Consider the following 121,984-nt stretch of genomic DNA (forward strand, 5'->3'; position numbering starts at 1 on the left):
GGCCTGCCTGAATAGGAAGAGAAGAAAACACCCTTACTGCAAGAGTTGCTGGCTGTTATTAAGGCCAGGATGGCTTTTATAGGAGTGCCAAATCTCACTAATTAATTTCCAGGTTTCTACTTCAGAATGAGCCTGGCAGTGATTATATTACCGAAAAAGTTGTTGCAGACAGTTCTTTAAGATTCAAGTACAAATCTCTTTAAATTCCACAGAGTTTTAATGCTTTGTGACCTCCTAACATTTGGTTTCCAGATACACATCTTTCTTGAAGAGTAAGCCCTGCCAGAAAAACAGAACTTATTCCTACACTAGCATTTTTGTGACCTTTCTTTTCATCAAAGCAGCCCTCTTTGGTAAGTGTGCAGAACGACAAAAGCCATAACATGTTACATTCAGCTTCTCGTTATTTTTGTCCATACACAGGGGCAGAATCAGTTTGACCAAAGTTTCACAGCCAAAAAGCAGCAGAGCAGCAGACTCCCAGCTTCTGACTCTGACTCTGCTAAAAACGTTGTGTTAAAGGAATCACAGTCAAGCCATGAACATGGGAAGACAGAACAAAATTAAAATTTAATCTTTATGTAAAAAAAGGACCATTTTACTTGAAATTAGCAATGTTCCTGCTAATTTCAGTTGGAGTGGGGCTGCTCACAAGTGTGCGTGGCGTTCAGAGATCCTCTGGTGAAGGAGCGACTGACAATTCCTCCCCATGTTACGAGACCGATGTCGCTCGACTGTGTAGATGTTACATCAGTCTGTGTCTGTTTTTCTTTCTGAATTAGGTTATGGTAGAAGAGGAATAGTGTTTTGGACCACTGAAGGATACTGCAGATGCAAACATTTGCAGTGAGACCAACCCAATGCGTTTGCTGGACCCAGGGCTAGCTAATTCACTGCTGCTTACACAACAGCCTGTCCCGGTTTGGCTGCGGTTACCGGTGATATCACAGACTGTTGCTATGACAAATGTGATCATGAAAGTGCCATTTTTTTTCTTCTGGCAGTAAACCTGCTATCGTTACTGCTGTTGAACATTGTATTAGTACTGCAGAAATGCTGGAATGAGAAAAAAACACGCATCTGCTTCCCAGAGAGCCTGGTGCTTCTGACACGGGGATCAGTGTGGCTCTCGCCAAGGGGGTTGGTGGCTGCTGGAAGAGACCCAGGGCCACAGCCAGGTGGCCTGGGGTCACTGCCAGCCCTGAGGCGCGTGGGCAACGAGGCCCAGGGCCACCACCAGCCCCTGGGCACTCGGCTGAGGGAGGCCCAGGGCCACCGCCAGCCTTGGGTGCTCGGGTGAGGGAGGCCCAGGGCCACCACCAGCCCGGGGGTGCTCAGATGAGGGAGACCTGCTCCCCTCACCTACGACACGGTGAGCGTGGCTGCGGCCCACACGAACCATCCCTCCTGCTTTGGGGGAAAATGCTCCCTTTAGACGGTGATGGCCCCACAGCTGGTTTCAATAACTTGTCCCGTAAGAGACGGGGGACTGTTTGCAATCAGCGAGACACATTATTTATTAACAGACTTCTTCACAGCGCTCCCCAGGCAGAGCCCTGGGGCCGCAGCGCTCTGCGGCAGCCAGCACCGCCGAGGGGCGCTCGGGGGCGGCGCTCAGCTCCCCTCACCCCCCTCCTGCCCCTCGCGGCCCGGGAGCGGGAGCGGCGCCGGCCCTGTCAGCCGCAACCGCCACCGCCTCGGCGCGCGGCACGCCGCGGGGGCGGGGCGGGGCGAGGGGGCCGCCGGACCCCGCCCCCTCCCTGCGAGCCGCTGCGATCCTGCCCTTTAAGCGGGGGGTGGCGGTGCGGGCGGGCTTCTGCGTCGGCGGAGGCGGCCGCCGCCCGCCCTTTAAGGCCGGAGCCCGGCGAGCCCGCGCCGCTGTCAGCCGCTGTTGCTCGGCAGCGGCCGGTGCCTGAGGGGGCGCCGCCGCCGCCGCCGCCTCCCCCCCCCCCCCCTCCCCCCCCCTCCCCCCTCCCTGCCCCGTGCCGGCCGACGGTGCGGCTTCGCTCCGCTCCAGCGGCAGGCCCGGCCCGGCGGGCGGGGGAGCGCCTCCCGCCGCCGCGCTCCGCCCGGCCCGGCCCGCCGGCGGCCGCGGGGATGTGCGATTGCCATGGCGAGGCGGCTCTTCGCAGGCGCCTGGCTGCGGAAGCCCCACTACTCCCAGGTAGGCCGGGGCGGCCCGTGCCAGCCCGCTGCCCCGCCGCGGCGCCCGCGGCTCTGCTGCACCCCCGGCTGCCGGCGCGACCTGTTACGTGGTGCCGGCCCGGGGGCCGCGGGCGGCGGCGGGAGCCCGCGGCGCAGCTTCCCCCCTCCGGGGCGGGGGCGCCCCGGGAGCCGCTCTGGGAAGCGCTGCCGGCCGTGGCTCCCCGCGCCGCGGTGCGCGGTCGTGCGAGCGGGCTGCCCGCGGGGCCGGGCTGCCGCCGGGGCTCCGCCGGGGGCTGCGGGGTGGCGGGGGGCTGCTGGGAAGCCGGGTGTGACCTTGTGTGCGCGGCGGCCTCGGCGGGGCTCCCGCTCATCTGTTGCGCTGTCCGTTAACCGTGGTTAAAATACACGTTTGTTATTTAGGAGGCGGTAAATGCATTTGCCTCCTTAATGTATGCTGCTAATTCATACACACTTACGGTGTCATCTGTTACTGTCTTATTGAATGCTTTGTGATCACTGGATTAAAAACATGTAAACTTAATCCAGATGCATGTTGAGATCTTTAATGTTTTAATTCTTCCTCTGGAGCTCTTCCAAATTCATTCCCTTCTGGGATGGTCTGGAGGGGGATGTGACCTCTGAGGAGGCGTGTGCGCGTTCAGGTGTAACTTTAACCTCTCTGGAATCTGTTTTATGGTACATGTCTGCAAAGCTCGGCTGATATCACTTGACTTTTTTAGACCGGGCAGCGTTCTTCTTGAGATATCTACCTAATTAGTCACTTGTTCAGGAGAAACTTTCTGATGCAAATAAAAATTACTTCACAAATAAACAATTTACGTGCTACCTTCTGAACTACAGCTCTCCAGATTGTTTGCTTCCTTCGCCTTGATAAACCTCTCTCTGATAACAACATAGTGAAGTCTGACTATGTTTTTTTCCATCCTTATTCTCAGCTTGACTTTAAGGCCTTTTAAGAAATACATTATTTTAAAATCTGTTGAGAAGCAGGAGGAAAGCAAGTTAATTCATTAGGAGCAAATATTATTTACTATTTTTCTAGGAACTTCTTTAGCTTTTCTGCTATAAAAATTTCCGACTAATGTTTCATACACTGGACAACTGCATTTGACTGTTCTATAGATTCGCCTTGAGAAGGGCTAAAAAAGCCTTGTGAACATTAACTTACCTTTCTGTGTCAAATAGCAAATGCATGTTGCTATTTGATGCGTCCATAGAATGGCAGGAAGCTATCGATATATTGGCTTTACTTGTCATTACATGTTACTGTTGGTATATGGCAAATGTATTCGTGGTTTAACTCTACTGATCACTTGCAGAGTGCTCTGTTGAGGCTTTTGTCTCCAAAGAGGCCAGTGCTTTCTAGATGGAAGATTTAAACTTACTGAAATGTAGCTATGAGTGAGTTGGAAGTTTTAAGGCTTGCATAGTATATTTAAAGTAGCTCAGTGGGGAATATTATTATATTGCTGAGTAACTTTACCAATTTTACTGGTTTGCGTGCCAGACTCGGGGGGGGGGGGGGAATGTTGTGAAAGGAACTTCAAGTTCTTCAAGGAACTTAATGCCTCTTCTAACTGTCTTGTTTTACTAAGAGCAAGAGGCTATGAGCTGTTTTGCAACTGGCATGCTATGCCAAATGTTCTGTTATTAATTAATTTTAATGTTCTTTAGCTTGCATGCAGAACAGTAGATCCATAGCTAATCCGTTGATGATCTTTCTGGCTAAGGGCAATATGGTGTCAAGTATCCTCAGCTCATGTAAAAAGATCAGTACAAACTCCTAGACATCTTTCCTTAGCCCAGACCTAGTGTTTAGGGATCTATGGAAACAATGATAAAATTCTGTCACAAAACAGGCAGTGACTTTGAAATAAAAACTCTCACATTACTTGGACTGCAAATCATGTAATATTAAAAACTACAACAAAAAACCCTCAAACCCAACAAGCTTCTAAACACTGCTAGATACCACTGATAAAATCTAATAATGCAGGTTGCATGTACATTTGGGTGATTAACACTGAGTTAATAGTTGTGATTGATGTATGTATGTTTTGCAAGGAGGAGAGAGCATCCCAGTTTGGGGAAATGTTGGCCTAGAGATTTTTTTCTAAGAGCAGTTGGTTACTTGTGCATCTGATAGCTACAGTTAGTAACTGTGTTGTGAGGCTGAGGACAAACCAGCAGGATTTGTGCATGGTAGTGAGGAAGGTGCACACGCCCTCTCCTCAGTCCCCCCTGCTTCCCCAGTGCTCACAAGTTCTGGCCCCTAGAGACTTTCAGCCAAGTTCAGTCTCTTTAGGGAAGTCCCACGTACTTCGGTAGTGCGTGATACACCGTCTTTGAAAAGCTAAGAGCAAACAAGCTGTATAGCCCCAGATAATGGAAATTTACTATATAATCACTTACCTATAAGCTTTTAATCCTCTCTCTCTCTTTTTTTTTTTTTTTTATCTTAAGGGGAAACATCCTGTTTTCCATCTCTAGCATTATCCTATTTTATTTCAAAAGATATCTCTGACTGTTCACTAAGTCTGACTGGTCAGGATAGAAACAATTCAAGACATAAAAGCATAATCTCAAGTGTATACTGTCTGCTCTAAAAATATGAATGTGTCCAGGATGTGACAAGCAAGACAGTAAGGGTCAATTTGCCCAGAGTTCCTACTAGCTGCCTTGCAATGTATCCTGTGATTTATAAATCAACCTGAAAGAGAACAAAACAGGATTTCTAACATGATCAGCCTAGAAATTTTATCTGCCCTTTCCAATTGCTAATATGTAAAACAAAAACTGAGTGAGCAACTCATAGATTTGGAGAGGATTAGTAGAATACAGTTATGTGGAATACTTTGCAGAATTAAACATTAAGCACTAAACAAAGAAACACTTTCCTACACTTTAACTATAAAAAGATTTTGCATAAAAAGTACACTCATCAAAAAGCTGGCAAGCAGTTAAGCTGCATTTTGATCTGCTGCTCCCCACATTCTTTGGAGCGTATCCAGGCTTGAATTTCGCTAGAAGTGGTTTTCCAGTTCTGTTCCAGGGGATAACCGTCTAATTATTATTAAATGCACATGACAGTAGAATGTATGAGTGATGGGAGGTGTTGAGTCTGTAATATCCTTTAAAGCATCACAAGTGCTTTCCTTCATCCTTGTTTTCCCTGGCTTATATTCAAGAGTCCTGACAGAGGAGTGGAACGGAGGAGAGCTGTTGTGCTTCCTGGTTCTGAATGCTTCCTTCCTGCTTTGATCGCTTCAGAGCTCTTGGTCCTTCTGTGGCTCTAAATGTTATTCAAAATTTTCTAGAAGTTTGTTATGATGCTGGATGAAGTTTCTTGGTTAGTATTGTTCCCCAGTCTGTGTCTGTCTGGGCCTTCTTGCCCAGAGAAGTGTTCAAATGACCTGTATAGCACGTGTGCAGTAGGTCTGGTGTAATTGAGTTGTATTACTTGCCACATGTGACCAAACCAGGCTTAGTAAATCTGTGTCCCTGGTGCATTGGTACGGCACGTGCACAGCAGTTCTGACACTTCCTAGGTGAAGCAGACAAAGTGTTTCTGTGCTTACAGGCTGATTTTGAGGAGGAAGCTGAAATTTGGTAGATAGAATGTATGGGAAGAAACCAAATAATGATCAAGCCTTTTGCTGCACATGATAAAGAAGGCCTTACCTTTTTTTTTTTTTTTTTTTTTTTTTTAAATAAGTCATCCTCTTTGAATCGAAGACAGTGGAACCCTACGCTTGTCCGTGCTCTGAATTGGCAGGACGTAAGTCTCGTACAAGTCAGAAGCTGTGTGACTGCGTTGGCACAGCGTTGGGCCCAAAATAAATCCAGCTTCTCCAGAACTTCCTGCCAATTGTATGATGCACTCAGATGCCATTTGGGGAGGATTTTCTGTCCCAAACACATTCTCTCTCTGTCTGAGGAGGACAAATTTGGATAAAAGCAGAGATACAGTTTACTTCCCTGTACTATGAACATGGTCAATGTTGAGCAGTAGTCCCAAGGTTTGCAGACCACTAGTAGTCCCTGAGACTGTAGTAAATGGCTTATTCATATTAAGTAGCACTTTGGTGTTATAAAAGTACATGGGATGAATTGGCAAGAAACTCTGAGGAATGAAGGGGGCTTGTTGTCCCAGAAAGCTTCGGTTCCCAAGTAGTTTTTAGAAATGAAAACAGCTTTGCCTAAAATCAGTAGACTTATTTCAGTTAATCCTTCTCAGATTTTACCAGTAGTTTTGTGTGCTGCACTATTTCTGTTATACAATATTAAAGGTTATTAAAAAATGACTAACAAAAATTAGCTCTGTCTCTAAATAGTATCTCTGTATCTTATGTTTCAAATAGATGAAAGATAATCATTAGTGCTTACTTGCTGTGGTTGCTGATCCGTAGGAACTACCTTCTTCGTGTGGGGAAAAATATTGAAGAAAGTTAATATATTAGAATTTTTAGTAATCCTATTAATAGAAGACAAATTCTGTGGAGAAGAGCCTTGTGACAGGCTTTAGGAAGGCAATTTTCAGAATTGTCTGCAGAAATGAGGGTAGGATAACGTCATTTTTAGTTCTCCCTGTAGGTGTTCTGCAATGTTCTGGTAAGGACTGGGTAATTAGATAGTTATGAAAGATTCACTTCTAAAAACAAAAATCAATTTGGGAAAAGAGAACACTTTTTTTTCTTTTTTCTATTCAAACTCTGCCCCAAGCATCCTGTTTTCTGCAGGCTTATTATTCTACAGCTGTAATCAGTCTGGAAAGTAATCCTTCATATAATTTAATTTAATATCTGTAAATACCTGTTTTTTCTAGAGTTTTATGAGCTCCTGTCTCTCACAGGTGTTGCCTGAATTACTGAAAATTGCCTACTATTAGGGCTGATATCCTTTCTTGTTCACGGGTAATATTTTGCGTAACAAGAAGTTCTTATGTTACTTTGAAACTCTGATAAAGTGCGTGGTGGAGGTGGTGGTCCAGATCTGGGCTCCCGCAAGATAGCGAACCCTGGAAGAAGGTATTGACATTGATACTTGTGTCTCTTTGGCACAGAGTATTAGCATTGTTGAGATGTAGTGTTAGAGGTGTTTTTTTTTTTTTTATTGTAAGAATAGGCATTCTGGATGCAATTTATAGATAACAGTTTTGGAGGGGAGAAAAAAGTACAAAATGCTATAACTGAATGCACGTTGTGCTAACTTAATGAGTTTTCTCTCTTTTAAAGGTTTGTATAGTTGGTCCTTCCCTTGCAGCATGTTCTTTTGAGGGTAAAAGGGGAAAGCTTAATGAACTTAAAAGTTTTAAATATGTAAATTATGCTGGTTGGATTGAAAGTGTTAGCATATTTTTAACAGGTGCTTCTGTTTGCTTTCCAAAAGAAATAATACCCAGGCTTATTTGAAGAATTGGACTCTGGGGAAGTGTTTCCTTGAGGAATGTGTAGAGGGTATGTTATGATATCTAGGGTATGTTATGATATCTGAGCTAACATCTGCTAGGATTAAAAAATGATTTAAAGAAGTATAATTAAATTTCATAAATGAAAGAAACTTGAAAATTAAAATACATGAGATGGAGATGGCACCTAGCTTCATAACTGAATTCTTAAATTATGACACTTGTACCAACAGTGCTGTTTATTTTAAAAACATTTCTGGAGAAAGCTTTTTTGTGAAGGAATGTCAATACGTAACCTGTCAGCCTTTCCAGCTGCTGTAGGCCAAGTGCAGGATGGAGAACAGGAGACTTCGGTTCGTTCTTGCCTTGCACAGTGTGTCTTGGCGGTTCCAGGCTGAACAGAGAGAGTGAGAGGTGAGGTAGGAAGGAAGAGGATTTACCTGAAACTCCAAACAAGGTCCTCGGCCTTTTGCAGGCAGCAAACCTGGGCAGGAGACTGTAAGCTGCTACAAGCATCCTTTGAGAATGGATGCTCGGGGCGGGTGTGTGTGTGGGGGGTGTTTTAATGAAATACATCATGAAACTCAGATAAGGTTCACAGCACTATACTAGGGATATATTTTTAGAAGGAAAATTATCTTTTCTTATATTAGCTCTGTGACAATGTGCACTGCAAGAAGCCAAGGATGGTTTGAGTTAGCCCTTGCTGTGCAGCCGTTCTTGCTTCTGCCTGGCACGGCTCAGCTGTACCAAATCAGCAGCGAGGCTGGCAGCTGAGCTCTGTGGGGTCCTGCTGGGCCAGGTTAAGATGCTTCTCTGCCCCCACTCTCTGTTAGTTTACTATACGTACAACAAAGGTGGCAGAGTGAATGTGTGCCTATGCCTTAGCTACTCCAGCTTGTTGTATGTTTATCATAAACCATCGATGAAAATGGGTTTTCATCAAGAGGCTGACTCTCAGACAGAGTATGAAACCTGAGCGTGTAGCTGCTACAGACTCTGCTGAGCGGTGGTAACCCTTAGACAGAGGTTTTGGCCAAATGGGAATAATGGGCAGCTGTCTGCTTAACTGAACAGAAGTCAATTCTAACAAAACGATGTGTGCAAGAAACTAATGAACATGCCTTCCTTGCATGGTTAACAGTAATTGAATATAATCTGATTTTTACCAAAATACCATGTTTTAGTTATACCTTTTGTACCTCTCTTCAGATGCTGCTGCATCTCTTTCGTTGTGCTTGCAAAGGCAAAGAAAGTCATTTTTTCTGTTTGATGCTGTGTCTAGTTACAGAAACATTAGGCCTAAGTAAAAATAGATTAATGACTCACCTAGTTAGATAATTTCAGGAATTGCACTGCAGAGCCTTCATTGGTATTTTCATGCTGAAAAGCAGCAAAAAACTTAAACTCCAGGTTATGAAACCATTGGTTTTAGGGGATCTAGAAGCCCCCTTATCAAAAATAAAGATTTTGTTATAGAAGACATTGAACCTGTGTGACTATATCATGGTAGTTTTTATTTGCAAGTGCTAAAACTACCAAGCATTATCTCTTCTTCAACCAGCATAAAGTGTGAAGGTGGTGTAAAAAACATATTGTGTTCTTTAGCCAGTCTGAGAGAAATGTGACTGTAAGCTTGTGCCTGATACAGGTTGGGTGACTGATCAATGCTGTACCTTATGTCTTCAGTCTACCCGTTTCCTTCACCTCTCAGTTCAACGCTGCGTTTCAAAGGCCTCTGCTGGAGAACCGCCTCAAGGCTGGTAACCTGGGCTTGCCGGGACAGACCTGCCAGGGAAGAATGGACCTCTCCTTGTTTTTGTTTTGGTTTGTGCATTTTGTGTGTCAAAACAGCATGCGTGGGTGTAAAAACTAAACTATAAGAAGAATCCATCTGCCCTGCTTACAGCTTCCCTTTGGTTCTGGGAGTGAGAACAGGGAGAGAGACGCTCTGGCGCTTTGCCGTCTCTGCTGGTTTCCCCAAAACATGAAAGAGATGCCTTGTAGGTGACAAGTAAGTTGTACATGGGCAGTAGTTTGGGAGGAGGATCTTTAAGCAGGAAAGTTATGCTGGAGAAGCTGGGGAAGAAGATGAGGTCCTGAGGCGTGCTGGGCACTGTGACCTGAGAGTGGGTGCCGCACTGGGGAGGAAGACTGAACTGTGAGGCCAGGGCGGCAGATTCAGGTGGGGTGGGAGCAGACTGGAAATAGCTGGAAAAAAATAGAGTAGCAGATGACATGTGGTGCAAGATGGGAAGACAAGGACTGGCTAAGCAAACAGCTGGAGAAGGATACTGGAAAGAAAAAACTGTCAGATGGAGACTGTAAATGCCTAGATAAGGATAATGGACTGGAAGAAAGAATAGAGGAGGCTGAGTCCGGTTTAACATAATTTCCATCAGCTAAGACTTTACAGTTCTTTTCTTCTGTATGGAGAAAAATAATATTTCTGAACCCATTGGTGAAGCACCAGTTCTCATTTACTGCTCGTTCATATATAGGGTGACTCCCGTACTGCTCTTCATTAATTTGTTTGCTCAGGCAGTGAGGTTTGCAAGAAAGCTTGTGATTCTTAACATTTTAATCATGTAGATGTGGTATTTTGAGTCCATTTGGTTTTTTAAACCTAATCCTACAGTTCTGTCATTTTAGTAGCATTCTTTAAGTTGGGAAGGCTCGTGTATGGTGGGGGATTTCTTGGTGTGATTTCCACACACACTCCCCCCTGCCTTGCTTCCACTTTTTTCTTGGCCAGAGAGACCGTTCTGTCCCCTCCACCCTCAGCTTCCTCACCGGTGGTTTTGTAAGCACTTTCTCACCATGCTGTAGACCAACAATAACTCTGTGTGGTTTCCTTTTGTGCTCAATCCAGCTCGTATCCATATTGTGGATGTTATGCTTTAGAGAAATTGCCTGTTAATCCAGCTAAGGTCTTTGTGGCTCTGAGAAAAATAGCGTCAATTATTCCTGACTTACAACACCCCTGATGAAATATTTTAAAGGATTCCTACAATGAGTTCTTATCTGGCCAAAATTCATTACCACAAAGAAGTGGTTAGTTGAATCTAACTTTTTTTTTAACTAGACTTTTCTAGTCTAGTTTCTTTTATTTTTTTTCCTAACTTTTTTGGGACCGAGTCCAGTGAGTGCATGTGAAGGAATAGGGGTGACCCCATGGCTGTAGTGTAGGGAGGGGAAGGCAGGGCCCTGCTGCAGGGACTGCGGTTGCCTTTGGGTGTTTTGGCACTGCCTCTGGTTCCTCTGGCTCCTCAAAGACGACAGAGGACTAGTGTTAGCATGACACATGCAGGTTGTGTGTCCAATCTTTTTTAAGTACTCATAAATGATTGTAGTGTTTCTAGCTAACAGGAATAGGCTGACTTGTTTACGTCCGCTGAAGTTCTCTGTTTTCCCGTTGTTGCAAAGCCAGGTAAGACTGTTTGCCCTGTCACCGTCTCCTGGGACGCCCCTGCCTTGCTCTGCGTGAGCTTGCTGAGCTGTTGGCTGGTACCTGAGAGTTTGCACTTGAAGCAGTATGAGGTTTTTCCGTTTTATTTTTCTCAATTCAGGTCTTGATTTTTCACTATATTTGCTTAGTTTTGTGAAAGCTGAAAGATAATTCAAAATGTGTAATCCATCTTAATACAGCTTGATACTAAGGAGCTAGCTATCCTGGAAACGGCGATCCTGTTTACTCCTAGAGCAGATGAGATGCAAGTGGCCACTGGGGAGCTTGGGGGTAGGTGGGTGGGTTGTTTTAGCCCTGGGCTCTTGCTGAGCTCAGCCCTGGTTCGGAGTGACTGAGGGCACGAGGCTTTGCAGTCCCCTCATTTCAGAAAGCTCCCTCTTAGGTATTTCTGTCAGTGACTTCTAGCAGTAATACAGTTACGTGTATGAGCTCTCAGTTATGAGCAGTCGAGATAATTTTTCCTGTTTGAAGAAAACATGAGCTGCTGAACCAACAACTTGTGATGAAGTATTTGATTATTTGGATTCTGGAATCAAAAATAATTTGAGTTGATAATTCCTCGCTGGGATTTTTTTTTTTTGCATTTTCTTGGAAGCATCTTTATTGATATGATGATCTGTCCGCTGAACTAGGTGGACCATTGATGCAGTCTAGCATGACAATCCTATGTTCCTGTACCACTTTCTTGTACTTGGAAATTGAAGTTTTCCCTAAAGCAGTTTTTTCTCCATCTCTTTCCTTCTCTAGTTACATATAAACAAGCGCTACATTTATGATAGTGGGACAAATCTTTGAAAGTCAGGTTTTCTTAGTAAGACTGGATTTGGATGTTTTTATTCAATGTTCTTTCTGACATGTATTTACATTAAAGATGTACAGTCACATTAAACTATTAGACATCTATAATACCACAATCAGTCTCTTAAAATTCTGGTAGTACTTCTTAAGCAGCATAAACAAAACCTTTATGTTCTTTAGTGATAAATCATAATGTTTAGTCTTAATCATAGATGTTTAGAGAAGACCAAAGGCTTTATAAACATGGTTTACTATGCAATGATTTTTTTAAAGTGACTTTTTGGTATGTGAATATGCTATGTATATTACAGAAAAAATACTCACATTGTTCTCTTCAACAATCTAAGGCATGAATCTTTTTTTTTTTTTTTTTAATCTGTTTGCAGTACACAGTCCTCTTTAAGTTGACTTCACTTGCAGCACTGGCAATTGAGGAGCAAAACTTAACACTAAGGCCATAGGTTTAAAATGTTGTTAGCAAAATTGGTTCAAGATATTTCCGCTCTTTTGCTGGGATGTGCTATCCCGCCACTTGTGTTGATATAACTGTTTGGTAGGTTGTGCTGTGCATCACATCAGCTCTGATTTCATCTCTGGTGCAGGCCCCCAGGCAGTTCTTGGGGTGTGACTGAGATGACAGCAGGCTTCAGCACAGAGCTGAAAAGAACCAGGGTGGAACAATTTGTACGGTGCTGAACAACTTGTATAGTGAAAATGCAGCCTTAGCAAGATCATTCTGTTTCGGTTCTGATTTCCAAAAGCAGAAAAACTTAGAGTATAACACTAATGAGTTTCTGACCGCAGCTGTTTGCCTCTCAGCAGAGCTCCTCTGGCTGTGTGACTAGATCATCTTGTGACGTTTCAGCTGAAATACAGAAAGCTATAGCCTAGTATACTGAAAAAATGGAAATCACTGTCTTAAATCTCCAGGTGCTGGATTGTAATTACAGTATTTACTCAAAGGAAGAGGAACTGTTCTCAAAGCAGGGGAAGAAGTTTTGAGATGATAATGTAGGCAAGTGAGTGTATAAGCTGGATGTTGGGGTGGGGGGAGGGACGACGACATCCACACCCGAGTCAGCGCTCTTGCATTAAATTTGTATACAGGCATCGTTGCAGTTCCCACTTGCTTCAGTAAGATGACTGAAGTTTTGGATTCTTCCCAGATAAACTTTAGTTATGCGCTTACTGTAGCTTTGGATGTTGTGCTGAGCAAGATGAGGAGTATGTAGCTTTGAACAAGCTTCAGTAGATTATATAAAGAGGGTATTAAAAGAGTTTTTCTGTTCTTCTTTTGAAGGGGAGAAGGACGAAGCTGTGGCTAGAGCAGTGGACTGTGACTTGTGGTGTCTAAGTTTAGGTATAAGTCACTCGCTGCGGGCAGGTTGTTCTGCTGCTTCCTCAGAAAAAGTGTTCACCCTCTTAGTATCTGCATTTACCTTCTTACAGAGGTTGTGAATGTATATTCATTAACATCTTGGGACCACAAATACAAAATTCCACATCAAAATAGTAGTGCTATGCATTTTGGATGGAAATAAAGAACTATGAGATAAATATTTATGCCAGATGTGTTTAAAGCCCATACAGGCATGCTCCAGCTTTTCTGTGTAACCTGTTGCTTCAGCTTCTTGTGTGATTCAGTATAGGGCTTTTAGTGGTTTTGTCAAGGAGGCGATATTAAGATTTCCTTGGGCTGAGGCCTTTGACTTCAGTAGCATTGTATCTTATGGGTGTTTGGGCACAGGGTTGTCTATTTGCTGCTCTCAAAATATAGCCCAAAGGCTCTTGGTTTTCCTCATAGAGTGGGTCACATCTTAAGGAGTGGAATAATGCTTCAAAATAATGCAATTCACTTCTAGAGTTTGCGATTGCTCTCCTGTGTTAAAGTGCCTGCTGTACTAGGTGCTTTACTGAAATAATACTAGGATATAAAATTAAGGATTGAACCATATAGCATCATCTTTCCTAGCAGCTTTTCTGTGTTGTTTTTCTCATTCCTGCTTCTCTTTGAGACTTGACACCCCATACAGAACTGTGCGGTCCAAATACACTTGCTTTTAAGTCTTCTGATAGAGCGAGTGGCTATGTGAAAGTGTACCCTGAAACGCGAGACAGGTTACTGTGGAAGAGCTGGAACCACTGCAGACCATGTGTGGGGTTTTTGTACCCCATGATTTTACTTCTTTTGCAAAGGTTTGAGAAAGCTGGTTCTTGTGAGGGGTGTTAAAGCAAGTTACCATTCAACAGTTAGAACTGCTGCTTTGATCTTAGTTTCCTTCAAAATAAATAAATTATATCTTGAGAGATGTACTTCCCTTTCTAAAGCCAAATAAGCAAGCCCAAAGCTTCAGGTGGTAGCTTCAAGATGATGACTGAGTTTGCAGTTTTGGCGTTCTTGCCTTGGCGCCCCGCTGTAGGTGTGGGCATGCGGGTGAGCCCTGGCAAAACGCACTTCCTTGCCGATGCCTCCAGAGCACCGGGGGGTCCTTTCCGTTGAGCGCTGTAATGGCCTGTTAGCAAAAGGAGCAAACGTGGATGTCCTTGATGCCCACACTGCTACTAAGAGCAAAAGTTTATCGCGGTGTCGTTCACTTCTTCAGGCAGAACAAAGTCAGCGTGGTTCAGTGGTGCAGCCTGTACTTTCACGTGCTTTGTGGGCTCCGCAGTGACGTGAGGGGTCCGAGGCTGACCCTGTCTCCCTGGCGGCGGTGCGTCCTGAGCCTCCCCGCAGCACCGCTGTCCTGGGGCGGCTTGGGGTGTCCCTGCCAGCAGCTGCCGGCATCCCTGCACTGCCCGCTTGCTCATGAAGTACAAGCAGACAGGCGGAGCTTGGGCCACCTCCCGCATTTAAAAGAATTGCTGGCATATACTTATGAAAGCTAACAAACTTTAAGCAAAGGATCTTTGTATGTCCTAAAGTAATCATCTTCCTAGATTTGTAGAAAAATATTTCCTTCAATAACATTTTTTCTAAAATATAAAATGTATAAAAGGTGAAGCCGTACTTTCCATTCACTGTGATCTAGGTTAATTACTATAAAATTACTAGAATTTTATATTATTTCAGTGCTTTTTCTCTCCTGCAGATGGAGCCATCTGAACTTGCCTATATGACAGATTAAATTTGCATATATATATGTGATGCGTATAACAAAAACCGCTCATCATCACTGCCTTTCTCAGAACCTTTTCCAAACACCGTGAATGGCTGCTCTAGGAGGAACAGCTAAAGTGGGACTTGTCAATTTGGAAAAGGCATGACCTGGCAGGGAGGCATGTGATCGAGGCCTGCAAAGTCATGACAGATGTAGATAGAGATTGATAATTCATCATCTCTTCCAGTATGTGACCTAAGGGACATAAAACAAAGCTAATAAGAGCTGGATTTAAGCAAAATAAAGTCCTGTCTCCACCCCGGTGTAGTCAATAGTAGACCCGTGGAAATAATTGCCAAAAAGTGTTGTGGATGCTAAAAAGTTACATGAATTCTAAGGGAGTTTGGATAAATTCATGAAAGATAAATCAGGTGCCATTTACTAAATATAGAAAATCACATCCGGCTTAGGAAGTTCTTCAAAAGGAGAATGGGAGAGCATTTGAGATATACAGCATGTTCTCACTGTTCCCTAGGCATCTATCTGCAGCCACTGCTGGAGATCAGGATACTGGTGGGAATGGATCTTGCATTTAACCCAGTAGAGCTGCTTTTGTGCATTCTGTTCCTGTTGCTAAAGCTGATCCTGACATCTTAGTTATTTTCTAATTCTGATTGTAGTATGAAAATCAAACTGTTAGCGTACCAGACCCGGGAGAAAGGAGGAAAAAAAACAAAAAAAACCCCAGATCACTCCCTGCTCCCTCTCCTTCCAGGCGCTCAGCACTCTCTTCCCTTCCCCAATCAATTCTTAATTTATTAATACATTTTTTAATTGGGGGGGGAGTAAAGGGGAGGTCACTGAAACAGCACGTAAGTGTCCTGTACAACTAAGGAGAAGACCACTGGAGATGAGGCTAGTACAGAGCAATTTTACTCACAAAATTAATTGGTGATGTTCCAAGGAAGGAGTGGGAGACTTCAGCATATGGAGCCTTTCCCTGATATTCACTCTGCCCCCTGTATGTGAAAGTTGCATATTTACACTCTAACACAGATTATTGTTTGACCAGGTTCTTGTTCTGTTGGATGTGGTTTGCCAGAAGCAGTACAGGAGTAACCGGCCTCAGTGAGGGGAAAATGCAAGTAGTGGAGATCTGCCCAGTTCTGATTTTTATCAGATTGATTCTTGCAGCCTGGCTTGCCCTGCAAGGACCTGTCATCTTTTTTTCTTCTATTTATTTATACCTTTATTTTCCTTCCCCCCCCCCCCCCCCCCAATAAGTCAAACTGACCTCCCCTGTTGGTTTTGTTTGCTGGTGGAAGCCCATGTTCCAGGTACTGCAGGTTGCTTATTTTGTCAGTGTGGGAGTCCAGTTCTTAAAGATGGAATAGCAAATCATGTTTCTTTTCTATGGTTCTGACTACTGCTGAATGGATTATGGAAAATATTTTCTTTTTATGTCCTCTAGGCACGTTTCTCATATATGCGGATGAAGTATCTCTTTATCTCTTGGTTAGTAGTTTTTATTGGCAGCTGGATTATGTATGTTCAGTATTCCACCTACACAGAGCTATGCAGAGGACATGACTGTAGGAAAATAATAGTAAGTATATTTAGCATGGCTTGCTTCTGAAGTGTTTGCCCCAATTAATTCCACAGTCAGTTCAGTCAGTGCCACATGTAAATTAATCAATTTATACTATTCTGTCATGTTAAAGTAAGATTTTATCTTCTGTTATGGATAAAAAAAATGGTTATATTTCTTAAATAACAGTGTTTGGGGATAGGGTTTTTGAATTGTTTCCTTAGATTTTTCTTTCATGAGTCAGGTGTTGGGAGAGAGGTGGTTGTTGCCCCTGATCTTGGACAATTTCATTAAATATTTTTCTCTTTGTTTGTTTCAGTGTGATAAATACAAGACTGGAGTTATTGATGGCTCAGCATGTAGCAGTCTGTGTGCAAAAGAAACGTTGTATTTTGGAAAATGTTTGTCAACAAAGCCCAATAACCAGGTGAGGCTTTACACATCTAACCTAGCTCTATTCTTTCTCACTGAAACATTATTTTCTAGAATATCAAGCAGCCCTTAGTGTAAGCAGGCTACATCTGTTACATATAGCTTATTTCAAACATTATTTGCTGTGACATGCAAAGCATACCAAAATATTGTTATTTTAAACTAGAAATTCTGTGACACATGCCTTAAATAATCTTGTTGCCCTGAATTTGTTTGTTCTGTCAGTCAGAGTGAGCAGGGCCTTAAAAATTGCAGATAACAATGTTCAGCTATCCGTTTCACTCTGCTTTACATGTTCTGTTAAGGCTCAGCTGTCTGTAACCAATTGTGTACTTTCTCTTTCGTGATTTTTTTTTTCTTTTGTATTAGCCATAATGTATGTACTTTACTGATGTTCAGCAAATATAGGATTTGATTGCCCCGTCTGTCACCCCGCCACATGGGGGGTGGGCAGAGAATACTCTTTTTGAACAGAGAACACTGTCTTTTATAGTAATTTGAATTGGCCTTAGAGTTGGGTAAATACGTACGTACATCCTGGTATTTCTGTACTTTTGCCATTTTGTAATATTTAGTGGACACATGTCTTAAAAGACTCAATGTCATCTTCATATACCCATTTAGCCACGTAAAACCCTCCTTAACCCCCCCATCACCTACCCATTCTGTGGCATCTTCCTTCTCTCTAAACCTGTAGCCCCGGGAAGGCCCTGGAGCGTACTTCGTCTGCCAGCAGCTGCCTGTTGGATCCTGCAGACAAGTGTTGCTCTAGCCTCTCCTAGCTTTAATAGGAAACAGAGTGCCTGTCTGGGAGGCTGAAGGGGTGGAGAGTGCAGCTTTCCGTTCTGCAGCTTGCCTGACCTTAAAGGCACCTAGAGAAGCTGCATCATGGCGAGAGGAGCAATGCTCTTCTGCTCCTGTTACTCTTTGGTCTTCAACATTATCATGCTTTGTTGACTGGGAACTGCTGGGCCACAGTCTTACATGTCATTTGGGGGGCGACAGTGGTTTATGCGGTTTCCGCTGTGCAGGTACTGCTGTCAGCTATGCTGGCCCAGGTCTGGGATTTGGGTGAACTGGCTCGGGGAACTGATCTGACTTGGCAAGTGTTGCAGGTTTTCTTGTGTTTGTAAGGCATTAAGCTGGAGCAGCTTTCTGATGCAGCAAATGGTGCAGTTGTAGAAACAGGTTTGCTTGTGTAGCTGAGAAGACACCTCGACAGTCAGGAACAAGAACCAGCAGCCATGGCTGTGGCCTCTATAATAAGCTGCTGTAGCTGCTTAACACTTCACAATTTCAAGTCAAAGCTCATGCATTTGTTAGTCACTTTGTTTCTCTGAGTATGTCTTCATGAATACATGCAGAAAGGTAAGTATTTGAGGATCATGTTGTGTGAATTACTAGCTGAAGAAAAAGTGAAGGAGTGTGCCTCTGACTGAATCCTTGTGGATTTTAAAAATGCAGTAAACCTGTGATTGCTGTGAACTCTTTACTTTCAGTTATAGAATCCAGTTTCCAAGGAGATGACCAGATCCTTTCACATTTTGACAGAATACTTACACTTTTGTACTGCATACTACCTCTGCTATCCTGCTTCCCAAACAGAAGCCTCTTAACACTTTTGCATAGATGGTACTAATGGCAATATATTGTTTATCACCCTGTCTTTATATTTGGACAGTGTAGTCTCTCGTAAGTGCCTGTAGCAGTGCATTTGTATTTGAATTTGCCATTGTTTGAATGTTGGCTCTGCGCACTGTCAGTAAGCACTCAGCTTTCTGCTTTGTGTTGCTACTTGACTTTTAAAGCAGTGTTTGGAGCACAGCTGATCTTTAGATGAATGACTTCTACAATTCTTTTATCTTTTTCCATTTTTCCTGCATAGATGTATTTAGGAATTTGGGGAAATCTGCAAGGTGTTATAAAATGCCAGATGGAAGAAGCTAGTCGACTTGATTTTGGTGCTGATCCAGAACCAAGAAAGGAAATAGTCCTATTTGATAAACCAACTAGAGGAACCACTGTTCAGAAATTCAAAGAAATGGTATATGGTCTCTTTAAAGTAAGTATATGCTTATCTGTTCTATTTTGACAAAGGCTTATTTTCCTATAGTTGGAGAGAAAGCCCTATTGTATAAGCTTTGTTCATTGAGTGAAGTTAGAAAAATTAGCACAAAAATAGTTTGTCCCAGAGATGCTTTGAAGTTTGAAGTAATTACTGTCTTTCTTTTTATCCTTCCGTTTTTAGCAGATGGAAGCTAGCATGCATCTTACAAGTCTAAAACTTTCATTTGTTTAGGAAATATAGTAAAAACAAACAAACAAAAACATATATTTGCTATTTTGGCATTTTTGTAACCAGGTCCCAGGACTTTGTTCAAAGCGCAATTTAAATGATTTCTTGACTAATCTATTTGTGTTCAGGAAGAATTACTGTGATAACTGAGTTAGTGGGAGTCTCTCTAACCAGAATGACCAGACCCATTTCTCAGTTCTTTCTATACTATGTTAGCGTGATACTTGTTTCTATTGCCTCAGTGCTCCTGCAGAATTCTCAGAACGCAGTTATCGTTCTGACAGTCAGCAGTGATTTGGGGGTTTTATTTCCTTAAAATTCTTTTGTTATTACGATAGCTCCCATTTCCAGTGATTGATGTAAATCTGTCCTAGCTGAGCATGCATATCTGTATGCCTTCAGATGCATGTAGATACATTATGTAAAGCTAGTGACTTGGTTGTCATGCATTACAGTAGCTTTGTCTCTAAGGTTGAATGAGCAACAGATAGTCTAGACTAATTTTTAGGAGAATTTAGGAAGTTTGTCTGACTAAAAGAATTGTATCAGATTTTTGTGTGAACTGACAGTTATTGAAAAGACACCCGTTTTGATTCAAGCAATGGCTTGTTTCTCTATACTGATACAATGGAGGTGGTTATATCAAACAACAGAATTAAGTACTGCAGTATACTTGTATGGGATTTGTACTAAATGTGTCTTGATACATTTTATGGTAGGCTGAAATGTAACTGATGAGTGTAATTTGCAAAGTCTAATCAAATGAAACCTGATCTAACATCTGAATTCTACAAACAGTTTTTTTAACAAATTACTTAAACCTTTGGATAAGATTTTCTAAAGACTACTCTGACAAAGAACAATCTTTGAATTTTAATGTTTGCATTTTGAAATGCACAGAATACTAGCACTTTCAGAAGTTCATATACTTGGTGCCTTTGGAAACAAACCAAAGGAAGTTGTTCAAGCAGCTGGTAGCAAGTCCTGTAACATCTATAACTACTGAAAACCAGAGCATGGCATACCCTACCATATTATCCATAAAAGGGAATGGTAGGAGGGAGAATTACAGGTGGCTGGGTGGCAGGTAATGAAATTATACCTAATCTTTTTTGTTTGTTTGTTTGTTGTTTTTAGGCAAAACTGGGTGAACAAGGAAATCTTTCAGAATTGGTTAATCTCATCCTATCTTTTGCTGATGGAAACAAAGATGGTAGAGTTTCTTTGCCAGAGGCGAAGTCTGCATGGGCGCTTCTGCAGCTAGACGAGTTTCTATTGATGGTCATCTTGCAGGATAAAGAACACACTCCGAAACTGATGGGTTTCTGTGGGGATCTCTACGTGATGGAAAGAGTTGAATATACCTCTCTCTATGGAATTAGCCTTCCATGGATCATAGAACTTTTCATCCCCTCTGGCTTCAGAAGAAGCATGGACCAGTGGTTTACTCCATCATGGCCAAGAAAGGCAAAAATTGCTATAGGGCTTTTAGAATTTGTGGAAGATATTTTCCATGGACCTTATGGGAATTTTCTTATGTGCGATACAAGTGCCAAAAATTTGGGATATAATGACAAATATGATTTGAAAATGATGGATATGAGAAAAATTGTGCCAGAAATGAATTTGAAAGAAATGATTAAAGATCGTCAGTGTGACTCGGACTTGGACTGCGTTTATGGTACAGACTGTAGAACTCTATGTGACCAAAGTAAAATGAGATGTACCACAGAAGTCATTCAGCCAAATTTGGCAAAAGTCTGTCAGTTACTCAAAGACTATCTGCTTCGTGGTGCTCCTTCAGATATCCACGAAGGACTAGAAAAACAACTGTATTTGTGTATTGCCCTTAAAGTTACAGCAAATCAGATGGAAATGGAGCATTCTTTAATACTCAATAACTTAAAAACTTTACTGTGGAAGAAAATTTCCCATACAAATGATTCTTAGCTTCTCTACCCCCAGGAGGTAATATTGATGCCGCTAGAGCGGCCTACCACATTTGATAACAAGTATCTGCAGCATTTTTTAAAGATGTTTCTTTACTCAGATTTCACTAATGCCTCTCTGTCTTCAGTCAGTGCCCTATCACAGGGCTTCTCAAAGAATGAACATGCCACTGAAGGATGTGGCAGAGGCCAAAAGCACCTTCTGGTGTTCCAATGCTGTATTATGGACATAAAAACAACCCTGCATGCTTGACTGTTCTGTGCACTTTGTCAGATCTTAAACAGGATGAAAGTATTCACTGTGCCACCACACTGACTAATGTAACTTCTTACAATTCTGTGAAAATCATCACTCACTTGTGAAATATTTGCAGTTTTTTTATCACGAGTAGTTTTATGAAGAACCATCACTACTGCAAACAATGTGGCTATGTCCAAGCTGCTGTTGTGAATAAACTGAACTATGAGGTTGAAGTTTACTAATACCTTGGCATGGCAGAATTTGCACATTGATAATTTTTAAACTGTCTGGAAAATTAAAATTTTATTCCAGAACCTTCATGTTTTAATGAGACTTTTAGTTAGATTGTTTACACCTTGTTACCTCATGCTTACATCTTGAATGTTTAAGTAGTTCAAAACTTTTAATTAAAAAGTCTTGATATAGTGTACCATGTTGGAAGCCAAGAATTTTTAAATGTTATTTCTTAAAAAGATGTACATACTCTAGCAGCAATATAGATATCTGTTTCAAAAGCAGACGCTGTTGTGTTTTGGTCAACACCTTTAGCCCAGGATAAGCTGTAGAAGATCTTGAAAGCTTGAGTTTGTGGACTAACCTATTTCATAATGAAAATGGGAGATAACTTTTTAATACTGATAGCAGAAGTTTCCTTTTCTGTTCTTCTCTTTCTGTAAGAGGAATCCAGTGTATAACAAACTACAGCTGTGGCTATTCTTGATTCTTTAATCTCCATACAAATTGAGCTACAGACTTGTACTTAGATCCTCCTCAGCTATTACAGCAGCTACCTAATAAGCCAGAGCTAGACCAGAACTGTAGGACAGAAGTTGGATTGTTCAAATCATGGGATATTACCTAAATGGGGGCCTAACTGTGATAGTAGCAGCTAGGAACTATGTAGAATATAAAGCAACAGTACTCTCTGCAGCATGTTACTATTCTCTTTTCTAGCAGGGAAGGAATCATTAAGTCTCAAGTCATGAGTAAATAAACTATCTTAGTCTGGCATGCCACATGGCGTGATCACTGTATAACTTTTAATCTGCATCCCTGCCATTGCTCAGATTTACATCTATCTTCACAATTGTATAGAATTGGATGTGCATAAAATACCTTGTTGTACTCAATAATTATCTGTTAATGTTTAATTTGTAAGTGCTTTAGGTATGAAGTACTTAAATCCTTAGTGATTTTCATGAGGCAGTCACCCATATACCTCTACACATCTGACCCCTTAATTCATTTTTAACATAGGTAAGAAGAACAAGCTTTAACTGTTTAAGAGTTTCTTTGTAATTGCTTTGGATGTCCTGTATTAAATACATTCCTTAAACTTCGGCACAAAAACATCAATAGACATGTAAAAGCAAACATCTTTTGCTGTACCACATGTAGTATGAGGCAGTTTGGGTTAAGTGTGCTGTTTTGTAAACATCAACTTTTTAGTTTAAGAATTACTATGTTAACTATTATCTCTAACTTGGTAAGTGTCCTCCAACTAGGAGCTAATAATTATTTGTAACCAGCAAAGAACTCAAGTGGTAATTTTCTTGGTGAAAAATATGAATGTAATACCTACTGGATCTTGGGCAGAAAAAAAAAATCAAATCTAAAATACTATTGGGGATTTTAAATGGCTTCTTGGAATAACTGGAAAACATGTTTAATAGTACAGTTTGTACAGAACCTTCATTTTTATTGCTGTTGAATCAAGTTGAGGCTTTCACTGAAAAATACTTTTGTTTACAATAAATCAAAGGCATCCTTTCTCTTTCAGTTGTAGTACTTACCCTATCTTAAAAGTAAAACTTCATCCATGTAGTCTACTTGACTCCTGCTTTTTGTATGTAAACAACTTCAGTTATTCTAATGGGAAACAAATGGCATACATCTATGAAAAGGAGGTATGGCAGCAACAAGGGGTAGGGGCAAGCCAAGGCCTCTATAGATAAGGATGTATATGCAACTTGAGAGTAAATTCCCTTTTGGCTAGCCATAGAATAACATAAAGCGTTTAGCTTAAGGACAGTACCTTTCAGGAGCAGCCAGAGCTTGGAGCCAAGTGCTAGAAGTACTAACTTCAGTTACTGGAGGAAGCTTCAATACTTCAATTAACATGTACTAATGTTAAAATGAACAGCAACACTTTCCTATGATGACTTGTCTAATGCTCCTTTAAGCCTAAAGCTGCCTTTGGGCACAGAGGTATAAGAGCCTGCTGTAACTACTCCTACTTCCCCCCACTTTTTTTCCCCCCTTAAGCTAAGGCAAATCAACATTACAATTACATACAGATCCACCACAACACATTTTTTTGTCTTCCTTAAACATATGTAATAAAGTTGTGAAGCACTTGAAAAACTTTCTTCATGAAATTCAAAATCTTTTTGTAATTGGAAGCAGCAAGTTCTTGTACCTAGTAGCTTTGATATGTCACACTGAAAATTAACCGAACTGATTTCCCCTTGTTAGGGGAATAAAATTCTAACCTGGCAGCCTTGTTTTTAGAGTCTTTGTTGCCTATCTTCTCTTCTGTGCACCAGCAGTTCAATTCATACAGTACTTTGAAGAAAAAAATATTTAAGGCTACAGAGTAACAGGCTTATAAAGATACAGAGAACTTCATCAGAATATATTAATAAGCCAGTCTTACACAGTTGCTTACTCAATAAATTTATTGTCACTTTTTCCAAAGCTTGATAGAAAATTGTGGAAGTCATCTTAACTATCGCCTGCATGCTCCTGGGCTCTGAGGAAGCTAGCCTTCTTCTGAGCAACACGATCTTTCTTCTGGGCAAGGGACATCTTGGAACAATTCCATCTGCAATGTAAGTACAGTATAAGATATCCAGAGTAGAAATAAGCAAAATAGGATGTCAAAAAACAGTACACCAGGACTGTGATTAAGAATACTATGCCTAAAACATATTCCTACTTCCTGCAATATGCAGGATTTAAGGTGGTAGTTGGGCCACAACATAGGATGTTTGAACTGCAGAAGTTTAATTCCTCAAGGGATAAACTCAGTACTCTTAATAACTAGAGTACAGAGAGACAACATATCAAGATCCTGTTACACTAGACTTGCTGTGTCCTTTATTTCTCCCAGACCCTGAAAATCAAAGTAGTTTTAGTACTGATAGATGAGTCAGCCTGCCTCTCCTGAAGAGAAGCAACCTTTCCACTGAAAGCATTAAGATCTGAAAATACATCCTTAAAATAATGTTCCAGTTTTTCAGGCCACTGACATGCTCTAGTTTTTACTTTTGTTTTCAAGATAGTTAATGGCTCTTAACTTCAGCAATGAAAAATCTAAAATTTAACTCCTGACATGGAGATATCTTAATCTGTTCTGAAAGACATGAGTTTTGACACTTAACTGCAGTATGAATGACTTGTCTAAGATCTCTTTAACAAAGAGGTCATGGTCATCTTACAGAGAGAAAAAGTTTTACCTCTTTTTCTTGACTTCTCTCTTGGGTTTCTTTTCATGGACTGGATTATCCCGTATAGCAGCGTGAGCCTTTTTATACATTTCTTCCATCTAAAACAAACAAACAGAAAAAGCAGCTGATAAGTTCTCACAGCAGTCTACTTGCAGGACTGTAGCAAGAAACAAGATGCCTTTACCGAAGTGGTCACTAGGAACACGTTTCATCACAATACAGATTGTAATATAGGTTTCAGCACAATACAGCCTGTAATTGCTTATGGTTGCCTCTAAAACCTTTTCTTCGTACAGATTGCTGTCACAACATATTTAAGTATGTAAAAACTGCACAGCTTAGACACAACCATAGAGAGCTATTTTTATTCTTATTTTACAGATATGGAACGAAGGCCCTAGGAGTAACTACAGACTGCTTAAAGTCTCTTAAGTACAGGCTAGCATCCTGCAGTTGAAATACTATCTTTACTGAAGCCTGTTTTCAATGCCCGACATTTCCCTACATTTAAATTAAAAGGCAGTATAGAAAATTATTCTACTTCTGCCTAGAATAAAATACTTAATTTTTCCTTTGTTACATAGCTAATCTCTCTGAAGACTTAACTCTTACTTGCATTAAACCAAATTTATTTTCACAGGCCCTGTCTGCAGATATGCAATCTTACCACTTATCAGATCCTACTAGTGCACATTACAGAGCTGCTTACTAAGAGGAAGAGTGGAAGAAATTGTGAAAACAGTACAGATCAACAAGCCTCACAAGAATCAAGACAATGTCTGCATCATCTCCATGGCGGCAGTCACGTGGCAACAACAGAAATACATCAGAAGAGGCTACGCTCAAGCAATCACTTCTGACAGCTCATACAGTACTAGCACATACAAAACTTTGGGCAGCAGGTCACAGCACTTCAGAAAGTATTATTTTAACATTTATAATAGGAAAATGGAAGCAATCTGTCCAGTTACAGAGATCAACAGCAGAACCTACCAGAGGATCCCACAGTCTGGCTGCTGCTCTGTTCCAAAGACAACTATGGCTTTAAGAAGATGTTTGCTTCTAGTTAATTAAGACCACTATATCCCAGCTACCCCAAATTTCATAGATGTAGAAAGAGTAAGTTTCTTTTTATTGACATAAGCGCTAGACACACTTAACTGCAATACAAGCAACAAGTATTGTTTGTTTAGTAAAATACATGAAATTGGCATTTACAATGCAGTGTTAATTCTTCTTAAAAAAGATTAAATTACAACCAATTAGTTGCAGTAAGTTTTAAAAAAAGCCATAAAGGGATAAAGAAAGACATTAGTTCTCCATAGCCTAAAAAGGGACATGAGAATGCTTGTTCCAAGCTGCAGGACTGCTAGTGGGGGAAACCAGGCAGGAGTGTTACAGACAAGAAAATAAACCCTTTGAAAGAAGTTTGCTTTTACACTGAGAAAGAGGACGGTTGGTCAGTGTTACACCTCTTTTAGAAAGTGTTTTATGCAAACTATTCAAAAACTGAATGTAGCACTGAAATCAGGTGTACTGTACTCAGTATGTAGCTTCACGAAAAAATTGCTTCTGCAACAGAGCCATCTTGGGATTTTCTGTATTCACCTGACATGTAAAACTACCTATAGGGTCACACAACCCATAAAACCAATCCAGTGTAGAACACATCCTCACAGTTAAAACCATCACAGATGAGAAAAGAACAGGCTGTGCTGCAGGATTAGGAACGAGCAGGTAGCCAAGCACAGGAACTTTTTGAGCTAGTTTCCATATTAGCAAAAAAAAAATACATGGCCTGTCTTAGGGTGCAATTCTATAAGCTCAGATTTATAGGTAGAACATTAGGCATCAAAACAGGAAAAAAAAAAATCTCACTTTCAAGAGCCCTGTGATATGCTACAGAACCCTTATGGATGGGAAGCATATTTTTCTTTGCATGGATGCATACCATATGAATCACGTTACTATTTTACATATCAAGATTATTTGCATTACTAGAGAAGTCCCTAAGCAAGACCGTTATTAGCATCTCTACTAATGCACAAGGAAGAGAGCCAGCCAGGCAAGTCTTACCCCATCAGGCGTTACATTGTTCTTTATGTACTGGGAGAACTGTTTTTTGTAAGCATCTTCATCCTCCTCCATCAGGTAACGCATATAATCTGCAACATTTTGGCCCATGATATGCTTGCGGTGAACCTCTGCATTAAATTCTTTGCTTTCAGAATCATAACCAGGGAAACGCTTGGTACTGTGAAATAGCAGTTACAGTTAGAGTAAGACATGTTGTCTAATGTTCCAGGTCGGAAACTAGGTTCCACCAGGTTGTCTAGTAAACAAAGAAATGACTGATACATCATATTTTCCTACAGACAGAATAGGACCAGAATAAAAATTCTAATTAAAAATGGAAAGATTAAGAAAATTGAGAAATTGAAGTTTTAAGTTCATCTCAGCTGCTATCAGTCCCGTCTTGAAACAATGCAGTACATCATATACAAACTGAGGACCAACTACAGAATGCTCAGTCATTGGGGTATCATCACATAGCAGCTAAGTCACAAAAAGCGGACAGCGAGTCAAGAAAGTATAGGATAAACATGGGAGAGGGTACAGAATTATACAACAACTCTCAGAATTTTTTCCACTGTAGCTATCAGAAAGAAGCAGCCAACTGTAATATCAATGTTAGATAATGCTGCCAGAAATCTTGACTCAGTCGTTCATAGCCCATGACAGGAACTGTCAAAACTTCTACATGGAAATTTGAAGTGCAGGTAGACTGCTCAGACTTACAATTATTTTTACAACTGTGGGAAGTGCCAATGGTTGTTTTGCACCTGGTATGTACAGTTTTTCAAGGTGAAATTAATATATACATACACTTTGCTAAAGACTCAACATACCAAATATTAATATTCAATATTAAAAGATCTTTACTTAAATGTATTCAGTCACTGGATGGTTTTAAAGTACAAGCAACAAGGCGGCTGTTTTATCCAGTTTCTAGAAGTTTAACAGCACCTCTTGATACTCCAAGATTCCTAACAGCACTAGCAGAATTGTGCCTATTTGGGGTGGGGGGAGGCAGACAACCTAGGCTAAATAATCACTACCAGGTCTGTAACAAAATTATTTCAACATAAAAGCAACAATATAAATAGACTGTCATATAAAGAAAAGTTTCAGGTAACTCTAAAAGGATTTTTCAAAACAGACTGAATTACCTATGAGGGATGGATAGACCACCATCCACTGCACCTTTCAGAGCACCAAAGACTTTGTTTCCAGTGGTAGTTCTGGCAAGACCTGCATCCAGGTAGCATGTGAAAGCACCAGGCTTTCCATCCACACTTTCCACATTGTATTCATCACCAGTCACTTCGACTTGGCCTTCATAGATCTTATCAAGGCCAAATTTATTCAGAAGCTGTGGTGGGGGGAAACAAAAACAAAACAAAACTCACATCTTCCGAACTTCTTTCCCTTTATCAAAGAAATGAAGAACTACCACCAGCATAGAACACAAATTTGCAGTAGAATCTTCATGCTTTGAAAATTTCCTTTTCAAAAATTATGCACTCCATACTCATGGTAACACTTATAATTACAATCATGGTAAGCGTGCCTGTTTACATTTCAACATCTTGTTCCAGCAGGTACACAAGTACGCTTAGACTTACTCATGAGCTCACACGGAAAATGGATGCATCCTGCTTGCACGTTTTCAAACTCTGTAAGGTATATTTCTTATGCTTTTATCCCGATTCTCTCCCTCTGCTAAACCCAAGTGCAGAGACTTAAGAACTAGCTGCTGGAGCTGAAACTCTGCACGTTGTCACAGTTCTCACTGTGACCTTACAGTCATAAAAGGCCATCAAATCTATATAGTAAAGAGCAAAAGTTAATATTCAGAGAAGTCGACAGTTATCTATACTAACAAGCCATTTAAGAAAGGGGTTTTTTTGTAAGAAAAACAGAACACAGCAATTATTCCTAGACAATTTCATAGATACCTACCCTGCGTGCCAACAGCAGACCTGTACAATATGCTGCTGCATAATTGGTCAGACCAACCTTCACGCCATATTTTGGCAGCTCATGGGCATAAGCAGCACAAACGATCATGTCACCTTCGATCCTTGCATAGGCAATCTGGCAACAAAACAAGCATTAGGTTCCCACAACAATTTTGGGCTCAATTTTCCTTTTTTTTTTTTTTTTTTGACATCTACTTAAGCCAATAGGAATTCTGTACACGCATGTCCAACAAACTGCCAATCTTCACACCCCAGCTCACAAGTTTTTTTTTTTGTTTCTTTTTCATTTTTAAATGCATTTCTTGTAGACCTCAATTACAGGAGCAAAGAATTCAAATCCAAATCAGACCAGGGGAAGTAAATGTCAGCAAGAACTTGTTTATTTACCTCTCCACCTATATCAAGAGGCCACAAAACTGTCTACAAAAGCAACCTTTCAAAGGATTACTACAGGTATGGGTGGACTCCGTCCCACTTTCTACATATAATTCTCACATAACACAACATACAATACACCTCTGAAATAAGCAAAAGCATCTAATATAACATTTGGGATAATACTGATACTAACCTTATGGAAAGATTTCTATTAACAGGTCTGAGACTGTCAATCTCAGGGGTCTCCTGTGAGACAGCAGCAATATCAGATCTGTTTCTATTGTTCCTTTCACATGCAGAACCTTCTCCCTTTCACTCCCCACACCTCCTCTCTGCATCCAAAAGCTGCCCCCCTTCTTGCAGGGTTCCTACATACTGCAAAGGGACTATCAGTCAGATATAAACACCTGCCACTGATTTTTATTTTGAGTTTGAAAGATAAAATAGTCTCTTCAAGGTCATATAGTTTAGTCTGAACTGACTGTAAAAATGTCATTCTTTACTGTTATCTACAGATAGAATATTCTGTGAAGAATGAAACTACAAATAAATGCTTTAGTTTTAAGCTTAACAAAACATATTTATGATAAAACAAACTTAAATCTTCAGCTTCAAAATTGATCAGAACATTTTGAAAATAATCTGAGAAAGTGAACCACAGCAAGGAACTGCATCAGATGCTGCAACATACAACTGCATACTTAATACCCACAAAAAGATGCCTACTATGCTTATTTAACAGTCTCCTCTAATCTCACAGGAAAGCTACCGTAACGCATATCTGCTTCATAAGATCCCCATAACATCATGATAAAAGCCTCTGGAAAAAGAAGGCACCTTTTGAGATAGTATAATAGTAAATGCATGTTGACAGGCCACACAGTCAACTTAGCCGTCCTCAGAGAAGTAAAAAAAGCCCTCTTCTCAAAGCGTTTAAAGACAGTAAGGAAAACAGAGAGATCTTTTTCTCCTCCCTAAAACCTTCTACACATCTCAATATCATTAAAAGAGTAAAATCTTATACTACAAAAAACTTTGTTCAAGAATGCTGACACTAGTAATTTGTATCATTAGTGCACTCTATTACAGAAGTTGTGTCGAAGTTAAGAATTGTTCTGCTCTGACAAACCATGCTACAATATAAAAGCTGCTTAGATCAGGCCTAAAAAACCCAGAGCTCTCTCCACCCCACCCTCCCCTTCGTTAAAGCACTCTTTATTTCACTTTAGGCAGGTTAGTAACCAAGGGGCAAACACTGCAGACCTTACCTGGCAGATGATGTCTCTGTTGGTAACACGCACAATCATCCTGTATTTAGGGGTGTTATACTTGTTCTTATCTTGAATCACCAAACGCTTACGGGCATAGTAATCCGTTTTTCCCTCTAAAAAACAAGAATTACAGTGTGGAAAGTGTGTAGGAAAGGTAGGAATACCCATCAGTGTCTTATATGTTACAGAAAATTTAACCATACCTCTTCTTCTCCTGAATTTCACTTGGTATCGCTTGAAGTAGGCCTTATTCTTGACAACTTTCACAAACCCCTTGAATAAGAAATATAACTAGATGTTATTAACGTATAACCAAGTAAGCCAATGGCCATTCTAACTAAATTAAGCCAGCTATGAATAAAACCATAGCGAGAACATAAATAACTAGTTTTCTCATATGTTCAAATTTAAAAGCCATAATAAGGAGAAAAACAGACTTCACAGCCCTCTCACAGAAAGCAAGGCACGTTTTTCCCCGCAGCTTCACAAGGATTCTCAAGAAAACCCGCGGCGCCGCCGGCGAGCTACGCGTCTGCGGGCGGAGAGCCGAGCCCAGCCGAGCCAAGCCGGCGGCCTCCCGGCGCTCCCGCCCCGCGCGCGGCTCTCCGCGGGGCTGCGCAGCGCGACCCGCGCCCGCAGCCACCCCGACACCGCGCCGAGGCAGCCGCTCCGTCACACCGGGCCCCGGCCCGGCCCGGCGGGGAGCAGGGCCCGGGGGGCAGCGGGGCCGCGCCGCCGCTGCCGGCAGCCATTAGGCCACGCTGGAGCCGCCGCCGGCCCGACCCGGCCCGCGCCAATCGGGCTCCATCCGGGCGGGCGGCGGCGCGCGGCGCGGCGGGGGGCGCGGCGGGGGGCGCCCGCGGCCCGCGGCGGCCGGTACTGACCATCGTGCCAGGTACTGTCCGGTCTAGGCCTAGGCCGGGGCCCGCTCCGCACAACGCCTGCCGCGGCAGCAGGGGGGAAAAGGCCGCGCCCGCCGCGCAGCCGCAGCTCCTAGCCCGGGCGGCGCCGCGCGGCGAGGCGGGGCAGCGCGGCCCGCCGCCCCCCACCGCCCGCGCCGCCGCCCTCTGCCGGCCGGGGGGACCGCGGCAGCCCGCCGCCTTCCCCTGCCGGGGCGGCTGGTAGCGAGCACAGGGCCTTCTGCAACAGAGAAATCAGCCGGTTTGATCGTAAAAGTAGCCCCGGTTATGGCAACGTTATAGGATGTTAATACTCTTCATTCCACTGGGGAAGCTAATCGAACAGTAAGTAGTGCAAAAATTAAACCAACCAAAGCCCAGCTGAATGGTGTTCCTAAAATAAATTATAAATGCTCAGATAAATTGATGCTTGGTTTAAAAAAAAAAACAAGGCGATGTTACCACTAGTTGCATATATACCGGGACAAACAGGTCTGGTACTGTCGAATTTCTTAGCATTTTTGGAAAAAATGCACAAAACAGCACCTTTGTTCCAGACACACTTGATTGTCCTCATTCACCTTACTAAAAAAACCCCTACTTGTTATACACAGACTGCTACGTTATCATTAATAACTACTTGTTGCTAGTGATAAAAATCATTAATTTGCTATAAATAACCAGAAAAGAGGAGGAACAAAATAATAGTGCTTTCCTGTATCAGGCAAGTACTGATGTGATTCCATACCTTCTTGCTAGCTTCAGAAATTATTTATCCACCTCTAAGTCTGAAGCTTAGTCTATCAAGTTTTCCATTTTCGCACAAAAATAACCATTGCAGAGCACAGGCTCTTAACTAATCTCCATCAAACAAACGCATGCTCTCACATAAGGGTCCTTCCACGGGGGAATTGTTTACTTTGATGTGAAACACCTGTGATTATTGGTGCCGGAAGCAAGAATCCATTAGTCTTGCTATTGAACAAGAGAAAAAAAAAGCCAATTCCTTGCCCTTCTTTGCAGGAAGGCTTTTTGCTGCTAAACTAGCTCAGCACCCCGAGGTCAGCCCCTGCCCCCCCCCCACCTTTGCTGCCCATGGCACCGGAGGGCAGAGGGGGGCCAGGTGTGCAGGCCGCCACCCCCCCCCCCCCAGGGGCTACAAGTGCAGGCGAAAATCACTCCTTCCCCTAGGCTGAAAATGTTTGTTGGAGCAGTGGCTGCTGTTCCTAGAGGCTCTGAATTTGTTGAGGTAAAAGCTAAGATTAGCAGTGCTGTAATAAAATGCTTCTTACAGGTAATGCTTGTAAGTAGGAAAAAGTATGTTTGTTTGGGGTTTTTCCCCCCTTTGTTGCTGTTTCTCTGTTTTGGTGGTGGGCTTGCTTGTGGGGCAGCTGGCCCTGATGGGTGTCCCCTCCGTGGAAGGGGCCCATGGGCACGAGCTGTGTGGTGGCTGTCCTGCCGCAGCGGCAGCCATGCTGATACGACGGGGACCTGCCTCCCACCCCCGGTGCTGCTGCGCCCAGCCGGCCTCAGAGCATGGCGTTGTCTCACCTGCCTGGCTATGAGGTGGCCTGGCGATAGCGTGTGTCCGGGTGGCGATGGTGGTCTTCAGAGCTTTTGGTAAAGCTTTTAGAAGCAGCTTTATGAACCACAGCTTCTGTATGCTGTTGTCCTGGAGCCTCTGCTCTTCGCTGTAGGAATATGGTGGCAAGTGGGCTCGTTCTGGGGCTCTGGGCTGTTTTGGGGAGTCTTTCTGCTGTTTGCTTAACAGGGCAGGCTTTGGGCCCAGGCACAGTTCAGGCCTGCAGCGAGCGAGGGCCCGGCCGCCTGCAGCGCTGCTGGAGCTGCGTCACCCAACGCCACGCCGGCGCGGACGGCGCTGAGGGGGTCCCGACGTGGAGGCCGCCCCGAGGGGAGCAGGCACGAAACCCGGCCGCGCCGCTCCGAGGAGATGCGGCGGCGGCTGCTCGGCACCGTGGCGCCCGTGAGTGGCGGAGCGCCCCGGGGCCGCGGAGGCGAGCGCCGGTTGGGGCCGCGAGGGCAGCGGTAACGCGCTGGGCGCAGCGCCCCGCCGCGCCGTCCCGGGAGGCAGCGAGCGAAGCGGCCCCGGGCCCGGCCCGCCCGTGGCGGCGGCGGCGGCGGCGCGGGCGGCCCTGCGGCGGGGGGAGGGGCGGCGCGGGCTGTGCGCGTGCGCGCCGCGGCTGGCGGGGACGTGGCCCGGCTGCCGGGGCCGGCGGCGAGCCGCGGCGGGGGAGGGGGCGCGGGCGGGCGGGCCGGAGCGCAGCGCAGCGCCGCGGGGGCCGGCGGCGGGCTGCCGCGAAGCCGATGCTCGCACCTCCCTCCCCCGGCCAGCGCTCCCAAGGTGAGGCGCGGCGGGGGCCGGGCCCGGGCGCTGCCCGCGGGCGGCGCTGCGGGAGGCCGGGCGGCTGCCCCGGCCCGGCGGCCCCTGCGGGCGCGGCGGGAGGGCGCGGGGCGGCCCTGCGGCCCGGGCGGCGTGGCTGCTCGCGGGGCGGTCGCGGGGAACCGAGGGCGTCCGCGTTTCCTGCTGCCCCAGCGGCCGGTTGCCCGGCGCGGCAGCAGCCTGCGCGGCGCCCGCCGGAGCCGCCTTACGTAACGGGGGCGGAAAGTCAGCGGGGTCGCCGGTGTTTATTTCGGATTTCGTTGCCGGTGTCGTGTGTTTGCACATGCTTCCTGCCGGTTTCCTGCGCTGCCCGTCGGGGAGCCGCTCGGCAGCAGCCCGGGGCGCTGGCGTGCTGCTGCGGACTTCCAGCATCGCCTGGGGCTGAAACACACCGTAGTGAAGCGTATTTCCCATCGCCCCGGGATGGCTCCTTCCTTCCCGGGTCGCGGAAGGCTTAGAAGGGAGCCGTGCTCATACGGGGAGGACCCGAAAGTAGTCAGTGTCGGACTTATCTCCAGAAGTACTTGTGAAGAAACTCTGTACTTTTTTTGTGCATACACACGTTGGCTTTATTTTATGGGTTAATGGAGAAGGTAACTGTGCTTGTTTGCTTTTCTGGTGGGCAGTACCTGTTTTTCTCTTGTGCTCTTTCCATCTGTAGTTTCTGCTCTGATCATGGCTGCGCAGCCCTATGTTTACATACATAGAGATCAAGATTTCAGACTTATTCCTAAATATTTAGGTCTTAATTCTGCTTCAAGTAAGAAGAGCAAGGAGAGAAAATACAGAAGGCTGGTGAGAGAGAGACACGGTCAGGAAGAAAACACTCGGTGTTATGAATCAGCATTGCCCGAATTTGATAAAGCGGCCCGAGAGCAGCTGTGGCGCGTGTCCCCGAGGGGCTGCCCGGCCCTGCGCAGATGTTCGCAGACGAAGGCTGGAGCAGAGCCGCCAGCTTCCTCCCTGCGGCTCCCCGCGCTTCCCACACGCTGGGGCGTGGGGACTTCCTGAGCTCGGCTCTTTGGGGGCGCCGCTTTTGTGAAGGAACAGGCGATTCTGCAACAGCAGAATTGAATATTTTATGTAATGTTTTAAGTGTCAAATTCTCGCTTAAAAAGAAAAAGCCCTTTCAGCTGGTAATCTTGGAAGCTGGGAAGTGAGGGAAGCAAGTCTTCTTTATAAGCGTTCTTTTCTGGAGCAGCCTGTGTTGTTTGCCTTGATTGCACACTCTAGTTCAGTTTTCCAAGGCCTGATTAAAAAATAGTTGTATCTACTCTTTGTAATTTATTTTAGCAGCATGTAACTTTGAGTTGTTAGATGTGTTCTCTGAAGTTCTTGAATATAATGTCACTTTAGTTTATAAATGGCATGCTGAATTGCCTTGGCATGCCTTGTCTTATCTGTCTGTGCCAACATTATCTGTTGCTAAATTTTGGATTAATTTGTATGGGGAACGCTGTCTTGCTTTCACTGTAGTCCTGTCTGCTTAAATGTCTACAGCTAAACAAAAAAGTACACCTCGTTGCCTCCTGAAAGGAGTGGTGATTAGAATAAATGGGTGCTGGCAGTTAGGAAGGAGGCTTAATAATTGTGTAGGGGGGACTTGTTTTGCTTAGCTCGGTTTCACATACGTGTGTGAGATGTTTGTTGTTGTGTGTGCATGCATTTTAACAGAAGCTACGTGCTCACAAGGTAGAGGCAGAAGTGATTTAGTGAATTCTAGTTTTTTGTGCAGGTTTTCCTTAGTTAATGTTGTTCCATTTCCTGTGGCCTCTGGAGGCTATTTGGGTAGCAATGAAGTGGTGTTTGGCAGAGGGATCGGGAACGTGTAGCCTGCTGTAGGGTTTGAGCAGTGAAAGATGTGATTTCCTTTTGGACACGATGGTAGTGGTCCTCGTGTTACTTCAGGCTCCATAGCTATCAATTTTGTTTGCTGGTTTTCCTTAGAAGTAATCTTTGAGTCCTCGTGAGGCAATTGCTGTGTATTCAGGACCGAAGGACAATACTGGGGCTGGGCTCTATTTGGGACTCCAGGTAAGGTGGTGTTGTAGAATGACTGTGGACGTTCAGTCTTTTTGTATTAGTTTCCAACTCGAAAAGCAGCCAGGAGCCACCACCAAATATCTTCTTTTGTCTGAACAAATTTTACTTATCTTCTGAGTTTTGTTCTTAAAATACCTATCCTGTCTAATCTATCTTGTTTTGCAGTAAATTTTGATTTATTTTTACATCTACAGTTTTATTCTTCTTTTTAAAAAGGCTTAGTGTTTGGGTACTAGGTATAATGGGTTCTGTTGCAATGGGTTCTTGAGGTTTTTTTTAAGGCGTTATTGCTGTGACTGAATTTTCACGATTCTCCAGTTTAGTATTAGATGCCTGCTTGAGAACATCATAACATGTTCTTGATGTTTTTCTGAAATATCATTTAAGCAGTATAATTCTGTATTATCACAGTAATAATTCTGACTCACCAGTATCTTATGCTGCACTAGCTGTGTGTTTTTTCTTCAACTCGGTTTCTTCAGACTGGCAGATGGGGCCAAACTTGTAGTAGTGGATTGCTGTTGCTGCAAGTTGATAGTGCTCCTGTAACTAATAGGATGGTATGAGAGCAAGTGGCTTACTGTGATTTTCTTTGTAAAAGAGTACTACTATTGCATATGGCTTAAAATGAGTGTCAAAAACTAACAGCTCTGTTATTTGCTAGATGCCTACCTTCTGCAAGGGCTTTGTAGAGTGATGTTACCTAGAAGTTAGTTCTACATCTCTGTCCTTTTAGAGGTATTCTTGATTATATGTAGTTTTAACAGCAGACTACTTGCAGACATAGTAAAAAACGAATTCCAGCTTCAATGTTTTTTGAAACACCAGAGCTAAGACCAATGTTTGTTAAGCAAAGGGGATTTTCTTGCTTTTGCATTAGAGGTGAACCTTCTTGGGGTTTACCTGAAGCTTTATTAAATATGTCATCCTTCAGAAAAAACTAATCACTCTTTCTAAAAACAAGTAGCCAAATGCAAGTTAAAATTCTGTAATGATATAGTTGTAGGCCCTGGTAAAGATTTGAGAATTTTTACCTAATCTTTTTGGTGTGAAACTGACACTAAAAATCATCTTTATTGTTTCATTGAGAGATTTCTTGAATTTTTCTACCAATATCTCTCTGTGTAGATGTAGGGGGGCGAGGGGTTGTCCTTATTTCCAAACGAAAGCATAAGACTTGGTGGTCAAAAGAATCAAAACAATTGATTTCATTTGTTGATACGTAAACATGTCATTTCTCTAAAGAGACGTCTCCCTTTTGTTTCACCAATAATTGAGAAAATGAGTTTGCTTTAAGTGCTGTGCTTAAAAAAGCCCGCAGGAAGGCGGTCACAGGCTTCAGTAGTGTAGAGACCTTCCTACTGCAACAAAAGGATGTTTGCTTCAAATTATACTGTAAATGTTTGTGAAGATGATGTTTCCATGATCTAAGTGAATGAGTGGGCAAACTTTAGTATTACAGAAAGACCATAGATCCTGGCATGCATTTCCTTAGATGAACAAGCTATCAGTGTATGCACCTGTGTTTAAATCTGCTACTCTTGCTGAATAGCTTAGTCCAAGACTTGCTTGCTTTGGAAGCCACTAAATTGGTTACATTTCTCACTTTTATAAACCTTTACCTTCTATTTCTCGTATCCTATCTGCAGCTGTAGGTGGTAATGAATTTATAACTTGCAAGTAAACTAATTACTAGCCAGTCATTTAGAAACTAATCTGACTTTTGAGTATAATTGATAGAACGTTGACCTTTTTGCTGATTACTTAAGGGAAAAGCAGTAATGTCCTGAAGGTGTGGTCTTGCCAACCTTTCACCCGTCTGATTTGTTTTAAATTTCAGGATGTAATTAATAGGTGTGTTACCATCTTCTACAAGACTATGCCTCTGTTCTCCAGTTTCTCCATCAAGTTTCATTTCAGAAGTCTCTCCTGAGAGGACCATACACAACTCGGTAAAAAGGAGATGGGCATTGTGATTCCAGCTTGTAGATTGTGACATAAATTTATGTAGTCTCTTTAAACACAGAGAAGAATTGCACTTAGAAAACGTTTGGTTTGCCAGTATATAAAACCAAGCGTTGCATGGAATGGTACGTTTTCATGTTATCAGAGATTTGAGCCTTTTAACCTTACCACTTTAACTCCCTATATAGTATTTTTTTCTCTACTTTCCCCCACAGTCAGTTACATCCAAAAATTCATCTTAATCATGGAACACTAAGTATTTGAAAATATGCAACTAAGTTGTTTTTCACTTTTGTGATATGGATCTAAGGCTTCCAGTAGACTGTATTTATATACTTTGGCTTGTTTGTTTATTTTTACCCTAATGTATTTTAGTTGCTAGTCCTGGCTGCTCTCTGGGAGGAAATTGGCTAGAGGCAATGTTAAGGAACTTAGAGCTTGAGGGACAGGTAGAAATGTAAAATCTGTAGAAAGGAGTAAAATATTTGGTAGATATTGGTAAATGTGTCCTTCAGTATGTGTAGTTCTTTAGAAACTGATGACAATACTTATTCTGGTCAAATGACTGAATTGTATTTTATTCAGTAACATTTCTAAATCTGCCAATCTGATGCATAAGCAAACTAACTTTGTAGGAGCTTTTTTTTTTTTTTAAACTGATTAATCAGAGATTCTTCACACTTTTTCTATTAGCCAGGGTGACAATCTTCCAAGCATATATACACATACCTTGACACTCTGAACTCCAAATAGAGAGATGCTCTCAAAACTGAGGTCTAAGAGAACAAAGAATCAAATAAAATACTTAAAAGTTCCACTTTGAAGCATTTACTGTAGTCCTTCAACGTTCTTCCTCTGCAGCACCAGAATACCTCTGTTGCAGCTTTGAGGAGCTCTCAGTCATCCTGTACAAAAGCACCATTTCTGGGTTCTCTTCGCATTCAAAGGGGGCTTCTCTCTCCTGAAGGCTGCTGTGCTTGGTATGTCAGACGAAGGGGAATTTGTTTGGTGAGGGACCATCTTTATATGGACAGCAAACTGTCTGCAAAAGTATCTTGGTTTGTCTTGTCTGTTGGCATAGTGGGAACATGCATATGGCAGACTACAAACCACGCTAGGCTTCGAGGCAGTTAAAGAGGTGGAATTGTTCTTGAAAGTCAGTGGAACTTGGTACCATTTGGTGAATGATTGGTGTATCCTTCGTGTGACTTCCTAAGGCTGAAACCTTTGCTCCAAGTCATAAGCGGATCAGTACAGTGTTTTTAATGAAGCAGTCACCTCCTTAAATCGTACGTTATTGTTATGTTATATACGTGAATTTGCTGTTTTAAACTTCTCTTTGTAGGCACGTTAGGACCATCAAAATCTCAGCAGGCTAGAGCCTGACGACCACTGTTTTAAAGAACACATTTACTAAGTGATACTACAGAAAGCTTTCTGATTGTTGAGGAGTTGCACAATGTAATTATAATCTTGATACCATAAAGGCTTGGAGAACTAGTGAATATCCAATGAAATGGAAGCTAGGGAATGCTAGCCGTGGTATTCCTGGCTACTGTTAGTTGATGTTGCAGGAAAAACGGGGACTGTGAGAGTAAATCAGTACTTCTTGTTAAAGACTTCAGCAGAAATCAGTTAGGTGAATTTGTCTAATAGAACATATACATAGTGAAACCATGTTTGAGGCCTGAATTAGGATTTTAGATTGTCAGGAAACATGGTAACAGGCTGATTCATCAGCCACCTCTCCCACATGTCATTGACTGACTCATGTTAATTTGTTCTTTGGATATTACAATGCTATTAACTTTTTGAAGCAAGCAGTAAACTGGGTCCATGGAATGCTATGTAATCGGCTTGAAAACCGCATCTATAATTTCGGTCCCAAGTATGTGAGATGTTTTTTATATAAAAGTGTTACGAGAATGTGACTGTTTCCTGTATCACTGACAATTCTTTTGCATGTGCTTTTTCTTTTCCTTTTTTTTGAAGAGAAGAAAGGCTAGAGAGCATGTAATATGTACACAGCAGTATTTGTGTAAGGCTTGCAGTGTTTTACCTTGTCTTGTGGTATGGATATTTGAGACAGTATTTCAGGCAATCAAGATGCTGACCATTTTAATGCACACTTCCTAATTCAGGGAAGTGCAGAATACGGATATTAACCCAACCCAATGTGTACAGTGACATACTTTTTTCAAAGGAATCTGATAGATATTAAAAAGAAAATTGTCTAGCAAATGCAAAAATATGCAGAGGTAACATTTCTGGGCTTATTGTAAAGTGCTGCACAATACCAAAGGACCTACAGGGAAAAGGATTTATATAATCCTATGTAATGTGGGATGCTGTGGTCTCTTCAACTATCCTGACTTAAATATTTAATATGCTACTCCACTACAGTATTCCTTTGAGTAACTCAATATAAAGTCAATATTGCACTTTGTTAGTAATAATATGCTGTTATCAGCAGCTAATTAAAGACACTAAACATAAAGCTGACATGCTGAGTTTTATGTATTTTAACTGGTATATGTAATCTGCACATCATATGTATTGGTATATAAACTCAATATAAACATTATCTTTGCAGTGGCTTCAGGTAAGCAGCAGCCACGCATCTGTGCCTTGCCTGGTGACCGACCAGGTGGGTGCGAATTCCTGGTCCTTTCTGTTGCACCATTTACTCTGGAAGATTTGAAGTGCAGCAGAGGAGCAAGTCTATGGTAATTTCTTGTCTCTTGGCATTTCCCGTCTCAAAATTCATGCATTTATTTAGGAGGTCTCTGCATAGCCTTTGGCAGGCACAGGTGAATGAACTCTTCCCATGCTCATGGTCAGCTGGATATAAGACTTGTGGCCAACAGGGAACAAACAAACAGCATGGCTGCTGTAACGTGGCGCATGGAGCCTAAACGAATACACCCAGTTTGGAGCATGCTTCTGCCTACTTGACTTGGAGTGCTGGCAGAGCTTCCTGATGCCGTCCTACAAAGGACCAAGTAGGCCTAATCCTGCCTGCGTGACTCCCAGTCTGGCTTTCCTCTGTGGAAGGTGTTGGTGTCCCTCGGAGAAGGCTGGGAGCTGGGTTTGTGTTCTCCGTCTGCATTAACTGACGGGTTCTTGAGTGAGACTCCTCTAGGGGGAAAAAAACTGTTCTTAAAGTGCATTGACTTAATGTGTTTTTGCTTGCACACTCATACCCATTAATAATGGTTTGATGGTGCTGCTGGTGTTCTTGACGATTTGGCATGTATCCCAGATCGCATAGGTTACCCCTTATACTTTTGAAATGTAGCTTGAATTTCTCTGGAAAATGCGGGCAATGGGGAGGAGGCGATTCTGTGTGCAGCGGGGCCGCTGGCGGAGGTGTGCAGAGCGAGGAGCCCTGCTGCCTGGGGGCTGCCAGCCGCGGTCGGTTAGCTAAAGGGCAGAGCCTGCCTGGGCTGAGCACAGCAGGACGGCGGAGCAGGGTCTGGGCTTCTGGTGGGACCCCTGTGGCCTCTGGGTAGCCCTGGCTGCGGCGGGTTACGGAGCAGAAGAGGGTGCCAGGTAGAGCGACTTTGTAACGTTAGTGGTTCAGGGGCAAGATGGTGCAGAAAGGAGTGGAGGTAGCGTTGGTGTGTACGCGTAGTGAGAGGGCGATGGCAAGTCTTCTTGCGTGTAGCTAGTTACCACTGTGTCCTCAAGATTTTTGCCTGTGATGTCCCTGGCCGTCTTTGTCTCCCCCCCCCCCCCCCCCAAAACAGTCGAGCAGGTGACTGTGATCCCTTTCCCACAGCAGTAAGGGGTAGCAAAGGAAAAGACACTCGATGATTGCAGAGCATCATCCATCCAGCCGAAGGGGAGGCTGCTGCAGGCCTGCAGAGCTATCCCTAGTTAGACAATAACCCGTTCTTAAAAGAAACATTTGTTCAGGAGAGCCTTGAGGAGACTCTGTCCCAGTAGCCAAAGGAAAAGAAAGCAGTTAAAGCTTAAGGGTTCTGTTTTTCCTGGGTCTTCCCAGAATGCCGAGTTAAGGAAAATCATGTACCTAAAAAGCAGGCAGGTGTTAAACCACATGCTCGTATGGACTTATCGGTGTTTCCGGGAGCTGGTAACACTCAGTAAAAGTATCCACCATCATTCTTGCTGAATTTATTTGGTGTAATTAAAGGCAGAAGGAGTAATTTCAACAACTCGATAGCTCTGGTTCTGATTTGGGGAGCCCGAGTTTCCCTGGAGGAGGCAGAAGGTGAAACCTTGAGTCTTCCCTTTGTGCCCTCAGGGGACAGAGGTACATGTCTCCTTGGAGAGCCAGAGTGATTCATTTCTGTGCTGCCTTGGCAGGGGACACGGATTTCTCCTTGCAGGGATTGTCAGCAGGAAGGCTGGAAACAGCTGTGGTCTGTGGTTTAGCGGTGCCGTGCTGTTAGATGGAATGGTGTACATAGCGTTGAAAAAGTATTACGTGTAGCGGGGAGTTTTATTCTTCGTTACAAGAAGGGTAAAGACTTTGGGCAAGTGCAAGAGCAGTGTGCTTATTTATGGGAATACTGGGATGTTGTCCCTAGAAAGGGGTTTTCAGTTTCAAATTCCAGTGAATGACTCGATGCAATTTTCTGTCATTGAGTATGAATTTAGAAACTAGCATAGGTGAAGTGATGAAATAGAAAAAATCTTGTTGCTTGACCTTATTTGGGGAAATGGATAGAAAACTGATACCTAAATACATTTATGTAATCTGGGTCTGAGAGCCTTCACTGATGCTGACAATCTGAGATAAGAGCTGGTGTTAGAGTTGTAGGAAACTGTGGAAGGGCCTGGCAAAAGGGATGTAGGTTTGAGCAGTTATCTGTCAGAATACTTTTTCTTAATTTGGCCTTGGATGACAGCTGTAGCTGTTTCTCCAAACAAATTCTTCATGCATTTTTAATGCAAACTTCATTGTGAGACTTCTGACTTTTAAACATTTGCTCTTTTTGGAAGAGTGTGCATTTTGCTTACTGTAAGTGTTAATGTTTTCAAATAGTTGGTTAGGAAATTCTTTTTTCTTTTTATTCCTGGTACTACTTATTCTCCGAGTTTTTCCTAATAACTCTGAACTGCTGTGTAGAAAGGCTAACTTGTTAGATCATCGTTGCGATCTAACTGCAGTCCTGCAAGGTTTTCTTGGTATTCTTGGCATACATAATTTGTTTCTACGAACTTTTGTATAAAATGCTTAGTGCCTAGTGAGCTGTTGCTGAATGACTGCTTGATGTTGGTAAGGTTCTTGATTTTCTTCCCCCCCCCCCCCCCCCCCGCCCTGCCCCCCTTCAGATCTCCCCCTTTGGAGCGTGAGTCTTGTACAGAGTACGACCCAGACTGCTATTTTGGATTTACTTGTTCACCATAGCTCTTCCTGGTTACTTTAAAGAGATAAAAGTTGGCTGTGTGCTTACTCTTTCTCTGTCACACACTGTGTTATTCTAAATTACTGTGTTTCTAATATTTATATGCAAGATTGCTTAAAACACAATGGGTGACTTTTATAAACTACAGTGTATGGCAGTCATGTTTGTGTTTTCAAGATCAGCCCTGGTTCTGTCAGCATCTATTTTTGGAATAATTACATTACTTGTCATATTTTAAGCAGTTTAAAGCCTTCGAGAAAATAATCAGTCCTCTCATCAAGTCAGATGTGTGGGTTGCCTTTATCATAATGCTATTTTAGTCAGAGTGAAGCAACAATAATCTATCCCTTCATGGCAACAGAGAATAAAAGATGTTGACTGAGTGAAATATTAATACATATTAAATTTAAGATTTTGAAACTTCTAATAATTTTCTGTCTCTTTTGTGCAAAAGGTGGTGTCCAAATGCTAGTGTTGAAAGTGTTTCTCAAAGTTATCGTTGAAAGATCATGTGTTTTTTAACATGTTGAAATAATGTTGGGCAGAAAACTTGGGTGACATAAGCATCAGAAAAAGGTTCCAACTGGTTCTCAAGTTAGGACCTTACTGTTCCCACCTGTGTCTTGTGTTCCTGCGTCTGAGGATTCCAGGCAACGTCTGTTACCTGTTAACATCTGTCCAGAATGAATGTCAAGCTTATGGATCTTGCACTTTGTAGTTCTTTGGGGGAGGTTTTTAAATGTCTTCTTGCTGAGGAAGAGTAAGTGGAGAGGTTGGGTCCCACCATTTTGCATTTGGCCTGTGGTGGTATTCTTGCTTCCTGAAGGTACTCAGCATATCTTTCTTTCACTATGATGTGAAAATAAAATCATGGGAATCAAATCTAGCAAGAAGTGTTCATCATTGCACAGTATTTAAGTGTTTCTGCTTTAGAAGCTAGTGAAAAATTTGCATTTATAGGAAGCACAGTATATAGACTTTTAAAATAAATTTTTATCTGAGACTTACCAACAGTATTCCTTTGGGACAGATGATACTGAGTGGTCCTCTTCTACTAAAAATGGAAATAGAAAATGGAACCTTAAGATAGCCTGTGCTGGTTTTGGTTTTGAGCCTCAAATTACAGTTGTAAGCTCTTATGCTTTTGGATTAGGGCAAGTTCCTTTGTTCATGTTTGGTTTCAATTCAAATAAGTGTTAATAGCATGCAATTTAACTTGGCTTCCATAGACAGAGCCTCCAGGTTTTCTTATCTAAATCGGTGTTCTTCATGCATGCAAATAAGTACAGTAATATCCTTGTGATAGTAAATCTAGAAATAAAATTCTAATTGTGCATTATTGTAAACTAGTTGCAGCTCAAATGTTTTTAGGCTTGTATATTATACTTGGCCCTAACAAATTTTGCTTAAACACATAAAATAACACTGCTGGAATTGTAGCCTTTGCATGCATTTTGAATGTTAGCATTACAACACTGAATAAAAGGCATACAAAAATTAGCAAAAGAAGAAATTTTCAGGAATTATGGAATCCTTTATTTTGTTAAAGTAGACTTGCTTAGCTTCATGTGCTCCACTGGAGAATTGTACTGTTTGTTCTTCATGTCGCAACCTCTCAGTATGGAGGGGTGAGAATCCCATTTATTACATGCAGGGAAGATGAGGGATGTTGAAAGTATTTTGTCCAATAACGACCTGCTCCTTAACTGTAGGTCAAGTCTACAGAACAAGTACAATTCAGATATTAAAGGTGGCATCTCTAACTGATAAATAGTGTTGCCCCTCAGACTTTCTACCCTGTCAGTTTTTAATCTTTCTTAAAATGACATGCTAGAATGCATCGTGGAATCACACAATACTTTAGGCTCAAAGGGACCTTTGAGGGTTATCTAGCCAACACCATGCTCAAAACAGAGCTAGTTTCAGAATTGGATTAGGTTGTAGAGGTCTCGTCCAGTCTAGTTTTGAACATCTTCAGCGATGGAGATTCCGTAACTTCTCTGGACAACCTGTTCTTGTGCTTAAACACTCACTGTGACCCCCACCCACCCCCCAATGCCTAGTGGGGGAATTCCACACATCTATCAGGATTTCCCTTGCTGCAGCTTGCAGCCGTTGCCTCTGGTCCTTCCACTGTCCACCTCTGAGAAGTCAGTCTCTGTTTTCTCCTAACACTCCCCCAGAGGTGTAGACAGTGAGTGAGATTCTGGTCCTGTGCAGAATCGCTGCTCAGAGCTCTCCGAGCACATGACTGGCTCTAGGGGGGCTCTGTGAGCAATTGGCCCTCTAGAACCAAGGAGCTGCTGGATTGCCAGAATTACAGCGGACTTGTGTGTTTTGTTTTAATGATTTTGTTAATTGTTTAAATTAGGCGGATAGGAGTCTTTCTGGTGTTCTTCCACACAGTTTAGTTTCTCTTTTGAACCAGAATGGACCCTGCACTTGCACTGAAATACTCTCTTAGCATAGTTATCTGTATTGAATAAGGAAGAAGCATGTGATAATACAGTGTAGTATGAAGTCTGGTTGCCAGTAGCATGAAGTCTATTTGCCAGTAGCTATAACAGTACAGCTAAAAAAAATATAAGTTGCCTTAAATTGATGCTATTAATCCTTGAATCCATATTACTAATGAATTTTAAGTACTTTGAGATATTTAGAAAACTAGCATTAAATACAACATTTGGGCATCAGAATATACTAACTTAGAATAATTGGCATCTTTATAATCCTTGCTTGCCAATTGAGATCCATTTTAGCAAAATGCACCATTGATCAATATAGCCTAAATGGAAGCTAATAAGCCAAATCAGACTCTGACTGGTTGTTCCTGAGTCTCAGAAGACAGGATAAAAGGGTGCTGCTTGCCTTGCTGTGGGAAGAAGGATATGCTGCAGTGGGGACAGCCCCTTGCGGCTTTTATGCCTTTTGGCCTCATGGTGGCTGCCCTTGCTCTTCCTGCCCTGTGTTTTGGACAGCCCCTTCGAGCTCTCTGCCCTGGGGACTGGTGGAATTGCCCTGTCCCCCTCTTCAGGGGGAGGTCTTGCAGGTGCAGCAAGAGATGGTTGGAGCTTTGTGCGCCTTGTGTATGCCCCCACACATGCCACTTGTCAGCTTCAAGGGAAAGGGGCTTCAGGATTTTACTACCCTTGACCCAAAGAGAGACTCTGAAATGTCTCATCTACAGCACCTGGAAAGCTGACTCATCCCCAAGTGTGTCTGCACTGCACAGTAAGCTTAGATTTTATACTGAATCACTAGCTAAGCACACATTTCCATTTTATTTGGATTTGGAGGTGTCTTATTCCTGACTGGTTGATCTCTCTAGGGGTGGAGATCGGCTGGGTGGAGATTCGTTGCTCCTTGGGCTAACAACATGCCTAGTTACTGAAGGGCTTCATTCTTTCTTTACATTCTTTGAGTAGACTTTGGATTCCTAGTACAGTTTCAGTAGTATGTCTTTGGTCCATGGTGAGGAAGAAAGTTCGGGGAAAAATTAGGAAAGAGAAAAGTGGTGTTTAATTAAATTTATTGTGAGGAGGAGGTGAGGGAGCACACTGTAAATGGGAAGGGCAAAGGAGAATAAGAAGAAACAGAATATTGAAAGCGAAGACACAATGTAGTATTATAGAGGATATGAAAAAGTGGATGAAGTAATGTGTTTTTGTTTTGGGGTTTTTATTTTATTAAATGTATCCTGCTCAAGAGAAAACATCTCACTGCTTTAAACTGCAAATGCCACAACTTGGGAGTACGTGATGTAATGAGTAAAAGCATGGCTGTCTGTCTTCTGATTCAGAGATCTATGCCTTCTGAAGGCATAAATTTCCTCTCCTCTCCCCCCAAACCCTCACAGATATTTTGTATCACAAGCAGGTGGGTTTTTGAGCATTTTTCTCTTCCTTTTTGATTTGAGCTTGTGGGAATTGGTGTTGTGTTGTTTGTTTGTTTGTTTGTTTTTTACTATTGAGCTCTTTCAGATAGCCTAATCTAATAGAGTTTCCCTATCCCAAAGTTCCATTTAATACTTAAGACTGTGTGTGAGGGAGGTGTTGCGGTTTGCTAGTGTTTCCATTTCCTTAAAGAAAAAAAAAAAAAGAGGCTGTCCATCAGCTGCCCCAACTGTGAAAGTCAGTGTGCTGAGATGGAGTTTATTTTTGCGGTTGAAATTCTGCTTTAATTAGATTCCATCAGAGGATCATGAAGGCATTTTTTTCCTGAGGTTCAAGGTCTTTAGTATCTTCACAATTATTGCTATATTGTAGGTTTTTTTTGTTTGTTTGTTTTAAGACTTCCAACATTTTGCTAGTCAGCTAGCCGCTCTTTTAAAGTGCGTCCAGATTTTCTTTAACTTGGGCCAGGGCAAGAACTGAACTCTGTATGCTGAGCTCGAGGTCAAAGCCTCTTGTATTTTCAGTGGCTGAAGGAAGGCCTAATGAGGGGTTCATTAGAAATGCCTCCAGGAGCTGCTGTTCCTTCTTCTCTAGTGATCAGTGAGGAAAGGGAAGCCAAAAAAAGCAGAATTGGCTGGGCAGTGTTACCCCATAACCTGCCACCTCTGTGTGACCAGGCGCCAACCCTACGCGGCGTTATGGGGGTACACCTGCCGCTGGCATCAGCCCCATTGGCCGCCTCAGTCCTGGACCTCTTGTCCCCCAGTGGCTTCCTCTGCTTTCAGCTCAGAGCGCTCTCCCACTCCAGTAACCCCTTGCCTCTGTTCTTCCAAGTCCCCTCAAACCCCCAAATTGTCCAAAAGCTGCAGTCAGGTTATGGGTTGGGTGTACCTGGCTGCATAGGTGTAACCTGAAGAGTGTCAGGAGGGAGAAGAGCTGGCAACATGATGCCTAATGAAGGACATTTAGGAGCTTCTGTTGTAGATCGTTGGGTTTAGTTTCCATGTGAGACTTGTCTCCATGCTGTCAGATGTCAGAGAATCCCTTACCCTGGTGCAGATCAGAAATGTGCCTCCCCCCCCCCGCCCCAGTCCTGTCCCATCCTGCCACTGTAAGTGTTAATGAAAGTTATGGGAAACCTGGATGGTCTGGGGTGTTTATATTGATACACTTCCAGTGCCTCAGTGTCCGTCAATAAAGTAGCTGAATGTTTCTCTACCTACTTTTCTGCTGTTTGTGCCATTATTAGTTTATCAAGAGATTTTAAAACACACTTTAATTTCTATTTGTTTTTGTAATGGGAAGTTTGAACTGATCCCAGATCCTGTGCTATTTCTGCACTGTAGAAACTCATTCTGGGAGTATACTTCAGGATTCTCTCCTGTGTGCGTGCCATAGTTGCATGCTATGTCTCCTATAATATTGTTGCTTGTGTTGCTTCGGACAACTTTGGGTGTTCTGAAGAAATAAATAATCACAGTGTCCTATTCCTTATAAGGCATGAATTGTAAACAAGGTTAGCTTATACACATTGTACCTCTTGTGTCTGTTCAGTGAGAGCAGGTCACTGAAAGAAGATTAAAAATGAGAACTACTGCAACCTCTTTTCTTTTCGTCATTGCAGGTGGCGACAGACAAGGTTGCAGGAAAGCTGAGCTCTACACTCTCATGGGTGAAGAACACTGTATCGCACAGAGTCAGTCAAATGGCCAGTCAGGTGGCAAGTCCATCTGCCTCATTACACACTACATCCTCCTCTACCACTCTATCCACACCAGCATTATCGCCATCCTCACCAGCACAGCTGAGTCCAGATGACTTGGAATTACTGGCTAAACTTGAAGAACAGAACAGGTAAATGGAAAACTTGCTGGTCCTGAAACCGTAGAAATGAGACTAAAATTGTGGTGGTGTTGTTTCAGCATAGAGACTTTATGGCACAGCATCTTAGTATTTTCAAGGCCCCTGGGTATAAGAACTTGTGTGTTCCTGAGCTGTGTTTTTAAAAGTTCTGTTTTTGTTGGACTCTAAAAAGTGTTTTTCTTTTCTGGCTGTACAGGAGTGTTTATAGCTGCCTTTTATCCTAAGAGTTTACACTGCAGCCACATGAACTTCAGTATCCAATTTGAAATGAAATATCTCAGGAATGAGACTTTCATATAACTTCGTCACCTTTTCAGGTCATAATGATAACTTTTTTTATCAGCTCTCTGAAAAGCTGAGGATTTCTGAATTCCAGTTTCTCTGTACCACTTTTTCACTGTTCTTTTCACTGCATGTCCTAGTCACCTCATAAGCCTTTTGGCACATCAACTGTTTCCTAATGGCAACATAGATTGGGCAAATTCTCTAGCTGGAGGTGTTAGAAAGGTAAAAGCTGCTATTTTTCAGTACTTGTACAATTTAAGGGCTCAAGCAAAGTCCTTCAGTTTGTATTCTATAATTTAGTATGTGAATAAGGCTGTTTAGCAAAGATACAGCTAAGGAAGCTTCTCTGATGTCCCATGCCTGGAGGCAGTCTTATGCTTAGGGAGGGGCCAGTGTTCAGCCCTCTACATCTGCAAGGATTAGGTGCTTCCCACCATTACACTAGTGGTGACAGGTGGCAGAATGTCTTCATTTCATGTTAGGGAAATCCCATATCAATCTTTTAACCCTGACTACTTCTTTAATGTTTTGGTGTAGTAGGCAACAATTATTCTGACAGCCATTCCATGCTTGCTTATTTATCTGCACCGTCTACAGATAGTAAGACTTAACTTTCCATGGATCACTTGTTCTTGACTTGCACAGTGACTTCAAATTGGCCTCAGCCTTTGACTTCTTGTAGTATTTGGTTATATTTGACCATATGTTTTAGTAGCTCATCAGAGATCAACTTTAAAGGAGAATCTGAGCTCCAAATAGCCTTTAGACTTAATAGCTGCAGAGCTTCGATACCTTCTGTTGAAGATTGCTATCCATCCTGCTGCAGTGAGGTGCAGAGTTTGACAGGTTAGCTTCTGCTCTAGCTTATGGACCAGCTTGCTGGACTTTGCACTGAGGCAGCTGAGGAGTACTCATGTTTTGTTTTGTTGATTCAGCTGTGAGGGTGGTAACTTCTAGTAGAGGAAAAGACTAAGTGGGAGGAGGGGCTGAAGCCACTGCCTGGCTTGTCTTCTCATGTTCATACCTGCTGCCCAGTAGCAGTGCAACTTGCTGGGCGTGTTACATCTCTCTAGTCCTTGACTGAGAATGGAAGGCAGCTGCTAGAACCACGTCATCCTCTTTCCTTACGGTTTATGTGATTATATCTTTGAAGATGTACTATCTGTAACTTCCCTTTGAGAGAAAATTTATCAAAAGAAGGAAAAAAAATGTGTTAAATGAAGCTCTAAAAGCTAGATTTTCAATTAATCAGAGACTTTCCATTCTGTTAAAGGTCAGTGACTAACTTGCAGTATCTGTTCTTTGGACTGTTTATCTCTTTTAGGCCATAATTTCTTTACATCTAGAGTTGTCATCTTAAATCCTGGAGTTAGACCAGTTCGCTTGCTGAAAAAAGCATATGAGCTTGGACTTGCTAGCCTTTTTTTTCCAAGCTGGCTTTCTTCATTTAGTAGATGAGTTTGTTAGGAAATCTGTCTGATTTCTATGCCTCTCCCTCTCCCTCCCTCCCTATCCCCAAACCTGATTTTGGCCAGACCTTTCATTTAACCCCACTTTATTTAGTCTTTTTTGTTGTGTGTGAATTCTACTCAAAAGCTTTTCTGTCAGATAGTTCACACCAAATGTACCTGTTCTCACGAGATACTATACTTCCAGATAGAAATTTGATGCTGTTATCGTGCAGGGTGCAGTGTAGTCTGAGAACAGTTTGAATCTGCATTTTACCACAGTGACTCTGTTGATGAGGAATTGTACTCTGAACACAGGGAACTATTATTTTTTTCTGCTTGCCAGAAGAAGTTTACCAGTGATGGGTATTTTTAAAGGTTTCCTTTTCATTGTTGGCTTTGATACGAATAAGGAGAATATGAAATAGTTGAGCAGACTAGAAACTGGAGTAACTCAAATTTTATCAAACTGTCCTGAGGTATTCTGTAATCTGATTATACTGGGAGTCCTCTAAGTACACTGAAGTATTTCAGTCCAGAGTCCTGATAGAGCTGTTTGGCATTAGTAAATCATTTATAAGGTTTTAGGTGAGAGAAAGCAGTCACTAAACACCACGGAACTTGCTTACTACTCTCTGTATTGAGAACTTCTCATTAACAAATCTAAGGACAATGAGTTTATCCAGGTAAGGTCAAATTACAGAAACTTAGCATAACTTTTATAGAAACCTGTGAAACTAAAAGTGACTAGCAATTAGTGACTATTTTTATAATCTTGAAATGTTTTTTCTGTGCTTGTTTTTCTCTGACTGCTTTGAATTTGATCTTCTGACACAGGCACAGATTGAGGAGAAGGAATTCTAACCTGCAGATTCTTATTATGGATTAGCATAGGCCAGGTTTCTGAACATAGAAAAGTTGTTTTGAGGTTTTTTTGCTCAAACTTACCTTTTCTATGTTCCCTCAATAGGAACTAAATTAAAGTTACTACTTTTTAAGTCTGATTTCAAAAAGCTACTACTGCTTAACCATTTTTTGGCAAAACATAACAATAATATTGCAGAAATTGTAATTGTTTTCATGGATGTAATTACTTTGTTTTACTTCCTAACTTCCTAAATACTAATAGGTGAAAGCTGGGAACATGAAAGATAATGTAAACTATCAGCTAAGACAGATTTAAAAAAAAATTTTTTTAAGCACCCAGTTTATGGGGCTCTCTCAGTTGAGGATTACTAGGCCTTTGTGCCCAGAATCCCCATGTCTCTCCAGCTCCTCGCAGAGCTGATGGCCCTGGCAGGCAGCTGGCAGGGAAATCTGCGTACTGCGCCTCGCTTCCAGAGTGGGAGCAGCACTGAGGCCGCGTCTCCCCTGTAGAGGCAGCACAGGTCGGTGCCCAGAGGTCATGGCTGCAGCTTGTCCAGGACTTGGTACCTCTTTATATACCCTGCGCTCTGATATCCCAGAAATTCTCATGTATCAACTCTAGGCTTTAATTAGCTGTTCATTGACTACAGTAATAGCTCTTGCTTGATTCCCCGTTCTTTAGGTCAGATGCTTTTCATGTGCTTATAAAACATTGTGTTGGTTCATGAGTAATTATTATCAAGTGTCAGCAAACTTCAGGTGTTTGAAAATTGCTTTAGGTTTTAATTATTCTGTCCATGTTTACATTATCCTTAGTGTTATGAATTGTATAATCAAGTGGGTGACTAACAGACTATTTTTCTTTCTTTTCTTTAAAATTAGTCTGCTTTCTAGTACTCTGAGGATATTTATCTTCCTTGTGTTCTTCTCTTGTCAGAGAGCCTGGCACACAAAAGCTAGTTTTTTTTTTTTTTATTGTTGTTGCAAGAAAAATTGAAGCCTGCTTGCTGGCGCTTTATGCCTCAAAAAAAACCAATCAAATAGAAAAATCACTTACCTTTCTTCCCAGTGGGGCTATTAAGCTCTAATTGACAAGCGTGTGGGAAAGGAGTTGAACTGACGGCGTTTCTGTACGTTCTGTAATGTCGTCTTTTTACTTACTAAAACCCAGTTCATGAGATCACAAAATACTTATTAAAATAGCACTTCTCTTGGTGTTGTTGATGCAAGTGTGACTTTTTTCCAGTTGTTAAAAGGCTACAGTGTGAACTGTTCTTCTGTCTGCAGAATGTTTTGAGCTCAAGAAGAAATAAAAATACTGAGCAATTCATCTTTTCAACTTCAGTATAAATGAATGTTGGAAAAACTGTTCCACTGCACCTTTGGGTGCATTCTTTGTAAAGAGGTTGGAAGAACTGACTTCTAAACAAATACTAATGTGGTCCTGTGATGAGGAAAAACTTGTAATTGTTTTTCTGTGCTTTGCAGACTTTTGGAGACTGATAGCAAATCCTTGCGATCGGTAAATGGATCAAGAAGAAATAGTGGATCTTCTCTTGTATCTAGTTCATCAGCTTCTAGCAATCTCAGCCATCTTGAAGAAGACTCATGGATCCTGTGGGGGAGAATTGTAAATGAATGGGAAGATGTACGGAAAAAGAAAGAGAAGCAAGTTAAGGTAGAAGTCACTAAGGGACACTATCTGTAGGATATACTTGTAATGTGATATAAGTGATACTGTTTTATCTTCTAGAAGACTTTTTTGTTACAAATATGTATAGAAGCTTGATTGAATCTGCTTCTATCCCTAAGCCTTAGTGCTGCCTATGTAAGTGTTATCAGACTTCTCAGTTTTGTCCACCGAATGTGTCGTCTTACGGAAAACGAGATGCATTTATTATATTTTGAATACCTAAGCTTTCAGTCTACTTCTAATGAAAGATTTCCTTCAATACAGGAAAGACTTGTTTTATATTTCCAAAATGGGATTGTATTTTATATTCTGTATTGAAAATGCATTTAAGGGCGTATGACTGCTTGATCTTTGTGTATAAGGATGCTATGACTGTTTTCCCACTGTCTTTTTAAAGTATTCTTATTAGAAGAGCTAATAATTCTATTGTATGAGACTCTGATATGAACTTAGTTTCTTTGTGCATGTCCAGTATGTTGACCTCAGGGATGATCCTAAGCAGAAGAATATGTAGCCTCTGAATTCTGATATGGATTAGACAAACTTGGACTAGTTTGTCCAGTCTGGGTCAGTTGTGCGCATGTACAGAAGTAGATTTCAACTATATTTTAAATTGAAACCAAAAAGCATCTAGGTCATTTGAACATATCCATCTTTCAGAGGCTGCTAACTGCAGCAGTGTGGGTTTTTGTTCATAGGCAGGCTTGTTCTACGCTGGTTCTTTATTGGCACTAGTCTGTAGTTATTTTATGTGCAGAATACAAATTTCAAGGTCTTTTGAGCAGTTCAAAGAGTGTGTGAATAGGTTGTGGGAAGGCAGAGCAGTAGGATAAAGTAGTGTCTTTTATGTGAAGCAGTTGTGGAGAGAGAACATGACTTGGGAGAAGAAAGAAGGAAAGAAAATGAATTCAAGACTTTCCTCTTGTACAGTGAAAGCAGTTTATGGAAAGGTGTTCCCAAAAGGCCATGTAAAGAAAGCCACATGAACCTGGCAAGAGAAAGCAAAAGTGAGGGTAATAAGCAGAGCTGGTTGAATAGAATTCAGTATTTGAACTGCCTGCATTTGGATTTTTCAGTGTTTGAACTCATTTTTATAGTTGGGCAAGTATGATTTGAGTATCTGACTAACATTCAGTAAATATTTAAATAAATTGCTAGTGAGCTTTCCTTTGACTTCTGACAAAACAATGATGATTATTTAAACTTTGTCATTCTGTATTTACAGTAGAATACCAGAGCATCCGTATGTATTTCCCAGTTGTGCCGGTAGATAAGACTTTAGCTGCAGAAATATCTTTTTGACTTGACTGCAAGGGCTGGTGTTAAGCTATTAGATACCTGGTAGAAGTTCTAGATGTAGGTGTATATAAACTTGTGGTACATCATATATGCAGAAAGATGAACTAATGTATGTTACATTCTTGTCTGTTTGATCTACTTCAAAACTCTGTTCATGTTTATGGAGAGATTCTGAAAGATGACCTCAGAAGTCCTGCTTTTCAGTGCCCATAATACTGTGTAGAATAACATCACTTTAGTGCTGCTTAGTAGTACATTTTCCTGGGATACTCCTACTGTTCCTCTAGGAATGTTGGAGGGGTTAACCCTGTTACTTGATGAAACAAGTGCATGGTAACTTAAGGTAAGAAGCCACTTGCTAATACTTCATTATCAGTAGCCCTTGGGGTTTAGTTGACTGATCTGATCTGTAATATGATAGCACATTTTTGACAAATGATACTTAGAGACAGATGTAGAAAGATGATGTGTAACAGATGCTATCTTGGAGTTACAAATATTTCAGGAAATAATGCAGGGTGTTATAGTTAAGTAGTAGACTGGGTGAATATCTGGAGTGCTGTCAGGTTACTAAGATGATCCTGAAGAAGGCTGGAGGTCTTAGGGCTGTTAGAGTTGAGCTCAGTGCTGCAGAAATGCAGAACTGCAGCAGTAGAGTTCAGACTTAGTTTTAGAGAGGCTCCTGCTTTCGTGTTTGTTTTTTGTTGTTATCATAGTTGGATTGAACTCATCATCCTGACTCAGTATCTTCTAATATTTGGAAAAGTAGGCAAAATATTTGGAGAAACAGAAAAAAGAAAGGAACTTTTTCTTAAGAGAAGACTGCTCTGGTTTCAGAATAAATACTAGCAAAATAAAACAAAACCAACAAAAAACCAGCAGAGATAATACTTGATAACAATTCCTATTAAGATACGTAAACATTATTCAAGTATTCTCTTCAAGTTCCTCTTGTCTTGAAGAGAAAATCTGCTAGGTTAGACTGATTCTAGTTGCAGAAAGCAACTAAGGCAGTCTGAAAATGTCTGCCCCCCAATTTCTAGATCAAGCAGCTAGACTCCTTTCTACTTATGCTTTCTGAAAAGACAAGAGACAAACTGGTACATACCTGGTTATCAGGGCCTCTGGAATCCGATGCCCAGATCTATCTGGGAAGGTTTAAATTGTATAATATCAATTTGACTCTTTCCCCCCCTTCCAGGGAATTTAATGTAAATAAAGTTAATTCAGGAGGTGTGAATTTGATGTTTTCTTGGTAGTGTCTGAAAGAACTTAAATACACTCCAGGAAAAAATTAGACAAAATTTGTCATGTTTGTCAAATGACTTTTGATAATAGTATTGTGCAATTGTTTTGCTGCCTGTCTTGAATTATTTTCAACGAGTTATTTTTTACATCTTAATCACAGACTACAAATACAGTTAAGGATGTTGTCTTTAATATTTGATGAAATATAAAAACTGTATTAGATTCTGCCCCATGGGAGTTGAGTGTTTTTTTGTTTTTTTAAAAAAAACTACTTGAATATTCAGTTTAAGTAGGTTACCATGAATAAGAAACTGCTTTCACTCATGATTTTCTCCACCAGAAATGACTTTGGTTTCTTACTTTTGTTAGCTGCCAATAATCTATCAGGCTAAGTTGGAGTTAATACATTATGAGCTACGTAATTGGTTTTACGTGAGGTAAACTCTTTCCTAAGTCATGAGGAACTTTATTTGTTGAAGTGTTTTGTTTGAAAGCTGTTCTGTAGGCTTGTGTGTTTATACTTCTAGGAAACGCTAATTTTTTTTGCCCTTTTTTTCCTTGTGCTTTAGGAGCTTGTTCGAAAAGGGATACCTCATCATTTCAGAGCAATCGTTTGGCAACTCTTATGCAGTGCTCAAAGCATGCCAATTAAGGATCAGTATTCAGAGCTGTTGAAAATGACTTCTCCTTGTGAGAAACTAATAAGAAGGGACATTGCTAGAACATACCCCGAACATGATTTTTTTAAAGAAAAAGACAGCCTTGGACAGGAGGTTTTATTTAATGTAATGAAGGTAAGTCAGTGTCTCATAATCCTTGAAAATATATTAGCAAGAATGCTAGCAGTAGAGATTTGGAGAATAATTTGCCTTTGTGTATCTTGAACTTACATCAGTTTCAAGTGTTCAAGTTTTTTTGAACTCATTCCACTTGACACTAAAATAGTCTACCAAATCATATTCCAGTTTCAAAGATGGCTTTCAAATATTGTATTCATATAGCTAATAGTAATTAAATGTTTTAAGCTTCTTATAAAATGGAATCATTAGCAAGTTTGTATTAAAACAGAATCACATGCTAACTGCTGACAGTATAATGGAATACAGTGTGCTATAAAATGAAGTAAATAATGTTATTAGAGTTGACTAAGACAAGAATGTTGTAAATCAGAACTGGCATTGAGTTTTTAAGCATTTCTGAACCTGTGTGTAGTAGCATAAAATAGCATGTACAAACTAATGTGCAGTTGTTACAAAGCCCAAGTGCAAAATGAGAATACCACTGTGACATTGATTTTTTTTTTTCCTTATATTGCCTCCATTGTACCGAAGTTTAAATTTAGAAAGACAGACTTTCTCCATATCACATAGTTGCAGCAGAAAAGCTGGCAGGATTCCGAATCGCAATAACTTGCACAGCTCTAAGAACGAAGCAGCAGCCCGCCTGGGGACAGCAGTCCCTTCAGCGGCGAGTACAACCTGGGGCTGCTCCGAGAGGGGCTGTTCCATTGCTGGGGCTCTGTCTCCTGCTGTTAGAGCTGAGGCTGGATGGAGAAGTAGGTAACCTTGTTGCGCAGTTTATACGCGGCTGTGTTGTCTTTTTAGAGTTGGCAAATTCCTCTAGCGTACATGTTTTTCAGGTGTGCTGTAGTTCTTTGCAGGCTGTCAGAGGAAGGCTTATATCCCTTTGTAGCAGCAGGTAGCAATTAAGATACTTTACTAAACAGATTTCTGAATAGGACTTCTCTTGATTTGGGAGGAAAGAGCAAGCTATTAGTAATGAAAACTGAGCTGTTAATAAAATCTGAGCAGGAGCTATGATTTTGTTCTGCTACTCATGATGTTTTAATTGTTCAAAGTCTTTAAAACTTTATTTCCTAGGCTTACTCTTTAGTAGATCGTGAGGTTGGATACTGTCAAGGAAGTGCTTTTATAGTGGGATTACTGCTTATGCAGGTAAACATGATATAAAAAATGCAAACTTTTTTAAATCACTGGTAGAATGCATAAGTTTTTTGTGATGGGATTTTTCATAGAGGCTTTTTAATCACTTGTTACAATGGAGTTGTCAAGGACAGTCAGCTACTCTGTGAATCAAAGTAGTTTTATTCTCTGTGGTTGTCTTTGCCAAGAAGATACAACTTTTCTGAGTGGGAGAATGTATTTATTTCTCAGAGCTAACATAGGACTGGAGACTTGAAAGTTATTTTGTGGAGGGAGGGTGGGGAACGGGGCTTTTTAGCTCTTAATGAACTTCTCATTTCAGATTTGACATTTAACTTCCTCATAGTTCAAATGAAACTTCACAATTAACTTGATAATCTTAAGGCTGCCTTTATTTTATGCCAAAGTAGGTTATATTGTAAGAAGTTTGCAGAGCCCCATTTTGGTTTAGAAATCACTTTGCAGGATTTGGTTTATACAAAAGTTTATTATAGTAAATAGTTATAAATCCCTTAAATTTTTTAATTTAGGGGATTTATAACTTTTTAAAAAAAAGAAACCTCACAACCTCTCACTCTGATACAGCTTTACATTTGTCCACCATTTTCACTGTGCTTTTTTAAAAATTTTTTATTTTTAATATAGATGCCAGAAGAAGAGGCATTTTGTGTATTTGTGAAATTAATGCAAGATTACAGACTACGAGAACTGTTTAAACCAAGCATGGCTGAGCTGGGCCTTTGTATGTACCAGTTTGAATGCATGATACAGGTACATACAAAATCTATTAAATTTTCTCTTTATTAACAAGGAACAGTGGGAATTACTACTGGAGAGCAGGTGTCTGTTGGCCGATAGGCTGTTCTCTGACAGTAGCTAGTTTCAGGACTTGAAGTGAACGCATGGGGCTGTATGATCTACTTTAACCTTTGTCAGACAGTGACTGGCTTTAAACACTGAAACGTGAGGATTTGTATTGTCCCCCTTTAAGCATATGAATGTCTAATCCTTTTTGGGTCCAAGACTCTAAGAGTACTCAATTTATAGCATCCCCCCCCCCCCCTTTTTTTTTAACGTAATTGAGAAGGTGCCCTCATGCACAGAAATGAGCTGCTCCCAGACTCGGGGCATGGAAGACTCGCTGCCAGGTCAGAAGGTGTTTGGGTTTTGTGGTCTCCCTCTTTCCTTCCCCTAGGAAGTGATCCGGTTCACTGGGGGTTTGCATAACGCACGCTCTGCTGAGACGTAGGACTCTGGCAATACCCTAAACCTCTCCAGCTGTCTCTCTGTAGCCTTTCTAGATGTGACTTAGGGAACTGCAAGTCCCTGATTTACTAGTAAGATCAGGAAGTGTTTTTAGCAACTTGTGCTGTGTAGGGTAGAAATGCTGTGTTCTCTACTGAACTTTTGTTGCATAGTTGTTTGTAATGATCAAAATGGCTCTTCTAATGCTGTGTTATGGAACTGTTGACTGACTCATCTCTACCAAATATTGATATTTTCTTTTTTTTCCCAACTTTGTCAAAACCACACACAATAAAACTACCAGTAGAAGCTTAACATGTTTTTTCCCAATCTTCTTTCCAGGAGCATCTTCCAGAGCTTTATGTGCACTTTCAGTCTCAGAGTTTCCACACTTCTATGTATGCATCATCATGGTTTTTAACTATATTTCTTACAACTTTTCCACTACCAATTGCAACAAGAATATTTGATATCTTTATGTCTGAGGTAACTATTCAATACTCATATGTTCCATTTCAAGAGCAACTTTTAAAAAGCAGTTGTTTAGGTAGTGGTATAAATTCTATTCAGATGGGCAAATCTCACAAATATTCTTGTTTTTTAGTCCTTGTGCTTATTGGAATATTTTGATTGGTAGACTATTACAGATATCTTCCCCTAAGAAGAGCAAATACATCTGTGAATGTGTATCTTGTGTATGTAACTCTGCACTGTAAGTGCATTGAAGAGTTATCAAATCTACTGCATGTTCTGGATGCAACACCAATAGCATTTCATACAACTGGAACATCAGTTTCTCAATAATGTAGTGAGTGGGTGGAAAGCAATGCTGCTCTCAAGCCAGAGTTAAAGCTCTGTGAGGATATACAGCACAGGGAGAAGCAGTGGTGGAAATTCTGCAGAACTGTTGTCCAGAAGACAAACAGCCAAACAAATACGTGTATTTATTCAGTGACATTATCAAAATGACACCTAAGGCATGTTCAGAATTAAAGCTTCAAATGGCTGTAGTTGGTAACAAACCAAAGCCTGTTCTTCCACTACAATCATCTTTTAGAAGACATTAAGTTAAAGGTGCATCCTTTCAGCTTACACTCAAATGTTCAAGGAGTATACATGAGTCAAGGACTTCCTTGTATTGATTTAAGTAGTTTAACTGTGGTGCACCATGTCTAAAATTAAAATCCTTTTTTTGAGAAGTACCTTTTGTTTAAGTATCTGGTACAAAGAAAAAACTCTTTGGATAAAAGCTGATGTAGAGAACACCTGTAGCTCAAGAGGCTTTTTACCTCAGCATCCTTCTCTGAGAAGGGTCTGGCATCTGCTTAGTAGCTCAATCTGACTACCACTTAGGGCAAAATAAGGAACCCAAGACCAATTTGTTTGCAGATTTTCCAGTAGGGTTTTTTGCTTGTTTGGGAAACTGGGTGAGCTCTCCAACAGTAGTAAATATTAGATTTATTATTGTTCTGTACTGTTGACAATGCCATTAATAATTGTTGGGTATTTTTTTTAAACTTTTTTCAGGGTTTAGAGATAGTATTTCGAGTAGGTTTAGCAGTTCTTCAGATGAATCAAGCAGAGTTACTGCAACTTGACATGGAAGGAATGTTACAGGTAAATTAAGGTTGCAATAATCATAATAGATGTCTGAAATATATGTGAAGCACATAAGTGTATGTATGTTTCTTTGCAACTATTAATTATATGTAATCTTGTGCTCTGATTGCTTTTAGCACTTTCAAAAGGTCATTCCACATCAGTTTGACAGTGGTCCAGACAAATTAATCCAAGCATCTTACCAAGTCAAATACAATGCAAAAAAGATGAAAAAGTAGGTATAACATTTTGAGAAAATAGATTATACTGTTGCCAAGAGTTGCTCTTTGTTTGTGTATCTTAAACTAGTTATTTAGTATTTTAGTTTGTTTTCCTTGTTTAATTTTTCTGAGGTTTTTATACTGTGAACAGTTAAAACTGAAGTTTTATCAGCCAGAGAATTCTTCTAAATCGGTATTTGCTTTTTCCAAAATATAAAACTATGTCTTGGTTATTTAAATAACCCTAAAAGTGCTTTTGAAGAAAGCTGCAACTTCTTTAAACAGGAGTTGAATAGAGCCAGCAGGCTTTTGTGAGGGCAGATTAGACAAGGGAGATTAAATTTCACTGTGATCTGGCTTTAAGACTTACCTCTTCAGGAACCGCAAAACTGTTCACGCGATGCGAGAGACTGTATGTTATCTAGATGAGATCTGGTTAAAATCTAAATTGATGCAGTTTTGTAATGCCATTGAGAATCTGAAGAAGAATTTACATTACCTGTACTTCTGCTTTTTTTTTTTTTTCTGCTTTTTGTGAATATATACTTTGCTAAGCCAAGCTGCATACCTTGCCTTTTTCCAGGGTTAAGTTTGGTGTTTCCTCCATTCTTAAGCTGGCCCCCTGGCTGTAGTACACAGTGTTCCTGTGCTGCAGGTTGCACTTGTCCCTTGCAAGTTGAATTTACCCATCCTTCTGTCGGCAACCTGTGACTAGTGCTGTACAGTGAGCAGTCAGTCTTCTCTAAAACAGTAGTAACAAAGTTTTCAGGGAAAACGTTTTCCCTGAGAGCCAATATAAATGTATGTAGTTCAAAATCCTACCATTTTCTGAATCTGAACACATCTACTTGGTCACCCTCTGTAGAGGCATTGTACACCTCAGCTTACACTTCTTGTGTGGTTGCCACCCTTTCCATTAGAGATGATTTTGTTTGCTGGAGAGGGGCAAAAATTGTGTGGGTGGGTTTAAGTTTTTTGTCTCGAGTCTTTGCCTTCTCCTCTTGTCCAAGCTCTGTTTTCCTTTGGCTTAATGTAGTGGGTTGGTTATTGTATAATTACATTGAGTTGTTATTGCGAAGTAGCTCCGAACCATCTGACCTGCGAAGGTATATGTTATCAAGACTACACAAGCAGGCACCTGCACTTCAGAGTGCTGGTTCAGAGTCTGTTCATATCTACAGAGGTCTTTCTTCTGGTGTTTAAATTAGCTTTAATGTCCAGTCAAAATATTTTCAGGATGAGTACACTGGCAACTCTCAAGTGCTTGACTAAACAGAGGAAGTATCACTAATTTGTATCTGTTAGTTTTTTCTGATGTTGTATGTTAGGCATTACACCAACAAGTAAATTGTCTGAATTTTTCTAATCATCACTTACCCTTTCTAATTTTTAGGTTAGAAAAGGAATACACTACAATAAAAACAAAAGAAATGGAAGAACAAGTTGAAATTAAAGTAAGGCTTAGACTCGACATATTTATTTCTAGAGCAATTTAATTCCTTGCTGTGGGTTACTTGTTAGATCTATGTCTGCTGTGGGATGTGTTGTAATTGAGGTCCCAAAATCTCCTTTCAACATTTGTATTTGGACTGACTGTTCATAAAGGACACTTGTAGTGGAATCCTTGAGGATTCTGGTGGGCACAACTAATGAAAGATCACGGGTAGAGACCTGCTGAGCTTATAAAATGTGTGTTCTTTTCTGCTGACTAAACCTTGATTACGGACAGCCTCTTTCAGAGGTTCCCAATATGCTGTTTCAGGTGTAGGCATCCCGTACGGGAGGCTTTGGAAAGCATGTTGAAGGAGAGCTTCAAGCATTCCTGTGACTTCATTGTATTATCATTGATTTTTGAGATCTTGTGTTTGTTTTTGTTTTTGGTTTTTGTTTTTTTCCCATGCATTGGACCAAGGTTAAGTGTCTTCTGTTAGCAGTTGTTTTTCTTTTGGAGCTTCTGCAACTGATACATAATGTGATAGACCTCTGACTCTGTTTTGAAAAGTTTTTATTTCCCTTTTACTAACTGACCTACTTCCTATCTCTACTAATCACTGCATCTTTTTGCTTTCATGACACAAATAGGCTTTTGCCCATCCTCTTTTTTTTTTTTTTTTTTTTTTTAAATATGGTGTTTGAGCTGGATTTTGCTTCCTTCTTGTATTGTTTTTTAGTCAGTTCCATGAGCGAAGGCAGGGGGAGAAGTGAGACAGCAGTATGCTGTGCAAAGCTTCGTAGAGGGAGGTCTGAGTTGCACCCTTCCTTCTTCCTTTCCCCCGCTTGTCATTTTGCCTTCCAATATCATGTTTTAAGGCATCGATTCTTCAGAAAAATTCAGAGATGTGCATCTAGGAGCACAAAGGTGTTCCAAGCCTTTTCTAGCAGTTTTTGTTATCCCTGTGGCAGCAAGGCAGTCAGTGGCAGTATCTAACCTCCATCAGGGACTGCTGTGATGGCTTTTCAGATTAGATTTGCAGGTCTTAAAGGCCAGCTCTATGCAAAATAGGAGGGAATAATACCCTTAAGACGACTGTAACTTTCAATCTGAGGAATTTAACTGATGGTTGAAATTCTTCCCTGCTTCTCAACCACCTCTTCCCTACCCTGCCTTCTTGAAAAAAGACAAGAGCAAACAAACAAAAATCCCCAAACCTCAGCAACCCAAAGCAGAATACTTACTGTCTGTTTCTAGGCCCTCTTTTGGGAAAGGGAGTCCTGAGGGTCCAAACTTAGGTGTATAAGATTCAGCTAGCTGTTATGATTTAAAATATTTATATATATTTATATATATTTATATATATTTATATATATTTATATATATTTATATATATTTATATATATTTATATATATTTATATATATTTATATATATATTCAGACTGACTCTGTAGGTGCTAAAAGCTCTTGAATTTTATGGAGATGAAAAATGAGCACGTCAAGTCTGCCTCTTACCCTGGCAGAATAAAGCATTGCTGAACTAATGTGTCTATTCTTATGGATACAGATCTTCTCTACTAGAATAGTGACTGCTAAAATTTATAGAAAATGCATTAATAAAATATGCTTTTTGGTTCAATTTTTTCATGTTTGGGACAGGTGAAATAAATAATTCTCAGTATAACTTCTTGCAGATGAAATAAATATGATCATGTAATTTAACATAACAAAGTATTGGGAGGAAAAGGAAGGAAACTTTGTAGCTCTCTTCCCCCCCACTGTACCAGGAGGTGCTAATGGGAGGAAGTGCACTTCCATGTTCCTTCACCGTGAGGACTGTCTCTGGTCCTGCTTAAGAAGAGGAGGCTGTCAAACCTAATGGTGTTACATGTTAAACTCTGGTTCCCCTGTGCACCTACTGCTTTCATCTAACACATAGACTTAATGTCTTGTCTTTGCTATACCAAGCTGTTTAAAACTCCTTTTTTGAGTTAGTATGTCAGAAAGGGAGTTAAAAAGATTGTTGCAACTTATGAAAAATCAGTATAAACAGAAAATAAGTAGGATAATGATCTTAAAGATTGTTAACTTGGCTTTTATCAGACTTTAAATTCATAACTTTGAAAACAATTCTGAATTGTTTCCCTTGCAGAGGTTACGAACTGAAAATAGGCTCTTGAAACAGCGCATCGAAACATTAGAAAAAGTAAGTATGTTGGTGACTAGGCTTAATTTATACTACTTTATTATAAAATTGCTATCAATTTAAGTATATGAAACGGGAATCTCGTAACTATAGCTCATTATTTTTTTCTGCTAATCTGCAGTATTTACTAACAGTGCTTTGCCAAATAGCATGACAATAACAGCATAGCAATGAAGGTCACTGCTTATAAATGTTTAAATCTGTTATGCGTGGGTCTTACTGAATTTATGAAGCTGAACATTTTGACGTATGCCCACTGCTATACTGCTTTTCTTGTTTTGTTTTTTTCCTTAAGAATTAGAAGGGCCTCTTCAAAATACAAAGGACTACATGGAAGAGTGGGGTTCTTGGGTGGAAAAAGGTTATTGTGAGAGGATCCTTGCTTCTGGAAAGCTGAAGTTAGTTTTATGTAAGAGCAAACTGAAGGACCTACCAGAGAAGCAGAGATGAAGGCAGGTTATTTCATTGCTAACTAATACAGTAGTAGAGGGCTGTTGCAACATTCACAGTCAGTATAGGAAGCCCGCTGCCTTTACTTCGTCTTGCAGTTTTGTGTTTTCCTAGAGATTGTGGTATGAGGGAGGGAAGGGAAAACTAAGTTATATTTTTCAAAGTTTAGTATGGCATAAAGTTTTGTTAGGCTTCCTTGTAACTAGATACCATTTTCAAAGTATGCATCTAACTGTTGTTACGTTGCCAACATGCTGGCATTGCTCTTGGGCCCCTGCTCCTGTATTCGGATCCCATACTTCTGTGGCAGGCTGCATCGGAGTGAGTCTGGTCTAGACTGAAAACATGCTTACCTGTCCTATCTGGCCACGTTAACTGCCTTTCTCCAAATGAAATTAAACACTTGTGAGTTGCAAACAGTTGTTCATGCCTCATGGGGAGGGAAAGGCAGATTCAATCTCCAGTGACATAACTGAAAGGTGTCACATTTCAGATGATAAATCCATTACAGTTTCTTGGAGAAACTGTCAAACTATGTCATATTCTAATTGATTGCAGTTTGAGTGTCAGTTTGGAAGAAAGCACATGATGAGGGCACCTGGAGAAACAAAGTTGTGAACAAATATGGTTTTATAAACATCCTCATGTTTCAAATATTGAAGTGTTAGTAAAATCAATTGTAAAGAACGGGCTGTTTTTAAGAAGTTTGAGGCTGTTTGTAGAGAATCATTTCAGTAATTTTGTGTATGTAGTAGATAGCCATGTCTGATAATTAACTTGCAGAGAAGTGTGGGGGTTTTTTTTGTTTGTTTGAGTGGTTTGTTTTTTTAAATCTGGATGTCTATGATGAACTGCCAGATGCTACAAATTCTATACTTAAATTTCAGAAAGTGCTTTCAGAGTATCCCAGTGTGACTGGTTGGAATTAGAACACTTCAAAATCAGATAAATAATATCTATTAATGAGAATTTCTGGATATCATTATTGCAGCATCTGAAGAACAGATCATAAAGTGTGAAGAAAAGCATTCAGTTCTCCTATTACAAATTTGTATTTTTCTTTCTGAATAACTCCTGGTCCTAACATGATTTAGTTGTGATTTCCTTAGTGTGCCTTGATGAACTCTTTACCTTAGCTTCTCCCTCTAACAGTTCCTATCAACCAGTTTGAACTTTAATTTTTAATAGCAATTCTAAGGACAAAGATGGCTTAACTGTCTGCAGAGAGATGTTTTCTCTGTTAGAGTCTGCAGAAATCTGTTGCTTCTAAGGGTGATAGGATGGAAATGAGACTTTCTGCACAGGACATTTAATGAACTTCAAGGAAACTGCAAGGAAAGAGAATATATAAACTGTTGATTGAGTTACTGCTAGAACTTAGTAAAGCAAAATATTAACCCTCATAATTGGAATTTTCTACTTTTCATGGCTGTCAGTTTGCACCATCTAACTTTCTTGCTTTATCTCTTTCAAAGCTTTAGTCCTGCATGAATGCCTCTGCGCTTAGTGGAGTTTCTAATGTGCTCAAATTATGCCTTCCTTTCATGTTGTGGATGGACCACAGATCACCTCTTGCATCCAACTACTAGATCATATCAGATAATGTGTTACTAACTTCTGCTATTAAGGGAAGAAGGATGTTCAGATAAAAATATCCCATCTTCTGTAGGTTAATGTTAATGTTGTAAAGTCCAGCTTTGAGACCTTCTTGTATCGATTGTTAAAATGTGTTAAACAATTTAAAAAAGCCCTGCTTCCTAGGACTTTCAGGAAGAGTTGCCTTAATTTATATGAATAGTTATTAATTTAAAAAGAGGTTGTACAGAAAGTGGGTAGAATTTGGGCATTTCTTTTCTTACTCTTGTTTTTTTGTTGCTTTTATCACTCCTTTGTTTTTGTTTTTCTTCCTTATTCCTATCTGAATTTTTCCTTTGTAGGAAAGTGCTTCCTTGGCAGATAGATTGATACAGGTATAGTCCTTTAGTGTTTTACCATATGACTCTGTTCCTACTCTAAAAAAGAAAATTCTGCTTTAATGCATGCATATTTGCATGTGTTTAAGAAATGTATCCCTACCTTGTTGATTTGGAAATAAATGCGTAGCTAATTTCTTACTGCAGTTTGTTTAATTTTATATACTAAAAACATATAAACCCAATACCTGCACGATATAATATTTTTCTAACCTGATGTAAACTTTTAGTACAAACTTCTGTTACAAATGTGTTCCACAGCTTTGTATTAACAGTGAAATTAAATATTGCAAACTTAAATCTGTGCATGTACAAATGAGTAATATTGCATGAATTGAATCTTATTGAATGCAGGTACACAACTGAGCTTGCTAAAAGGATGCCAAACTTTAATAAAATACTACAGCAGCTATTTAGTACTGCATTGTCCTGAAATTTTTAGTTGTACTCTATGCTGTTTGCAAAACCAATCTGATAAAATAAGTAGCTAAACATCACAAAGGCAGTCTTTCTTGGATCTGTCCTCAATTGCTTTAAAAAGAAAATTATGTCCTAAGGGACAAGTGACAAGGGCCCAGGAGGCTGAGGAAAACTACCTCATAAAACGGGAGCTGGCCACCATCAAACAGCAGAGTGATGAGGCCATTACTAAGCTGGAGCAAGCTGAGAATACCATCAGGGAGCTCCAGCAGCAGCAGCAATGGGTAAGGAGCCTGGCAGCACCTCATCTCATGGTTTTCAATTGCTTGTGTTTATTTTTCCTCCTCATGACACAGTTCCTATGCTGTCCTTGTAAATGCTTGTTTATTGTGATTTGCATTATTAAAATTACATAAATTGGACTAAATGCTATTTTTGTCAGTTTTTACTGATAAAGGATTAGATTCATAATCTTGGATAAAGTTATTTAAAAATGAAAAAATAAAGAACACCTTTCAGTAGCTCTTACTAAAAATCTAGCCATTGCTAATTGTGTCACTTCACTCAATTTGAGAATTGGTTCATAGTACCTTTAGCTAGTATCTCATGTAATTTCCTTCTGTGTTAACTTTTTCTGCATACCTACTTTTTTCTAGTGTGCTTAAATTTGGTTCTTGCAAAACAAGTGGAAGGGGATTGATCCTTGGTTTAGAGTTAGACTTTAATAAAAGGTGTGGGTTTTTGATTTTGTTTTGTTTCAGATATGGCTGCTAAAAGACAGTTATTTTTCTGCCCTACACAATGTGCTTTTATTTAATGTGTTTTAACTTGTGTAATGTGCAAGACTTCAGAGGATTATTGTGAGACTGAAATTGTTTCCTCTAAGCTGCTTGCGAAGTCCTTGATATCTTTGCCAGAGAGAGAGAGAGAGAGATGCAATTTATGCAGTCTTCATATGTTGAATAAACCATGTGCTAGTAGTGCTGATGTGCACATGCTCATATTGCTTTAAACAAGTGGTATCCAGGTGGTACTTTGAAACTCTGGGCACTTCTAGTTTGTGATTAAAAACACAACTTTTAGAACTCCAGCTTACTGCAGCTGCTTACTAAAGACACTATAAGTTTGGTTCACGCTTTCTCCACCAAAGCTCTGGCAATACTTGCATATCTTCCTGGAAGATGGAGAACAGATTTTCTGTTAGACGGAAAAAAATCACTTAACTGAAATTCAGCATTACAGAAATAGTGCATTAGGTTTAATGCATTTCAGCATGCAAATGATGCATATTCTAGAATAGTCACAAGGACCTTTATCATAATTAAGTGATCTGTGGCTCTATAACATCTAATGTTGCTTTTTATTTTTTTTTATTTGAAGAAATTGTTTGAGAAAGTTGGGAATGTTCTAACGATGCTTTCCAAATTTTTTGATATGTTGTAATCTTTCAAGTGAAATAAAATTAGAAATGTTTGTAGACTGGGTAGCCATTTGTTTTACTGTCTGATTGCCATAGTATACCTATTTTTGGACTGTTTTTTGGAGACATGCTGGTGATGCCATGTTGCTTACGTGTATTCAATTACAAGCCACAAAACAGGACTAAAATTTGATGCTAAAAACTTAGCTTGTGAATTCATGCTCAAATTTAAACTTGCTGAACTTTGTTTTCCTCTTAATTGATGGGCAATAAGACTTTGAAAGCTAGTGCTTTGAGCTGCGCAGCTTGGCTAGGCATGGGAACTGGTCCTGAGCAAACCTGTGGATAACAACGCTGTCCGGATAGGAGCTGTGAGGACAGGAGCTGGGACAGATACTGCAGGAGTGGAGAGAAGGCAAAATGCAAGAACAGGCAATGAAAAGCCACGCTTCCTGAAGTGCGTGCTTGCAGCCTTGTTTTCCTGCACATACATGTGAATATGGCTATAGGAGATAGTCTGCCTTGGAGCTAAGACTGTAAACCCATACAGTTATAGAGAGATTCGGGTTCATAGTTCCCTAGCTGCTTCTGCATTAGTAAGACTTGTATTTGAACAGGTTTTTAAGCTGTTGCCAAGCATGGGACTAGAAGCACCAAACGTGAACACGTGCACGCATTCAGGGCTCCACCTAGGGGAAACCTTAGAGTTGCTTTTGAATTTTGGAATTTTACTTTGCGTAGAATACAGTAGTAAATCTTTTTGCTGTTTTCTAATGGCAGTTGCTTTGCTCTTGGTAATACTTGTCTTCAGTGTTGTCTTACAAATGCTTCCTTTGCTGCTGCTTCTCCAGTGATTTCAGCTTATTGTGATTATTACAAATGCTTGCACAGTGGATTTATACCAACACATGGTTGTATGGTTTACCTGTGCTTATTTAAAGGTACAGTCTATCATGTTTCATAGTCTAAATCTATTCCAATCTTGAGTCCTCTGTTTCAGCATGATATCAACTGTAAAGTTTGGGTATGAATTGGAATTTCTGACTTTTTTTTTTTTTTTTTAATCAAAGAATACTTGCAGCTGCCTCTCAGTTCTTTTCAACAACACCATGATTTTTAGGAAGGAAAAAAAATCTCCTCCTAATCTTAATTCATCAGGCAAGAGAAACAAGAGTTGACTTAATATTTTTGCTACCAAAAAGACCTCTATCATGTTTCAGAGAAAGCCAGCTTGTATCCTTTGGGGAAAAGAAGAGAGAGAAAAAATGTTTTGCTCCTTATTTAAAGGAAGGGAAGGTCTGCTGTATTTTTCTCCTAGATGACCTGAAAATAGCGCTAATGCACATATGAAAATTTTATTAAATCAAGTGTGTTCTACATATTTCTAAATACACTTAAGATTATGTGGGAATGGGGGGAGAGAAGTTAAAAATAGTAAGGTTTGAGACTGAAACTTCATGTTTAATTTTACCTCGGGTACGAACTTCTACATCCTAGTAGAGAATAACTAGGTCAGTGCAAGCTTTCTTTAGAAACAACATAACCTGTGAAGTTCTATTATGTTGCAAAGCAGGAAAAGAAAAATAATTGTGAAGCTAACAGCACTCTGAAGTGCTCCCGGAGCTCACGGGTAGCAGCTGTGCCAGCTGAAGGGCTGCTTTAGCTACCCAAGCGTTTGTCTGAAAGAGAATGGTAATGATTTTGTTTTACCTGGTGTGTCAAATTTTTAAATATAGAAAATTGCTGAAGGCTTCTGGATGTGGCTGGTAACCAACAGACTAAGGGGAAGGTGGTTTCTTCCCCAAAGCGCTGGTGAACTAAGAACTGCGTGGAGGAAGCTGTGCCCGACTGCAGCGGGGCCCGGCCGATTCTGTTCCAAAGCCTGCGGAGGGGGACGGTGTCGGAGGCCAGGGTCGTCGGCCTGTTCCGACGTACCCCGGTAGTTATACTCTCAGGGGGCTTCTCTTCTGCTGTGTTTTTTTGTTTTGGTTTGACTTTTTTTTTTTTTTTTTTTTTTAACAAAAAAAGTAGTTTCTATTGGATACATAAAAGTGAAAACTCTGGGATTTGTGCCAGTTAAATACAGCGCTAGAGGACAAGTCTCAGTCTTTCTCAGTGATACAGTGATATCTTGGTTTCTAGTGATGAGCCAGTTCTTCAGTCTGAATGCTTGAGAATCAAATCTGATATAAGCAAATTCACGCAGCAAAAATTGCTTTACACCTAACTTTTAAGAAAGCTCTCCAAAGTGTGTTATGCGAAGACAAAACTGAACTGACTAAACATCCAGATAGGCAGCATATGTATGTTGCGAGGTAACTTGTGGCTGTGTATTTGGTTATTTTCACGGCAACTCTGTAGTGTGCAGTTTCTTTTCGGGAATGGATTCCAGAATGTCTGATAGGAAGGAGCATAAAAACTAATCTAGGAAGCAGGGGCTTGTCATGGAGTGTTGCAGCCTTGTGGAAGGCTTCACTTAAAGTAGTACACTGTGAAATGAAGTTCTAATTTTCTACCAAGAAGCAGAAAATATAAGTACAGTATTTAGCAAAGTACTACAGCTAGTGCTTAAATGCATAAATAAAGTTAGCTGGGCAGCTGCTGAATGGTCCAGTAGTTGCCCTTCAGTGTAGAGCACTAGAATGACCCTTTGTACATAATTACATGTAGTAATCTGGAGTTAGCCAGAGTAATATCAGGAGTGGTCAAGTCTCAGTCTCTCTGAGACTTTAACATCTAAGAGGTATTGGAAAAATAAAACATGCAGTTATGTGAAGCCGAGCAGGGGTTTGTTTCTTTCAGAAGCGAATGGCTGTAGAGCCATGTTTTTAGTACTGTATAATGCAGAGGCATCTGTTCAACACACGCCAAAGCATAGCGGTACTTCTGTGGTTAAAACATTTAGCTGGTAATTGGAAATCTGGATTCACATTGCTACTTATTAATTTATTTTGCCACAAATCCTAGGGCTTGGGGCAAATATATAAAACCAAAGGTTTTTATTAAATATGTCAGTCCAAAAAGGGTTTTTTGAACTTTTTGACTATAAATTTATTAATTTTAGTTATTTCATATAACATAAGAACCATCCTTGACCTGTTAAGGTATTTTTTAAAGAGACGACAATCCTAACTTTGAACTTCTGCAAGTTTGCTTTTAAAGTTTGTTTTGATCTTAGCTGTACTTTTTTTTGCCGGTCTATCAAGACTGATTTTTAAGTTTGTTTGTGATATTAGGGGTATTCCTTAGGCAGGTTAAATTTAATGACAATTAAAAGTTGCATAACTTGTGCCTGTAGCTGACTGACTTACTTTCTTACCCTCCCAAATACTCGTCGTTTGACAAACACCAGTTAAGTTTTTGTAGTCCCAAAATGGCTATAGTACACTTACATATTGCTGTAAAATTAGGATATATTTAAGTAATTCTTCAGGTTGCAGTTTCTTCTCAATTTCCTAGAAAGTACAGGAGGACTTCTTACCTGAGGAAAGCACACTGCGTGTGTTCTTGTTTCATACCCTATCTGAAGCAGAATCCGGAACAAGACAGTGAGAGTCCATCGGACTTGCTGTGCGCATCATTGATAAACTCGTATAAACAGCCAGGGAAGATGGAGAGCGTTTGCCCGTTCCCTGCCGCTGCATGTTGTTTCATGTGCTGGTTACACTCCCGTATCATGTGAAGCAGTTGTACAAGTGCATCAGCCTAGTCTGCCCTTCTCTCTCTGTTCAGATCAGGGCTGCCTCTGCCCCTTGCTGAGGCAAAGTCATTATGTGATTTGAAAAGAATAGAAGCAAGATAGTCTGGTGTAAGGGAAAGTTAAGTATGACCATCAGTGAATGATATTATGATCATCTTTGTATGTTAACAGCGTTCCCTGTGTGTTCAGATATGGAGTTAAGTAGGATAGGCATTTAATTTTTTTAAAATGGATAGTCTCAGTGAAACTAAAGACTTTTTGCATAACCTATATTTGCCTTTTAATGCTTCATTTATATCCCCTCCCTTACAGCTCCCTGTAGAAACTATATCCTGTGTATTTAAAGAAATATAATTAAAAAAGTAATAGTAAACTTCAGCTGAGTTAACATGCTGAAATTGTATTGTGCTTTAAGTCATGAAGAAAGGTGTAATTGGCATATAAAAGTGTTCAAAAAAAAAAAGATTGTGTAGTTACCTCTTGTATATATTTTTGTCCTATTTGTCTTCAGTTTGTGCATTAAAGGTCAGGGAAGAAGGGGGAAAACCAGAGTGACAGTACATCAGAGTATGTGGGACTTACGTTAAATCCAAGATTATGGAATGTTTATGCTGAATCAAAGTTTAACTGTGATTAGGATCAAGGGAGATACTTGCATTATCCCTGCAAATAGTCTTTCCCAAACCTCTCTGTTTCTGCATATCGCAGAACAACTACAGATCCTTTAAAAACTCCTCAGTCTATAAAAATGAGGAAAAGTGAGGTATTCCTCATCACAAATAGCAGGGGTCTCAGTTTGGTCCTACACATTTGGCATTTATGCATTAGGATTTTGTTAGGATTCCTGTTTTTAGCAGTCTGGATGGGCATGGTAGTAGACCTGTGTAAGGTAAGCTCTTCTGTTGATCTTAAGCTAGTAATCCTAATCTTAAGCATTTGAGTTTAATTTTTGCTCCAAATCTGGCACATAAACCCCCTTTCAAATCATCTGTGCGTCATACTAAATACACTTCTGCAAACTTTGTAGCATAAATGCAGTTCACGATACAGTGAAGACTTTGTGCTACAGCTGGAAAAAGAGTTGGTCCAAGCCAGGCTGAGTGAAGCTGAGTCCCACTGTGCCCTGAAGGAGATGCAAGATAAAGTTCTAGAGATGAAAAAGGTAAATGAAACCCAGAATCCTCTGTGTAAGGTAGCACTGGAGATGGAACTCAGGTCCTTGTAATTCTCTGCATAACTCTGCTCCAGAATCTTCTGTCGTGTTTTCATAATTGCAAGATGCTTTGCAAACCTGAAACTAATACAGCAAAACCAAATGATGTTTGCCCTGGGAGAGGTCTGTGAAGAATGGGTCACTTGTCTCCTGTTTCTAAAGCCCACTGCAGTGGAAAACTTGGATTTTGGTGAAGTCTTCACAGTAAATATCAATTTGTTTCAACATTGTATCTTTCAACAATGGCAATAGACTTCGGGTGGGAATTGAGGTGGTGTGAAATGGACACCTTGGGAGAGGAAACACTTCAGCATTCCCATTCCCATGTCTTGTGGTTCCGAGTCTCTCCCAATTCTCTACATCACAGGCAGGGAAAAAATACCTCAACTGTTCGGTATCAAAATCTCTAACTTGAGTGCCAGCCAAAGCCACATCTCAAAGCTGTACTCAAACCAGCTGCCAAGCACTTACCTGCCTTTGAAGAAAAACTTGACTGTAAAATAAAATAGAAAAATACTAAATGACCTAACCCAAGGTGTATTCTTCCAATCATATTATATTGGCTTGGGAAATTGCTTCCTCATGCAGACTTTAAAGAGCTACATACACTCAAGAACTGACCAGAACTTATTGGTTAATTAAAAGAAGTTAAAATCTTGACTCCAGTGAGTTAATCAAATTATCTGAGAGGCTTGATGGGAGTCTAACAGGCGATAGGGTGGTAGCTCTCCCTGTACTGAACATTAGTAAGAATTCAGCATCTAAAATGTTACTCAAAATTCAATGAGATAATGCTTTTTTAATTTAACCTTCTTTAATGTGAAGGTAACATATACTGAAAATACAAAGAATATGGGGGCGGGGGGGACTTTTAATGTAATGGGCAAACTTAGTATTCAGTCAATTGTAACTGAATCCAGGCACATGGGAAATGACTGAAGTAAGCCCCAACTCCTGTAAATACAGCTCTTTGCTATTATACTGCTGTGCTGTGTAACCTGAGGAAACTTTGCTTGATAACCCAAGACTTGCATCAATGTGCTGACGCTGATGTAAAAATACAGGAACGCGCCCTGTCACGTCTTACTCTTGTCAAAACTTACAGGTCGTAACTGGAAGCATTTCAGAGATGCTAATAAATGGTCGTCTCTAGTTCTCATAAGGCTAATCATGTACTTCATTATCTGCTTTCAAAAAAAAATCTGGCTACTGTCACAATATCATATATCCCCCAAATATTTGATAATTACTACTGAAAAATACACTAAAGTGATGAAGCACAGTTCAACTTTGAGTATTTGACCGTTTAAACAATTCATAGAGCTCAGTGTAGGGAAATTGTAGTTTAGGTAGGCTATATGTCCTTTTTCTCCCGCACTGTTTCTTTCCCACACTCTCATTATGCTTCCATCATTATTTTACTTTCTCCAGGTCACTCCTGCTGTAACATGTTTCCTGCTTTCCTACTTTCTGTTTAGCTTTTTCTGGTCTTGTTACTTTTTTCATGTGTTTTTGTATACATCCATGCAGTTTCATCCATAGGGCCTTCTCTTGGCTGGCTGTTATTACAAATCTCAATGGATGCTTCCTTTTTTTGACGTATCTTTCTGCCATTGTAAAGGCAGATGACCTGCTTTCCAAAACCTAAATTTCCATTTATTCTTTTTTTGTTAAGTCTAAATAACAGTTGTAACTGTAAGAGTGTAAGTCAATTCCTTTTTTGCTTTACTTTTATTAACTACTCCAAAGTCTTTCAGGTTTCTTTTCCTAATTTTGATGACATGATACCAAAACCGTATAAATGATGCAGTTCTACAGACTAGCTTTGCTAGGGTTACTATCAAGGGAAATCTGGAAGTCAGAATATCTACTCTTGGGATTTTTTTGTTTTATTTTTGTAGTTGACAATTGAAAGATACTTATCCACACTTATTCTGTCCGAGAACTTACATTTTTGAGGAATTTGGTTTTAAAGGGTTATGTCACTAAGATATTCTAGTTAGTAATAAGAGTTATCATTCCAGGTATATGTTTTTGAAGCAGGTCTCGCCAAACAGTTTTACTCAAATACATGTTTAAGAGGATCTTACCTATTGCAGAGGAACAGCTCTCTACCTGATGAAGAAAATGTTGCTAGACTACAAGAAGAACTGATTGCAGTAAAATTAAGAGAAGCAGAGGCTCTGATGGGTCTCAAAGAACTACGGCAGCAAGTCAAAGATTTGGAGGAGCACTGGCAGGTACGGGTAATAATCTTTTTTTTTTTTTTTTTTTTTTTTTTTTTTTTTTTTTTCCTCTCTTCTTCAATGCACAATGATATGAAATTTTAAGATGTAGATGTCAAGTAGAAACTGGTGTTTGGGGATCAAGCCTATCAGGAGAGAAAATCTTAAAATGAAGTTGCCACAAGAAACTTCACTTTGAAACTATTTTAGAAATTGATTGCAAGTTGTTATAGGTGGCAGAAAGGCCCGTGTTACCAACTAACCATTCTGGTAGAAAGGAAGTACCTGATCAGAAAACGAAAGTAGGCTCCTACTTCAGTGAATGTTAAGGGCTAAAAATAAGCAAGATTGTCCATCAGGGTATGCTTGCAATTCACCGACTCTCTGCAGCTGGCATCTCCTGTCTTCAGCTTCTTGTTTCTCAGTTCTTAATAATGGTAAATTTGCATGGATTTCTAGTTTTTATGGTGAATAGTAACACTATAGCGATGTAACCCGTATAACTGAGATACCAAAGAGATCTCTGAAGCAAATTGTTATCCTAATTTAAATTAGTGAACACTGGGAAAGATCAGGTTTATCAAGTGATATGTTATTTTAGCGTCATCTAGCTCGCACAACTGGAAGATGGAAAGATCCTCCCAGAAAAAACACAGTGAATGAACTACAGGATGAGCTCATGACAGTCCGACTGAGAGAAGCAGAAACTCAGGCAGAACTAAGAGAGATCAAACAAAGAATGATGGAGATGGAAACACAGGTATGATATTGAATGTTAGCATGTGTGAATTGAGCTGAATACTGGCAAATTGGATTTCGAATGATAGATGTCAGATGGTCTTTACCATCTGTGTTCATGACTATAGTTTCTAAATGTTTGTTTCTTTATGGTGTTAGAGTAAGAGGGAATCTAGTGCATGCAGTCCAATTTACTTTCCTTTTAGCTACTTGCGGGACTAAGCTTCCTGAATTTCTCATTTATACTAATCAGTAAACCCGTATGTGTGAATTTTAATTGACCTGTAACTGGTACAGCAACAAAAGTGTGTTTAAGATATTCAGTTTTTCAAACCTTCTGCCTAACTGATTCTGATATAGTAATTCTCATTCTTTAAATGACTGTGTTCTTTCTTCTGGTGAAATTACCTATTCTAGATTATCTACTGAGGACATGAGTCTGGTTACTAAACTGGGGGCTTTCTGCAAGACAGTTTTGTGTTGTCAGTTTTTAGCTGAAGCTTTACCTTTCACCTGTCAGAAAAGGAAAACATGAATTCAGCATTGCCAAGACTTTTACAGAAAAGGCAAAAATAACTTGTCTACCAAGATCTTTTTTTCTGTAACTAGGGAATAAGTTGTTGTTAAGCAAACAAATCCAAAATGGCAGTGTGCTAAAATGGGCAAGTTTATATTACATTACCGAAGTCTCAGCTGAATCACACTGTGCTGCTGGTTAAGAAGGCTTTGTAACAGGCTTTTGAGAAATCTTTCTTTGAAATATGTGCTAAATGTAACTGATATTGAAGGAGACCTGTGCATTCAAAAGGTGCAAAAAAAACCCCAAACCAAAACAAATACTTCACTTGACAGATTTCTTCAGTCCCAGAAACTAGCAGCACCTCCATATGTACTCCCTTGGAGAGAGCTAATTACCTACAAGGCACGTGGTTGATTATTTCTGACAAAGGCAGCACTTTCATCTATGCTAGCTGAACAAAAAGTTTCCTCTTGTCTTAATTTTTTCAATTTTCATTGAAGTGTTAATGCTTTTTCACTAGTGTTAATGTTTCTTCCCCCCCCCCCCGTTAATCGGTGTGGTCGTTTCCGCCGGCAGGGGGCGCCGTTATCCTGCGCTGTGCGTTAGGTGGACGGAAATCTCGGATCTTGGACTCGTTCTTCATGTCAGTGTGTTATGCAGAGTCTTTCCACGCGCTTGTACTGTTTAGCTATCGCTTGAACGAAACGTGGTGGTTTTTATTTCACATACTGGTCTATCCATAGTTTCATACAAAAACCATACATCTTGTATTAACTTACTGATCTCAACTATGGTGCCATGTTTCTGTGGGGAATTCACTGGACAGATGTGCACATGGCTGATGTTTCTGGGATGCCTCAGCTTGTTTCTGTGACTGGGGTGCCAGTTCCCAAATCTTTGACTTTATAGAAGTAAGAGCTTGGAGAGCAGTACGGTGTGGTAGCCCGAGAGCTCACATTCTCACAGTGGATCCTCTGTTGTTTAAGCACACTTTGAATGTGCTGGTTGTAAAACAAATGTGATGCAAACTCTCCTGGTTACATTTAGAAACTGAAAATTCTGAAAACATTCATTGGAAACCTTATGACAAATGATCTGTCAATCCCGTTTAAAAGAAATGCACTTGGATATTCATATATTGGTGCCTTTCCTGTCAGACTTTAGCTAGTAAATTTATATTGAAGATCTTTTCTTAACATTTTTTTTGTTTTTTCTTATAAATGTCAGAGTCAGATCAACAGTAACCACTTACGGAGGGCAGAACAAGAGGTTAGCAACCTACAGGGTAAAGTACAGTATCTTTCTGCACAGAACAAAGGACTTCTTGCTCAGTTGAGTGAAGCAAAACGAAGGCAAGCAGAGATTGAATGCAAGGTAAACAACGTCACAAATAGACTATTTTTGTGCTGAGATATATATGTTTCTAGTCTTGTACACTATGAATAGAATTATGAGTCTTAATCGAGAAGTAAAAATCACAAAAGCAAAACTTGCTTTTACTGATTTGACAATGTCATCTTGAATTTACAATCTCATAAAAAAAACATCTGAGGTTTTGACAGAGCTGCTTCTTTGTGGTCCCACAAAGATAAACTTTTACTTTGAAGTGTGGTTCTACTTAGGAAAGTGTCTGTGTGCGTAGTATATACAAGAGGCACCCTCTTATTCAACAGATTCTCATCACTATGTACTCTGATTTGCTTTAATGGCAGAAGAGGTTCATTACTTCAACCCTGGCTGTTACTGCAGAATTACCCTAGGTACAAAAAAAGGAAATAAAATTAGCATTTGAGTGGAGAGGCATACAGAAGGGAGTGTTAGAGTATTCATTGCCTAACTAACTAATTTTTAAGGGGTTAACCCGAAAAAACTGGACAAAATAGCCTCTTTTATTACTGGCAATGCATGAACGAGAGCCCAGTCTGATGTTTGGATCTCAGATTTATTAATTGATGTTGTTGTAACTAAATCTATAACTAGTCTCTAATAACTTTTCTCTTTGTTATAGTCATATTACATGTGCACAATTTATAAAGGAGTAGTCCTACATGCTTTTTTTTTTAACTTGTATGAAAACTTTCCTGAAACTTAGAGACCTTTGTTTTAAGAAAAGTTAATTGACAAATCGCTACAGATCACTGCAGCTAAGCCATTTTTTGTTAGACACGGAAAACAACTTTGAAACAGAACATAATATTTACTTGCATCTGTTTTTCAAAACATATATGAATAGTATTTTATAAAGACAGCTAAAGAACTGAACAGTTAGTAACTTCTAAATATGATAGTTATTAATATGTTAGAGTACCATAATATGAGATGAATTATCAAACTATCACTTATAAAACTGTAGCTATAAATTGTCAAATTCAAATAATAACTGTATAACAGCACTGGCTTTCAAGTTGTTCATGATCCTATATTAGTCTTTTCCCTTAATGTAATCAAACTTTTTTTATGGGCACTGCTTATGTTTCTGTGCTCATTCATTTAGAGCACAGTTATGTGAGCGTTCTTCTATTTTTTTTCCCCCATATACATGCATTTTACTTGAGATTCCTACACCAAAGAGTACGTTGTCTGTAATTCCATCAAAGGGTTCTGATGACAATATAAACCAAGAGTGTAGCTTGAGTGGTTTATCACTGTCACTAAAGCCTAGAGATGAAATTACATCCATATTAACGTGCATAGTTTTGTTACAATATCACACTCTTCAGTTTTTACAGATTTTCTTAAATTTCTTTTCTCCAAGATAATGCATAAATCTGGCCAGTTGCATTGCATAGTAAACTCTGAACTTGTGTTCATTACCCAAAGCCATAGTGTGTTATTTGTATTTGGCAATTTTTTGGCTGGTTTCCAGTGGTACCTGAATCTAAAGTTCAGTGAAGACAACTTTTACTGATTCATCAATTTCCATCAAAAGCTTTTAGGAAACAGCCCACTGAATCTTAACTATAAGAATTCAGTTGCATTGTTTTTTGTTTACCATAACCACTGGTTTCTTAAGTGTCATTATTTAATGCTGAGATGATTCTTATTAATTTTATTTTTGTAATATTCCTGCTCTTGATATATGTCTTAGTGACATGTTAGTTTTCTTCATTTGATCTGTAACTTTCTTGTTTGATGGCTTTTTGAAACTTAAGATCCTTATTAATCTTTAAGAGATTGAGAAGGTGTAGTCAATATTACTTTGAAGTTCTTATTTTGACTGCAAATGGAATAATGTCTTTAACCCAGAGCCCGAATGAATATATTTGTCTATTCTTACTGGGATATTTTGCATGGGAAGTTATGTTGTAAAATGGGTGAGTGAGGTGTGATAGTAGCACACTGAGCACTAGCCATATTTAAGGGCATTTTTAGAGATTCTCCAGAAGTAGCAGTTGTCAATTTAACCAATGAAGTAGCAATCCTGACTACAGTAACATTAGATTGTGAAGCTTGTTTTGTAATCACTGATGGAAAAAAGATTACAGTTTATATTATAACATCTTTCTCATGCATGTGATATAAAGCGAAATACTACCAATTTGGTGCAAATACACTTCAGATGGAGTTCTAATGTTCAAGTGTGAGCTAAAATACTACATCTTGGAATGAGGCTTAATATAATTGGCTACCGTACTGTTCAAGTACACAAGTTTTATTTGCGAAGTGTATTGAAAGATGAACTTAATTTGCTGAAGAAAGGTAGTTACTAATGTAGTCTTCCCTAGTATTCCCTTTTCTCCTCTCCTTCTAATGTTGTGAGAAGGCATTGTGCTTTTATCCTATTTTTTTCCCTTCCTTGTCCCTCCCCACAACCTAACTTACTTTTGTAGGGGAGGTAGTATGATGAAAAAATTGTTGTGTTTTTTCCTCTCTCCTAAAAGCTGTTCTGTTGTATTTCTAGCCCTTCTAGGTGCCTTCTAATATCCCTTTCTATTTCAAACTCAGGATAATCTGTTGCCAGAACAAGGGAATCCAGTGTCTATTCTGCACCTACTTCATTTATTTGAAACTGGTTTGCCTTAAACCTCTGAAATACTTTTGTAGACACATCTTTCCTCCACATCCTCATTACATTACCTTTTCCGTAAGGATATTGTATTATGTGCACTGTTGTTTGCTGCTTTCAACACTTCAGCTACTGCTGCTGTGATTCCAAAGTAGCAACAGCGAGTTGTCTGTAGCTGGTCTAGAGATGGAAGCTTTTGGGCACAAATCTGAGCAACTGCGGGAAGGAAGAGATGCTCACTAAATTGTATATGAGGGACTGGGAGAAAGAGTTGCAGGGAATGATCGCTTTCAGAAGTGACTAGTGCAGTGTATGTAAGGTAATGCAACCTTCCTGTAAGCCTGGTTAAAAAAAATGGACTGAAGCATTGCACTTGACCAGAGGTATCCAATTTTGGGCCTGATTACTGAAGAACCTGAAGTAGCCTGAGGTTCTGATGTCTTCAAGTGATATTAATTTGCAGGGAATATCATAAAAGTTGGAGATGAGCCACAAGCAGTGAAAACTCTGGTTACATTTCCTTTTTCCAAAGGCATATTCTGTTAGGAGAAAGACTGGCATGTGTTTTTGTTTGTTTGTTTGTTTTTTAAATGGTGAAGCACTCACTGTTGTCTGGCATCACCATGAGATCCTTCCATTCTCAATCTCTCTACCAAAGTTTATTCCAAAAGCAACTCTCGTGCTCCCAAGGACACAGGGTCTAAGGGAAGGTCATTTAAAGCAGAGTAAAACTCTTCATTGAGTAGAGCTTTTAATAGAAAACATGTTAGACATGCATTTTTTAAATAACAGTTCATTAAATTTTCCAGCTTTTTTTATTTTTGAACTTAGTACACACAGTATAGACTTTTTAAACATTACTTTTTCCTCCTCTCTGCTCCCATTTATTTGTAATATTTGAGTTACAAAACTTCAGAGATGCAACTGTGCCTTTTTAGTAGAAACTGAGGAGGTTTCTGATGTTTGTAAACATCATTTAATTCTCTGCAAGACAGGAATACTACAAAACCTATTAAGATAACTCAGTGTAGTATTTTTGGTGAAAGCATGAAGAATCAAATTTCTGTGACCCAAGTTCTGGTGCCCTCTTGGGAGGGCGACTTCTAAAACTTCTAAAAATTAGTAGTACTGAAGAAAAATGAATTATATTGTGGCAAAGCCATTTGTTTCTCAATGTATTTTAAATCATTAGTTGACTTGAAAGTGCTGTTCAGCTCAATCCAAGCAGAAAAGTTTTAGAGGTAAAACATGTAAGATATAACTTGACCTGAAATATGGAGGAATTGTGGGTTAAACTCTGCAGCTGATACAAGTTCATGGTTGAGAAGGTGTTGTGGGAGGGCCAGGGGTCTACAGAAGGCTCTTAAGGGTGGTGTCAGGTGCCTCTTGATGTGTTGAGAAGACATAAGAAAATGGTTACTGTAGTCGATAAAACCAATTCAGCAATGTTGTACGGACTGCATAAGAATACGGTGTCATTTGAAAAAGTATGCTGTACAATATACATAAGTCTTTAAAATGTTCTGTCATTCAAATGGGAGATAACTTAGTACTGACCTTCTAATTGCTTTTTCAAATTTGTGAAAGACTTCAATTTCAAGCTCTTTAAAACGATAATGTATGTGCTAAGCGAGACATGAGAGGATATCAGGAACCTTTGTCCGTCAACAGTTTGTTTGTAAGGGTGCTAATACTGTTTCCCATCCCTCAACTTCTGCCTTCAAATACTGGAAGGATGATTTTTAGCTTAATCTAAGGTTAATGACAAACACTTTTACTTTGGTTATAGAAGAGACTAATTTAGGTTGCTGCCGTCTCCCCACCCCTGCACTACAATAAATGAAGGAAATTGCTGCTTGGAGCTGTTTCAGGTTATTTCACTGTCTGAGAAAAGTGAGATTCTAAAGGAAATGCAAAAACTGAAGCTTGTAGTAAAGAAAAGCATTAAGTTACACTTGTCAAGCCAAAATCTTGTGATATTACTGGCTTTGTTTACGCTAACTGAATTTACAAGAAAAACCAGCGAATCCCACGTCTGCTACATAAAGCATGCTCCAAGTGTGAAGGGCTAGCGTCCACCAGAAGCAGACTCTTGACTTATACCTACAAGCCTAGAAATAGGCTCAGTATCTGTCATTTTACCGAACAGTATTTGCTACCAACCTAGATTTGGCTTGTAGTACAGATAATAGAATTGTCTTATAAATTTATCCTATCTGCTATGTAAATTCCTGAAATAAAGCTACTTAATATGTCACAAATGCAACAACTTTGTATTCAAAACTGATGAAAATAATTTTTTGGGTAATAATTTTTCGGGTAATATCATAGAGTAACATAGACAAATGTCAAAGGTTTTTGTAGCACCAAATATTTTAGAAATTCTCCCCTGCATCTCCCTAAATCTGGCAAGTTTGGTTTTCCCACTCCCATTAGAAGTTGACGTTTTTCCTTTCCACTATTTCAAGTAATCTGAAACCATGTTGTAGTTGTATTTCAGTCACTACAACTTGGCTTGGTACCACTATTTCTGCTTAAAGAGATGTCTCAAAGACTTATTTAGGTTTTCATCTCTCTGCAAATGGCAGCTCCTGTTCAGAAAGGATTAGTACGTGACTTCTGAAGCTTGTCTCTTACTTTAAAAGAAAGCTGAAAAGACTTGAGCAGAAATCTTTTGTAGCAAGTCCCATCTACTGCCTATACATCAACTGTTTTCTGTCACTGATATATACTACATTATGGGTTTTTTACCTGATTGCTGCTTCTACCGCGAGCACTTTCAGACTTTCTTGAAACACAGCACTAATCTTTCAAGCAATAGTTATGTTTAGAAGAATTAAAAATGTAGAACAGAAGATTTCTATTTTTCCCCCAGCCTTGCCTTTCTTCCCATATCAACTTCCATGGTAGTTACTGAGAACGTGCCTTTAGCTAGCTCCGTTTCAGTGATAAAGCATCAGTGCCATCGGGTGCAGCGCTGACGCTAACAGTGCTGTTTGCAGAGTTGCACCGTCTGTGTGCGCTACGAGCAAGTGTGCCTGAGCCCAGGCTGCCGCTTCCACAGAGGAACGTGTGCTCCGGCTGAAAGTAAAGTCATGCTGACTTGGTATCTGTAACTCTTCCCTCGGTAGCACTGCCGAGCTGGTGGTGATATAACTTCAGTCATTCGGGAGTCTTGAGGAATTGCCTCGCAGAACAGAAATAAAGAAATGTCCTCCTATGTCTTGCCCAAACTCAAATGAATATCACTGAACTGTCTGTCACCGGGACTCTGGTTGTAGGTTATGGGCATTCGAATTTTATCCTAAACTATCCTTCACGTCTTTGTGCTATCACTAAGATAGCTGGATGGCAATGATGATTTCGGGTTTTTTTTGAAGGGGGGAGTCAGCAGAGAGTGAAATAAGTCACTTTTTGTGTAGCCTTTAATTCTGTTTCTTTATAAACAAACTCAAAAGCTGAAGAACGAGCAGATCTTTTTACCATGTTGACACTTAAGTGTCAACAGTGTCTCCTTAAGTGTTTACAATATGATGTTTCTGGAAGACAAGACATGTATGGCGTGGACCTGGAAATTGGTTACATCGCATGTTTTCAAAATTACATCAATATTAATGAGGTGGATATAGCTTAGAATTGTTATTAGATGATTATGTAATCATAAGGGTTAAAACTAAATTAGGGTGTTTTCTTAGAGTAATGCCTTATCAACAGCTATGATACTTCAGCAGTGTATTTTAAGTTATATTGCTTGCTTGCACGGTTCTGGGTGAAAGCGGTGTCCAGTCTGTACGCAGCTGAAAGCAACAATATTTGTTAGCTTTAATCTATCAATTCTTTCAGAGCAAAGAAGAAGTGATGGCAGCAAGGCTCCGTGAGGCAGACCGCATTGCAGCTGTGGCTGAGCTCCAGCAGCATATTGCTGAATTAGAAATCCAGGTAACAAGTGATGGCATTAAATGTATAATTTGATTAGTTTTTATACTTTATTTTATTTTTTCCTTCCTCTGCTTCCTTTCCTTTTCAACCTCCTTTGAACACAAGGCACTGCTTCGCAAAGTGGGATAATGCTATCTTGCTGCATGTGCCCTTTTATAAACAAAGGCCTGAAATCTGCCTCACGAGCGTCCTTCTGAGCTGGTAGCTGTTGCTTCTGTACGAGTGCCACACAACGGGTAACATTCTCTTAAACTGACTTCCATATTTGGTTTTTCTTATGAAATTTTACCAGTTAATATATCAGATCGAAAACCATCCTCTATCCAAAAAGCCAATTTTGATTCCAGCAACCATTGCCTTGCCTGCTGGAGGATTTGTTGTAAACTCTTACTACTTTTATCTGAATCCTGAAAGCAGAAATTCTATTTAGTGCTACCATGTCACTGGAGTATGTGAAGATGCATCCTTTGGCCCCTGCGCTGTTTGTTATACTTTCAGTTCCTTTTAAAGCTCCCATTCTACCGTGAGCTCACTGCTCCCTTGCTCTGAGAATCATGAATGACTTCTGTTTTCTTTATTTTTGGGGGCTTTGAGAAATCACGTCGTCTTACTGTACTCTGCCCTTCCTTTATTCAGTCACTATTGTTTGATTTAAATTTTGCTTCGTCCATCTATGAAGGATTCTTTTTTTTTAATTCCTCTATGTTATAAGCTACTTACTTTCTGGTTTCTTTTATTTTTAATGGCAATATCTGTGACTGTCTTCCCTCTGAAATTCTGTGTTCAAGATGATGACTTTACTGTATTGTGTCCGAACCTTTTTCCACTATGATTTTTTCCATTACTTAAGTCTTTTTTCATCCCTTCATATGTGGAGTCAGCTTCCTTTTAAACCTGTTGTTTTTTTGTTTTGTTTTTTTTATTCCTACTTAACTTTGGTCACAGTTTTGCTATTAGCATGAGGAAGATGTGCAGTAACGTATTCTCATATTGTCTCTATAATATCAACTTGTGTTGTGTAAATGACTGTGTACAAATAAATTTAATAGAGCTTGCATAAAAAATTCTTCACTTTGAATATTTTTCCTGTAGTGCAGCAGGCACTGAATTTATTGAAAGATAAAGCAATCATTTTAATCGCATAATGCTTAGATAATGCTGTGATCAGTACATTAGAAATACTTAGATAAGTGAAGTAAACATTGCATATGAATCATTTATCTTCTAGCAAGATAACAAGAAAATAGCTGAGTTCAGGTCAATTTCTTACTGATGTGTTAACTTTAAACTTTAAAACCAACATTTTACTAAAAATAATGTGCTTTTGTAGTTCAGAAGGAGCCAGTAGCCTGTTTTGACTTTTTTTCTGTAAAATAGCCTTTAAATGCTGTCTTGCTTCCCTTGTTTGACTAACTTGAGTCTTCATTTTATGAAGTCAAGAATGGTGAATCCCACCATGATCAATGTGTCTTTTGTTTTGTTTTTCCTTCTGATAGCTAGTTATATACTCTATTAGAATTTTGTACTTTGTATTTTTTTTTAACACAAATATGTCTGACTTTGGGTTTTCTTTGGTTTTGACTGATCAGATCATCAGTGCTCAATCATTTTATAGTGCTTTCCTTGTGATCTTTTCACATTTCTGCTTAAGCTATGAGTGCCAGCATTGTATGCAGAATTTAATAATATTCTGCCATGAAGCAGATAAAGATAAGTGCAGGAAGGTAATTTATTTCATGAATCTGGTTTATACATCCAAACATTACACAGTCCCTATTTGTCACGATATTGCACTGTCTCATGTTCAGTTGTTTACTCACATCATCTCTCCTTCCTTTTCACAATCACTACTCTGCATGATGCAATCTCTCATTGTTTTCCGTTTTTCTCATTTTTCTAGGTGGTCTTGTATTTGTCTCCCATTAAAGTGCACTTCAAGTTCGAATCTTTTTGTCGTTCTTAGATGATCACATGTTAATGATTTCTTGATTTCAATCTTTCAGTGAGATTCTTTGTATCCTGCATAATTGAGAACGGCTTTGCTTTCTTAGCTTAGTCTGGAGTATGAAATCATTCTGTAGCCAAGTGGCTCATGTTTCTAATTTAATGAGCTTGCTCTGGTAGATTTTTGTGAACTATTGATCTCAAGTTTATACTAGTCTATTGAAATACAGCTCATGTGGTTGTGAAATACATGGTTGGAGTGTTAACTGCGTACAAACTTTAAGTGGTTTAGCTGAAGTAAAAGTTCCTCTAATGTCAATAACAAGTCTGGAGTGTCAAAAATAAATTGAAATGCTTTTACTGGGCTGTGACAGCTTTTGTGTAAGCTTTTACAAATAAATAGGTATTTTTGACCAGTGTTTTTTGCCAGCAAATATGAAACTTATGATCAAAACTTCCTTTTTGGGTACTCATGCTCAAAGGCCTCTGAAACACCTGCACAAAAAAAAAGTTACAATGGAGATGGAAAGCCTAGCTCCCAAAGGTAGTGAACGGTAAGAACGTGAAGCTGACCTTAGAGCTTAAACAACACCTGCCCTTTAAGGCAACTGGACACGGAGACATAGGGGTGAGATACTGGGTAACTCTGCTGCTGCCTCCCATTCTCTTGCATTCAGCTTGTCACTGTAATGGCTGCGACCTGCTGTGGAGAGCAGAGGGCCTTTTAATCTGGGTTTGCTTTAATGACTTGAAATACAGCCTTTAACACCGTAAAGTTCAGGCAGCCAGTCATGGTGTGTGGGTGTCAGTCTCAAAGTTATTGCACTAAACATGGAGCATCACAAATAGGTCTGCCTGTCATATTGTTTCAGGGTTGATAAGGATGAAGGGAGGAAGTTAACTTACCACATAACCTTCCTTTTTTGAGGGGGATGGTGTTTTTCTAAGAAGCTCTAGGGATTCAGTGCCAGGTCTGCATGGTCCATAGCAATGTTTAACCTAAATTGTGCCGTTTTCTTTTAAATGTTATCGTAGGTGTAGGTGCAAGACACTAGTGTTAAATTTGTAACGTGGAGTATCAGAACTCCCACATAAGAACTGATGTGACATTACATACACAGATGCTAGATTTAAATCACGGTTTCTGGGTCACTTAGTTTTATTTAGTAGTAGTGAGAGAGAAATGGAACATTCAGAAACAGAATAGATAGAATTCTATCATTTAATAGTAGATGTAATTCTCTAACACTGTCAGCTTATTATGAAATCTGGAAGTTATTCTTGTATATTCTGAATGTCATTTTATCTTGTTCGGGCATCTTGATTCTGAGTTTTTAAACCTCTGCCCCAGGTTATTGAAGTGCAAACAATAATCCATTCCATGATAATATTCCTAAGCGAAAGAAATGTAAGAGTCATTCTTTGGTGAAAATAACACAAAACTGAAATATAATTTAACTTGTGCTCTGTATACCTAAGCCCCTGAAATGACAAAAAAAACCCTCAAGTTGTGTATAAACAAAGGTGTGCTCTGTCAGCTTCCCCCTTCCCCCCCCCCCCCCCCAAACATACCAGTTTAGATTATAAAACCCTTGGGAAGGAAACATGACTTGTTAATGAAGTGTTTGGCAGGCTTCTGGGCTTTTAGCAGGGCACTCAAGTAAATGAAAACCATACTAAGGCTGGATTTGGAATGGCAGGGCTGTACCTCTGCGCTGGGGAGAAGCTGTTCTTTTCCAAATGAAGCGTTTCTCAGCGAGGGTGAGCCTCTCCCAAACACGAGCCGTGCTTTGGCCAAACTGTGTGTGCTCTGACCCCTTCTATCCCATCCCTTTATAACAGGCAAAGAGGTGAGAGCCAGGACCAAGGAGTAGGTATCATTTCCCTTTATGTCTATAATCAATCAGCAAAACCCTGAGTTTGTTTCCTCAGGGAATCGAGGAACTGGTCTTCCCTGTTTTTGCCTGAACTGGATGGATATTGTCAAACTGCAACAAGCATGTGCCTTTAACTTCTTGATACCAGCCTTTAAAATCCTGTTGCTCTTAGCTTGTGTATGCCTTCCTAAAGCTGCCAGAAGAGAGTCTACTGAACTTCACTGCACTTTGGCCTGATCCTGCATGGGCAGCCCTCTTGGTCGTTCAGCATTGCTTAAAGCTTCCCTCGCAACAGCTGAAGGAGGGACAGACTAACGGAGAGAGACTTTTGAGAAATCCAGGCAAGGTTAAATAAGTTGCAGTTACAAGCCAGAGTCGATCAACGGGCTGGGGTAGCATGTGCTGAGCCGATGGCAGCCCGGGCAGGCTGAGGAAGCAGAGCTGGGGCAGCGGCAGCCTCTGCGCTGCGTCCTCGTCCCCGGCCCTCGGCTCCTCCGCCGGCTGCTGCCTTGCGGCTGCCCTTGAAGGCTCCCTGCCGCTGCTTCGGGACGGGCAGCCGCACAGCCTGCCTGTGAAGTAGGAAACCGTATTTTTCAGGCCTGAGTAATCTTACAGGGAAAACTGGCTGTCAGAATTCGTTCTTATGTTAGGTTGATCTGGACAGGGGGTAGCATCACTTCCTCCTGGTGTGTTTCCTGGCAGATTCGGAGAATTTTGTCACACTTACCTCTGTCGTTAAGCATGTCAGAGCTCCTTTGAGAACAACTGTAAAGGAAATCCATGATTGTGCTAGTTCTCTCCCCCACAGTTTAAACTTTCAGCACTATTTCTCTAGAATGAAGCCTTTCTATGACCTCTGTTTAATAACTTTTCCAAGTACTGACTGTTGAGTAAAGAAATTGTTTCCATCTTTTCAAATTACAGGAAACTTTTTTTGCTCTTATCAATAGTGGTGTGTGATGTTAGTGATGTGTTTTTTGAAAGTCTAGAATGAGTCACTGTAAAGTCACTGAAAGGACACTAGTTACCGCATTTACCCTTCTGAATAAACTTCATTTACATTTTTAAAGCAGTGTCTTTTGCCACAGAGTAAGTTTAAAAGCTTCCCCTGAAAAGGGATTGAGGCAGATTGTTACCAAGTAAATATTTCTAAGTCAAAAAAGACCTAAATAAGAGTGTGGGGCAAATATCCTTCTCTTTCAACTGTTTTCAGTAAAGCTGATACATGGTGATCTCTCGGGAGCAGCAACTGTCTGGTGTTTCTGGATTTTAGCTACGTACAAAACCAATGGTTTTGTTTGGTACATGTAAAGTCTGCAGATAGTAAATAAATCAAAAACAACTCTAGAAGTTTTATTGTTGTTTAAAATGGGCTATTTTCTTGTTGACATGTATTTCTTTTCTTACTCTGAGCTTCAAGACTGTTAAGAAGACTTTATGCTTGCACTCCTCGGTGCGGGGGGGTGGGGGGGTGAAACACCTGCAACTGCTGTTCAGATGACTTTGATCTCGTCTAACTTGCACGTAGACCTTTCTTGGTTTAGCAGAATGAAAGCAGGCTTAAGGCTTGCCCTGTGTTCCAAGTGTTTTCCAGTGATTTCTGTTTAAACTTATTTTATCATTACTACTATTATAGATGGTTTTTATAGTTCCTATAAGGTAATGTTTAGTAACGGTGTTTCAGTGATTTAACAACCATATTCTCTGAAACAGTCCGTCCCTGCGCTCTTCTGTTGCCAGCTGTGCATCCTGGTCCTGTGCTGACTGAGTTTAGAAGGCCTCCACATCCTCAGTAGTTCGTGATAGACATCAGGTTGATGGGTTTCACAAGGCCAGCTGCTTCCTTTTGTGAAGGTACAAAAAAGCTACTTTTCCCTTAGCCTGACAAAGGAGGAGTCAAGTCTGTGAGACTACAGGCATGAATCTCAACTGATACTTAAATTTTTCCTCATTCTAAGAAGCAAATTTTGGGGGAACAGAGTTCTGTGTATTAAAACAGATTTTTTTCTTTTTTTTCCCCTCTCTCAGGAGCTCTCATTGTAGATGTTGGTATGCAGACAAGTACAGTATCTCTGGTATTTCAGAGCTGGGTGAGGGAGGCGAGATCTCCAAAACTGAAGGGACCTGAGTGAGTTCTGTCTTAGCAGCTGCTGCTTTTGATCTGTAGTGCTGTTTCCTGCACCTCTTCTGCCTATGCTATTCCCTCTCCGTAGGCAGTCTCTTGGGCAGGAGGTTAGATTGGATATTGGCTGCTTAAACTGTTATGTGTACCTTGAGAGAGGTGATACTTGGCCACCAGGATGCTTGTTGATCCTGGCAAGTCCCTGATACATGAATTCCTAACCTTGTTAGTGCTGGTGGAGCTGGGCTGTTGGAAGAGATGGTAAGAGGGGGAGGATTTAGTATTTTTAAATGTAGGGAAATCAAAATGATGGGTCTCAGATGATATCATGTAGCACCAACAAGACATTACATTTCTAGAAACTCTTCTGGAAAGGAGAGGGTAGGCATTGCACTGGTGCCAGTATGCAGAAGCGGTACCCTAGATTATATATAAATTTACTTATTGTAATTTCTATTGTTCTTAGAAAATATGATTCTGATTTTTTAAAAAACAAACTTCCTGGATTCCAGAACTGCCTAGCTTTCATGCTTTTGCTATTTTGATAATACTCACATTTTTTGCTTCTTGATATGTAGTCTAACTTTGTTTATTCGTTTTAAGTTTAAAGTAGCTGTTATTGCCTAGACACCAGGCATTCTTTGTCGTGACATCCTCAGATACCTCAGATTTTCTGTAATAGTGCTCCCCCTCAAAAAAAAAAAAACCCCAAACCCACATCCTATGTATGTAATCTTAGATTTTTAAACCCCTGTGAAGAGAGAGAGAGAGATTACTAATTGCTTATGCTGTGTCCTTTTGAAAGGTGTGATATTCATACCTTAACCTGTTAAATTGTAAGTGGAATCTTAAAGTTCACTTTTGAAGCATTCCAGTTGGTCTGAATGTTTTCTTCAGAAGTACAGAACTACTCAAGAACCAAAAATGTGCAGTATAAAAAAACCCTAAGATTTTCAGCTATTATCATTCAGCCTTACCATTTAAGAGTTGATTAGTTTGTTTTAGCTGTGGAAGACTTGCAGAATGGATCGATGCTAAAAGCATCTGTTTTCTAGTACATGTGTGGCTCAACACCTGAAGCCAGAAGCTAGCAATAGTAACAGAACTGACGAGAAAGGTATAAGGAATATCCTAAATATGGGCTTCAACCTTCCAGCCTGCTGGGATTGCACCATGGAGAGTGAAAGCTCCTGTCCTTTGGGTCAACAGTCCTTTGTTGCCCAGTCCCAGGTATCCTTTACCTCAGTAGCTGAGTTTCCATCTGCCATAGCTGTTTCCTAAGCTGAGATGGCTGGGGCCAGACAAGACTTAATCCATGCAAGATTTGTTGTTTTTTCTGTTGCCTGAGTTTAGAAACCTTTTCAGTATATCCTATTGGCCCTTCAGGAGGAGAATGAATTCATCTGCTCTTCAAAGGGTTATGATGCCTGGAAGTGAAATGAAGGCTGGTAGCAGTAGAAAAGGAGGAACGGAAAACATGCTTCTCCAGAGAAGCAAAAGGATGACAGAGGACAAGTAGTTCTTCCTGGAAGAAGGTTATCCTTGGTTGTCCTGCAGTACATTAACAAATTAAGTAAATGCAACAGCCATATCCTGCGAATAGTAGGCTGAAGAGAGAACCTGCAAGAATGTATCAGTGTTGCTATCTAAAGTCCCTAGCTCTTTTTCAGTTTCATTCAGAATTTGTTATACCTTCACTCTTCAGTTTGTCCCACTTTCCTGTAAATTTCAACCTAGCAAATTCCCTCTCCCTCTATTTCAGGTCATGTTTAATTCAGAATCTGAATTGAGAACAAATGGTAACTCTGGTATTAATGTCAGGGTGCCTCATGACTGGGTCAACTTTAAGAGTAAGAATTTGTATCTACATAATACAGTATTATAGTTGACACGGAAAAAGTCGAGCTAAAGCTGCCTGAGGCTTAATAAACTACTAAATGAAACGTGACCATAAATCTGTTGTGCAGTTTTCATCTGTGGGCCAGTAACTGTTTAGAGCATGTGTGTTGACTGTTTTTGGCATACAGATTAGTGCCACACCATGGCTAATGTTATCTAGAATTCTGATGTGTAAGTGGGAATCTAAGCTGCATGGGGGTAGAATTTGAGGTTTGTTTTGCAATAGGGGAGGTATTTACTGTCTCAGAAAGTGCCCATAGTGACAATATTCTTGAGACTCTAGGATGGTATTAAGATCACTTGATAAAAATACTAAGAAATAGATTTGTACAATAATCAGGAAATAATGTACTGTATAACCTAGTGTAGGTTGAGAAGCAAATCTAGAACTACAGTAATTTGGGAGAAAGTCTTCTGTGTGACACACCAAAAATAATAGAAAAAGATGTTTATATTGGTTTCTGTAATGGTAAAAGGAACTGCACATGCTGAAGTATTTTTCTGCTAACAGCTTTTCTTTTTGTTTTGATGCCTATCAAGCTGCCTTAATGAGAAACTAGTGTAGAAGAAAGTTCCTACCAAATTTGTCCATCGCATTTAAATTTGCCTTTGAATGACAAATGCTTATTTATCAAAAGCTGGAAGCTGCTAGAAATTAATTTTAGCTTAATGCAATTATGTAACATGATTGGAAAGTGAAACAATTCCTCAGGTAATAGAAATATTTTTTTCTACTTGCGTGGAAAGCTATCCTCATGCCTTTCAAGAATATTTGTTATCTTACAGATTATTTTCTTAGTCAGATTAAACTATTTTTTATAGAATGTGTGTTTTGGTTCATTTGAAAGATGTAAAATTTAAGCTGTTGACAGGTGTTTTATAGAATAAACAGTAGTTTTAGTAAGAATTAAAAAAGGTTTTAATGCTGTAGTCTTATTAATGCCTGCACATTTTCCAGTCAGCTGCTACTGTACCTGCATTGAGTGTCTTAACTAAGTTAATGATGTAAACAACCAGCTTATATTGATAAACTGTTTTTAAAATGCCAGAGTATTTACCTGTGTTGTCATCTTGAGCCAAATGAAATACTGTATAGGTTAAAAAAAAAAAAAAAAGTGAAAATGCATCTTTTGTTGCTGTTCATCTCTGAACAGCAGTTAGGAAGAAGGCTCCCATATCTTGTCCTAAAATTTGTAATCTCTTATGGCATCCTTCCAGTTTACCCACTGTAGACAGATTTGTAGTAGCTTATAGAACATGGGCTTGTACAGTTAAGAGCTAAATTATCTCATTTTTGTTGCAGCCAGTTAAAAGCGTGAGCTTCTGACCTCTAGTGTTGCAACCAGACTCTTCTTTGAAAAGTGTCTTTGTAGAAAAAGATATTGCCAGGTTCACTGTTTTGTGTTAAATGGTATTTTTTCCAATTGTCAGCTCTACAAAATCCATAAATTCTGAAAGGAAAACTGAAACTTTTCTGCCCTTCACTGATAATAAGGACCATGTAAACCAGACTTATGCCCTACATTCAGCTTCACCTGATTGGAGCTAGTTTGCTCTTTCATGAGGAAATTACATTACAAATTACATTATTACATATTACATTTGTCACGTCTGTTAACTTTATGGTGTTATCGGGAATGAAAAGCGATAAAAACATCCAGCTATAATGGTACAGCATATAATCACCAATATGGAATTCTCATACAGTACAGCACTGCAGGCATGCAGCTTTCAGCCGTTATTGCAGTGATGAACTTCAGCTAGTAAACTGTATTGCTTCTGGTGTTGGTTTGTGCTGACTTAACTTGGGAATGCCTTTTTTATGCCTTCTTGTGCTCCCAGTTCCAATGTAAGTCAGATATTTGCTACATCCATCTTTTAAGAGGGCTATAGCACCTAGGTACTATTTATGGCAGAAACATTGCTTTACTCTTACTCAGTTGATGGTTGCATAGTAATCTGGAATCCATAGAGTAAGAGGCTTAAATAGCAAAGTCAAACCCTTTCAAACAAAAGGAAAGGACTAAAATGAGTATTTCTTCCATATGTTCCTGCTGCCACAAGGGATCAGGTCATTCCATTGTCAGGAATTGTAGCTTGTGACAGCAATGGAGCTTTTTCAATATAGAAATTTAGGCTGTGTTATTTGTAATTTGCAGGTCACGCGTCTTCCGATTTCCCCAATACTAGTCAGCTGTCTTGTAAAGACATGAGTGGTTTTTTTTAACTTATTTATGATAGGAAAGGCTTTGTGTTGTTAATACCTAGCTCTTTGTGAATTTGAGCTACAGGTTGCCTTGGAAACTAGATTCAACATGGAATTACATAGTAAAGGATCTTGTGCCTGTATGTTGTAGATTCTGTGAATTAATACTGAATATGGGAAATTAATTTTTTTTCCTAGTAAAATTGTAATGCCCACTACATTGCCATGGGGGAGGGAAGAGGGAGCCCTGAAAGGATATAAATTGCCTCTAGATTACCAACACTGACAGGAATCTCAAGGTTGTTCTCTTCATGCAGCAAAAGGGTTTGGAAGGAGGTATACTGTCCCTCTCCCTTAGTTCCTAGGATATGTTGAGTCATAGGGTTAATAATTAAGAGAAATGTTTTATATAAACCCTTTATTAATGCTTGTTGCCTTGTGTTTTGAAGAACTGTTGATACCCTCTATTTGTTCTACAAGGCACTGGTATTTAAATTCTGCTCGCAAATGACTGACATCCTTTGGACTGGCCTGTTGTTGAGATTTATTGCTTGTTTCCCTCAAGTATAAATAGAAATTCAGCAAAACGAGTAACAGCTTAGAAAAAAAAAAAAAAAAAAAAGCCAGACAGTCCCATTATATTTTGATTTCTGTTGGTTTTTTTGGATGTATGTGATTTACAATTAGGGTTAAAGACTTACATAAAAGTTAAATGCGCTTGTGTCCTCTAAAGTTGGTGGTTGCTTTAGAAATAACTTGGTGGAAGAAATGCCATGGTCCTCTAGTACCTAGCAAACTGAAGTCATGGTCTGCCTTCAGGAAAGGGTTCTCCATACAGTCTGGTTATTTAGCTGAGATAAATGAATTTGCCATGAATTTGATTCAGTCACTTTAGGGCTCTCTGTAGAGGCAAGCTGAAAAGTTAGTGTTGCAGGCTTTCAAGTTTGAAGATCTTCAACAACGGATCATCTGTGCTTTGGAGCTGCATCTGGCCAAAAAATGAGACAAATGAGGGAAATCTCACATTCCTCTATCTCCAGCTTTTTTGCTTGCCAGTTTATCTCTGTAGCTGTCATAGTGTTGGTAGTAGGGGACTTCACTTCTGCTCTCTGCAACTGCTACACAATAAATAACACAATACTTCTAAATTAAGTTTTAAACTATAAAAGCTTGTCATGTATGGTGTTCCCCAGTGCATATTCTAAAATGCGAAGAAAGAACCTGTTTCATTTCCTTGTCAGTTGGAGACAGAGGAAAATACCATGTTACTAAATGAAAATCTTACATTGGTGAAAATATGTACACAAAGTTATGTTCCATGTTAGTAGTATGGTCTAGGAGTGCTTTACTAAATTGCACATGCAACCTCTTTTACATTAGTTGTGAATTTTCTTCCACATGTGAAGCTTTGTTAATTCTTCATGCTCCTCCATAGAGTCCTGCCTGTAGCTCTCAACATAGTTTGGAGAGGGTCACCTTGGTCTGAGTTATTGAAGCCTCTAGATACCTGCTGATAACCTCAGCCAGATGAAAAATGCCAGATGGACAGATAGATGGTGAATGTGTGGGTAACTTCTTTTCATGACAAAATATGCAGACAGTTAAAATAAGATTTTAATATTGAATAGCTGTGAATAATTTCAAGTCTTTTTCTGCAAAAACAGAAAGAAGAAGGAAAAATTCAAGGACAGCTTAATAAATCTGATTCTAACCAGTATATCAGAGAGCTAAAAGATCAGATAGCTGAGCTGCATCATGAGGTAAGTGATAAAATTCTGTGTCTGATCACTTGCACCTTTTGTCAGATCTTTTAAGCATAGTAGGTTTTGCTTATCTAGTAGCTATTAGTTTTTTACCTGAATTTGTCAATATAAATTATTTTAAAGGAATTTGATTAAACTAATTCTTATATATGAATCTTGCCATTATATCCTAGGATGTAAGAACAAAATTTGTTTAACTACAGAACTTCTCATTAAAATGAGATTAATTTCTATATTCCAGCTTTTCTCCCCTTAATTTCATGATTTGATCATATGTCATGTTGCATGTACTGCTTTTGGAGCTATATGTATGAAAATAAGCCTGTCTGAGTCTCTATTTGCTACATTTTTTTAAGGCTGATTGAATTAAAAACTAGACTGCATTTGTGTCAGCATGAGACTTTACGTGGAGATTTTTAGTACTTACCGTTGTGAGGATGAATTATATGTGATGGTGTACTGAGATTGCTTAAAAAGAAAAAGGATGCTTGCTTAATGTCAGTTAACAGATTTTAAGTTATAAAAACTGCCAAAACCTTCAACCTATGAAATTTGTCTTCAAACTTCCTTGCTGTAGTAGTTGTAGTAACTTTCTGTTAGTTAAAAAGATCAGAAGGTCATGAAACCAAAATGGCTTATGTAACTACAGTGCTCATTGGCTCATTTCAGTTCATCCTGCTTTGTGAAGAAATGTCTTTACCTAACACCGCACTGAGCGCAAAATGCTCAGTCATCTTTGTATTTTAGACTGCTTCCATATGCCTTCTAATAGACAGTTTTGACAGGGTTGCTTAAAATCATAGCATTATAGAGCAATGCAATCCTAGTAATTTTTGCTGCCTTTTTGCTTTTGTTAAATAATCACATCCTTTAAGTATCGTTTTTTCATAACCATCTTTGTAGATTCAACCTTTTTAGGACCCATCCCTTGAGAATTATAATATAATGGAGGATCTTGGAATGCTTTCTGTGCCCTAGATAAAGGATAGTCTCTAGGGCCATCCATCCAGCACCTTTACCAATCACTAAGCTCACTTAAAAACAAATATAAAATCAATAACTTGCTATTTTCCATTAAAGGACTGTAACTAGCTTGCTTCTTTATGAGAAGGTAAGCTGTTTGTAGAATTCCTGGAAGCCAGGATATTTTGCAAAGACATTATAAGTAACTAAGGAACTGTACTGACTTTTTCTTCTGCCCAGTCAAGCTTAAAAGAGAAACCATCTCTTCCAAAAAATAATGTAGGATTGCTGTTGTAAAGTTGTTGTATAACTTTCTCTATATAAGCATTTGTTATATTCCTGGCTGAGCAACATTAGTTTCATGAAGACACAAACATATGTTTAATGCTTATAACTTAATGTGACTGTGTTGGAATGAAAAGGAGGTTCATTAGCTGACAGAGCAATGATAATTCTGAGTAATACTGGTGGCTTCTAACCAGTTAAGTCTAGACAAGTCTTTATTAGCACTTCTATTTGCTTGAAAGAAAATACCAATTAGGGAGAGTGAGTTTCAACAATAGTAGAATTTGAGTAACTCCATGTAGACGACTATTCCTCTTCCAGAGGTGCTTGTTATGGCTCAATTTATTTCCAAATTAGTTAAGCACTACAGGAACAAAGGTAGCTCATTCCAGGATAGATAGAAACAGTAGGAAGAAACCGTTAAGGTCTATGCTGATATCATCTTTGCTTTATTACAGACTTTGTTAAAGCCTGGAAGTCCTTGCTTACAAATGACTCATTATTTTTATTCTTCACTCTAATGTATCTGCTGTTTATGTCTAGTATTTAAATAAAAGCTTCAGAGGCAAAGTAATACTTCATGCACAATCCTTTATTTTGAGCTTAACCCACTGGGCTGATTTTGAGATAATGTAAGGTTAAACCTGAAATGTATGCCTGTAGTGTTTATGGGTAAGTCAGTTCTAATAGATGATAATTAAAAAGTCTTAGATTAGCATAGTTGCTAAGCAGAGAATTGTGTGCAGTTCTTTCCTGAAAGAGCAAAATCTCAATTTGGCAATAGGAAGAGACAAAAATGTTTGTCCTCAATTGCCGAATGTTAGGATTAATGTACTTCAGCCAGTACCAATTAAATAAACCAGTTTTCAAAATCTGCACTTAAGTGTCTTTCTGTGTAGATGCATTAATGACCATGCTCTTTGCTGTTTGGCTAACTGCTATTTGATTCTACTTCTGCAAAAGCTAAAAGAAACGTTACAAATAAATTTGCAAATTCATCTTCCTGAGATAGGGTGATGATGTGTATGACATGCTGACCACAACCTCCCAACTGGCTAACACATAAAAGACACAGAAATAGTTCTTAGTGACTCTATGAAGTTACCATTTAACACATTGTAATTGCAGAACTTCTGCATTAATTTGTGTCCAGTTTAAAGCTCTAGTTTAATGAGTGGGGGGGAGGGAAGCAAGATTAAAGGTCATGGCATGGTCATCAGTATGTTGATTCTGCACGTTGAACTTTTTTTTCCTCCAGTATTGCATTTGTACAGAAACTTATCTCAGAAGAATTGCAGGTCTTTCATCCAAAAGATGAGACAGAATAATGAACAAATCATATTAAATATAAGTAATTGTAAATGGTGCCCATATTGTGGCTTTCTAATAAACACTATTTTACCCCTTTGGCCAGCAATATGTACATGTGTGAGTTTCTGTATCGGTGGAAGTTGAAGGAGCTAGACATTTTAATTCTATCCTTTGATATGATCCATCAGATGGTGATGGCACTATGATGTGGCAGCTGCAAAATTCATCCTAATTGAAGTTTTAGTGACAAGACTCCTATGCTATCAATATTTGCAATCCTAAGCTAGTAGTCAGGCATAGTGCAAACCCAGAATGCCTGTGAGGAAAACCAGTAAGACCCACAAGGTACCAACAGAAAGTGGGTTGCTATTACTACCCAGGGTTTAGAGCTTAATTTTCTCAGCTAGTAGGGAGTGGTGTTGTGGTATAGGAGCAATGTACTGCTGCTATGCTTCACATCCTCTCTTGACAGAGGAGAGAGGTTTGACACCCAAATTTCAGCTACTTCTCTGATCTGTTCCAGTATGGTAACCCAAAGTAGCTATGTATCAGAGAACTGTGAATATAACTTTTAAGGTGATTAATTTTATAAAAAGTGTTTATACTTTTGAAAACTTCCAAACCACTGCCTCCCTTAGCTGTCTGAGTCCATTGCTATGGCTCTCAGATCTGATAAACGTTAGCTCATTGCAAAGTGCACTTAACTATCTATATTGTGCTTCTACAGAAAAAGTAGTTTATGGATGCCAGTGTTCTCTGGAATTTGTCTTGATCTTTGCTGTCAGAAATGTGTTATGGAGCTTAAAATCCCTGAATCCTGAAGTTTTGTCCTCTAAGCAATCCAGAACACTTATAAATACAAGTAATACCTCCTACATTTTCATTCTAGTATTACTTGAATAGAAGGGGAAAACCCACTACTCCAGTTAGTCTCAAGAGGTGAAAAAAATGTCCAGGAAGATGCAGCTTGTTTCTGTGCTCTGTTCTTCAGATAGCAGGTGGTGTATATTACTATTCTTAAGAGATTTGCTTCTGCCTTTCCTTCAGAGAAAAATGAAGCAGACATTCGAAACCATCCTTAGGGAAAGATAAAATCATATTTCATATTTTTAAAAGCATCTTTCTTCCTAGAGGTTAAAATAGATTGTCTCCTTTTTGCTTCAGTCTTTTTAGTTCTCTCTTGTCCTAGGACAAGCTTAGAGTGGTAGGCCCAAGAATCTTATTCATGAAAATTTTATATGGACCTATAAGTAAGCAGAACTGGTAGAAATGTTTCTCTGAGACTGAAGAACTGTTGTATTCTTAAAGAAAATGGATGAGGAACACTGTCTCCCTCCCAAGGCTTTCTTGGCTTCACCTCTATTCTCAATGGCCTCACCATGTTGCTTACATCAGGATAAAGGGAAAACCTAAAGATCATCTTTATAAGAAAAAATGTCCAGAACTGTCCTTTGGACAGCCAAGAAATAACTCTGACAGTATCTTAATCTAGACCACTTCCAGTATCTCTAACCACTGATTCAACTGTTGACACACTTTCCTAAGAACACAGAATTAAACAAGAGGTTCTCTGCTTAAATGCTAGTCTGCTTACAAATGCTAGTTAGCAAACATATATGCCTCTCTGATTTCCTTCCCTGGCCCCCCCACCTCCCAACTGAACAACATAAAATTCTTTCTTTCCAAGACTGAAAGCAGCCTGAAGAAAGATCTTCCCCTTTAGTGGCTCCAGAAATCTCATCCCTAGCTCTTCTGCTCTGCCTGTCTCTTGCCAAAATTCCAATAAATCTGAAGTTGGACTAAATTAGGTTACAAAGATTTCTAACAACTTTCTAATGGCCTTATTGGCCTCTGATTTCCTTAACTCCAAGATTTTTATCCCTACAGATAGGTGGGTGTTTGTAGGGAGTTTTCAAATAAGTTATGGCACAAAAGAGGTTTGGGTTTAATCTTAGCTATGTGTTTGGCTTTAGTCTTACTTCCCTAAGCTCAAAATTTTGCTTGCATCTTAAATATGGTGCAGCTTGCAGCTGAAATGATGAATTTCATCTGTTTTTATTACTTGTTGAGGAATAATAACACTACAGTCAGTTTCCAAATCATGTTATAAGACTTGTTTGCAGTAAATTGAAGTCATATTCCCATTACTAAGTAAAACACTGCATGCATAAGTAATTGGCAGTATGGCATCCAAAGCTAAACTGTTTAAGCACAAGGTAAACCAAATAGAAAACTGGTTTTTTTGTTACCTTTCAAATAAGATAAAAGTAACTATAAATGGTATGAAGAAACTTAAGTGGTGGTGGTGGGGGGGGTGGTGTTTTTTTGTTTTGTTCTTTCCCAAGGTATCCTTCTGATTCCTCTTATAGCTGGCTAGTGGACTTCTATAGTTCATAAGCTGAATTGTAAACTGACTTCTTTAGGTCTTTAAACTTGTATTTGATGAACACTTTAGGAAAGCAAATAAACAAAAATTGGGGCTTCAAGAATATTGTAATGAGCTCTGTGTTGTAGACTTCCACTCTATGCACACCCCACTCCCGTAGATGATGTACTCATACACAGCTCTTTCCTTCCATCAACTTGAATTGAAAAGATTCCAAAATATGGGTTATGATATTGAGAATAATTTATATTACTGAAAATACAGAAATCATCCTTAAATTCCTCAATACATGATTTCACTCAAACTGAGTTCACATGCACATAAATCAGTTATTAATACCTTTATTTTTAGTAAAAGTATATCACTCATACAGATTCTCTAGAGAGTGAATGACATCTGTTTTTTAATGTTTTATGCAATCTATCAGAATTAGAAGAACAAGTGGTGCATAATGAAAGGAGGTGCAGAAATAGATGGTGGTACTTAGCAATAGCTAATACTGTGAAGAACAATTGTGTATGTTTACAGTGTCAGATTACAGTGCTGCACTTCCTTACTGAGTCATTGGGCATGAAGTTGTTAGATGCTTTGACCTTATGGCTCTATTGTTGAAGGCTAAAACTGTAGTGTGAAAACCTGAGACTTTGAGGATTGTCACTGATTCAAACAAGAAGTCCTGACCTGAATTTCCTTCAGAGCTTTTAATATCCACTTGACCTAGACATGGTGTGACTTTTCAGCAATGCATGACCCATTGCCATTTGTTCTTTCCATTAATCAACATTTTTCCACCTTGCATTTTCCTTCCCTCCTCTGTTTTCCTTTCATTGCTAAAGCTATTTCTACAGCATTCCTGACCTCTTCTAGCTTAGCAGGATTTTGGCCTAAAATGCTTTTTGCACTGCTGTAGGCCTTACAGGATGCAGCTTCTGCATGTGTGGTTTTGTTTGTTTTTGTGTTTTTGTTTTTGTTTTGGGTTTTTTTTGGCATTGTTCTGCCTGTCAGTAACTACACAAGCTTGATTCCCTGGTCTTTGGCACAATAAGGTTTATACTTTAAATTGTAAGGTCAGGTGATAGTTACTCAGCTTTAGCTGATGTAACATAAATGGCTTGAGTGTACAGACACTGCAGGATTTGTAACTTGGGTTACATACTGTCAGACTGTAGAAGGAGTGCTAGTTCTTCTATGATGTTCCCTTTGATTAGACGCTGAGATGTTAATTAAAAGCCACTTTTATGAAATGTTTTCGCTATTCAGGGAGATATCCCACTTCAGGAGGGTAGTACTAAAGCAAGCAGTTAATGTACTTGGGGGAAAATGTATAGAAAGTCTGAATTGTTCTGAGTTTTCATTAGATAAAGTTGAAGGTTTAAGGAAAACTGACTTAAGATAATCTTGAACTAGTTGTTGTTCATTTCAACATAAATCACATACTGGGACAAAAGAAACTCTGGTTTTTTGGTACTTTGCCACTTCTTTCTACTTTTAATTCAAACTGAATGGAATTAAATGATTTATAAACTGTAAGTTCTGCATTTTATGCACTACCTCTTTGTACACACAGTCGCTTTATATATATTGCGCAGCAGCTGGCTCTGCTTCCTGTTGGATGTTGCAAGGCTTGTATGTGTTACCTAGATTACAGGAGTGGTACAAAAGATTAGAATTGACATGCTTACCCACAAACTACACTGGCAGACCACAAGACACCTTTGGAGACAGAAGCAAGTTTAAGAATAGTGGTTTCTAGTCTTACGGACTTTTTCTGATTTAGGACTGAAGTGTTTAAGTTTAAATTGTACTCCAAGTGAAACTCTGTAATATATATTCCTTGTTATACTGTTAGCTGAGTTTTTACATCTTTAGGAATATTTTAAGTTTATTTTGATGTTAAATTGTAGTTGTTATTAAAAAATTTCAAATATAATTTTTAATTTTAACCTTAGCAGATTTTCTGTATTAAAAGCTAAATTCTAGCTAGTGTGTATTCAAGCCCGTAAAAGGGAGCAGTCTGTACCTTTGGGGATTGCAGAGCATGATTCTGTAACACTGCGACTATTGCATATTGGCTGCCTGCATTAAGAGATGGCTTTTCAAAGGGGAGCAGCAACATGCAGGAATGTTTCCCTTGCTTATGACTTGGCATGCGTTTTTCAGTTGACATCAATATTTGATAACCATTTAAAATTGTGTAAAATTTGAAGTATGCAAAGAGTAAGACAATGGCACTGAATGTAAGTGGCGAGTACTCAACATTGAGTTGCAAGTAAAATTTGCATTGTTCGGGTAGACGTCTTGAAATTTCTATTTTCAAAGAGTTGGTAGTCAGAATTGGTAGCGCCATCAAACACTACACAGTATGTCTAAAATATTTTTGAAGTGCTGCTTTTGCTTATTTCACTTTATGTAGATCCAATACAAATCTTAAACTTACAGTAGTATATCATGAGATAATACACTCCAAGTTAGCTGCTTTATATCTGCTGTCCTTGAAAAGGAGAAATATGGATGTTGAAGACACCCCCCCCCCAAAAAAAAAAAATCCATTTCAACAACCTTTTCCTATACTTCAGAGATCCAGTAGTGGTTTTTAACTTGGAGGAAGTTGAAAAATACTCAAAGAACTAACTTAGTGATGTGGTTTTTTTGTTGGTTTTATTTGGGGGGGGGGAGAGATCTTTTAAGACAGGTCACTTGCCACTTTGACCTACAAAATCTGCTTTTTTTTTTGGAATCCTGGCACCTTTTGGGAACATGCTCTTCATCTTTTTAGATGTGAAGAATGATTTCCAGATGAAAGGTTTCCCAGATCTCTGTAGGGTTAAGAGATCCTCACTTGAGGAGAGAAGGTGGCTCCTGGGAGCTTACCTGCAAACTTTTTTTTGTTTTAGCTTTGAGTATAGCTGTCAAAAGATACTGTGATCTTTGTCCTACATCTCTTGCCATTCCCAGGGAATACAAAACTGAATAAACTAGGACTTGACTGAACTAACGCTAAAAGCTTAGTAACACAGAGTTAACAGGGAACATAAAGCAAAATAACAAGTTTTGAAATTTATTTTGCAATTTGGCTTGTTTCTTGAGATGTCCTTTCTTCTGCTTCTCATGCCATTCTAGCTGTTGTCTAGCCACCTTCAACAAGCAACATAACTTGCAGCCCTAAGAAGGAGGACCAACTAACTGCTACTCACCTACTTCTGGAGTCTAGTCAGCCTTAGTAAAGTAAAATGCTCAGGTTTTTTTGAATCCAAGGATTTTTGAATAGAGGGTATAACAAACCCACAAAACTGCAAGTGGAATGAAGATGGATAGAGAGCATTTGTTCACATCTCTTCCAGTGCAAAAATTAAGATCATCAGGTTAAACTGGAGGTGTACTGGGGAAAAAATACTACAGGAAATGATTTTTGCAAATTAAGATGAAATTCCTTTTGTTCCAAAACTGCTGAAGATACTAAAACCTGTATTAATACAAATCAAAAAAAACTGCCAAAATTCATAGAAAAAATTCTTGTGGTGATACACAAATGCTACTCCTATCATAAGAAATGAGCTAATTGCTGGAGGTTGGGAAGAATAATCTAGGACAGTATCACTACGTATTTGCCTTGTGTTACATTCTTTCCCAAACCAGTGTCAAAGACAGGATATGGAACTAGGTTTCTCCTAGCTATTTGTTTGTAATGATATGCACTTACAAAATTACTAAAAAATATTTCAAGAGGAAGCAAGGATGAGATTGTTGCAAGTCTTATGCATTTATTTTTAATACTTGAATGAAAACGAAAATCCTGAAACTAGTGTGCCACACTGTTCCAAAGATTAGAAAACCTTCCTCAAGCTACCCGTTTTACAATATTTAAGCGTGGCTGATGGAAAAGAACAAGACAGATGTTTGGAGCATTATTACTCTCCAAAGCAATTTTTTGAGGCTTTTAGAAGGCTATAATGGTAACTTTGAGGGAAATTCTGGTGACTAAATTCTTGCTTATTGGCAAAGCAGAAAAGGGGGAACTTTTTAAGTGTTTCCCATTTTCAGTGTCTGAAAACTTGGTCTCTCAAAGAAGTAGTGACTACTTTTCCACTCCCCCACACATAAAATTTTATCTAGGAATGGATCTTATATTATGTTGTAAGAACCTAATGTAGTCAGTAAGATTTGATATAGGTGTTATCTCATGGTCTGATCTTGTTCCTGGTGAGCTAACACTTTAAGATTGGCTTAATGAAAAGAGATATAAAAGTTGGAGATTAAATACTATGCTTTTAAAGGATTTTGCTTGTGTAAATAAAATTCAAGACACTTTAAGTAATTACTTTAAAGATAGATAATGCATAAGATATGACTAACAGAGTGATTGGGAAGAGGGTTGAAGCCATGGATAAGGATACATTTTGTAATTTGGGGTAGCTTTCCAGGTTTTCCCTGTTGAAACTAAAATGGAGAAGGGAAATTAAACCATAGCCATCAGCGTGAAGGATCAGAAAAAAAAAACTGTACAAGCCCCATGATACAACAACTAAATAAAATTCAATGTACTGTAATACAGGCAAGTTTAAACCACATTAACAGTTCCTTTGGCCTTAAATACCATGAACTTGTGTAGAAGGTAAGCTGTATTTAAAAGCTGCCAAACTATTTTCTCTCTTTTTTTTTTTTTTTTCTGATTAGCTTCTCTTCCCTGTGGAGATGAGGGAATGCTTGTACAAGCAGCTAAATGATGGCTGCTGCTGTAGATGAGCAGAATCATGCTGCTGCTTGTGGCTGCTGGTGCAGCATGAGATGGGTTGGCCACTTCTAGCAGCATTGCTGGCTCCTGCTCCTCTTGCAGCAGTAACAGCTGGGCATGTTACTGGGCATGTCCATGGTGGAGAGCAGCAGGAAGCATTATTCCTTTCCCCTGTTAATTTTGTTATTAGGCTTCCTTTGAGTCACATTCAGTGCTTACCCTAATCAAATGTTCTCTTATCTGAAGCACTAGTGGACTATATTCAGAAGGAGGGTAAATCATTCTAGAGAGCTTCACTCTGCTGTAGTTAAACTGGTACCCAACTGCCTAGCTCAGGTGTGCCTAAACTGTGTTGGAGTCATGAGTGAATGCAGTGTGGCTGCATCTTTAAATTACCTTACAGCTACAAATGAGTTGCACATACCTCTGGGTGATGGAGGTACAAGGATTAACTGGGGAAAGTGAAGTCTAGTTAAACTCCAGCCTACTAGAAACCAAGCCTCTGCTGAAGACAGCCTTCTAGGGTGATGACTGAACTTTCCAGGCTTGCGAGGCGGATTAGATCACGTGGGCAAATGAGACTGAGAGCAACTAGATTTGTCGGTGTTTGGATATCTTTGAAACAGAAATCTGTAATGCTTACTTCATCAGAACTAAGGGAAAAATAGCAAGTCCAGAAAGGCTTAGTACTTTTCCAGTAACATTTATAATTGAATTTATTACTTTTCCACTCTTTTGTCAACTTATTTTTTTCTCCCTCTTTTCTACTGGAGATAATGGGATTCATGAAAGGTTGGAAGGAGTGTACTGCTTGCCTTCCATGTACTTTTCCCTCACTTATTCTCATAAAACTAAGAACAGCTAATCTTGGTAAGATTTATTTTCTGCAATGTTTCAGTTAATTTTTACATTGTTCGCACTTCATAGTTCTCACTAAAACTATAATGCTGGTTAAAACTATTGTATTAAATTTTACAGAACACTTGTTTTCTTTCTCAATACTGACCGGAATCACATTAACACCTTCTAATATAGTTTGTTTTACTAAAGACAAATACTTTCAAAATAGTTGGTTCTCTATAAATGTTTTCTGACTTGATAAGAAAAATTGTCCCTGAAAGGAAATATGTTAGCCCTCAGATTTAGAGAGTAAGCATTTCAACTTGTGGTGGAAGTTTATAGCACAATAAATCATGTGCTTTTCTTTTACCATATCTTGCAAGCACAGTTGGACAAGAGACCATCAGATTTTTCCCTCCCCACAAGCAAAGTTTTTGCAAGGCTGCTGGACAGCTAAAAATGTAGTTGCTTTAGTAGTACGTGTCAAAGATACAGAGGCTCTGTGCTGGCGGAGTCTGATTTAAGTGGTTGTGGTCAGTCTGAGGAACCTGTGATGTGATAAGATAGCGTTTGTGAGGTCATGTGGTTTGCAAACACCCAATCTAATGTAGCAGCTTTGTCTACACAGGATAGTTAAATATATGCTCTATGGTTTTGAAAAGTCAATTGCTTATTTTTTGTCTTTGAATTCAGCTTGTCCTTGAGAATCAAAGATGTTATACTGGCTTGATAAGTACCAAGACTGTTGCAGAAGTGCAAGACTGAACTGACTAGAAGTCTTAATCCTTATGATTCTGGCTCCAGTTTAGTTACCCTGCCCTTTAAAAAAAAAAAAAAAAAAAAAAAAAAAAAAAAAAAAACAACCCACTGACTTTAGAAGCTGTCGGTCTTAAGTAGTCAACTGGCAGAAGCCTTACTGCAGAATAGAATCATTGTATGTATATTGTAAACACCAGTGATTTATTTCAATTACTTTTTAATGAGTGATGACATATAATTAACACAGACATGTTACACTTACTCAGAAAGGCAAGACTGATTGATTCCATACTAATGGCTTTCCATTCAACAAATCCTTGGCCACAGACTCCATCTCTGTAGCTCTTCCTCCCTCACTTCTATCCTCCCTCCCCCCTGCCAAAAAAAAAGAAAAGAAAAAGAAAAGAAAAGAAAGCCTTTTGATTCTCATGAGTAAAGGAAACCTCTAAATGTGAATGGTATAACCAGGACAGTGGTGTAGTCTGTCCTCAGAAACAGAGTAGGTATGGCTCTTTGTTCACTGCAGTGGGACTAAAAGATGAGTACAGCTGTTTCGCTGCCACTACTGTCTAATTAGATTCAGTGATAAAATAAAGATTGGTGATTGTTCTCTTTAGAAATATTCCCCCTGCCTCCTTTTTTTCCTGATAGTGTATCCCACTGTGTCAAAGCTCCAGATAGGTCTTGCAGAGGAATGTAGTACTAGTCATTGATTACAGTATGAGATGCATGTAGCTAGCTATACTTTACTAAGTTCCAGTTTAGAGTTTTGGCTAGATTGCCAAAGCAAACAAACTAATTTTAGATAATGTTACTCCATTATCATAGCAACAATGAGTCTTGAACCTTAGTTAAGCTGTGTGACCTGTCTGCTCTACCATATAGAGCTGTCAGGGTCCACCTTATGTTTTCACTTGCAAATCGAGTGCTGGTTATTGAAAAGTGTAGTGATTGAGGACCTCCTGGTTGAACTTATCTGAATAGTTGTTTCTTGCAAAAATTATTTTGAATGTTAGCCACCATACACAGGTCCCAACTGTGTTCTACTTAAACTCATAAGAGGAATGCTATGCATAAAATTTACACAGGCATATTATCAGTTATCTGAATATATGTGGAGCATACAGTGAAAACACAGTGGAAATCCTTTTTGAAATTCTTTTATCACTTTCATATCAGCATGGCAGCCAGCACAGGTGGGAGCAATTTCTGGGATCAGAGGCAAAAATAAATGTTACCTAGTCCACCTAAAAAAGGCCAATGTTAACTCCTGTTTTAAAAGGACAGAGTAAAAGTGTGAATGGTCATTTCCTGTAACTGTTACTCATAATGGGTATGTTTTCAGTCTCTGTACCAGCCAGTACATTCTAGTTAATGCTTGAGGTTTCAGTAGTTTTTCTATTTATAGATGCCTGCTCTGAAGAAAAGGAGCAATGAGATTTAGGTAGTTCCCTGGACATAATTCCAGAACAATTGCAGTACCTTCAATGTGATCATGCTGCTGTTTTAAAATACTTTTGTTGCCATGTCCTTACTCCAAATAAACACTTTCATTAGAACTTCTTGTAGGAAGAGTTTCTGGGAACTTTTCTTCCACCTGATTATTTATAGAAACTTCCTAGGGCTGGGTCAGCTTAGAATTTTCCTCTTTGAATCGCATACAATCTCCTTACAACTGCTTTGCCAGATTTTAGAAAAATTCCCTAAATAGATAAAATTTGACTTATACTTACCAAATACTGTTTTCTTTTGAAAATAGTTGTAGCTCAAAAGTGGGGTACTTCCTTAGCCCTGTTACTATTTTAACTACACACTTGTTATAGGACTTCAAAGTTGAATTTGATTATATGGCAGTAGATCAAAAACAGATTCTTTAACCATATAGTGCAGTGATCAAAAAGTCATGACCTCCCATTGATCGCTTTATTGGTTTCCTGTTCTGATTCACTGGAAACCTTCCGGTCTGAACACTTGTTGCTAGTTTTAATCTTTGTCACGTTTACAATACAGCAGACTTGTCTTTGGTAAAACTGATATACAACATATATTTAACATCTTATTTCCTTTTGGCTCAAGAGCTCTTTAACTGATAATATTGTAAAACCACTTTGAGTTTTGGGTTTTTTTTGATTTTTAACACATAGTCAAAAAATGTAAGAGCACAGTCAGAGCAGTCTGAAGTATATAGAGCAGCTAGAGACTAGCTTTTGGTGGCTTTTTTTTTTTTCTTTTTTTTTTTAATGCATTAAAGCTTGTACAGTCTGATTTAAACTTGCTGGCATCTATAGAGACTTTGTAAAGCATTTTGTACTACTTTGAGACTGCATATGACTTGCAGAACCTAACAATATAAAACATAGAAGCCAAATATTTAAGTGCTGTAAGAAATAAGCCTGAAATGACTCAGTCATGGAAATTTCTTGCTGCTGTTTTACTGTTCACTTATGACACACTGCAATGGTTTGAACTCTGTCTAGTGATATGGTCAGCAAAGTTCATTTGAGATAAATATGTGCCAGTATGTTACTCTGCTTTTAAAACTTACTTTCTAAAGGATGACCCAAAAGTAATTCTCTAAACAGGAGAACTATCACTTAAGTAAACTTGGATTCCGAAGAATTAATTGATGAATCTTTCCCCATTCATCAGTGTTGTAGCATCTTATGACTGTTCTTTTTAATCCCACTGTACATGGCTGAAAAAATCTCGGTCCAGAGACTCTTTGGTTGCTTTAAGAAAAGCAGCCATATTGATAGAGCTGAAAATTCTGCTATATAATGTCACCATTCACTGCTGTTGTGGCTTGGGCCCACAATAAACTTAGGCCAGGGCTTTCAAGTGTGCTCTGGCTCCCAGTCAGCTTCTGTTGTTGCCAGTTTCAAGGATTTTTTGTTGCAATTGCTGTAACAAATTGATAGATCATTTTATATTAGTGTGAATTCAATTTATGAACTCCAGAAACAGTTGTCCTCTTTTGAAACCGTGTGGATCAAGACGTTCAAACACACATGAAAGCCTGGAGGCAAGAACTGGATATGGACAGATCTGGAGTCTTCTTACCATTATGCAGTTACATGTAATTCATATGCAGCTATACTGCAAACTTGATGTCTTTGAACCCTTCTGGCATACTGAAAGTAATATAAAATTAAATAATTTCTTCTACCTGCTTCTGCTTTACCTAAAAACCCTAAGAGATCAAACAGACTTTCCTGCAAGAACCATTTTATTATTATCTTAAAAGGAGGAACCAGAACTCCAGCAAGTCCTCTAAGAATTTCTTTGCTAACTGATTTTATGTTGCTATGTGCGTATAGAATTCTTGGAGGCTGTGATGGGGGGAATGTCAGCAGGAAGCAAAATGCAGCTATTAACTCTGAACTCATCCATACAAAGCAGAGTTAGTTTTTTTAGGAAAGATTTGGGGTTTTTTTGAAGTCATTAAACTTTCACTAATCTGGAATCACTGACTTTTATCAGGTTTGTTGTTGATTGTACAGGATTCCCATTTGAGTCATGCCAAACTCGATCCCAAATAAATGGCTAAACGTGCAGAGGTGCGTCCCACAATCTCGAGTATGCTGGAGTGCAGCTTGGCTCTTGCTGCAGTGACTGGCTAAGAACTTCATTTCAAATTACGTTGCTAGACTCCTTAAAAATCAGCATTTTGTTTATCTGACAAACTTCTGCTGAGTGAATTTTTAGATGAGGAAATGAATTTCTGCATTTGAAGTATATTAAAGACAAAGTTATATTTAAAAAAAACTCCATGACAAATGAAATGTGTAATAATAGATTATTAACTACTAAACGAAGGAAACAATTTTGCAAACAAACTTTGAAAGGCTGTTACTGCACACTACGCATAAGCATGATCAAGGCATTTCCTGTTGTCTTAAGTGACGGTACCTAATGCACCAGATTTTTAAACGGCAATTTCCATTTGTCTGATTTTTGCTTTAGTCTTGCTCTGTTTCTTAATTAAATATTCTGATTAGAATCTTTGGCACTGCATTGCAAAAATCACTTGTGGGGAAGCAAAGCAACAACAAACCATAAAGCTATGTAGTGGTGATTCCCATCTGCTAGAGCCCGTATTTGTGAAAACTCCCTCCCCTCACCCATATTAATGATTCAGGCTCATTTTAATATTTGTAGTTTAGGTGAATTACAATGAGAAGTAAGTGGTTTTGTCCATGTTAGTGTTCTATTAACAATTCCCTGAAATTTTCCAGTTTTTCATTCTAAATGCATTCCCTTTCCTTATGTCCATGTCTCTCCAACAATAAATCAGAAAGTGTTGAACAGCTTGCTTTTCAACCACTAGAGATCTAGCCAATTTGCTTTTTTTAAAAAAAAATTGACATTACGGTATCTCAGGGAAAGGAACAGTAAATGAAATAGCATAACACTTCATCGTTAAAAGTATAATTAACTGTCTATTCTATCCATTTCAAAATTAGTGAGTCAGACCTTAACCTGAAGCAGAATTTCTTTAGAAAATCTGAGATGACTCAAATTTGTTCTGAAAGAGTTGTAACGGCTTTAATTTTAATTTTATAAATAAAGAATTGTCTGAAAGCAACAAGTGAAGAGGTAACCTTTTTCCTAGATTCCTCTATGAAGTGGATCTCTTTGTGTTCTGAGGCAGACATGGAAAGGAAAAAAGGTTCATCTTTTCTAAGGTATTTAATGCAGATCTCTTGAGGTCTACAGTAATACTCTAATTTCTTCAGTTTTTAAATCTAGCGATAAATACTGCATTGAAGAAATCAAAATGGTTTGAGAGAGAGATGTGTGAAAGGCCATCTGTCTTTCATATGGACATCAGGGAAGGGGAGCCCATGCAGTCCCTCTCAGCTGCTGTCTTCCAAACAGCAAGTCCATGTCCTCCTGTGTTCCACAGGAGGGACAGTGGTTATCTGGCAACTGGAGCAAGTTGAGCAAATAGGAATTCCTGGATTCAGCACCTGTGTTCCAGCCTGGTTGGTTTGGGCCTCTTGAATCATCATCATAATTTGCAGTATTGATTGCTGATGGCTGTTATATACAAGTTAACAATCGTAATTAGGATTGTATCTATAGCCATAGCGTTAAAAAATGCTAATGTTAAGTGAAACAGGAAATTCACCAATACTGAAATAAAAGCCACAACCTTGAGCTTTGTCCTAATAGACTTGCAATCATAACACATTTTTAGTTTAACAAACTAGACTAAGTTTGTTTAGAAAATGTCATTGGGTTTCTTCACAGAGAATGCTGTCTTATGCGTTGATGACTTATTTTACAGATAATCTTGAGAGCTATACAAATTGACAGGAAGTTCTCAAAAGACTGTCCTCTATCTCTTGCATATGAGCCACATGTTTGGGTAAAATCTGCCTCCTGATTGAGGAAAATGAGATGTCTTTAAAGTTCTCTTTTGTGTTAATTTTTTTCTTTAGGATTAGCACTTATAGTAAGTAATACTTTTCAAAGAGCAGTAAACAATAGCATTTTGTGAAAATGCTTTAATATAGTTCCCTCACAAAACACACCTAGCAATCTCCTTTATATAAGGAAGCTGCATATGTAAGAGGTTGTTTGGGGAACTTTCAAAAACCTCATTTGCACTACAACCATTAAAGCTTGCTAAGGATTGTTTTAAGTGATGGATTGCTAATATTAGTTTCTGCAGCTACTAGGTTTAGCTTGTGATGTCTCCACTTGTGCAGAGCTCATGTTGTGATGGTTTCGATATGAATGTGGCTTGCTGTGGAAGTGCAACCTTAACAAGTTTAAAAACAGGCTTCAGAGAGCTTAAGACCTCTAAGGACACTCTTACATTCATGGAGGTGAAAAAGTAGTATGGTAAAGGCCTGTAACCTTAACTTTTTGTTTGCTCATTCTCTTTGAGTGCATCTGCAGAAACATTTGTGTTATGATACCTACTGGATGTAATACTGACATTCATCTCTTGAGTTGAGACTTATTTCCTATTCATTCTGGCTGCAGTGCTATGACTGCTTTATTTTCTTTGAGATAAACATTTATCTGAATGAAATTGTTGGAGTTTTTTTAAAGGGATAGCGTGCTAGTGTATGTCTTAAAATGGAGTGCACGCTCTCACAACATGAGGGTCAGCAGTGAGTAGCAGCCAACTGTTGTAAGTGTAAGGGATCTCATTTTACACTGTGGATCATTAGTCTCAAACTTTTAAGAATTCCAGTTACATTGCTTTTATCCATGTTAAATAGAATGTAATGGATCTTAAACTTAACTGATACTTTTACTTTACTTGTAGTTAGACTTTTTGACTGTTAAATCACTTTCGATGTTCCCAAGTTGACAGTGTTTTACTGGATTATAGGATAGGTATTTGAAAACACTTATGATTTGTTTCTTTTTGGCTAAACATGGTTATACTGTATTTTCAGCAATGTTTTAGTTTTCTTTTGCATCATCTCTGTTGTATAACCAGGAAATGTTACTGAGTTTTACTACTATTATTAAAGTAGAGATGTATAAAGAAAGGCTTCTGATTTTTAGGTGGTACTTCCTGTTTAGGAGAACCACTGAAATTTCAGCAACTTTATTTTTAAAATATGAATTTAGCATGCTATCTTCTACCAAAACTAATTTTATTCACTGAAGGCATTTTATATTTTGATCGTATTTTGATCTCACTTGTGTATTGCATGGTTACTCTATTGTGAATAGATTGAATATTTACTGGCAAGTATTGTTAAGATCATTCTTCATCACTTCAGAATTGGGTAAATTTCAAGAATAGGTCACTGAAGCCTTTAAAAGGAAACAGACTAACACTTTAGAATTTGACTTCTTTCCACCACTGAATTTCTAGCTAAAAATCTCACAGGTTCCAAAATCAGAATGTCTCCTAGAATTTAAGTAGAACTTCTTATCACATAGTCCTACTTTAAAATTTGACTGATGTTCTATATTTAAAAATCAAAGGGGCTTAAAAATTGAATTTGTTTGCAACTGACTGGCATCCGTCATTTAAAATGGAGGAAGTTTTCAATTGTATTAAAAGCTCTAAATTTCTCTTTACTCTCTCTCCTTCATGCCTGGCTTGATGAGGCAGTCAACATCAGGTAAGAAAGCTTATTTTGAGGTCCAAGGATCTGATTTTTAATACGCTGTCTGCCTTTTTTCAGTCCTCTGAATTTGTGAAGGTATGCTGTTACCCTTTAAGAGTATGTGTAATTAGGGTCTTTTCATATGTTGAAGTAGGATATACAGTTTGTCTTTAAAATATTTAATTCTTTAGGTACAAGAAAACATATAAAAGCAAACATCATCATTATTAAGATTTTGTTCTTGATCCAGCCAGCTTTTGAAAGAATGATGATGAAATGTTTTGGTTGGACAACATTACTAGTTCTTTGAAATGTCCTAAAGACCATGCGATTAGTGACACGCTACCACGTGTAGTGAAAACTGGGTTAAAGCTAGTCATCTAGACGAGAGCAATCTTGATTTGAGATTTAAAAGCAATACATGTGAGTTTACCAGACCTGTCTTTTTTACAGACCTGATCAGATCTGAGATTCTTGTGAAACTGAAGCATTAAGAAACAACAGAGATTCAGGTGAATGCCACCAATCAGGGGTTAAGAGGTCTAGTTTTTTTTCATACAAAGGACAGACAGCCCCAACACTGAAACACTTTAACTAGTTGGTTCTTTCACAAAAGAAAACGGAAGTGGTGTATATCTGTGGTATAAGTCCATATTCTGCTGAGACTGATGCAAGGAAGAGGCCATTCCTTTTTCCTGAGGGTGGAATAATTTTACTGTTAAGGACAGAGAGAAAAGAAGTGTGTGTTTTTTCTTTTTTCTGGGCCCTTGCCCAGACTTCCCATGACTTTGATATGCTTGGCTACTTTAACAAAAAGACCTTGGCATGATGCTTTACTTCCTACTTTAAGCTCTTTTTCATGTTCAAGTAACATGCTGGTGGCAAGGATCTCCAGAATTCTCTCTTAAAATTGAGTGAGCAAAATGGTACAGCAGATGAGCTTCAATGGAAATAAATTTAAGGTAATTTATCTATGGAAAAATCTAAGCCATACTTACATAATGGCAAACATAGAATTGGTGGTTACACTTCAGGAAAGATGTTTTGGAGTCATCACTGAGAGTCTTCTGACGTCATTGGCTTAATATGCACCAGCAGCAGACAGAACAGCCCAGACAATGTTTGGCATCAACAGGAAGTATATTAAGAACAGCATAGTGGGTGTACTGCTGGTCCCCACACCTCAAGCTGGATGTAAAGAAGTTAAAGAAGGTACATAAAAGGGCAACTGAATGATTAACAGGCTTAAGCTGCTACTTTGAGGAGAGACTAGAAGGGCTGGGACTCATCAGTTTGGAGAGAAGGGTTATGATCAAGGCTTAAGAATCATGACTGCAGAACTGTTTTTTGACCAGTCCTCTGCATTACTAGAGCTGGGGGGTACTTACTAAAACAAGTAGGAGGTGAGTTTAAAACAGCTAAAGGAATTCCTGGAACTTACTGCCCCAGGAAGCTGTGGAGGTAGAAGTATTAGCAAGTCTGAAAACTCAGTCATGGACAAACTACCTGTAAATGGATGCTGAAACCATTAGGCAGAGCTGTACTGTCTGCTACAGCAGTTGTAGATCAGTGAGTGGGGCCTGGGAATATGAATGGAATGGACTGTAAAAATTGGCCATGTTCACAGAATTGCAGAACATGAGGTTAGAAGAGACCTTTAGAGATCACCTAATTCATATGCTGTCCCTTTAAAAAAAAAAAAGAAAAAAAGAAAAAAAGAAAAAAGAAAAAGAAAAAAAAAAGCAAACAAAAGTTCCGTTGTCACTGTTGGAATACTGAGCTAATGGACCATGGTAGTATACAGTAACAGGAATATACATTGTGTTGGTCATGCTTTTTATGCATCATGGAATCAGAATTATTCAAGTTGAAAGGGATCCTGGGAGGTCTCTAGTCCAGCAGCCCACTCAAAACAGGGTCAACACTGAATTTGGACCAGGTTGCTTAGGGCTTCATCTGATCAGGTGTTGAAAACTGCTGAACATGGAGAGTCCACAGACTTTCTGGGCAACCTGTTCGAATGCTCACTGATCCTTTTTGCATTTTTTTTTCCTTTCAATTCAAACTCCTGTTTTGAGTGATGATCAGTGTCTCACCTCCAGCATGCACTTCAGTAAAGAGCCTGGCTTTCTCTTCTTAGTATCCTCCTCTTACATACTTAAAGGCTATTAAGTGTCCCCCTTCTCCAACTTCTCGAGGTTAAACAAGACCAGTTCCCCTGGCCTGTCATCCTTGGACATGAACTCCAGCCCCTTGACTGCCTTAGTGCCCTTCCACTAAATCTACTCATCAACTTCTTGCATTGAGGGAGGAGTGGGATGACAGAATTCAAAATGGAGCAGATTCAGTCTAATGAGTACCAGCTAAAGAAGAACAATTACTTCCTGTGATGTACTGGCTATGCCTTTGTCAGTACAACCCAGTATGCTGGTAACTTTCACTGCTGGAGGACACAGCTGATCCATGTTGAGCCTATGGTCTGTCAGGACCCCCAGATCCTCTTCAGTAGAGTTGCTACTGAGCCAGTCAATCCCCATAACAAAAATTCTATGTTACAGTGTTTGTTAGTCCTTCTAGCTGGGCTGACCATTTTTCAAGCAGATGGAGAAGGGCTTGCATTGCAGTTATGTGACTACATGACTGTGCAGACTTGTTGCATATATTGTGTACAGTACATTCATGTTTGTTGCTAGAGGTCTGGTTCCCCTTGGATGTGAGAAGTACCTGAGAGCAGGCAAACAGGCTGCAGGCCAAAAGTGCTTCTGGAAGGTCACAGGTTGTGCATCCTTTCATTAAAGTAGCAAAAGACATCATCAGACTATTTGTCCAGACTCAGTTTAGAATTTGGCAAAGGCTGTGTCTGTTTATGAATTTTTTCACTAACAGCCTTTTCCACACAGTCATATTTGGTGTTTGGAAAGGATCCTACTTAAAACTATGAAGCCATGTTTCTGTCATGTTACCTAAATATGTTCATCTGAAGGTATAATGTATTGAAGAAGTCTTCAGGAAAACAGTTGAGATCTGTGGCTTGGCTTTCCAAATGTTTAAAACAACTACCACTGAATGTAAGTTCTGTAGTTAAGGTAAACCAGTGGTTAGCAGTGCAGACCTAAAAAGCACATGATTTCTTACTTTAATATAAAAATTGTAGTCCCTTGTTTGGAAGGGCTTTTTTTCCTGTAGTGGGGGTGGGGAGGAATTGTTGATTTGCTCTGTTTTTCTTTTTTTTTGTGTGTGATTAAAATTGATACTTGTTTTGGAAACTCCATGTGGTAGCTATCTGACATGTATTACAGGATATTTCAGCGATATTATTTCTGAGTGCTAATGTGTAAGAGTCTCTGTATCAGGCTTTCTGTATCTAGGTACATAAACTTGTAAGAACTACTTATTCTAGATGCACATTACTGTCCAATGTATAATATATGACATGAACAGATTTCACTTACATCCTGAATTATGTTGTGTAAGTGTAGAACTTTTTTTAAATTTGCCCTTTACACGGGCAAATTCCTCCTGAAACAACTGCAGCCCATGTGTATGAGAAGAAAATGTAAAGAACAACTTTACGTGTACTTAAAATGAAAGTCTAGATCTACAGCATGTACCAATATCCCTAACATGGACACTGATGTACATTAAAAGTGATGTAATACCTGCAGCTTTTAAATGCAGTTAATACCTAATTTGAAGGCTTCTAGCATGATTGTGAATCTTGTGGTCTTTTTCTCATCTTTTGCACAAGCCCATGGAAGGTACAGAGATTCCTTCTTCTCTAGATGAACAGGTAAAACTTTCTATTGGTATGATTAGCAAGGACCTATATGCACTATTTATTTATTGAGGTGAATATCTTTTCAGATCTCAGAAACCTCAAATAGATTGGTGATGCAAGCAAAGCAGCTCTTCAGGTTTTTCCATCCTGCTATTTTCCACATCCTTGTTACTGTGAAGAGCTGCTTACAAAGTAATATTTGGTGCATCTTCCTTTTGAAGCTCCCAGAGCAGCTTGAGGAAGTTTCTGTAAAGCATTTTGAATGCCCTTCTACATCCTTAGGGTTTTTATCATTATGCTCTCTTGAACTGTCAAACTGGCTCCAAGGTAGTTGCTACTATAAGATAGAAAAGATGAAATTCTAAGAAATAACCTCAAATATGTCTTCAGAGAGTTGCAATTATTTTCACTAAATAAATAGAAGACTTGCCAGACTTTAAAGCTTTAGGTTTTACTTTTGAATATCTTGAATGCATGGTTATAATAGTTTATCACTCCAGCACAGTGCATTTAAAGTTAAATATGTTCATCCATGGTCTGATCATCATTTTTGTTGTTTGATGTTCTCTTAGAATTAAAACTAGTCTATTTATGCTGTATGAAGAGAAGTTTCTCTTACCTCGTGATCTGAAATCTCATCTGCGCTGAATCAGATAATGGAAAGACATTTGGTCTTGCAGTGTAGGCAGAACTAAGTATTTCTCTTCAATGCTGGTTTTCTCTGCCTGTAAGAAACAGCAGCAATATTCACTAGGGCTCTTTGGAGGGAGAGCAAAGCTTTTTATTAAGTGAGAAGGGGGAGGTGATAAGCAGGGGGGAGGAATGGAGCTGTAAAAGGTAAGACATGAAGCCCAAAAACACTGACAAAACAGGCTACTGTAGAAAAAGCAACTGCCTAAGCATCCCTCGTGGGGATGTTAAAGATGCAGTAAATAGCCTAGTGGAATTTGTCCTTACTGTAGCGGAATTCGTCCTTACTGTTTCTAGGTACCTCAATTTTTATGCTTTCAGACTTAAATACTCTGGGAGTGGAAGAAGAATTTTGGAAAGTGTCAAGGACTGTTTAAGACCTCCTTTTGAGGCCTCTGCTTGGGTAGCCAGAAATGAGAAGTTGCTTTGGCAGTTCTGATTCCAGCTAAGTTTTCAAGTGATCATCAAATGTGCTCCTTCTAAATCTCACTTAATTCATTAAAGGTTCAGAGACACCTATTTTGGGGAAATGTTTTTATTTCTACTCTTAGACTCTTCAGCTATGATTAACTGTTGACTTCTCTCTCTCTCTCTCTCTCTCTCTCTCTCTCTCTCTCTCTCTCTCTCTCTCTCTCTCTTTTTTTTTTTTTTTTTTTTTTTTTTTTTTTTTAACAGATCAAATGCCTAAAAGGCCAGAAAGACTTCTCAGACCAACCCACTTTTGATGGGATTCACATTGTCAACCATTTCACAGGAGATGATGAATCATTTCATTCTTCTGATGAAGATTTTATAACTAACTCCATACAGGAGAGTGGGGTGAACTTTCACCTGCGTAGGAGGACTGATCAAATGGCTTTGGATCCAACAGTTGTAGACAGCAGTGACAGTGATACTGAGGAAAGTGCCCTCCAGACTGGGAGTTCAAGCAAAGTTATTTCCAAGCAGAGAAGAATGGAGTCTTACTCTACTACTGTGTGATCATCACTGTGACTAGAATTGAAGACTTTCATATATCTTTAAGGTTTAACCTGTCAGAAAACTTGAAAGTATTCAGCAGTTGGTTTAGGTAACTATTGGATCTTGTCTGGCCTGTAATACATACACACTTATTGTCTGTCTGCCTTCTCTCTTTGCCAAATCTTGCTGATGATATACCATTGCCATAGAACAGGCTAGGAAGAAGTTGATGGATGACAGTTTTGACAGTATTACTTATGTTCCTTGTTTCAGAAAATGCAAATATAAATTTCCTTAATGCATACCACTTTTGCTGTTCACAAACATGGGAACTATTTTCTTCAAAAGCAATTGCTCTTGTGCAATATTTTATGCTCTGAACAAATGTGTATGTTTTACATTGTTATCCATTTGCGATCAAGATGGATGATAGCAAACCATCTGATCATGACATATATATAATTATCTTATGCTTCTTGATTACTTTGGTCTTTGTTAAAGTTATTGGATGCCCACAGGAGACTTAAAATAGAAGCCTTTATCTGTGTTACTTCATAAATGCAAATACTGGTCACTAAAGTCATAAAGGATTTTTTTGATTGTTTTGACTTAAATTTATGTGCATCTACTTTTGGTGTTGCTAAATAATACCTGGTCTGAATATATTAACTACAATAATGTTTGTTTTGTACATATTTATATACCTGCACCAAGCTGAAAATGTACATTACACATTTTATATGGGGAATGTAAATGTTGCAATATGACTGTGTCTGGTATTCTAGCAGGAAAATGAATTCTGTATATACACACTAGAAGTGAATTACCAAATAAAGGCAAAACACTAACCTTAGGTTTAATTTCAGCCCGGCTACACTAACAGGTTCATGTTTAACTGAAATGCTTGTTCAAAACACTATTGACTGAAATCTTTTATCTTCATATATATGTAATGATAATAAATTTTTCATGATTTAACAAGGTGGCAGCATTTACTGTTTAGTTGCTTCTAAGGTACAGGCCTTAGTTATCACATAGTTACCACTCTTTACTCCAGAGCCAAAGAATAGTTAAAATATGGTCAAAAATTATTCCAAATTGGCTTATGGTTTGCAGTTCTAATGAAGGCACGCTCAGTGCAGTAAAAATACATACTTTGGTTTTCTTAGTCTTATATTGGAGAGTGGTTAGGAAATAAATATTGTTCTGTCAACAAAAGAAAATAGGCATGATTTAACAGAGCAATAAGCGCTGAGCGTTCCTCTCTTGAAG

General features: G+C 39.4%; 3 protein-coding genes and 1 non-coding gene across 13 annotated transcripts; 2 read left to right on the forward strand and 2 right to left on the reverse strand.

The window, feature by feature from the left end:
* The first annotated feature begins 1,762 nt into the window (after window positions 1-1,762).
* On the forward strand, window positions 1,763-23,268 carry DIPK1A (divergent protein kinase domain 1A). The gene is made up of 5 exons (XM_064515916.1): window positions 1,763-2,164; window positions 16,410-16,544; window positions 16,846-16,953; window positions 18,844-19,020; window positions 20,392-23,268. Exons 1-5 carry the CDS (start codon window positions 2,111-2,113, stop codon window positions 21,202-21,204), a joined length of 1,287 nt encoding a protein of 428 aa, XP_064371986.1. The 5' UTR covers window positions 1,763-2,110; the 3' UTR covers window positions 21,205-23,268.
* An 836-nt stretch (window positions 23,269-24,104) lies between these two features.
* RPL5 (ribosomal protein L5) lies at window positions 24,105-31,625 on the reverse strand. Its single transcript, XM_064515917.1, has 8 exons — window positions 31,470-31,625; window positions 30,789-30,858; window positions 30,583-30,698; window positions 28,917-29,051; window positions 28,124-28,326; window positions 26,970-27,147; window positions 24,903-24,991; window positions 24,105-24,268 (listed from the first exon to the last, which is right to left on the reverse strand). Exons 1-8 carry the CDS (start codon window positions 31,470-31,472, stop codon window positions 24,169-24,171), a joined length of 894 nt encoding a protein of 297 aa, XP_064371987.1. The 5' UTR covers window positions 31,473-31,625; the 3' UTR covers window positions 24,105-24,168.
* LOC112993177 (small nucleolar RNA SNORD21) lies at window positions 27,352-27,447 on the reverse strand. Its single transcript, XR_003261673.1, has one exon. It is a non-coding gene; the product is annotated as a small nucleolar RNA SNORD21 (small nucleolar RNA).
* A 1,673-nt stretch (window positions 31,626-33,298) lies between the features above and the next one.
* On the forward strand, window positions 33,299-121,695 carry EVI5 (ecotropic viral integration site 5). 10 transcript variants are annotated; one of them, XR_010390198.1, is made up of 22 exons: window positions 33,300-33,468; window positions 48,786-49,015; window positions 53,113-53,302; window positions 56,434-56,658; window positions 57,745-57,819; window positions 58,453-58,578; window positions 59,395-59,538; window positions 60,580-60,669; window positions 60,789-60,886; window positions 62,266-62,326; window positions 64,458-64,511; window positions 66,899-66,931; window positions 67,492-67,638; window positions 73,502-73,636; window positions 75,787-75,927; window positions 76,514-76,672; window positions 78,398-78,544; window positions 85,020-85,115; window positions 90,650-90,790; window positions 90,965-91,064; window positions 96,828-96,923; window positions 120,428-120,474. XR_010390198.1 is itself a non-coding variant. In XM_026116439.2 (20 exons), exons 1-20 carry the CDS (start codon window positions 33,436-33,438, stop codon window positions 120,731-120,733), a joined length of 2,586 nt encoding a protein of 861 aa, XP_025972224.1. In that variant the 5' UTR covers window positions 33,300-33,435; the 3' UTR covers window positions 120,734-121,695. The 10 variants fall into 10 exon arrangements, 8 of the variants coding, with proteins under 8 accessions (XP_025972226.1, XP_025972224.1, XP_064371983.1 ...); XR_010390199.1 differs by lacking the exons at window positions 90,650-90,790; window positions 90,965-91,064; window positions 120,428-120,474 and adding an exon at window positions 96,599-96,727 and having other exon boundaries at window positions 96,828-96,913; XM_026116439.2 differs by lacking the exons at window positions 90,650-90,790; window positions 90,965-91,064 and having other exon boundaries at window positions 120,428-121,695.
* Window positions 121,696-121,984: the final 289 nt, after the last annotated feature.

The sequence above is a fragment of the Dromaius novaehollandiae genome, chromosome 8, assembly GCF_036370855.1.
Source record: "Dromaius novaehollandiae isolate bDroNov1 chromosome 8, bDroNov1.hap1, whole genome shotgun sequence".
NCBI lineage: Eukaryota > Metazoa > Chordata > Aves > Casuariiformes > Dromaiidae > Dromaius > Dromaius novaehollandiae.

Excerpts from the sequence above, each read along its gene's own strand:
- DIPK1A (XM_064515916.1), top strand. The coding sequence starts at position 2,111 with ATGGCGAGGCGGCTCTTCGCAGGCGCCTGGCTGCGGAAGCCCCACTAC. Across the intron at positions 2,165-16,409 it reads GGAAGCCCCACTACTCCCAG|GCACGTTTCTCATATATGCG; the intron begins GTAGGCCGGGGC and ends TATGTCCTCTAG. Across the intron at positions 16,545-16,845 it reads ATGACTGTAGGAAAATAATA|TGTGATAAATACAAGACTGG; the intron begins GTAAGTATATTT and ends TGTTTGTTTCAG.
- RPL5 (XM_064515917.1), bottom strand. Across the intron at positions 28,327-28,916 it reads GTCTGCTGTTGGCACGCAGG|CTTCTGAATAAATTTGGCCT; the intron begins GTAGGTATCTAT and ends CCCCCACCACAG. Across the intron at positions 24,269-24,902 it reads AGAGAAGTCAAGAAAAAGAG|ATGGAATTGTTCCAAGATGT; the intron begins GTAAAACTTTTT and ends CTTACATTGCAG.
- EVI5 (XM_026116439.2), top strand. The coding sequence starts at position 33,436 with ATGCGGCGGCGGCTGCTCGGCACCGTGGCGCCC. Across the intron at positions 56,659-57,744 it reads TTTTATTTAATGTAATGAAG|GCTTACTCTTTAGTAGATCG; the intron begins GTAAGTCAGTGT and ends TTTATTTCCTAG. Across the intron at positions 75,928-76,513 it reads ATTTGGAGGAGCACTGGCAG|CGTCATCTAGCTCGCACAAC; the intron begins GTACGGGTAATA and ends ATGTTATTTTAG.